This window comes from Rhinatrema bivittatum, chromosome 2, assembly GCF_901001135.1.
Source record: "Rhinatrema bivittatum chromosome 2, aRhiBiv1.1, whole genome shotgun sequence".
Lineage (NCBI taxonomy): Eukaryota > Metazoa > Chordata > Amphibia > Gymnophiona > Rhinatrematidae > Rhinatrema > Rhinatrema bivittatum.
This window is the reverse complement of record NC_042616.1, coordinates 800,676,365-800,820,543: the sequence shown is the minus strand read 5'-3', so window position 1 is coordinate 800,820,543 and position 144,179 is coordinate 800,676,365. Positions and strand designations below refer to the sequence as shown.

The 144,179-nt window shown below is 45.4% G+C and overlaps 1 long non-coding RNA gene across 1 annotated transcript; it reads left to right on the top strand.

Moving 5' to 3' along the window:
• The first annotated feature begins 29,150 nt into the window (after nt 1-29,150).
• LOC115086291 lies at nt 29,151-102,841 on the top strand. Its single transcript, XR_003855211.1, has 3 exons — nt 29,151-29,481; nt 100,356-100,513; nt 100,822-102,841. It is a non-coding gene; the product is annotated as an uncharacterized LOC115086291 (long non-coding RNA).
• Nucleotides 102,842-144,179: the final 41,338 nt, after the last annotated feature.

The following is a 144,179-nucleotide window of genomic DNA, read 5'->3' as shown; positions in this document are numbered from 1 at the left end:
ATCTGATATGAAACACTTGGTGATTTCTCATTTGTTGAAAAAATCCCTTGGAAAAAGACAGGTATGCGAGCTATACACTAGAGATATCAATTCACGGTTTTTGTATATGGCTGACAAGCACAAGATTTCTTTCTTGGACAGTTACTGTTTCATATACCGATTCAAGTTTTCAATTTTCCATTTTTTTGAGAGAAGTCAGATCGAAATATACTATTGCATTATACTGGTTGCCATCCACGAGGCACCTTCACCAGAATTTAAAATTTATGGACAGTTTTTAAGACTATGTAAACTATCCTTTTCAACCCATGAAACATTCAGCGTGCACAGGATATGGAACAGCATTTTTCTGAGCAAACCTATTCCCCATATACACACATAATACATGCATATAAAAGGGAAAGATGAGCTAATCAAGACCTGTGATTATCAACTTCAGTCATCCAAAAAGAGAAACGTATCCAAAAAGAGAAACGTACTGTATGTGGTTTACCATGTACACCGTTAACATGGAAGGTATAATGATATATCAAACAACAGTGGGGAAATTCCACATCTTTACCCCATTTTTCAATATTTAGCTATGTTTGCTTTGAAAGGAGCACGAAATGGTAAGGACTGTGTGGTTAAATTAGCTTTCTATTCTCAGGGAGCGCAGTATGAACAAAACAATTTCTGGACATTTTCTTTGTGGGTGATGCAACATTTAAGAACATAAGGACATGCCATACTGGGTCAGACCAAGGGTCCATCAAGCCCAGCATCCTGTTTCCAACAGTGGCCAATCTAGGCCATAAGAACCTGGCAAGTTCCCAAAAACTAAGTCTATTTCATGTTACCGTTGCTAGTAATAGCAGTGGCTATTTTCTAAGTCAACTTAATTAATAGCAGGTAATGGACTTCTCCTCCAAGAACTTATCCAATCCTTTTTTAAACACAGCTATAATAACTGCACTAACCACGTCCTCTGGCAACAAATTCCAGAGTTTAATTGTGCGTTGAGTGAAGAAGAACTTTCTCCGATTAGTTTTAAATGTGCCCCATGCTAACTTCATGGAGTGCCCCCTAGTCTTTCTATTATCCGAAAGACTAAATCAATGCCAAGAAGTGCAGAGTCATGCACCTGGGGTGCAGTAATCCAAAAAAGCAGTATGTAATGGAGGGGTGAAAGGCTAATGTGCAAAGACCAAGAGAGAAATCTTGGGGTAATAGTGTCTGGCAATTTGAAGGTGGTGAAGCAACGTGACAAGGCGATAGCTAAAGCCAGAAGGATGCTGGGCTACATAGATAGAGGAATAACCAGTAAGAAAAAGGAGGTGATAATCCCCTTGTACAGGGCCTTGGTGAGGCCTCACCTGGAGTACTGGGTTCAGTTCTATATCTCATATCTCAAAAAGGATAGAGACAGGATGGAGGCAGACCAGAGAAGGGCGACCAAATTGGTGTGGGGTCAGTATTGGAAAATGTATGAGGAGAGGCTGAAGGATCTAAATATTTATACCATGGAAGAGAGGAGGTGCAGGGGAGATAGGATACAGACCTCCAGATACCTAAAAGGTTTTAATGATGCACGAACTTCATACTTTTTCCGTTGAAAAGGAAACAGTATAACTAGGGGGTCACAAAATGAAACTTCTGGGGGGACAACTTAGAACCAACATCAGGAAATATTTCTTCTCAGATAGGATGGTGGAGGCCTGGAACGCCCTTCTGGAGGAGGTGGTGAAGACAAAAACAGTCAAAGAATTCAAAAGGGGCATGGGAGAAACACTGTGGATCCCTAAAGACTAGAGGATGGGGGCAACTTGCTGGTATGGTGGTTACTACCCTTAACCAATAAGCCTTGATGCTTTTGAAGCAACTGCAACATTGCTCTCCTCTTCAACGACAGGGGAAAAGGGGAACTGGATTTAGACAATAACCAACGAGGGCTCCGACTTTTACAGTCTGGGGAACAGTTAAGAATGGGGTAACCTGCACGGAGCGGCAGTTACTACCCTTAACAGAAGGCTTGGAGGTAACCTGCACGGAGCGGCAGTTACTACCCTTAACAGAAGGCTTGGGCGTAACCTGCACGGAGCAGCAGTTACTACCCTTAACAGAAGGCTTGGAGGTAATCTGCACGGAGCAGCAGTTACTACCCTTAATAGAAGGCAGGGGGTAACCTGCATGGAGCGGCAGTTACTACCCTTAACAGAAGGCATGGGGGTGACCTGCACGGAGCGGCAGTTACTACCCTTAACAGAAGGCTTGGGCGTAACCTGCACGGAGCAGCAGTTACTACCCTTAACAGAAGGCTTGGGCGTAACCTGCACGGAGCAGCAGTTACTACCCTTAATAGAAGGCATGGGGGTGACCTGTATGGAGCGGCAGTTACTACCCTTAACAGAAGGCAGGGATAAACCTGCACGGAGCAGCAGTTACTACCCTTAATAGAAGGCATGGGGGTGACCTGCATGGAGCGGCAGTTACTATCCTTAACAGAAGACTTGGGGGTAACCTGCATGGAGCGGCAGTTACTACCCTTAACAGAAGGCTTGGAGGTAACCTGCACGGAGCAGCAGTTACTACCCTTAACAGAAGGCTTGGAGGTAACCTGCACGGAGCGGCAGTTACTACCCTTAACAAAAGGCAGGGGGTAACCTGCACGGAGCGGCAGTTACTACCCTTAACAGAAGGCATGGGGGTGACCTGCACGGAGCAGCAGTTACTACCCTCAATGAAAGGCATGGGGGTAACCTGCACGGAGCGGCAGTTACTACCCTTAACAGAAGGCATGGGGGTGACCTGCACGGAGCAGCAGTCAATACCCTTAACAGAAGGCAGGGGGTAACCTGCAAGGAGCGGCAGTTACTACCCTTAACAGAAGGCTTGGAGGTAACCTGCACGGAGCGGCAGTTACTACCCTTAACAGAAGGCATGGGGGTAACCTGCATGGAGCGGCAGTTACTATCCTTAACAGAAGGCTTGGAGGTAACCTGCACGGAGCGGCAGTTACTACCCTTAACAGAAGGCAGGGGGTAACCTGCACGGAGCAGCAGTTACTACCCTTAACAGAAGGCATGGGGGTGACCTGCACGGAGCGGCAGTTACTACCCTTAACAGAAGGCAGGGGGTAACCTGCACGGAGCAGCAGTTACTACCCTTAACAGAAGGCATGGGGGTGACCTGCACGGAGCAGCAGTTACTACCCTTAACGGAAGGCATGGGGGTAACCTGCACGGAGCGGCAGTTACTACCCTTAACGGAAGGCATGGGTGTGACCTGCACGGAGCGGCAGTTAGTACCCTTAACAGAAGGCATGGGGGTAACCTGCACGGAGCGGCAGTTAGTACCCTTAACAGAAGGCATGGGGGTAACCTGCACGGAGCGGCAGTTAGTACCCTTAACAAAAGGCATGGGGGTAACCTGCACAGAGCGGCAGTTAGTACCCTTAACAGAAGGCATGGGGGTAACCTGCACGAAGCGGCAGTTACTACCCTTAACAGAAGGCATGGGGGTAACCTGCACGGAGCGGCAGTTACTACCCTTAACAGAAGGCTTGGAGGTAACCTGCACGGAGCGGCAGTTACTACCCTTAACAGAAGGCAGGGGGTAACCTGCACGGAGCGGCAGTTACTACCCTTAACAGAAGGCATGGGGGTGACCTGCACGGAGCGGCAGTTACTACCCTTAACAGAAGGCAAGGGGTAACCTGCACAGAGCAGCAGTTACTACCCTTAACAGAAGGCATGGGGGTGACCTGCACGGAGCAGCAGTTACTACCCTTAATGGAAGGCATGGGGGTAACCTGCACGGAGCGGCAGTTACTACCCTTAACGGAAGGCATGGGGGTGACCTGCACGGAGCGGCATTTAGTACCCTTAACAGAAGGCATGGGGGTAACCTGCACGGAGCGGCAGTTAGTACCCTTAACAGAAGGCATGGGGGTAACCTGCACGGAGCGGCAGTTAGTACCCTTAACAGAAGGCATGGGGGTGACCTGCACGGAGCAGCAGTTACTACCCTTAATGGAAGGCATGGGGGTAACCTGCACGGAGCGGCAGTTACTACCCTTAACGGAAGGCATGGGGGTGACCTGCACGGAGCGGCATTTAGTACCCTTAACAGAAGGCATGGGGGTAACCTGCACGGAGCGGCAGTTAGTACCCTTAACAGAAGGCATGGGGGTAACCTGCACGGAGCGGCAGTTACTACCCTTAACAGAAGGCATGGGGGTAACCTGCACGGAGCGGCAGTTAGTACCCTTAACAGAAGGCATGGGGGTAACCTGCACGGAGCGGCAGTTAGTACCCTTAACAGAAGGCATGGGGGTAACCTGCACGGAGTGGCAGTTAGTACCCTTAACAGAAGGCATGGGGGTAACCTGCATGGAGAGGCAGTTACTACCCTTAACAGAAGGCATGGGGGTAACCTGCATGGAGAGGCAGTTACTACCCTTAACAGAAGGCATGGGGGTAACCTGCATGGAGAGGCAGTTACTACCCTTAACAGAAGGCATGGGGGTAACCTGCATGGAGAGGCAGTTACTACCCTTAACAGAAGGCATGGGGGTAACCTGCATGGAGAGGCAGTTACTACCCTTAACAGAAGGCATGGGGGTAACCTGCATGGAGAGGCAGTTACTACCCTTAACAGAAGGCATGCCATTACTACCCATAACCAATGTGCCTTGATACTTTTACGCAACTGCAATATCGCTCTCTGTTTTGACGGTGGTGGGGGGAGGGGGCTAAGAAGAATTGGATTCAGATGACAACCAACACGGGCTCTGACATTTACACTCTGGGGTACTGATACGCAGACATAAGGAAAAAAAGCCAAGTCCATAAGCAAAACACATCAAGCAGCACTGTCTGAATTTTCAAGAAGGCTCCTCACCCAGTAAAAATATCGCTAGCAGTACATTTTTTATGGGTTATCATATGGGTTGGGGATAATTGCACGGAGTGGCAGTTGCTACCTTTAAGAGAAACATGGGGGGTTACCTGCTCAGTGCGGCAGATGCTGGGCAGACTGGATGGATCATCTGGTCCTTTTCTGCCGTCAATACCGTGTTACTATATACATGCAAGTAAAAACTGGGATCAGCAATAGTGACAGGAAATAAACAGTCCCAAATTAGATTAGATTTAGATTGTGTTGCTAATCCAGAACCTTTTCTCACTTTCTCAGAATACACTAATTCCCCGATAACGCTTAAATGTCCCACTTTGGAACAGGGAGTCTCACCTTTAACATGTCTCATGCGTTCTCAGCCTCCTTTCCACGCCTCTCTTCCTGCTGTACAAGTCATAAGTAGAAATATGGAGGGCTTGTGTTTTTACAACAGGTGAGTGAACAAAGGGAAGATTGCAAAAGCTGGCTTAATGCACAAGGATGTGGTTTGAAAGGCCTTGACAACCCCGAATTTCTGTTCACAGGTTCCACACGGGTATTTTTCCATCACGATTGTGTATGCAATCCAGCATCCAATATACCCCGTCTGCTTCTCCGGTGATAGTCCAAAGGTAGTTGAGGGCCTAACCTTGTGTGATTGGGCCTAGGAAAGTTAAGCCTGCATTGTATTTTGTGTTGGCTTGGCAGCGATTGGCAGCCTGGCTGTGTGTGCCCCCTCCCCTCCCCAGAGAAGACGCGCCACACTGCGCCAGACGTTGTTTCCTCCAGCATTTGGGAAATGGCAAGCGACACTTAAAAGGTGCCAGACGGGCCCGGTCCTGTCTCCCGCGGTGAGCTTCTCTTAAAGCCGTGAAACCTAGCACCGCACTGCCAACCCTGAGAAGGCCAAGGTCACGCGCTCCCTCTTATTACTTCTGCAAGTGGAGCAGAAATAGAGGCATGTGCTGAACGGGCTTGAAAATTAGGCTCAGCAGGAGCCTCTGGGAAGGAGCAAATCGTCTGCTCTAGCAACACAATTTCGATTAAGATGAACTTTGCATTTTTTTTCTGTCTCCGACACTGTGCTTTCTTCTTTTTGCTCTGTAAGACATATATAAATATATATATAATTTCTCTATCTCTATATCTTGTTTCATTTCTTCAGATTGCTCCGTCTTTATATTTCTCTGTCTCTCTCTCTCTTTCCATTTCTCTTATTTGGAGGGGTGGGGAAGGGGGCAATTTCCATGAGGCTGCATAGCTGCAAAGTCTGTGAGTGCTTCATACCCTGCAGGCCTTAGAATTCGTTTTCTACAAGGAAACTACCTGGGTAATTTCCCTTTGAAAACTGCCCACAAGAATTGTGATTATAACCTACCCACGGACCGTACGCCTGCAATCTGCGCAGTGCAAAAAAAATAATTCGGGCAAAACAGCGCCCGCAAGTTTAAAAGTCAGATCTTCCCGAGTCGTTCCCCAGCCCTGGAATGCCTCCTCTCGTTGCGGCTAAAAGTTTGCATGCTAGGAAAGCGCATGTCTACGTCTAACTGAGCAGAAGTCTGTTTCAGGCAAGTCAACATAGCAGGGTAAACGGCCTTGAAAGTTGCCCTATTAGGGGAGTGATTTTCAAAGCTAACCCCCGATGCTGCAAGGTCCGGGCGTAATTTTTTTTTGACCGCAGCCTTTGTATGGGTTTTCTAAAGCAAAGTAGGAACACACTTTTGCTTTGATAAATTCCCCAGGGGGAAAAAAAGTACCTGCAGAGACTTGCACCTGCTTTTTATGACCAAATCTTACTGAGCCCCACTCTGGGAACACCTCCACTACAATGGGGGTAAAAGTGCTGTTGCGTTAGTGGACCCTTGGACCGAGGCACGATTGGTGCAACCTGCAGGGAGGAGCAGGATGAAGACGAAGCAGAGTTTCAGCTGGAGCTTCGCCTGTACCAGCCCTCATTTCCCTCAGGTTGAGCCTTTGGGTGCCGGGGCTGGCAGATCTTAAGTAGGGGCCTCTGCTGATGGTGGAGGCGGTCATCCTAGGGTAGTTGGGTCGAAGCAGATGGTCAGATGAATCCAACATCTGAGCAATGGGCAGGGCAGGCAGCGTATCCGATGGTAGGCAGTAGTCAGTGGCAGACAGCAGTCAAGCATATCAGGTGTCAGGGAGTGGTCAGTGGCAGGCAGCAGTCAAGCGTATCCAGGATCAGGCTGAAGTCAAAACCGAGTATCCGTCTGAAAGGGAAGTGGGGACGGAGAAGCTCAAGGAGGACTGAAGACAAAACTCTGGAGCAACCCGCTCTACTCAAGAGTAGAGGAACTTGTTACTGAGGCGCTGAGGGAGTGTCAGCAAGGGCCTTTTATATGCCTAAGCAAGTGAGGTCATCAGCATATGCCTTGAGGCTTTTTCTGTCATGAGCCCTTTAAATAGGGCGACGTCGGGCATGCGTGCGCACCCTAGGATGATCGGGGCCAGCAGGAGTTGGCAGTGTCTCACCTCATTGGAGCTCGGTGGCCTGCTGTAATAGGCCAAGAGAGATTGCGCCGCATCTGGAGTCAGCAGGGAAGACCTGGCTCGGAGGGTGAGTGCGGCGGGTCGCAGGAGCAACCCGCAGACAAGTACGCGATCTATGTAATTTCAACCAAGTCTAAGGTGGGCAAATTTCCAGACAGCTGACAGGTAAAACTCTTTTCATACAGAAAAATCCCCTTGAACATTGCACTTTCGGAGAAACCTCTGCAGGTAACACAGTGTTTTACGTGCTGAAATGGCCTTTTTTTTTTTTACCAAACTGCCTGCTCACTACGTGGCTAAACTTACACACGTATGTCACGTTCCTGCTTAAGTATACCTGGACTGAGTGGAGGCATTTCTAGAAGTGGGGCTGGGGAGGAAGGGTACTTTTTTCCATTTTCAAAAGCATACCAGTAAAATTTTCCTTCAAATTGTAACCGCTATATATATTTTTTTCTGGATAGAGCCCCCTTCCTCTTTTTCCATTTCTATGGATGTTGAAAAGGAGCGGCATTAGCACCAGTTTGAAAGTCATGAGCAGTTGCGCCTATCACCCCTGACTACGGTTCATCCTCTCGTCTTTCGTAAGCATTCAGCATCAGTTGCAAAGAAGTGACACGAAAGCCAGAGATCAACCAGGGTCTATCGCACTGCACAGGAAGATCGGACAGGCCTTATAGACTTTATTTACTATCATATTTTGTTTCTAGTAATTCAATCACCGTTAAAAAAAACAAAACACTGTATTCATCAACCTCATGTTTACCTTGGGGTGGGCGGGGCACATGGGTTTGTGAAACCAATCAGTGCTGTGGCATTAAAAGCTCCACTAGGGAGGGAAAGATGAAGGGGACGGTGATAGTCCAATGGCATGGAAGTGAAGGGGACTTGGAGGAAGGAGAGGGAGAGGGAGAGGGGGAGGGGAGGCCTGCTCTCAGCAACTGGAAAGCAGACTTTGGGAATGGTGCTAAAAACACAAGGATAAGTACAGTGCTTTTCTTTTCCCTTTCCTCCGAACCCCATGGACATCATCTTCTTCTGCAAACTCCCCTCCTCTGTTGGTATTTAAATTCCCTTCTGTAGTCTTTAAGGGGGCCATTTGCAAACTCCACTTTGGGACAAGGTCCCGGGGTACTTTTTACCCATGGGCTTTCCACCAATTTTCAAAAAGAAAGCAAGTGCACTTTGAAACTTGCACTTGCTCCTTGTGCGGGAACTTTTTTTTTCCTAGAAAATAACAAGCGTAGAGTTGAAGATGCTCCCGACCTCAAAATGCTCCCAGGAATGCCTCCTCTGCATGCAACTAATGGTACACAAACTGTGGCACTCTGCACCTACTCTAAGCCATATTGAGGGCGGGCAATTTTTAGATGGCCAAATTATGCACATAAATCACAATTTACCCGCATAAATGACGCTGAACATTGTCCTCCCAAACCACAGAGCTAGCCCCCACCCTCCCGACCCCTTTTCCAAAATCTAGCCCCCATTGCAGGCATAAGGTGAGTGAATACGGCGTTACACGGGGTTGAATTATGAATGCTTTTGATGAGAGGTGGGTGAATGGACAGTAAGGAAGGAAGAGGCTCTTGACTAATGGAGCTACTGTTCACAAGTTTCAAGCTAAAGCTAATCTGTTCATTTTGTGTGTAATTTTAAAAGCCATTTTCTGTGAGTAAAACCGTGTGTCGCCAGGGGAAACTTCTTTCACTCTGAAAACGGGTGGTCCAACATGCGAGTAATTTTGTAAAGTCACACATGAACAGAGTTGGCAAATGTGCACATAAGTTATGCTTGGAAAATCATCCCACCAAATCTATCTGCACAAATTACATCTGTTAAAACGTCTACACACAGTACGCTTTTTCAGTGAAAATGTGCGCACGTCTATTATTTATTTATTTAAGACATTTGTATTCCGCTTATAGTGACTCTGTCATAAAAAGCGAATTCCAGATAAAACAAACAAAAACAACATCTAAACAAACAAAAATTAAAATATAAAACATACAAAATAAGAAATAAAACAAATCTTAATGTCCTCCAGGTACATAGGTCTTAAAAAGATTGAACAAAAGTTCAGGCGTTAACCCATGCAAAGACTTAAAAATGTTTACAACTTTAAATTTTATCCTTTGCTCCACCGGAAGTCGAAAAAGCAAAGAAGTAACATGCTCACAATAAGAGGCCTTCAAAATCAATCAGGCAGAAGAATTTTGAAGGAGCTGAAGAGCTCGTATCCTGGCCTTAGGAGCCACCCATATACACTGAATTCCCATAATCAACACTCGCCAATATGAACGCTTGTAAAATTGTTCGAAAATCACTTTCTTCTAAAAACGGTCTCAATTGGTCGCAGTTTAAAATAGCCCCTGATAAAACAGAGTGTAACTGAGCTATATAGCTCACAGAAGGATCCATAATAAATCCCAAATGCTGGGGCTTCTCCCTGAATTCAATATTTATTCCATTAATAGGAATAACAGAGAGATCCTGGGGCCATTTTAAAATCCAAAAATCTACGCGTTAGGTCCAAAACCCTTTCCAACGCCATCCCCAGGAATGCCCTCACTCAGTTCGGGTAAATTTATGCCTGAACATGAGACGTGCAGACGAGTCTGCCTGCACATCGGGTGGGCAAGGCCATTTCTAAACATAAAACACCCTTGGGAAATGTCCCTCGCTGTGCACATGTATATATTCTGTGCACATTTCATTCGTTATTTTATTTCTCACATCTGCTCTCTGTGTGTATTCCTCTCTCATTACAGTATTCTCTTCATTTGTTTTCCTTTTTGGTTGTCCATGTGATTATATATTCATGTTTCAAGTTTCTACATCACTTTGGGTGATTTTTATTGAAACCAAGAGCGGACGGTGGCTTGGGGAGCCTCATTTTTTCTAAAATTTCCGTGCTTCTGCTGTGTGAATTTTCAGGGGAAGATCCTTTGCATTTAGAGACCTTTTTATCTGATAAGAGCCCAGCTCGGATAACAGAGAACGAGGACCAGTAAGTTGATACTTCACTCCTCTCACCTTGATAATTTTTATAGGGTTTGTATGTATATACCTATAGATAGATACTATGGGTTAACATATATTATATTCTTTTTTCTCCCCCTGATTATGGGTTATAAATGCAGATACATGTTTATCATAGTAGAGTGAGATCTCATTTTGTTTATTGATGCATATTATTTCCTTTATCTTATAAATTTAAATGCAATTTCATTGGAAAATTTACTAAAGAGAAAATTATTAAAAAAAAAAACAAAAAACCGGGGAAGTGGTTTATAAGTTTAAATAAATGAAATGAAGTTTCTTCCTATATATGCGGTGCATTTTCTGCACGTATCTCCTCATCTCTTTCCATTGCTTCTTACAGGAAAGTGCACAGCACGTGTTTAGCCCTTCTCCACTTGTTTCGTATGACAGCTGTCTGCTTGTTCAAAATGCAACCGTATCCTTCCCCCTCCAGCCTCCTCTCCCGTTCCGAGTACACAATTCCAGCAGCCAAGGAAACTGGATTCTTTGTAGGTGGTGTGATGCTACTATTGGATCAGTAAAAGAATTGGAAAAAACATGTAGGGCATGAGCTTCTGAGACCATACAGCAATGTGGTCTCATAGAAACAGAAAAAAAATGACAGCACACAAGCTCTGCAAGGCCCATCTGGGTGTGCCCAATTTGATTCATCTTGCAATGTCGTAGACCTCAGCCCATCTTGGACTTTCCCTTCAGTCCTCTGCGACGGAGAAAGGCTCTCATTTGCCACATCATTTCTGATAACTGGTTCAAAAGGAAAGATATGACAACCCACAAAGACTAGGCTCTTCCCATTCACAGAATTCAATGACCTCCGCCCATGGAAAGCTGAATTCCCCGGAATAGGATAGAGAGCCCTCTTCTTCAATGACTCCTTCCTGCCACTCTCTGACCTCTTTTTCCCTGCCTGAACTCCTGCTGCACACGTCAGATGAGAAGCCTCAAACCTTTAAAATAGGTGAAAAGGTGTGAATGTTCACAAATAGCCTGCTAACGTACAGTAACATGGCTTGGAGCCTTGGCTAGGCGTTACTGCTCACAAGTTTCAAAGCTTGTGCTAATTCAACCAATTTTTCCTGAATTCTTTTCTATGACCTCTCTAAATCTCCTAGCATTCTCCTTTCCTCTCTCACTATTCTCCTTATAATGCTTTTTCATTTTTTCTTTCTGCTGTGTCATATCTCCTCTTTTCCACTTATCCCTATAACCTGTTTTCTCTTCGTAATTCACCTCTCCCACTCCATTTTCAATACATATCATTCCTAGAAGTTGAGAATGCAAAGATTCAAACAGAAATAAAAATAGCAAATGCAGTAAAATGGGGAGACGAGATCATTTTTTAGATTTGTAGTAATAGCATCGTGAGACTCAGAGATAAAAGAGAGAAATACATAATCTTTACACTGGCTGCCAGTGATACGGCGCGAGAAGTTCAAGATCATGCTTCTGGTTGACCACAGTACAATTCCAGCATGAATGAGTGCCTCGTTGAAGGTTTATACTCCACCTCAGCTTTTAACTTCTCAAAAAAGGAACAGGGGGCACTCCATGATGTTAGCAAGTAGCTCATTTAAAACAAATCAAAGAAAATTCTTTTTCACTCAGCGCATAGTTAAGCTCTGGAATTCATTGCCAGAGGATGTGGTTACAGCAGTCAGTGTAACTGGGTTTAAAAAAAGTTTGGATATATTCCTAGAAGTTAAATCCATAACTGCTTTGACGGTAATTGATAAGCAATAGTGGCTTGTGATCTATCTAACATTTGGGTACTTGGTAGGTACTTGTGACTTGGATTGGCCGCTGTTGGAAACAGGATGCTGGGCTTGATGGACCCTTGATCTGACCCAGAATGACATGTTCTTATGTTCTAAGAGAGAATTTGTTAGAAATTCCTTTGTGAGACAAGGGAACAAATCTTTGCAGTGGCTTGACCATATGCAATCTGAGGACTGCATCAAACTATTTAAGAAAAAGGTCAAATGTTTTATATTTAACCAGGCTGTGAGGAAGACTAAGCAAAATCTTGTGGGCTGGAGCAGGAACCATGCTGACTCTAGCCTTTTTCTTTTTTTTTTTTTTTAATTCTTTATTTATGCAGTTTTAATATGATTTACAGAATAAACCCAATTTTTCACAACTTTGGGAAAAAATTGAAAACAAAATACAAATAAAGAAATTAAATATTTTACGACACAGTTATCCTTTCATCATCTTCCCCCCGTTTATCATATTTAAACTATTTAAGCGGCAATGTATGAGATCCAAGATTTACAGGAACATTTACTTAAAAAAAAAAAAAAAAACATTTATAAACCAAAAATATTGGGAGGAATACTGCTTCTTTACTTTATGCACGAGACTAGGCTACATTCCCCACATTCTATAAATGATCGTAGATGGTCCAGTTCATAAAATATATAGCGATTATTATTCAAAGTTAACGCACACTTGCAAGGATACCTAACAGTTACTTTAGCACCTATCGCCCTTGCCTCCTGGCACATTTCCAGCATCTTTTTTCCCCGGATTTGCGTTGTTTTTGTAATGTCTGGGAAAATCCAAACCTTTTGCCCGTAGAATAGTTTCTCCCTATTTCGCAAAAATGATTTTAAAATCATATCTCTATCCATCAAAAAAAACAAAGGAAACAGAAACTGTTCCACACGACTCAACTTGCTCCTCCGCTGACGATTCGAGGAATGCTGTTAAATTACTGCCGGGGTTCAGTGGTAAATTCTCCAAATTAGGTTTTTTAATATAATAGATATTTGCCAATGTTGGAGTCAATTCAGGAGAAATTTGCAAGATTTCTGTCAAATATTTCTTAAATTGATCTCTCAGTGAAATTATTCTTACTTGTGGAAAGTTCAACTTTCTTTGCATATTTTCCAGATTTTCAAGTTTCCTGAAGTTCTCCAAATCTGATTTCACCAGTTTTAATTGTACTTCTTGTATCTCTTTAGTTTTAATTTCCAGTTCTTGGATTTTTACTTCATGCCTTGCTACCATAGGTTCAATTTTTTCAATACTTTCCTGATTCTTCATTAAGTTCTGAGTTAACACTGAGATCGCTTTCTCTAGCGTTACCAACGCACTCCAGACCGTTTCTAATGTTATTTCTGGTGGTTTAACCAATTTTAGAATGTGGCTTGTGCCTACCTTAGTTCCTCGACAAACCTCTGAAATTTTCTCAATTTCGTTGGTCGAGTGCCCAACCCCCGGATTGAAACCGGCAGCACCCTGCTCACTATTCGCCCGTCTCTCACTCCTGCTCAAGGAGCTCTGCTGTTCCTCCACAACTGCAGTGCTAGCCTCCATTACTCTCATGGCAAACTTTCCTCTCGCCGCCTCAGTGACCGCGCCCTTTTCCAACGGAAGCTGTAGGGCAGCCCAGCCCGGGTCCTGGATGTTGCCGCGGGTCGGGGGGAGAGGGCGTCTCAGGCGCTCCAGGGCTCAACGACGCTTGTATGTCCTGGGGTGATTCTGCGTGCTCCTCGCTCGGCACCCCTGCGGACCCTCCTGGAGTTGAAGCAGCAGTCGGAGCAAAGAAGCCCTCAATCGTCGGTTGGGAGGGCGTCATCACTACAGGCACCGAGGAGTCCTGGCGGATCCGACCCTTCCTCATAGTATGTGGCATGGATTTTCGAGGTAGGTATGATAACTTGAGGAGCCTCTCTGTTGCGACTTCTCCCTAAGCCACCATCTTGGATCTCCTCGTTACCCCAGCCTCTCTGTTGCAACCTCTCCCTAAGCCGCCATCTTGGATCTCCTCGTTACCCCGACTCTAGCCTTTTCCAATGCAATGTTCAACTTTTATTAACAAAATCAGCAAATAACGCTAGCAATAACTGCCTACCTTTGCAGTCTATTCGCAACACAACTTCTCTGAGAGGGTCAGGAGCTCCTACTCCTGGAGACTGGAGCCTCTTGATCCCAGCTGGGCTCTGCCTCTTAACCTGCCCAGCAGGGTCCCACCCACAGAGCTCTTTCCCTCTATGGGATTTAAGGTGGACCAGGCATCCAGCCTGGTCCCGCACAGGTTAAGGAGGGATAGTAAGGCCATTCTTTCACATTCCTTCCCCCTGAGCTTGGACCCATTGGTCCGAGCGTTTTCACTCCCCCTGGATACCATCCAGGGAAGTGTCCCAAATCCCCAGTCCCTTTCATCTGGCCTCCCACCAGCTAAACTTGGAGTCAGGTTCTAGGGTCAAGCTCACCCCCACAAATTAGGGTTACCCCAGATAGCACTATCACCACCACCCACTGCCCCCTTTGCCCAGTGTCCACTCATAGTCCTTTATCTGAGCCCATCTAGAGCTCTGAGTTCCAATTATCCTCAGGCAGGACTCTCGTGACTTCTGTTGGGTGCTGCTATTGTGGTTTCCCTTCCACCTGTCTCACAGTTTTCCTATGCAGACTCTGGGCCACCTCCTTCTGAAGAAGGTTTTTCTGCGTTTGTTTCTCCAGCAGTCCTTGCTTGGTCTGCACATTCTTTGACTCTGCCTCTTTCTTTCTTTCCTAGAGGCTCTTAGCTCCCAATTCTCTTTCCAAATCTGGAGCTCTTTTGCCAAATAATCTTGAAACTGGCTCTGAGCAGACACCTTACTCTCAAGACTAGCAGGCTTCTCATCCTGCTCTTGGCTAGCTCAGATGTCTGGCTTCTCTGAGAAACATTTCCCATTTCCACTTTCTTTATTGGCATCTCCGCTGCTTCAAGTTTCTCTTTGGGTGTCCAGATATCCAACTTCCCTTCAGAACTGGCTCCTGTAATAGGTCAAGGTTTACCAGCTTTCTTTCAGCTGCTTTCATCTGAGTTGTAAAACGGTCTATAACAGCTGTTTGTTCCTTGCGATTTACTGGCAATGCCTCCGGTTCCTTTACCTTAATTCCTGCCACCTGCAGTCTGCTCAAAACATCTTCCATTTCTATCAGGTGCTGTTCTTCTGCACTTTCTAGCTTGGACCCTAAAGCTCCCAAAGCTTTCTCTTTTCCTTTCATGGTGTCTAAATGTATACTCTCCAGAGCATCAATCTTTTTTGCATGCACAGATCTCTCGGCATCTTGGCTGATTTTAAACTGCCCATTACATTTTGCTGTTCTGACTTCCAAAGTCCTGTCAGCTCTGTATTCACCTTGCTGACACACTCAAGCTTGTTCTTCACAGATTCCTAGTCTCTAGACATCTTTTCCACCCTAATTTGTAGGGCATTAACTTCCTTTTGATGAGACTCTGTAGCGTTTTTGGTTTTTTTTTTAACTTTCTTGTCTTCTGATGATCTCAGTTTGAAGCTCCTGCCTCAGTGGAGCACTTTTTTCATGCACACTGCTAACTTCTTTTACCCGAAAAATAGACATGCCCCCCACCCATTAGTTTAGCAGACTCTAGTACTTCCCTCCCTCACAGGCAGGCCGATACAGTAAAATTCACGGGAGAGCAGGCGAGCGCCCACTTTCCTGTGCGCGCGATTCACTAGCGCGTCCCTAGCGCCTCTTTTTGGACAGGAGCGGCGGCTGTCAGCGGGTTTGACAGCCGACGCTCAATTTTGCCGGCGTCGGTTCTTGAGCCCGCTGACAGCCACGGGTTCGGAAAGCGGACGCCGGCAAAATTGAGCGTCCAGTTTTCAACCCGCGAGCCGCGGGCAGATTTAACATTTTTTAATTTTAATTTTTAATTATTTTTAACTTTCGGGACCTCCGACTTAATATCACCATGATATTGAGTCGGAGGGTGCACAGAAAAGCAGTTTTTACTGCTTTTCTGTGCACTTCCCCGGCGCCGACAGAAATTAACGCCTACCTTTGGGTAGGCGTTAATTTCTGAAAGTAAAATGTGCGGCTTGGCTGCACATTTTACTTACTGAATTGCGCGGGAATAACTAACAGGGCCATCAACATGCATTTGCATGTTGCGGGCGCTATTAGTTTCGGGGGGGGTTAGACGCGCGTTTTCGACGCACTATTACCCTTTACTGTATAAGGGGTAAAGCTAGCGTGTCGAAAACGCGCGTCCAAACGCGGGTTAACAGTGCGCTCCACCGGAGCGCACTGTACTGTATCGGCCTGAGGCTTAGGTATAACTCTAACTCCATGTCCTTGGCCTGGACAGCAGTCACCTTCTCTGCCAGGTGGTTCTGGGATGCAGCAATGACTCTCTCCAATGGCCCCTTCATCTGCACATATTCAAACCTCTTCTGCTGCTCCTGCTGCCTCAGTGTTTTTAGCACTTGCTCAAGCCCTGCCACTGTCATGTGCAGCTCTTCCTTAGCTTCTTTTTTTTTTCAGCGTCTGCCGCATGGCATCAAACTTTCCCCAGGGCACATGATCCATCTGTGCTGCTTTTTCTTCTTGCAATTGCTGCAGAGTATTGCTCAGTTCCTGCACCTGGTGCACGAGTTCCTGCTCCCGCACCCGCTCCCGAATGGACAACATTTCAGCCTGCAGTCTCTCATTCTCCTGTTGCTTCTCCTTCACTGCCTTCTGACTCACTCTGCAGCTCTTCTCCTGCTCCATTCGCTGCTGCCGTGGCTTGGAGATGCTGCTGTTGCAACTGGACGCTCGCTTGAGGTAGACGCACTCCTGGATGGTGTCCAGCTTCTGGTTCTGTGCCTTCATGGCTACATGGCGAGCTGCAATTTCCCCCTGATCACACTCGTGTCTGGCCTGTGCACCTGTTTCTGCAAAACCTGCAGAGCTGCCACTTCCCCCCCATGCTCTTGCCCACTCGTGTACTCTGTGCTGGTCTGGCACTGCAGGTCTGTAAGCTGCTGTGCAGGCATCGCATGTGCTTCAGTGAGCAGAGCACACTCCTGTTGGACTGCCTCTTCTCTGTCTCGGGCACTGTACTCACCAAGGGCTACCTCCAGTTCCTGTGCCTTGTTCTCACCAAGGGCTACCTCCAGGTCCCGTGCCTTGTTCTCACCAAGGGCGACCTCCAGTTCCCGTGCCTTGGCTTACTCCTGGCCATGGTTCCATAAGAGTTCCTCCAGCTGCCGCTGCAGCTGTATCATGTTACCTTTCACGGTAGCAGTTTCCCTTTCATGCAGCTCTGGTGGGATGTAGGTTGCCTGCAGAAGATCTATACTAAGTAAGAGCTACTAATTTTCCGGCTGGCTATTGTCCTGAATCCTGGTTGCATCTGCCAACTGTACATCCAGGCCAGCGACTGCGACCTCATATGCTTTCCTTAGCTCAGTGTGCTGCTGCCACAGTGGCACATGCTGAGTTTGCAGTGCAGCCACCAGCTCCTGCCTCAGCTGCTCGCTGGCAGCTTGGGCATCCTCCGCTTTAACCTGGGAGACTCTGACTCTCCCAGGTTAAAGCACCATTAAGCTTTAACCCGTACGCCCTATGGCATCACTTCATATTTATTTTCCTGCCTTATCTTCTTTCCAGCTTGTTGCAAGCTTCCAAGTTCTCTTCCCTGTTGATTGTAACTTTGACTCATTCCTACCTACTGTTTATCTTTCGTTTACTTGAATAGTTACCCCAGTTTTATTCTTGTTAATTGTAAACTGATCCGATATGGTTATTTACTATGAAGGTTGGTATATAAAACTGTTAAATAAATAAATAAATAAATAAATAAATAAATAAATAAATTATGCCAGAGAGCTCCTGGGAGGCCAGCATGGAGATCTGGTCCTTGAGCTCCACTTGGTCCTCTCTGGTCCTTGAGGAACAGGGTTCGCTCCTCCACCTTCAGGAGCTGGACTGAATGGCCTTCTGTTTCCTGCTCTAGCTGTACCCAGCTAACTTCCTGTTCAGCCATCTCTCTGTTGTCTCTGCTGGGTATCTAATTTCCCAGACATTCAAGGCTTCCTCATTGGCCCTCTTCCACCTGTGTCCACTTTACCTCTGAGTCCTGGTAGTGCTGAAGTACTTCCTGTATGAGTTGCCTCCTCTTCATGCTGCTCTGCTGGCTTCTCTTCCTTTTACCACCATTTTTAGGCTGTTGGCTAGCATCCTTACCAGTACAGGTTTCCAATTCTCTTACTTAACTGCTGGCCTTAGCAACTTGATCAGGTCCTGGCTGAGAGAGACCTGGAGTGGCCTGGATGTGCTGGTGCTTCTTCTTCAGATTCTGTTGCCCTTCTGTTGCACCAGAAAGCTTCCTCATGGCTTTTTCTAAATTCTCTGCACCTTTGTCATCTGCAGCACCTTTGCCTGGCCAGCCTGCAGCATCTCTCGCAGCCTCTCTGCCATGCGCCTCTCTGGTTCCTACACACTGCCTCCCCTAGGCCAATTGGTGCTGCATCTAGGAGGCCATTCTGTACTGCCCCTTTCTGAGTGGTCTCTGTTGCCTTCTTCAGGCCAGTCTATGAAGCTCCACCATGAGCTTTCTGGTATCTCAAACTCTGTCACTGCAACTTCCTTTACCTGGTTTTCAAGCTGTTCTTGCCACTCAAGGGTCTGTTTTGGCATCCACCCTTTTGCTTCTTTCAACTTTCTTTGGAGTTGAGTCCCTCTGAAGGGTCAAGTTGCAGTCAGGTGACTCAGTCAGCTGATGTGCAGCCTCTGCTTCCATCTTTATCTCTGCTAGACAGAGTCCAGTATGCTTCCCAGACCATCTGGATCCTCATGGCACTCTCTTGTTCCATTGCATGCTTTTCTGTGGGCTTTTGCCAGTCAGGATCTGCTGCCTTGCTGCTTCCACCTTCCTCCGAAGCAGTATCCCTTTGAAGGGTAGAGCAAATAACACTAGCAATATATTCATAACACAGTTTCTCAGAGAGGGTCAGGAGCTCCTACTCCTGGAGACGTGGAGCCTCTTGATCCCAGCTAGGCTCTGCCTCTTAACCTGGCCAGCAGGGTCCCGCCCACAGAGCTCTTTCCCTCTATGAGATTGTTGCGTCTGTCGGTTCCCGACACCCTCCTCCTGCTCTCCTTATCTCGTTGGCGCCTCCCTCTTCGCCCTCGGGAGGACTAGCTGCTGCGAACCGCCAAGGCTCCTGTGGACTTGAGGGCGCGCACGCGGTGCGGCACCAACGGAAATACCGGCGATGGCGCGAACTTCGGGGGCATTCCCCGAAGATGATGTCACCTGCAACTCAGATAAAAGGACTCGGCATTTGCTGACATGATGAGTTAGCAAAGATTTACCTATGGACGGTTTTGCGACCTAGTTACTCTGCTTCCGGACTTACTAGAGGTACCCGCTCCTCGGGGGCCTCGCTTTCTTTCTTCTTGATTTCAGATTGCCAGAACACTTGGAAGACTCCTCGTTACCTGGAAGCAATCGCGGACGTGAACACAGTGAGTTCTATTACATAGGAATCGGTACTCGCTCCACGAAGGCCCACATTCCTATTGCTCTGAAGACTCCCTTCCGTCCAAGACGTTATTGCAGGTACAGAGATCAAGAGTTACATTGGCAAGATTACAGATAGGAACCGGTACTCGCTCCACGAGGGCCCATGTTCCTAGAATCCTTTACAGACTACCCCAGAGACCAGCATTGAGTTACTGGCTCCCACTCCTATGCATGCAGGTTTAATGGAGTCCAAGTGTTCCAAGTCTCTGAGTATTCCAAGCCTCCTAGTGCTTCTGAACTTCTGTCCAGACCGTGCCTGGATAGGTTCACCTCTTGTGGCATGAACCTTGCAGCCTCACCCTGGGATTGTACCGTGGTCCAAGGGCTCACACTCCCCCGGCAATCAGGCCTCGTGCCCACGTTGAGGTCATGCAAAGGCCATGAACTTGGTGAACTTGTCCCTGTGACAGGGATCTTTTGCATCTTGTTCCAAGTCAAGAATTTTGTCCAAGCTGTTTGTTTCTGAATTTTTTTTTCTCTGCGACCCGCAGGAGGTGCCTGCACCTGTGCCTGGAATCTTTGCCTATGACCCACAGGAGGCACCTGCATTTAGATCTTGTTCTAGTTCTCCAGCTATGTTCCAGCTTCTGCTTTGCACCGCCTTTGTTTGGTTCTGTGTGCTCCAAGCCATCAGTCTTGTTCCAAGCCTTCAATTATGTCATCATGTATGTCATCAGCTTACTTCAACCTTTCAACTATGTTCCAGTCTTATGCCTCGTAATTTTCAAGCTATCAGTTTTGCCTCTGCCCAATTATCAACTAAGGAAATAAGGACCAATGCGGCTTCTGGACATAGCTAGCCTTTAAAATTCCTTCGGAAGCAATACCCGTACACAAAGGGCCTAGAACAGAGAAGTGGGATCAGTAGGTTGACAACCCATGTCCAAGATGCTGATGTGGGAGGAACTACCTCCAATTCTAAAAAGCATTGTCATAGCCATCTTGAAATTACTACTCTCTAATGCCATGTCTGTAGAACTCTCCTTGAGTTTGGTGACTAATATAACCTGGTTGTGTTGTACAAATCAGCATTTCAATTCCGCTATCTTGGCAGCCTTTCCTCCAAAAGATTTTCCTAGGTCTCAGCACCCTTACCAACAGGCTAATCAAAAAGGAATGTCGCTCCTACTTTCACGAGCCTCTCCATATAATTGTTCATTGTCACTACAGAAATTGCTTGCAGCATCTGTGTCATCTACTACTAACTATGAGACCATATCTTCTATTGCATGTTTGGAAATCCCATTTTTGCAAGGAAATAATTTGGAGCATTATTAAAGTTCATATTCCATATCCATTGGGAGTACCTTGTTCATGCAAGTATTATCTTCCCTACTGAGTTTTTCTAAGATCAGCTCAAGAGCTACCTGGTAACAAAGCAAGTACCCATACCCTTTCTGTGATTGGAGAGAAGGATGGGGTATGTCCAGACATCTCTATCTCAAAACTCAAAATTCTTCTTGTGGATAATGTATAAGATATTCCATCAAGGGAGGGAGAAGCAAGAATTGATAATGAGTTGTTTAAGCTAAGTTTGTTACTGGTTGTGGTGCTACCTTCCCCAGTCTGAAAATAACTAGCCCTGTTCCAGTCCATTTCTATGTACTGAAATAAAAAACTTTAAATGTCCCACCTCTGTTTCCCCTCCCCCATCCCACCCCCGGCTGATACCCTGCCACCCACCCACCCGTCACCTGCGAAAGTGGGGCCCCCTCCCCCTTCTTTTGTGTGCCGGGATCGCTGCTGTCAGCAGTGCTGGCTGCTTTCCGCGCTAGGTTAGTCTATTTCCCACGTAACGCTTCCGGCGGTATTACATAGGGGCCGGCGGCGATTATTTTATTTAAGTTTAACAGTTTCCGAGTGAGTTTTAAAGCATTTCACAGCACGCTGGGACAGCGGAGGGGGGGAGGAGTTAGATACATGTGGTCGTGGTGGTGGGAGGGGTGGGCATTGGGACGTTTATCGCGCTGAATATTCTGGACTGAACGGCCCCTACTGAATACTGGCCGCCTGGTGTTTGTACCTAAGATCCGCACGCTTCTCTGTGATTTGCTATCTTTCGTTTTTAACGAGACATGTGCTGGGGAAGGTGTGGGGAGGGGGGGAGAGAGAAAGGACTCTCGCGCTCTCCTTTGTGCACTGGAATGGAGGGACTCGAGTGACGTCCTCTTTGTGCCCTTATTAACAACCCCCTCTGCTGCCTTCCTCCTGGCCAGATCCGCTCCGGGTTATAATCTCCACCTCTCACTATGGCTGCCTGCTGCTGTGCCTCAAGCAGGAGGAGTGGGTGGGAGGTGCTGGGCTGGCTTGCTACTTTGCCCCCCTCCCCCCTTGAGCCACCGGACAGAAACTGAAGAAAGCAAACTTAACACAAAGGAGCGAGATTGCTGTCAGAACAATTTTCCCCTGGAAATCAAATTGGTCCTCAGGACTAGAAGAGTATTTCACGCTATTATTACTGCATTTCCTTCACCGCTGTTGCACGTTCCTGTGCATCCGAAGTCATGGCCCGTTCCCCCTTGAAGGGTGACCCAGGGAAAGTGCAGAGAGGCCCACCGAGAATGTGAGCGCTTTCTACATCTTAAATCGTGTTAAGCACAACAACAAAAAATCATCCCATTTCACACATACGAGTAGCAGCAAAAGTCACTGAAATGTCAGCCTCTTCTGAGATACCTAGTCTTCTCTCAAATATAGTTATTATCCTCCATGTGATTTCATCTGCAGTTATCTTCTGAATGTATGTCCTGGTGCTTCACTGAGGTCTTCCCTCCATTAGAAAAGCCATTACACATCTAAAGTCATGTTTTCTTCCTACAGGGTGCGTTTTATCCTCTCTGGCATGCTGCAAATAGAGGAGGCAAGGCACAGTTTCATTTTTTGTTTCATGACCCTGTTTAGGATTAGATGAAAATTGAATTTCTGTTGCACTAAAAATGCAAAAAAAAAAAAAAAATCCCGCCTCAACAATCTCAATGGACAGGATCGAGGCTGGCCCGATGGACTCATAGTAATCACCTACTGTCTAGCAGCACCGGTTCTTTTATGTCCTGTGCCATACAAGCTGCCGAGTCACTGTTTGTAACTTCCAGTCCTTATATGGGGCAATTTTCAAAATGTCCAACTAGATGCAAAATCCATCAGTACAGGACCTCAAAAGTGATTTTCAAAGGGGAAAGTACACGCAACCTTTCTCTTTGTAAATTGCCATGGGTGAAAATGTAACCTTCCAATGTATGTATGTTGTATATATTCCACTTTTATATAATACTATATCTGGGGCATTCCAAGGCTCAGAATTTGCAGTGGCACTTTCAGCTCAGTCATTAACCTAGCATCAATAATGAAACTGAGAAAATAAGCAAAACTTGGTTAACTTGCTGATAACACAACACATAAATGCTTCACAGATTTATGTAAAAGGGATTTTGCTCAAGTTTAGCAAAATAATGCTAGCATACATGGCTATCTGGCAAGTACCCAAACATTAAATAGATCCCATGCTACTAATGCCAGTAATAAGTAGTGGCTATTAGGGATGTGAATCGTGTCCTCGATCGTCTTAATGATCGATTTCGGCTGGGAGGGGGAGGGAATCGTATTGTTGCCGTTTGGGGGGGTAAAATATCGTGAAAAATCGTGAAAATCGTTAAAAAATCGAAAAATCGAAAAACCGGCACATTAAAACCCCCTAAAACCCACCCCCGACCCTTTAAATTAAATCCCCCACCCCCAAATAACTTAAATAACCTGCGGGTCCAGCGGCGGTCCGGAACGGCAGCGGTCCGGAACGGGCTCCTGCTCCTGCATCTTGTCGTCTTCGGCCGGCGCCATTTTCCAAAATGGCGCCGAAAAATGGCGGCGGCCATAGACGAAAAAGATTGGACGGCAGGAGGTCTTTCTGGACCCCCGCTGGACTTTTGGCAAGTCTCGTGGGGGTCAGGAGGCCCCCCACAAGCTGGCCAAAAGTTCCTGGAGGTCCAGCGGGGGTCAGGGAGCGATTTCCCGCCGCGAATCGTTTTCGTACGGAAAATGGCGCCGGCAGGAGATCGACTGCAGGAGGTCGTTCAGCGAGGGTTCCGGCGCCTCGCTGAACGACCTCCTGCAGTCGATCTCCTGCCGGCGCCATTTTCCGTACGAAAACGATTCGCGGCGGGAAATCGCTCCCTGACCCCCGCTGGACCTCCAGGAACTTTTGGCCAGCTTGTGGGGGGCCTCCTGACCCCCACGAGACTTGCCAAAAGTCCAGCGGGGGTCCGGAAAGACCTCCTGCCGTCCAATCTTTTTCGTCTATGGCCGCCGCCATTTTTCGGCGCCATTTTGGAAAATGGCGCCGGCCGAAGACGACAAGATGCAGGAGCAGGAGCCCGTTCCGGACCGCTGCCGTTCCGGACCGCCGCTGGACCCGCAGGTTATTTAAGTTATTTGGGGGGGGTTCGGGAGGGTGGGGGATTTAATTTAAAGGGTCGGGGGTGGGTTTTAGGGGGTTTTAGTGTGCCGGCTCACGATTCTAACGATTTATAACGATAAATCGTTAGAATCTGTATTGTATTGTGTTCCATAACGGTTTAAGACGATATTAAAATTATCGGACGATAATTTTAATCGTCCTAAAACGATTCACATCCCTAGTGGCTATTCCCTAAGACAACTTGATTAAAAGCAGTTTATGGACTATCAAACCTTTTTTAAACCCAGCTAAACTAACTTCTCTAACCACATCCTCTGGCAACAAATACCAGAACTTAACTGTGCACTGAGTGAAAAAGAATTTTCTCTGATTTGTTTTAAGTGTGCTATTTTCTATCTCATAGAATGCCCCATAAAGAGTAAATAATCAATTCACATTTACCCATTCTAATCCTTTCATGATTTTATAGACCTATCATTTCCCCCCTCAGCCATCTCTTCTCCAAGCTGAACAGTCCTAACCTCTTAAGCCTTCCTCATAGGGGAGCCATTCATCCCCTTTATTATTTGGTTGCTCTTCTCTGTACCTTCTTCAATGTAACTATATCTGGTGGCAACCAGAATTGCACACAGCACTGAAGTTGCAGTCTCTCCATGGAGCGTTATAGAGGCATTATGACATTCTCTGTTTTTTCACCATTCCCTTTCCTAATAATTACTAACCTTCTGTTTGATTTTTTGACCACTGCAGCACACTGAGCTATTTCAATGTATTATCCACTATGACACCTAGATCTTTTTCCAGTGTGCAGAATCCTAATATGGAACCTAACATAACTGCAGCATGAGTTATTTTTCCCTATATGCATCACCTTGCACTTATCCACATTAAATTTCATCTGCCATTTGGATGCCCAATTTTCCAGTCTCACAAGGTCTTCCTGCAATTTATCACAATCTGCTTGTGATTTAACTACGCTGAATAATTTTGTGTCATCTGCAAATCTGATCACCTCACTCTTCGTAGCCCTTTCCAGATCTTTGTAAATATACTGAAAAGCATCGGTCCGAGTACAGATTCCTGTTTACCTTTTTCCACTGGAAAACTGGCCATTTAATCCTACTTTCTGTTTCCTGTCTTCTAACCAGTTTGCAATCCACAAAAGAACCTTGCATCCTATCCCATGACTTTTTAGTTTTCTTAGAAGCCTCTCATGAGGGCCTTTGTCAAACGCCTTCTAAAAATCCAAATACACAACATCTACTGGCTCACCTTTATCCACATATTTATTAACCCCTTCAAAATAATTAAGATTTGTAAGGCAAGGCTTCCCTTAGGTAAATCCATGCTGGTTTTCTAGGTGTTCTGTGATTTTGTTCTTTAGAATAGTTTCCACTATTTTTCCTGGCACTGAAGTCAGGCTCACTGGTCTATAGTTTCCCAGATCACCCCTGGAGCCCTTTCTAAATATTGGGGTTACATTGACCACCCTTCAGTCTTAAGGTGCAATGGGTGATTTTAATGATAGGTTGCAATTTTTACTAATAGATCTGAAGAGGGGTTTATTTATTTCTATTTAAACATTTCTTACCCACATCCCTTGAAGAGTGAAGCAGGGTGCAAAATAACATTCATAAGAACAAATGTAATACTAACACGTGTTGCCCCACTTGGTTTGAAGGCCAAATTCAGTTCAGGGGCCGCCCAATCCCCAGGGCAAATCTCAATATCCCGGACATCTCACTTTTTTCTCCTGTCAAGCGCAGCTAAAGCCACTCGGGTGTCGGGTTCCACCTCTGGGGCCCTTAGTGCACTGGGGGAATTCAAAATACTGTCAGACATTCCTAGATACCTTTCAGTCATAAATCAGACGCTACTCACATAGGGAAATGGTTTCAATGGGTTGAATCACTTGGGAGAAACCCAGGCAGCAGTCCAACAAAAAAATAGGTTTATTTCAACTGAAAGAATGGGATCAACATGAAAAGTAAATGTTGCGCGCCTCGGCCGCGCTAGGGCTGCGACCGGCCCTGCTCACCTTCCAGACCCAGCCTCGACTGCTTCCCCGGTCTCTCCCGCGGTCGTAGCTAGCCGTCTGCACCCTCAGGCTCCTAGCTCCTTGGCCTCCTCAACTCCCTCCAGCTCTGGGGCTCCGCGGCCCTCGTGGCGTGGAGAGGCCTGCGCCACGCCTTCCTGGAGTCGGCCCCTAGACGCACGCGTGCGCACAGAGCCGACCTTTAAAGGCGCCGCGGCGGGAAACTGCTCCGTGGCGCCTAGCGATGATGTCACCTGAGCCCTGCTTAAAAGGCAGGGCTCAGCTCTCCATTCCTTGCCTTGGCAAATGGGTCTTCACATTGTGTGAGCTAGTTGCCGTCCTCGTTCCTGCGCTTGTTCCAGTGTTCCCGCGTCTGCTCCTGTGTTCCTGTTCTCGTTCCAGTGTTCCTGCGTTGTTCATATGTTCCTGTGGTCCTTTCTGTGTTCCAGCGCCTGTTCCTGTGTTCCTTCGTTCCTGAGTTTGTTCCACGTTCTGCAACCCAGCTTGTACCTTCTCGGACTGATACTAGGTACTGATCTCCACTTGCCTCTAACCACCTTGGACTGATACTGGTACTGACCTCCGCTTGCCTCTGATCACGCTTGGACCGATACCTGGAGCTGACCTCCGCTTGCCTCTGACCACGCTTGGACCGATACCTGGAACTGACCTCCGCTTGCCTCTGACCACGCTTGGACTGATACCTGGAACTGACCTCCGCTTGCCTCTGACCATGCTTGGACTGATACCTGGTACTGACCTCCACTTGTCTCTGACCACGCTTGGACTGATACCTGGAACTGACCCTTGCTTTGGCTGACCATCCTCGGACGGATACCCTGGCTTTGACCCATGCGCTCCATTCGGACACTCTCTTTGCTTCTCCTGAGACCACCAGGCCCACTTGCCTTGTCGCTGTCTGCGGCCTTCCTCAAGCTAGACCACTAGGCGCTGCCTACCCTGCCCGGAGGACCTTCAATTCCTGCCTTGTACCCGTGGTCTCCGGTACTCTCTGTTCCAGTCTAGCTCACCGTCAGCTGCGCACCTCTAATCCTTGTGGGCACACCTCTCCACCATCTCTCCGGGAGACCCCCAGAGGCCTACCTAAGCCCAGGCAGCCCGGGAATCCAAGGGCTCAACCCGCAGAGCCCCCGGACCGTTACTGGTGAAGCTCCAGCTTACCTCTGTCTCCTTGTGTGCTCCGCCTCAGAGGGCCGTACCAATCCTGCGCCAGGCCAAGGGTCCACCTCCAGTGCAACAGTAAAATAACAGTTCCAAGTGCTGCAATTTCTTTGTCCATAGAGCTCCTCCTCTTAACTGTTCTCTTCTGATCTAAATCAATGTTCAACATGCCCTCCCCTTGAAGGGTGGGAAAATTCTTCTCTCTCAAAATCATAAGCAAGGGGCAAAAAATTGGAAAAGCCCTCTTTGTTTCAAGCTGGATTTATTTATTTATGTAGACATTTTATATACCCTCGTTCCAAAAGAAGATCACAAGGGTTTACAAAAGTAAGATTCATACTATAGATCAACACAACAGAGATTAGTATAAATCTACTGCGATTTTCTGATACATATTAACTAAAGGTCTAGGACAGCAGGTTTGTGGTACAGAAGTTCTAGTTCAACAAAACTCTTCTCTGCCCCACTGTTAACTGGTCGCAGGATTGGGAAAGTCCAGCCCTTCTAGCAAGGGTGTCCTAGCCCAACTGTTAGGCATCGTGAAAACCTCCAAAAAAAACCCCCAATTTCACTTTCTCCACAAAACTCCTCGGCTTGGTGAGCTGGGAGCCAACCAGGAACGCTTCCCTCGGATCCAAAACTCCCAACTCCTCAGTCAAGATGGCCTCTCCTCGAGAGCTTGCGCCGAGCATGCTCACCCAGTACATAAAAGGGCCAACCAAGGGGGGAGGGTACCAACATTTAAAAAAATCCCAAAAGATGTCACCGGGGAAAATTTAGTGGGGACGCCAAGCCACCGTCACACATATAAAAAAAACCCCAACAAATCAAATAAGATCACTTAAAACACAATCAAAAGAGACACACAAACGCCACCTTCATCTCGGAACACTAGGCCCAGAAAACCGTGACACACGTTGCCCCTCTGAAAAAGGAAATTTCACGCTGATAATCCATAAGGGGACTCGTGGAACAAACACGTTTCTTAGCTCCTTTTCAAACTGTGCCAAAGCCGATACTAAATGAAGGTGCTCAGGGAGGGCGCGCTCCACAAGACTGGCACCCACCATTAAAAAAAAGGCTGGAGCGTGGGTTTCGGATAATGGAACATCCAATGAACCGGTACTGGCTGACCTGAGCGGGCGGGCTGGTTTATAAACACGCAGGCTGCGACCGATCCATGCGCCGGACGAGAAAGAGGCAAATGGCAGAACAGAGGCAGGGAGGAAGGAGTGAGTGGAAGGAACGCACCATAAGGCTGCAGGCCACCTTGCTCCCCCACTTCTCAGTGTCCAAAATACAGAGCGGCGCCCTTTGCTGACGAGGAAAGGCACAATACTGCCGGAGAGGGCCGTTCTGTACAGCAAGGCGCTCACAAGAAGGTTCAGTGCATGAAAGCTAAAGGTCTGGAGACCCCCCCATGGTTGCCGAGATCACCAGTCTGGGTGTCCTGCCACATTCGGCGGTGGACATAAAGTTCACTGCTTCAGGGATACCAAAGGCAAACTTTGTTTAAACTGTCGCGCATGAGGACAGAGAAAATCGATACAAACCCCCCCCCCCCCCCCCAAAATCTATCCACTGCCTTTAGTCAATTCATGATAATAATGAGGAATGTCATCTGAACACACCATAGGCGCAACGGTTCTTGATTCATCGCATAAAAAGCAGAACTAAATAAGAAGGGTGGGAGCACACGTGTGCAGTGTTGAGCGCGTTACTCATCAAACTGCTGCAAGGTTGCTCTCAGGACAAGATTTTGCTTTAGATGGAATACAGCATACAAAAATGTTAAATAAACAAAGAAAAATAAATGATAATCATGCACCATTGCATTCCTTCACAAACCTTTCTTTTACATTTTTTTTTTGTTTTAGATTCTTAAATTGCAGGTTGCTTAAATTAATCGTGGAACACAGAGCACTTCTCTGCTGCCTGCCGAGATGCAGGTGCACATTTTTCTTCAAATCTCCTGTGGTGCGGAACTGGGGCAGCTGGAATTGACATCACAGGGGGTGAAATGCCCCCCCCCGTAGCACCGTCGGGTAAACAGGCTGGAGGGGCTTTGCCGCCCCTCCTGCCTGTGACGATCTCACACCTTCCGGAAGGGTAAGTGCACCTTCTAGAGGGGGTACCAGGAGGGCATGGGGTGGGGGGGAGTGCCTGGGGTCTTGGGGAGGTGGGGTTCTTCTTTTGATGCAGGGGACGCCAGACTTGGGGGAAATCCCTTCTCTGCTATGGGAGGTAGAAAGAAGGATGCCCCAGACAGGGCTGAATTTTCACAAGGGAAAGAAGGCAGAAAATAAGGAATTCCCTCTCCCTCCCCACTAAGTGGCCACTTCACTTTAGGTCATTGAGAAGAGTTTCTGTGTGTACTAAATAGTGGGGGTTTTTTTTCGTTTGGGTTGTATTGCATATTGGCCTATTCACCATTTCTTTGGTCTTCTAGGGCTCACCTTCTTAGACTCAGAATCCCATTTTCACAACCTGCCTGAGCCTCCCAAATTGCTACCTACCATGGCAGCCTCTCTGGCCCCTAATCTGGGGAATCGAGGCCCTTTATAACTAGGACACACAGTGTAGGTTTACATGCTATTATCTTCCAGTGATGACTAAAAACAAAAGAGCTAATTGAAGTCTCCCTTCACCTCATACCTCACACACACACACACAAGCATGGGCATTTATAAAATCTGTTTTCTTGCAGGCTTAATCATAGTTTATTGCTTGCATATCCTACCCCTCAATACCAGCAGCTTCATGTAAAGAAATGGGAGATTCCTTTAGACTCCTGAAGATTGCTCACAAAAAAAAAAACTAGAAAGGTGTAGTACTTTGCAATTTAAGTGGCATGCGCTATGCTAAATACTTCACTCTTCTGTGGAAGAAATCATAGGTTTAAAAGTGATTAATCCTGTAGGCTGTAAATAAATGCATATGGCTTCTCATTATAAGAAACAAGCCTGGGTGAGCTTATTTCTTGCTTTTTCTTCCTCACAGTTTTTGCTGCACAAGTTAATAATGCAAATTATCCACAAGGACAGAATGACAAATCAGTAAAATGAAATTAGAAAGTAGTAGTATTTAGCAATATGGTTGGACACATGAGTGCAACGAAATGAATTAAAGTGGTCGTGAAATTGCTTTATAAACTTGAACTGTTGAGCAAGTGGCGGTGTTATCTCCCCATTGCGGAATAAAAAAAGTCACTTTTATGGCGTCTTAGTCAATGTTTAGAAAGGTCTATGAAAATACACACAAATAACTAAATCTATAGATAATAGCAGAAACATTTTTTTATTCCAAGCTGTCCCCAGAGGATAAGTAAGTGCTCTGCAAGCAGGTAGGTCGTATTATCACGATCTGCTGTCCAAGAGTCCTGTTTAACTTTCAAAAGGGCTTTGAGAACAATGCACATCTTTTCAATTAAGCATTTAAGATCCGGTAAAGCAGTAATTTCTACAGTTCGAAAACTTGGCTAGATGTTGACTAGGGTGGCAGGCCTGTATCCTTATTTGCAGAGAAGACGGAGCTTAGTTTGTCTCAAAAGTACTGTTTTATATATGTTTTATTTGTGAATGTTTCTGTTGTAAGCCACTTAGAATACTAGTCTGATGGGAATCTCAAACTGGGGCCACATCTTGGGAGAATGGACTAAAAGAGACTTTGGGTGGGGGAGGCCTTACGTTTGAGTTGTTAGGAAAATTGAAAGGATAAATTTTTATATGTGCAGTACTAGTTCATTGCCACCAGATGGCAGAAGAAATGGTAACTGGGTAGTTTGTATATGAGTCTGTGAGAATGTTCCGGATGAAGGTTTTAGTAGTTTAGGGTTTCTTTAAGAAGGTGGGAAGAGTACTCTCTGGGGAGTTGTTCACAAGAGAATATGTATTCTTGATCTTGAGAAGAGTCAGGGAGATCTAACAAGGACCCACCATGGGAGCAGAGGTAGGGAGGGGTTGCCAGCCGGGGCTGGTAGGCTCAGGGACCCCCTCCAGTGTGGAATGGGTCATGAAGGGGCTTTCCCTCCAAGAGAAGAAACCCGAGGCCGAGGAGTGATTCTTTTCACAAGGGATTACCCCAAGAACTATATTTGGCATGGTTTTGGGTGCCCTCTCTGACCAACTTCCAGCTCAGCTCCTCAGTATTCTCAAGCTATCGGGACCATTTTCTATCAGGGTATATCCTTACTTTAGTGATGTCACAGCTGAAAATAATCCCTGCCCTGCCCCAATTCCATGTATAACACCGATAAACCCACCTTTAACCCCCCCCCCCCTGTTATATGTATGCCTAATGTAAAGAGATTTTAAATAAGTTGGGAAATTTTCTCCAACAAATGTAATTAACTAAAAATGATTGTACTTTGACCTAATGCTGTATCAGTACTCTAGCCTCTTAACATGTTATTTCTTGTTAAACATTCTGTTGCTATGGTGTTTCTTCTATAGCAATGGCTTCAGGATGAGGATGGTTTTTTTTTTAAGCTGTGCTCGGCTGATGGACCTAATTTTACAAGGTCTAGCGGAGGAAAATCCAAAATGGATCCAAGAAATCCACCGGACCGGAGTAAAAAATTACCCAAAACTTAGTTTTTAAAATCCAAAACCATGCCAAATATACTCCACATCAATCTGAGACCATAAAAAAATGACCAACATTTCAAACACCCATAAATTACCCCAATAATATCAATACCAAAAACTTGAAATGTATCATATTTTTACCCAAAATAAACACTAAATGGGAGTTAGAAATCTTTTCTCTTGTGTTCCATACTTTATTTGATTTTTTCCTGAGGTATTTATATTTTTAAAACCCTAAAAATGCTCCATTGAAAAATGGGATAAATTTAGTCTTTAAAATTCACTTTTGAGCCAAGTTAAGGGCTTAATATACTACAAGTCCTTAACTCCACCACCTATGTTCCCTAAACTTGTTTTATTTACATTTTTGTGCTTTTGGATCCATTGGTGCCAGGATCACCATGGTGCTTCCCATGGGATAAAACTTCAGTGGAGGCCTCTCCTAGGACTCCCCACCTGAATTTAGGGGTTTGTTTAATTTTTATTTTGCTTATTTTGGTTTTTTTTTTATACTTTAAAATTTGCCTCGGGCCGGGACCACGAGTGCCCACTGAAGTCATTGATGACATCAGCAGGACCCGGCCTGCACAGTGAAATCATGTTAGGAGCTTTCCCAGGACCCCTCGACACCTTGGCGTGCTCCTTGTACCTTCCCCCATGCCGGCGCTTTAATTTAAATTTCACTTCCACGTGCGAGGCCTGCAGTGGCAGTGATCCGGACAATTCTGCTCTGCTTCAGCCCTGACCTCATGCATCAGAACCACCGGGAAGAGCTTTGACGCGGCTCCCGCAAACTGCTGTCAGCATTGCGGCTCACACAGCCACTGCGCGTTGCGGCTGATCCTCCACCTGGGCCTGCCTTCCTCATAGGGAACTCCTGCACACCTGCAGCTCACAGCAACATCTCCTCTAGCCCTCCTGCAGTCTAGACCTCTTCTCCAATCCATACTCTCCTCAGCTCCTACAGCCTCACCGTAGGCCTCATGGCCCTAGGTCCCCAGCCACCTTTACCACCCTGAGCAGATAATTAATTTATATTTTTTTATATTGTATTCACATTTACAAAGGGGCAAGGATGGGGAGAGGAAAGGGCCTGTGCCATGTGTATTAATTTTATTTTTTTCCTATTGGGGCTGCCTCTAGGGTTTGTGGTCTCACAAGACCCCGGGAGGAAGGGGGTTCCACTCATTGGGAGAAGGTTCGTTTGGGCCACTCTGGCCCTTTAACTTACAATCCCAGGAGCATTGGGACCCACGTTAGCATCCCAGTGCTCCTGGGGAAAGTTAGCTACAAATCCTGAGTTATAACTAACTTTCATTACAATAATGTTACTTGCGATTTTTCAGGAAAGCCGCGTTATTATTTTTACATGAAACTATGTAGTACTGAGCTGCTTTGCATGCATTTGTAAAGTATTTTCATGCAAAGCAGCTCATCACCATACCAGCAGTATCAGGAGTAAAACATGAGGTATTAAACAGACTGCATGTTATCGCTACCACAAGGCATTTACTGCAAAGCAAATGCTGTTTAATCATGCGGTAAACACCCTAACACAGCTTGGTAAATAGACCCTTAAGTTTGTACTGGAGGCAATGGAGAGTGAGGTGACTTGCCCAAGGTTACAAGGAGTGGGATTACATTACATCAGATTTCATATTTATATTCCACTCTTCTCAAGCAAGACGGTGTTTGAGAAGTGGAACTAGAATCCCATACATGCAATTTGGTAATACCAGGAATGCTTCATCCTGTCTCATACAGCATGGAGATTGCTGACAATCTCTCTTGGCATGGGAGGGTGACAGATTCCCCACAGCACAGCACATGCAACTGCTTCTGGAAGAATAGAGGCCGTAACTTTTTCTTCACATGACAGTTGGTGCACTCAACAAGCCATCCTATATGACCATCCTGTGGAGAAAACCAAGGCCGGTGGAAGCACTAGGTGGACTAGGCGGCCGCATAATGCACCAGAGCTTTGTGGGCAGCCACCTAGTGCTTCCACTGATCCTGCTTAGATGTGGTTTTCAGTGACTAGTAGAGCAAGACTCCTGTTGTGGAAGCGGTCCCTTCGACCAGGGAGAGGTTGGCGCTACCCACAGGAAGATGTCCTGTGGGTCCTCACCACTGGCAGGTGGAGCTGGCTGGAGCAGAGACCCAACAGGAACTTCACCACTACCAGCCTACATTCCCCTTAGGTTAAGCCCTCGAGTGCCAGGGCCTGGTGACTTAGGCATGTGTCTCTATGCAGATATAAATCCATGGGCAAAGAGATGGTTGGCCAGTGAGAAGAGAACCAGATTAGTCCAAGCAGAGGTCAGGTCCAGCAGCAGACAGCAAAATGAGAAGGAGGCCGAGGTTGGGGCAGGCAGAGTCCAGGAAAACGAGAAGCAAGCAGAGATCACAAGACAGGTAGAGGTCCACAATGGTCAAGAAAAGGTCCAAAGTCAAGCCAGAAATCCAATCTGAAGACGAAGCCAAAGGTACGAGCTGAGGTTAAGCCAAGGAATCAAGCCGAAGAAAGGAGGGCAGGATCAGAACAGCAGGAAGACAATGGAGATGGACGAAGGACCAAGAGACAAGAATGCAGGAACTCTGAAGACACAGGAACGCAAAGGCAAGGCACGGGAGCAGAAGCAGGATCAGGAACCAGGAATGTCGTGGCAAACAACTACTCCGAGGAGTCCAACCTATTGTCGAGGCCTTTAAGGCAGGCCTTAAATAGTGGAAGGCTTGTGATGTCATCTCAGGGTACCACGGAGGATTTCCCACTGTAGGCTCTTTAAATATGTTCAAGGCGCGCATCTGCGCACCACTCAGCTGAGCAGCATCCCTAGCGCAGTGCTTTGGGCCTGCACAGCGGCCGGCCACACCCCTGCCCAGGATCCAGCTGCAGTGTCGGTGGGCCTCCTGCGGTTCAAGGTAAGAAATAAGAGCGGCTGGTCGAGGGAGGGACCTGCGAGTGGCCAAACCCACACTGACTCTTCTTGGAGTTACTCTGCAACACGCAACAGGGGTGCCCTCCCAGGCAAGTGCTCTCACTCTCTGCCCCAGATATCTCCATCTCTGTGCACTGATTCCTGATACTCTGGGAGGGAGGGAGCTGACTCCAGAGGCCCAGCAGGAATGCAGAGGCTCTCAGCAATGGGCAGCAGAGATGAGCTGCTTTGTGTTTGCTTCATCTGCAGCGGCAACTCTCACTGCCCCGGCGGAGATAAAGATTGCAGCAGCACCTCTGAAATAGCTGCCAGGTGGGAGAGAACAGGCAAACAGCGAACTAGAATTCAAGCCAAATTAAACAAGTGAGAAGTGGGGACAGCAGCCATTTTCATGCTTACCAATGCTGTTTCTTTCTTCAGGCCCTGCGGGGCCAATGCTGATTCCTCCTTCCCACCTATGCAGGCTGGAAGAAAGAGGCCCAATCGCCACCATTAGGAGGAGCAGGAGGCATCGGCATTGGCCCCGCAAGTTTAGAAGAAAGAAGCAGGTATCGGCAGGCATCTGCAAACCAAAGGAAAAGGAGTAGGAGCTGTGTTGGCTGGGCCCCCACAGCTGAAGAGAGGATGAGAGATGTCTGTTCCACAAATGGGGACGAGAGGAAGCAGGCCTAAGGAAGAGGCTACTGCTGCTGCTGCCAAGAAAGAAAAAGAAAGCATGTGTATGTGTGTGAGAAAGCATGTAGGAGAGACAGAGAACGTGTGTGAACTTGTGTGAGAGTATATGTAAGCAAGAGCATGCATAAGAGAGAGAGAATGAAGGTGGGGGAAGAAAGAGAGAGCATGTATGGATGTTTATATATGAGAGAGAAACATCGTGTGTGTGTGTGTGTGTGTGTATGTTAAGGAGAAACAGAGACAGCGTATGTGTCGGCATTGTGTAAGAGCATGTGTGTGTGTGAGAAAGCATGTAGGAGAGACAGAGAACGTGTGTGAACTTGTGTGAGAGTATATGTAAGCAAGAGCATGCATAAGAGAGAGAGAATGAAGGTGGGGGAAGAAAGAGAGAGCATGTATGGATGTTTATATATGAGAGAGAAACATCGTGTGTGTGTGTGTGTGTATGTTAAGGAGAAACAGAGACAGCGTATGTGTCAGCATTGTGTAAGAGCATGTGTGTGTGTGAGAAAGCATGTAGGAGAGACAGAGAACGTGTGTGAACTTGTGTGAGAGTACATGTAAGCAAGAGCATGCATAAGAGAGAGAGAATGAAGGTGGGGGAAGAAAGAGAGAGCCTGTATGGATGTTTATATAAGAGAGAGAAACATCATGTGTGTGTGTGTGTATGTATGTTGAGGAGAAACAGAGAGAGCGTCTGTGTGACTATTTGTGTATAACTGGAAGAAAGATCAAGCAAGTGTATATGTGGAAGAAAAAAAAGAGAATGTGTGTGTGTATGTATGTGGGAGAGAGAGAGAGAGACAGAGCATGTGTGAGTTTGTATGTGTGTCGTAGAGTGTGTGTAGATGATAAAGTTTGTGCGCCCCTCCTCCACCCCACTAATCCATGATAATATCAGGGCGACTGGAAATAAAAAATTCCCAGATATGGAGAGCGGTGGATTTTATTTTATCCTTAGTTTTAAATACTGGATGTTTGAATTTGAATTTATTAAAATTTGTTGTTTGTACTCATTGCAATAAAGTTCGAAGCAAACTGCATACCAACATGCATAAAAAGTATATTGATTCAATATACACAGACTCTAAAAAAATAAACAAATAATTAACAGACTATCCATAACTTATTCCTCTACTTGCACAAAGAGCGTGGGCAAGTGAACTATAGCAAGCTATTTTTAAGGCCTTCTTAAAGGCTTTTTCACATTCAGTAGATTGATTGAAGGCAGCAAAGAGTTTCAAAAGCATGGGCCAGCAACCAAAAAAGCCCTGTTTCTTGTAATATCTAGACACGCAAGCATAATTGATGGAACCTCTAACCTTAGGGACTGAGGGAGTTTATAAATCCTCAGAAGTGTGTTTATCCAACAAGTCAAAGTTCCTATGTATAATTCGCTGGATAAGTGATCTACTTTGTACTGGGCTCTCAGTGCAATGGGAAACCAGTGCAAGGAAGCCAATATTGGAGTAATATGATCATGCATAGGAGTTCTAGTTAATATTCGTGCTGCAGCATTCTGCAACAGTTGTAGTGAACGTAAAGCATTACGAGGGAGACCTAAGTAATGTACATTGCAATAATCAAGTCTGCTCAAAATCAATGTTTATTTGATGTGTCCGTTTTGAAATATTTTATTGGTTTTTGGGAAATTTTTCATAATTTGTGAGTTTTTAATTATTGGAAGTTATTCTGTTTGTCAGCTGTTTTGAAATATTTATTCTTTTCATTCCTTTTATTCTTTTTATTTATTTATTTAAAAGTTTTTTATATACCGCACATATGCGGGCGGATTTTAAAAGCCCTGCTCGCGTAAATCCGCCCGGATTTACGTGAGCAGGGCCTTGCGCGCCGGCGCGCCTATTTTGCATAGGCTGCTGGCGCGCACAGAGCCCCGGGACACGCGTAGGTCCCGGAGTTTTCAGAAGGGAGCGTGCCAGGGGCGGGGCCAAATGACGCGGCGTTTTGGGGGCAGAACGCGGCGTTTCGGGGGCGGGCCCGGGGGTGTGGTTTCGGCCCGGGGTGTTCCGGGGGCGTGGCCGCGCCCTTCGGAACTGCCCCCGGGTCGGGTCTCGGCGCGCCAGCAGCCCGCTGGCGCACGTGGATTTACATCTCTCTCCGGGAGGCGTAAATCCATGGATAAAGGTAGGGGGGGGGGTTTAGATAGGGCCGGGGGGGTGGGTTAGATAGAGGAAGGGAGGGGAAGGTGAGGGGAGGGCGAAAGAGAGTTCCCTCCGAGGCCGCTCCGATTTTGGAGCGGCCTCGGAGGGAACTCGGAGGGAACAGAGGCCTCGGAGGGAACAGAGGCCTCGGAGGGAACAGCCTGCCTCGGAGGGAACAGAGGCAGGCTGCGCAGCTCGGCGCGCACCGGCTGCCCAAAATCGGCAGCCTTGCGCGCGCTGATCCAGGATTTTAGAGGATACGCGCGTATTTTATAAAATCCAGCGTACTTTTGTTTGCGCCTGCTGCACAAACAAAAGTACGCGATCGCGCTTTTAAAAATCTACTCGATGGGCACTTGCGTGTCCGTCTAGGCGGTTTACAAATTTACATACATAGTAATGATAAAAGGAAATTTACATATGTATTAAAACAAAATAAGGACTTAATAGATTTAACAGATATCAAAAAGATGTTGAATTAGATTCAGATATTGTATTTGTAGGCATCGTTAAATAAAAAGGTTTTGAGCATCTTTTTAAATTCGTTACGGTTGGATGTCATCCGGATAGAATCAGGTATGGAGTTCCACAGAATTGGACCAATAACTGAAAATGCTCTTTTCCTTGTTAATGCTAAACTGGTTGTCCTGATGGATGGAATTTCCAGTAGGCATTTGTCTGTTGATCGTAATTGTCTTGTAGGTTTGTATATATGTAACATAGAGCAGAGCCATACAGAATTGGGGTTGTAGAGCAAGTTATGGATAGTGGTCAAGATTTTATATTTTATGCGATGGATTATGGGGAGCCAGTGAAAGTGTTGTAATATGGGAGTGATGTGTTCTTTCTTTGGTAAGTTGAAAATTAGTCTGGCGATAGCATTTTGGATTAGTTGGAGAGGATGTAGTGAAGATAATGGTAGTCCAATGTATAGTGCATTGCAGTAATCTAGATTTGATAATATTAAGGCTTGTGTTACAGATCGAAAGTCAGATGATAGTAGCAGTGGTTTAAGTTTTTTAAGCATGTGTATTTTGAAAAATAATATACTAATATGATTGTTGTTTTATATTTCTTTATTTTATGTTTGATGAGGATGTTGCCTTCGTGGACCCTTGGGCTGAGGCAGGACTGGTGCAACTGGCAGGGAGGAGCCCTGCAGGTTTCTACCGTTGGCAGGCGGACCCAGACAGAACAGAAGCCCAACTGGAGCTTTGCCTATACCAGCCCTCATTCCCCTAGGGTTGAGCCTTTGGGTACTAGGGTCGGCAGGTCTTGGATGGGGGCCTCTGCTGATGGCAGAAGAGATCGTCGTAGGGCAGCTGGGTCAAGGCGGACAGAGGTCAGGCGTATCCGGTGGCAGGCAGGGGTCAGTCGTATCCAAGATCAGGCCGAGGTGAAGCCAGATATCTGTCCAAAGGGAACGGAGGGGCGGATAGGCAGGGTAGGAAGGCGAGGAGAAGCACAGGTAGGCAAGGAACACTGAAGACAAGGCTGGAGTGAAGTCAGACGTTGAACTGAAGACAAGGCTGGGCAGAAGACAAGATGCTGACCTGAAGACACTGAGGCAACACGCTCCACTGCATGTACTGGGACCTGTTGCTGAGGCATCGAGGCAGAGCCGGCAAGGGCCTTTTACAGGCTACAGTGTCTGACGTCATCCGAGGGTGCTGTGGGGCTTTTCCTGCCATGGGCCCTTTAAGTTCACGGGACTCCGAGGCGCACGCACCTAAGGAGCATCAGAAAATACAGGAGCGGCGGCAGCATCTGGCCGCACATCGGCAGCATCTCGCTGCGCCTACAGGAGGCCGAGAAAGACACTGGGGTGAGTGAACCGGTTCGTGGGACCGCCCGCGAGCAGGGAAATGTAACGGAGGAATGGTGATATTTCTGGTTTTCCATTGCTGCACTGCATGTTGAGTCTGGATTGCTATGGTTTCCAATTCGATTTTTGTTTGTACATTTCTATTCATACTTTATAGTCTGTTTATTCTTTATTTGGTGAGGGTCTGTCTGTGTTCTGCATGTGGAACCGGGGTGAGGATTTTACTACTTTCTCTGTAGGGATCTATAGAGGCTTGGCTTGTTCTATTTTTCTAATAGGAGGTGGTGTATTGATATTTTTTGGCCTGGTGTACTGTTTGCAGTGATGTCTTTTCACAGGTAAGATTGTTACTGTTCGAGTGCTGGCAGTTAGTGCTGTTTTGATATGGGAAGTTTACTATATTGTAATTGTAATTCGGTTTACTCACAGTTTACTGACGGCCATGCCCACACCCAACATGATTAGTTAGTGCTGTTTTGATATGGGAAGTTTACTATATTGTAATTGTAATTCGGTTTACTCACACTTTACTGACGGCCATGCCCACACCCAACATGATTAGTTAGTGCTGTTTTGATATGGGAAGTTTACTATATTGTAATTGTAATTCGGTTTACTCACAGTTTACTGACGGCCATGCCCACACCCAACATGATTACAATAGGCCTAATAACATATAGGTTCCAAGTGATTTTCTCTTGCAGGTTTTTCTGGTTGGCACCACAGTAGCGCATTTAAATATATAATTTGGATCCTGTTGCAAGTCCAATTTTTAACCTCATAATGTTCTTTCATGTAAAATGTGTTATTATACGTGCATAATTTTTAACTGTGTGAGAGGTTCCCGGGGTTGGGGGGAAGGGCTCACAAGAATATAAGGTTCACCTAGAGTGCTTAATACCCCTGCACTGGCCCTGGAGGAAGCTGAAGGAGTCAGCAGACAAACAGGATGTGACTGCTTCAAGGTGGAGTTCACATGTCAAACCAGTTCAGGCTGTAGGCACTGTCAAACAAAGGAATGCGCAAAACAGCTTAGCATTCTTTAAAGACACAGCCAATAATTTATTTTTTTTTAATCATTCAACATGGATAAGCTAAGCATTTCCTTTTCGCTTGCTGCTTTGAAGGTTTCACTTTAAAATGAGGCTATCTTTGTTCCTTTAAATGGCTTCCCTGTGATGTGTTATTTCAGAATGCTCTTTTGGAAGAGGCACTGACTGGGAATAATTCCAACAATTACCTTCTTATTTATGCGTACTGCAATCGCTTTTATTTCATTTTCAGACGTGTGACCGTTTATGCATGTGCCACAGGGAAAGGCTATTGACAGGTGTCAGACACATCAGCAGTATCGCTGAGTTGAAGGCCTTTTTGCTCTGCAGCATTGACAAGATCACTGGGAAAAAAAATTCAGACCAGAATACCTTGCTAAACATTTCCTACTGAGAAGAAAGAGGGAAAGTGTTATGCACGGGTTGTGATCTGAATTAATTTCTGGCATTTTCTCTGCCTACCCTGCTAGTGGAGGCATTAGTGCACTTTCTTGTACTCCACATGGGTGGAAAGGCGATTTAGAAATCAGTGCAGCCCCTGGGCAGGACTTGGCACCCAGGGGCCCAGAGAAGGAAAACGTAGAGACAGACCCTTTCTGCACAACTCCTCCCTTCCGGATACCTTTAATCTGAGGCCAAATGTTCCAGTGCGTGGGGATGAACGGCAGCTCTTATACCCTGCTTCTTTGCAACTTAGCCCTGTTTCCGCCCTTAGGGGTAGATTTTAAAACCTACGCGCAGGCGTGCACGCGCACATGGATGCCCGATTTTATAACATGCCCGCGCAGGTGCGCACATGTTATAAAATCGGGGGTCGGTGCGCGCAAGGGGGTGCACATTAGTGCAACTTGCGCACGCTGACGCCCGCGGCCTTCCCCTGTTCCCTCCCAGGCCACTCCAATTTAGGAACGGCACGGGAAGGAACTTCCCTACCCCCTAATCTAACCTTTCTACCCCTTCCCCTAACCTACCCACCCCCTAGCCCTATCCTAACCCCCCCAAAAAGTCATCTTACCATTTGCGCATGCCAGCAGCCTGCCAGCACGCGATCCCCTCTAGCTCCTCCCCTCCCCGCAGATTGTGATAAATTGCGAGACTGCAAAATTGGGCTTCCAAACGGCAGATGAAATTTAATGTTGACAAATGCAAGGTGATGCATATAGGGAAAAATAATCCATGCTGTAGTTACACAATGTTAGGCTCTATCTTAGGAGCTACCACCCAGGAAAGAGATCTAGGCGTCATAGTGGATAATACATTGAAATCATCGGTTCAGTGTGCTGTGGTGGTCAAAAAAGCAAACAGAATGTTACGGGAACTGGCCGCAGAGGCCCGCGCCCGGCTCCCTTCACTTACCAGCGCAAACCCCAGCTGACCGGACCCGGATGCCTTGCCGCTGCATACTCTCCTCTCCGGCTCTCCCACGCTGCCGCAGGGACCCGAGCAGGATGCTGCCGGGACGCTGCTCGCAGACCAGGCCGTGGCCAGGCCCCGCGCTGGCCTCCCAGCTAACCCTTGCTCTCCAAGGCACGCGGGCCACATGATCCCTTTTCAGCGTCTCCTGCAGGACAAGCCCGGACTCCTCCTCCTAGGCCTCAGGCTATTTAAGGCAAGGCCTGCTCCTCAGGCCTTGCCTTGGCTACTCCTGGTTCCTGTTTGTTCCTGGAAGCTTCGTCTCTTGTTCCTGAGTTCCTGTTCTGCCTGACGCTGCCTGCCAAGACCCTTGCCTGCCTGACTACGAGATTCGCCGCCTGCCCAGACCCTTGCCTGCCTGACTACGAGATTCGCCACCTGCCCAGACCCTTGCCTGCCTGACTACGAGATTCGCCGCCTGCCCAGAACCTAGCCTGCCAGACCATGAATTATGCTGCCTTTCTGGACTCTTGCCTGTTTTACTACGATTACGCTACTCGCCAAGACTCTTGCCTGGGGGTCACAGGCATCACTGGCCTCGCCTGCCTACGGTGGACACCCGTAGGGCTCCTCCCCACTGGTAGAACCATCTCCCCGGCGGTCCAAGGATCCACGTTGCTAACACAGAATGTTAGGAATTATTAGGAGGGGACAACAAATAAAAAGGTGGATGTCATAATGCCTCTGTATCGCTCCATTGTGAGACTGCACCTTGAATACTGAGTGCAATTCTGGTTGCCGCATCTCAAAAAAGATATAGTTGCGATGGAGAAGGTACAGAGAAGGGCAACCAAAACAATAAAGGGGATGAAACGGCTCTCCTATAAGTAAAGGCTAAAGAAGTTAGGGTTGTTTGGTTTGGAGAAGAGATGACTGAGGGGGGATATGACATGAAAGGACTTGAATAGGTAAATATAAATTGGTTATTTACTCTCTCACACAATAAAAGGATTAGGGGGCACTCTATGAAGTTAGCAAATAGCTAATTTAAACCAAATCAGAGAAAATTCATAAGCTCTACAATTCATTGCCAGAGGATGTGGTTACAGCAGTTAGTGTAACTGGGTTTAAAAAAGGTTTGGATAAGTACCTAGAGGAGAAGTACATAATCTGTTATTAATTAATAAGCAATAGTAGCTTGGGATCTATTTAATGTTTGGGGACTTGCCAATTTGTGACTTGGATTGGCCACTGTTGGAAACAGAATGCTGGGCTTGATGGACCCTTGATCTGACCCCGTATAGCATTTCTTATGTTTTATAGATGAAACACCCCCCCACACACACACACACACTCTACACACAAGAGTCTGAGGTGTGAGTGAGCTACAGGAGAGAAAAGAACAGAACAATACAACTATGTAACCGGAGCCGCAGGCTCAGGAGATTGAAAAAGTGAGGATACCTAATTGACCATAGAATGGATTAGCAGGATATTCAGGAAGGGGATTTGCATGTCACAGTCCCCTGGACCTCTGGGTAATTTTGTAGGTAATATCACTAACAAAAAATCCAGAAGATTTAAACTTCTAAATATTAGAACTATGACTGGGGAAGGGATTTGTGAGCGAAATGTGCTGGAAGACAGTACTGGGAGGCAGATGGATTTTTCACCCCGACTAGCAGGGGTATTCAGACACATTGGGTGTGGAGTCCCCAGGTGGGGTAATGAAATTGGGTTGTTTTTGTTTGATTTTTAGCTTTTTTTTTGGTTGGGAAGTGATTCATACAGGGTTAGATAAACCAGAATGTGGATTGGGAAATGGCACATGATTGTCTCTGAGGTAAAAAATATCACTGACTGCAAAACAGCCATGAGTGGAGTGGAGGGGAGCTGTAATCCCAAGCCAGGAAAAAACCTCCAAGAAGAGAATTGAAGGACAGCAGCAGACATCTTGCAGTCTTCTTCTGTAGCAGTCTGGGAGATGGAGTTGGGTCCCCCAGGAGGGCAAGGACCCCAATGTCAGACTGGGAGGTGGAGTCAGGTCCCCAAGAGGCCCACCAGCTCAGTTGCATGGGTTCACTTGGGAGAAACTGGGAAAAAGGGGGAGGATACTATCAATGCATGAGGTCCTCTCTATTTTATAGGGTGGTATACTGTGGGGACCAACAACCCGTAATTGCCAAATATTAAATGTTCTTGCTGCCTTATAGAAATCTATATATATATATATATATATATATATATATATATATATATATAGCTTTTCTATACCAGCATTCATGATACAATCATATCATGCCGGTTTAAAAAAAACAGGGGGTGCAATAACTTTGTTCTTTTAACAAGTGCAGAGGAAGCAAAAGTTGCAATATAACAGGGTTGTTGAAACTGGGGGAGGAATTAGGTAATATATACAAAGGATAGACAAGAATAATAGAATCTTTACAGAGGTAAATTATTTACATTGTGCAGTGATGTCTCTTTATGTATATTATTTACAAATTGCAATAAGGTCTCTCAATGGAGATTAGACTGGGGAATGGCTTGTTTGCAGTAGGGTCTCTCCATGGATATTAGATTCGGGGAAGGCTTGTTTAAATAGCCAAGTCTTAAGCCTTTTTCTGAATGTTAATAAGCAAGGTTCAAGTCTATATAGTTCAAGTCTATATAGATGTGTAGGCTGAGACCACTAACCACGAGTATATAAGTGTGCTGCTTGACATCCTATTAGCAATGTACAGTCATGTAGAAATGTATAGGCTTCTATAGTCTAATAAGCCTGTATATATTTGTACATACTGACAGTCTTGTTCACAGTCCCATTTGTTTTGCCTGGGGTGAAGGGAGGGCAATCCCACCCACTAAAACCTTCTTCCCCAGGTGGAGGCACCAGGCGCCAGGAACATGAGGACCGATGGAGTCTGCCCTAGGGGGGGCTCCCACCAGGTCGGTCCCGAGCCTAGGAATGCCCCACGAGGTAAGCAGTCAAGGGGGCGTTACATACATTTTTGGAGGTATCGCTGGGATTAATTTGAGTAATTTTGATTTTTCATACTGTGAACAGGACTGGCAGATTAGGGGAAAATGGATGCTAACGAACTTGATGAATGGTGTCCCCGAGAATATGGAGTCGGCTGCTATTGAGCATGCTCTAAATGAACTCCAGGTTTTGGGGCAAATAAACTACAGAGGATAAGAAACTGGTTACACTGCCACCCCAAGAGCCTAGAAGGACGGGTAGGACTGTGAAACCCACAATAAGGTTCACGTATGATAGTCCTGGAAACCCTGTGAATATCCCCCTGACAGCAGCACACAAACAGATGACTGCCTATTACCCAAAAGTAATGAAGGAATGCCTTGAGATGTTGGTCTAAAAGGGGAGGTACGTGCCAGAGAGTGGTGTCTTGTTCAGGGCAACCAGAAATTTAAGTGGTTGAGAGTGAAACCCCCTCCTCCCCCCCACACAGGAGACTGAGGTGTGAGTGAGCTACAGGAGAGAAAAGAACAGCACAATACAACTATGTAACCGGAGCCGCAAGCTCAGGAGATTGAAAAGGCTGCCAGAGGTCCAGCTGTGGGGATTCTTAACTGACCATTGAATGGATTAGCGGGACATTCAGGAAGGGGATTTGCATGTCACAGTCCCCTGGACCTCTGGGTAATTGTGTAGGCAATATCACTAACAAAAAAATCCAGAGGATTTAAACTTCTAAATAATAGAAGTATGACTGGGGAAGGGATTAGTAAGAGAAATGTGCTGGGAGACAGTACTGGGAGGCAGATGGATTTTCACTCCGACTAAAAGGGGTATTCAGACACATTGGGTATGAAGTTCCCAGCCAGTTGCTCTTTATAGTCCTACCTGCTTTGTAGCTTGTTGGTCTGATGTGACTCATATTGAGATAGATGGGGCATAAGAGCTGTAAAACCAACTGAAGGTTGATTAAAGATCAAGGTAGTCTGGAAGAAGAGAAAAAGAGAATGAATTCTAAAAGCAAAGAAACCTAAATAGTACTCTAGTAAGATAGAGCTGCCCCTTTTTGGGTGAGGACCAGAAGCCTAATCAAGATATTTTGGTTAAGATCAATTTCTATCAACTTTTTCAGTCACAGATTTATTGGAAGAGAGTTATGTACTGGATTGCATTAATCAAGGACTTGACGTTGTTATCTGCTTCCTTTTAACATCAGTCCATCGCATAGAAAATGTTCAGCACTTTGGAGAGTAATCTCCTCCTTCCCCTCTCAAACCCCTGGAAGAGCGGGGCTTATAGCAATATCCTTGGGCTCCTTATGGAGGATATCAGCCCAGGGCTTACTCTTGGTACAGTCCATCCTCTTACCCCCAACCTTCTCCTCATCCCTTCAAATTCACCCACCTGCTCCTCTGAACACAGAAATGTTTGAAGAAATTCATGCACATATGGAACATGAAAATGTGTACTTAAGTGCCAAACTCTCCCCATGAATGCCTCCTCTCAATCCGGGTACATTTATACAGGTACATAACAAACCCACGAAAATGTACCTGCATATCGGGCAGGCAATTTTATAACGGGCCATTTCCCCATGAAAATGACTTTGGAAATTACTCTCCCTTTGTGGAATAAACTGGCCACAGCTTTATTCAAAGCTTACATTATACAAACATAATACTTCTTTAATTTTCATCTTCACCAGTGAATAGGAGAGGGGGAGGTCACTAAAACTTATCCTATCCAATTTTAATTGCGAGCCCAGGATGGTAACTTTGAAACAGCTGCGTGGGCGCACAGGTACGCGAGTAGGCCGGCTCATGTCCAGCGACACGACTGTTTTATAACATTCACATGTGTATCCGTGCATGTTATAAAATAGGCTGAACGTGCGTATACGTGCGCACAATTTTAAATGGACAGACACGTGCGCGCAAATGCCACATCTACCGCGTAAGTCAGGGAAATCTTACAAGGGTCTCGCGCCGACGCCACAGGTGGTTTTCCCAGTTCAGGGATAGGACTTGCAAACTCCCCTAATTTTATATCCACCCTTGCCTCCCGTATTTTACTACTTACTCATCCCCTATAGCAGAAGTAAATTTACATGGCAGGGGCAGCTGGCGCACACCTATGCGCGTCAGTATTTAGGCACACGTTTTTGGGTCAGGCCCTGATACGCCCAGGCCCCGCCTGCACTCCGCACCTTTTTAGAAACGTTTTGACTTGGGCGAGCAGCAGGATATATGTGTGCCCTTGGGCGGCTTATAAAATCTGCTCGGCGCGCGCTGGCCCAATGTATGCGCTTATCTCCCGCTTTAGGTGCTATTAGAATCTACCTCTTCGTGTCTAAATAGTTGATGTGCTTATGACTCTGGGATTGTCACCTATCATCAAACTTCCTAGGAAGAACAAATGTCAGGGTATAGTAGTAAAAGCCAAACAACTCTGGATAGGCCAGCCCAGAGACATCGCTGGATATTTGCAGGGCCTGGGGGAAGAGGAGTCCCCCTCCAAAAATGTGAGAGTGGTGGTGGTGGGGAGGGCCGGGTGTTATTACCCTAAAGATGTGGCAGCAGGGGTGTGTCCTCCCTCCAAAGATGCAGATGGAAGGAGCTCTCCCTCCAAATATGCAGGCTCTTCCCCACTGGCCCTCCAGACAGATTTAGGATTTTGCCACCCCTAGGCACTGATGGTGCTATCGCACCCCCCTTTCTCCAGTAAGGGCAGACAACAGGGCGTAGGTCTAAGGCACAGCCCTAGAGTTTCCTGCTGCAGCTCAGGAGTAGATTCTGTGGCAAAAATGTGATAATTTTGAAGCACATTGCCAAACATTCCCATCTGTTATATTACATTATAAAGCTTGCTTTTATCTGTCTAATTTGTTTTCCTTTTATTGGGAGAGGAAAAAAGTTCTCAAGTATCAGTATAAGGAGGAGATCTCAGGGATGGGAGAAGGAGAGGGTGAGAGAAATTGGGGATGGGGAGAGGCAAGGAGGAGGACCATGAATGGGGAGGAGGAGGAGAGAGAACTGGAGATGGGAGAAGGGGGGGGGGGGGTGAGGAGCAAGATAAGGCATCTGCGATAAGGAAGAGAGGGAGAGAGCGGGAAGTTCTGGGATTGAGGAAGAGAGAGGAGGGGTGGGTGGGGCGGGATGTGACATTCCAGGATCTGGACAGAAGGAAGCAGTAGAAAAGATGGAAGGTTTCTGGATCTGGGAAATATAATCCAATATCAAAGGAGAGAGAGAGGATGTGAATTGTGCTGAGGGGAGGGGGAGGCAGGTGTCCTCCCCACGCTCTGGTTCTGCTTTGCCTTGCATCCCTTCTCTAATCTCTTCTACACACACCTGGCACCAATACCTTCTCTCTCACACACACAAAAACACTGCCTCCCTCCCCATTCCCCTCTCCCTCTGCCACAGAGACACCCAATGGACTCACCTAGCAATGTTCCAGATCCACTTTCTCAGAACCACTGGCCCAAGTGGCTTCATTTGGCATACAGGTTAATTTTTACTGGCATAAAGTGGCGTGTGGTCAGGGCCTTCAAGGGATTCAGTGAATTCCTGGCCCCCAGCCCTCAATCTCGAACTTTTTGGAGCCGTTTGTGGCTTGTCTATAGAAGGAGGAACATAGCATCGGCATCGGGCATCCTGTGCCTTACGTGCATAGGGGGAAGGGGAAAAGGGCCCGGGGACGCCGGGACACGTGCACTGGAGCAAGCCAGTAGTGCAGGAACTGGGAAGGGCTCCTCCTCGGAGCGACAGCCCAATCGGTGGTACAGCGGAGGCAGCAGCAGGCGCACGTTTGCGCAGTAAGATGCAGAGCAGCACGGCACGCGCGGGGCGGGCAGAAGCCGATTGGCTGAAGAAAAGTCCCGCCTTCTCCTCGCGCGAAAAACCGAGGGTGCACGTGCAGGACGGAGCGGGCGGGAGCCGCTGAAAGAAGCAGTCAGAGTTGGACGGAGGCGCGGTGAATGTGGGGTGGTTTGTGGAGGCCTGGACTGAGGACAGGACTGGGAGGTAGCGTGGCCTCTTTTGCGCATACAAAACCCTTCATAGGTGGTACAGACTTTCTTGTGGGAGGCCTCCCTCCCATACTCTCTAAGACTCTCACTGACCTTAACAGAGGGAAGCAAGACTGCTGGGGTGCGTGTGAGGAGGGAGAGGGGGCTGCTGTGGCTGTACTAAGGCGGGTGGGGGGGGAGGGTTGTAGTCTTCCCCGGGTGACAGCCAGCATGGGGAGCAAGGTCGTCGGCTGCGAGCAGAGTCTATCCCACTCCTGGCAGAAGAAGAGGAAGGTCGCCTGGCCGAGAGTGGTGGAATAGTGAAAACAGTGGCCAGATAGCCCGCAGGCAGCTGAAGAGGGAGAGGGTCAAAGTGACTGCACGTGCACCTATGTGATTGAGAGGGGAATGGATGTGTGAGTGTGTATGTATGGGAGTTAGAGACTGGGAGCCTGTGTGTGTGTGTGTGAGTAAGAGACTGGGAGCCTGTGTGTGTGTGAGTAAGAGACTGGGAGCGTGTGTTCATGTGTGAGAGGGAGCCTGTGTGAACGGGTGTGTATGTGTGAGAGTGAGAAAAATGGAGGGAACCTGTGTGCAGCTGTGTGTGAGAGAGAGAGAGGAACCCGAGATCACTGGTTTGGGGGGGGGGGGGCCACAGAGAAATGAAACTTGAGGAGGGGTGCCAAAGGAAGTATTCACCCCAGATGCCACATACTTTAGGCATGCCTTTGGGGAGCCGGGCAGCAAAGCTGCTAGGGACTGGGAGGGGCTGGGACGAATGGTTAAGCTTTAGCCTAATCACACCAGTAGGATGTATGCTAACCCTTATTTAATTTAGATTACATTTCTGAGTTTCTTTAATTTATATTCCGCCTTTTTGGCACTTCAAAGTGGATTACATTTAGGTACTAGTGTGGGAAGGAGAGAGCCACTGAGTGTGAGATTGCCTGTGTGTGTGTGTGTGTGTGTATAAGAAGGGCATAGAGAACCACAGAGTGTGAGAGAATGTCTCTGTATGTGTGTGGGACAAAGAGCCACTGTGTGTGTGTGTGTGTGTGTGTGAGAAGAAGAAAGAGCCACTGTGTGTGTGTGAGAAGAAGAAAGAGCCACTGTGCCTGTGTGTGAAGAAGAAAGAGCCACTGAGTATGTGTGTGTGAGTTAAGAGTGTGTGTGTAAGGAGGAACAAAAGAGGATAGGGTTTGTACACTCCCCCAACTAATCCAGGATAATCTCAAGGTGACTGGAAATCAAAAATTCCCTGGTGTGGAGAGGATTTTTTAAATTCCTATTAGTTGTAATTGTTGGATGTTGTTTGATATGTCTGCTGCTTTTAAATGTTTTAATGATGTAATATTTGCAGTGGTGTTCTTTCCTGGATAGGGTTGTTGTTGTTTGAGAACTGAGAGTTAGTGTTGTTTTGAAATGTCAGATTTGTATTCTTGGCAGGCTGTGATAGCTTTTATTAGAGCTATGTAAGTAATATCCAAAAATATTGTACAAGATCTATTGAGACAATATAGGACCTGTGAACATTTATGATCTGACATTAGAAGAAGGGGCCTATGTAGTTTCAAAAGCTCTTGTACAATATTTTTAGGTAAAGGTATTTGTTTTGCAGGTATTTTTAGGCAGTCTGGCTTGTTCTGTTTACCTATTAGGTGGTGTATTGGTGTTTTAGGGCCTGATGTAATATTTACATTGTGCCTTTTTATACGTAAGGTTTTTACTGTGAGTACTGGCAGTTAGTGCCTTTTCGGTATGGGAGGTTTACTATATTGTAACTGTTTATTCATGGCTTTCTGAGGGCCAAGCCCACACCCAATGCTTATTACAAAAAGCCTAATACCACATGGGTTCCAACTGTATTTTGTATGTTGGGGAAAGGGGACAGAGGGAGCGAGACTGTTGAAGGGTTGGGAAGGGGGGTGAGGGAGGGTAGATGGAACAGAGGAAGCAAGATTACTGGTGACTCAGGAGTTGGGGGGGGGGGAGGGGAGGGGGAGGTTGGAAGTTGAAAGGGGGCTGAGGGAGTGAGATTGAATCCCCAACTATAAATGTCACCACATGCCGCTGCTGGCCTACTAATCACTCAACTGTTAAGTTCCATTGGCACTTAAGCAAATTTTTCAGTGTGAACCAAAAACCAACCCAAGCGCCCCCCCCTATCTATATCTAATGGCACCTGATCAATAAGTATTACTGCTGTACTTGATTACTGCTGGTGAGGTAACTGTTACAGTTGGTCCAAGCTCCACCCTCTGCTATTCTGTACAGCCACCATTAATTCAATGGCCTCCTGGATTGTCAAGTTAAATATATCAAGACCTGTGTCTGAGAAGTGGACTCTATCCACTTTAAATAGGCCCCTAACATCCCTCCCAAGATCCGTATGCCTGGTAATACAATCCCCCAGTGCCTTCACAAAATTACGAGCCATTTTGTTTAGATGGCCACTCTCCATATTATTCTTGGGAGCAGATTTACACTGTTTCATAGCATATGGATGCCTTTGGGTGGGTTTTATTTTTTTGTTGTGTGTTTATTTTGTTTATGGTCTTCTTTCATGACTACCCAGGTTTTATTCTCTGTTTTATATCCCACTCCCAATTCAGTTAGTCTTGTCACTTCAGTAACAGTTTTTGGCGGGGGAGGGGGGGGGTTTCACATATTAAGGCTCCCTCTGAAACCTGTAACAAAGTGTGGGGAATCTGAGGTATTAATGTGGGGAAGGAAAGGAAAAGATCTCAGGGGTGGAGAGAGTCTGCCCAACCCATCTCAGCCTTTGGTCTTTGAGGACCACCAATTCTGCAGGCATGGTCAAATTTTACCATGGAATCATGGGAGAGCTAGGACCCTGCCTATATATAAAATGAGAAACGAGGGTTAGTCCTAAGCTGGTAGTCTGGGTTAGGAAGTGGTTGAATGATAGGCAACAGAAGGTAGTGGTAAACAAAGTTTGCCCCAAAGCTAGGGGGTTATCAGTGGAGTGACTCGGGGATTAGGTCTGGCTTCAGTTATGTTTATTATAGGAAAGGAGTGTCTCTTTTCAGACAAAACTAAAATTTGCAATTAGGTGGGCAATCCAAACGAAGCAGAAAAAATGAGGCATGATCTGAAAATTTGAAGAGTGGTCAAGAGTGCAGCAATAAATGACTAAATGTGCTGGCTCATGTATTTGGGGTTAACTAATCCAAAGAAACAGTACATGATGAGGTACTGATCTGACCCAACAGGAAAGAGATTTCATTTTGATCATATAGAATGATCTCAAGGTTGCAAAACAGTGTGACACGGCATTGGCCAGAGCCAGAGGAATGCTAGTTTGAAAAAGGATGTCACAATGGTTCTGAACAAATCATTGGCGAGACCACATGTGTATATCGTGGCCAATTCTGGAGGCTTCATCTCCGAAAGGATATAGATGGAGAAGAGCTAGTCCAGAGAAGGGCAAACAACATGGTTCCGAGTCTGCATGCTAAGCCCTATGAAGTAAGACTCTGGGATCTAAATATGTAATGCGTTAGTGAAGAGAAGATCGAGGTGGAATATAACAGAAACAAGTGACTCTCACATGGAAAGACAGTATATAAAACAACACTCATATAAATAAATAAATGCCTTAAAGGTAAAATGATACAAAAGTGGATAGAAAGAGCTCAAAGCAATAGATTTGGGTGTTAAGTAAAGTGATGTGGATGGTGGATGTATGGAAAATCCTCCCAGTGGAGGTCAAAATAGTAACACAATTTAAGAAAGCATCAGATAAACCCACAGGATCCAAAGCTGAGAGGGAATGAAGGTCAAATAAAGAGATCAAGTAGGCTGTACAACAGCGATTCCCAAACTTGTTCTTGAGGATCCCCAGCCAGTCTGGTTTGCAGGAGATCCTCAATGAGTGTGCGTGAGACAGATGTGCTCTCATGGTGTGAGCCCCTAGGCTGTGACTTGATACAGCCCGGAGGGTGAATCCAGCCGGGCCCACGCCGACAGCAGGCACACACTCTCAAGCTTGGACTGAGAGTAGGCTTCACCTTTACCAGCCTCTTCCCCCACAGTTGAGCCCTTGGGTTCTGAGGCCAGTAGGACTTATAGGCAAGGGTCCAGCAAAAGAGTGGCCAGGCAGAGTAAGAACACAGCAGAGGTTGGGGCAAGTGACAAACATGCAGAGTCAGAATCCAGGCAGAGGTCGAGGCAGGCGGCAGTCAAACAGAGTCAGTCATAGAAACATAGAAACATAGAAATGACGGCAGAAGAAGACCAAACGGCCCATCCAGTCTGCCCAGCAAGCTTCACACATTTTTTCTCATACTTATCTGTTTCTCTTAGCTCTTTGGTTCTATTTCCCTTCCACCCCCACCATTAATGTAGAGAGCAGTGATGGAGCTGCATCCAAGTGAAATATCTAGCTTGATTAGTTAGGGGTAGTAGGGGTAGTAACCGCCGCAATAAGCAAGCTACACCCATGCTTATTTGTTTTACCCAGAATATGTTATTCAGCCCTTATTGGTTGTTTTTCTTCTCCCCTGCAGTTGAAGCAGGGAGCTATGCTGGAAATGTATTGAAAGTGAAGTATCAGGCTTATTTGGTTTGGGGTAGTAACCGCCGTAACAAGCCAGCTACTCCCCGCTTTGTGAGTGCGAATCCTTTTTTCTTCTCCCCTGCCGTTGAAGCAGAGAGCTATGCTGGATATGCGTGAAGTATCAGTTTTTCTTCTCCCCTGCCGTTGAAGCAGAGAGCTATGCTGGATATGCGTGAAGTATCAGTTTTTCTTCTCCCCTGCCGTTGAAGCAGGGAGCTATGCTGGATATGCGTGTAGTATCAGTTTTTCTTCTCCCCTGCCGTTAAAGCAGAGAGCTATGCTGGAAATGTATTGAAAGTGAAGTATCAGGCTTATTTGGTTTGGGGTAGTAACCGCCGTAACAAGCCAGCTACTCCCCGCTTTGTGAGTGCGAATCCTTTTTTCTTCTCCCCTGCCGTTGAAGCAGAGAGCTATGCTGGATATGCGTGAAGTATCAGTTTTTCTTCTCCCCTGCCGTTGAAGCAGAGAGCTATGCTGGATATGCGTGAAGTATCAGTTTTTCTTCTCCCCTGCCGTTGAAGCAGAGAGCTATGCTGGATATGCGTGAAGTATCAGTTTTTCTTCTCCCCTGCCGTTGAAGCAGGGAGCTATGCTGGATATGCGTGAAGTATCAGTTTTTCTTCTCCCCTGCCGTTGAAGCAGAGAGCTATGCTGGATATGCATTGAAAGTGAAGTATCAGGCTTATTTGGTTTGGGGGTAGTAACCGCCGTAACAAGCCAGCTACTCCCCGCTTTGTGAGTGTGAATCCTTTTTTCCACATTTCCTCTTGCTGTTGTAGCTTAGAGCGATGTTGGAGTCACAGTAACCATGTGTATGTTTATTGAATAAGGGTATTATCTCCAGGCAGTAGCCGTCATTCTGGCGAGCCACCCACTCTTTATTGATGGCCTCTTGATTTTATGGATCCACAGTGTTTATCCCACGCCCCTTTGAAGTCCTTCACAGTTCTGGTCTTCACCACTTCCTCCGGAAGGGCATTCCAGGCATCCACCACCCTCTCCGTGAAGAAATACTTCCTGACATTGGTTCTGAATCTTCCTCCCTGGAGCTTCAAATCGTGACCCCTGGTTCTGCTGATTTTTTTCCTACGGAAAAGGTTTGTCGTTGTCTTTGGATCATTAACACCTTTCAAGTATCTGAAAGTCTGTATCATATCACCTCTGCTCCTCCTTTCCTCCAGGGTGTACATATTTAGATTCTTCAATCTCTCCTCATAAGTCATTTGATGAAGACCTTCCACCTTTTTGGTCGCCCTTCTCTGGACCGCCCCCATCTTGTCTCTGTCTCTTCGGAGATACGGTCTCCAGAACTGAACACAATACTCCAGGTGAGGTCTCACCAAGGACCTGTACAAGGGGATAATCACTTCCCTTTTCTTACTCCTTTTTCTTAGTCTCCAGGGAAAGGTCAAGCACAGGAGATCAGTCAAGTGGGAGAGCAGGACGAGGGTTGGGACAAGGCAAAAGCAGGATGAGGATCTGGGACAGGACAAGGCAGGGCGATGAGTGAAATAGGGCAAGACAGGAGCAGGACAGGAATGAGAAAAAAGGCAGGAGCAGGATGCTAGCAACTCACACTGCAGGCTGGATGAACAGCAGGAGACCTGTTGCTGAGGCACTGGTAAGCAGGTCATCTGGGGTTTAAATACCCAGCTGGCAGTGATGTCAACTTCAGATACCACGGCTGAGTTCCTACTGCAGAGCCCTCAAAGTTGGTGAAAGCGCATGAGCGCATATGGGACCCTTGGGATGTCCTGCTGCAGGAAAGTTGGTGGCGTCAGGGTGAGTGAGGCCAGCCACGGGATGGCTCTGCGGTCAGTCAGATGTTACATTTGCATGCAAATTTATTTCATGCATATTCATTACAGGTATTCTGAAAACGCCACTGGCTGGGGTTTCCTGAAGATAGGTTTGGAAACAACTGTTCTATAGTATTTCAACAGGAAATGTATTTTATGTTTTACCTTAATCTGCTTTGAGGAGAAATTGCTAAAGCAGAAAATCAAATCTAAATAAATAAAAAACAATGGGTAGGCTTGATGGGCCTGGTAGTTTTTATCTACCATAGTATTAAATGATTTTATTATAGTTTCCTTTTAAAAAGCTGGGCTATAGGAACCTACAAATGGTAGGTCAAAACCAAGACTAACTCTACTTGTCGCTTATGACCTGGAGTCACCTGGTAGGCCTAGGTGTTACCCAGCTATCTCCAACGTAGTAAGATAGGAAATGATGGCGGATAAAGACCAATTGGTCTATCCAGTCTGCCCAGGCTAGATTTCTTTTCCATGTTTCTCCAGCGCTTGAGGTAGATGAGCATAGAAATTCCCATTCTTAAACTAGCACCAACCACCCTCTCCTTTCCAATATTCCCATGGTTTTAATAATCAAGCTGTCAGCTTTGTTTCTATCGCTGCCCTCCCTATTTGTCCCAAGCATGTCCAAATTCTACTACAGCGCTAGCCTCCATCACCTCTGCTGGTAGGCTACTTCAGGACTTCCTTTCTGATTCTTACAAGTCCAGTAGTTAATCCAATACCCAGGGCCTCTTCCATATCTTACCACTAAGTTCTGCAGCAATCCACACAGCCACCAAAACTTGGGAGGCTGTTGTCCAAAAGCATGCTGACATTTGGTTTTAAACATGGCCGCTCCATGCAAGATACCCCAGCTTTCTCCAGAGAATGCTATAACCTCTGTATACTGTAACCAGAATTCTTCAGGCCATTCGTGAGCTGATAGTACACAGGCAAGGTGTTCCCTTCACGCTCGGTCAGCTCTTGCCACCAGGCATTTTATTTTCAGGCCACAGCGTATAAAGCACGAATTGCCGTTCATCGAAGAGCTCGGGAGAGATCTACTTTCATCAGTCCGAGAAGTACTTTACTGGCAACAGAACGTCTGTTTCTAGATAAACATAAATTATATTTATAAATCTGACACTGGAAAAATAAACAACTGTGAAATAGCAGATGGTGACTAAACGTCACATGATGCAGGCCTAATTAGGAACTGAAGCAGGACAGCAGCTTGCGTTCCCTCTCCTGTATAAGACATGGTTTTCATTGACGCAACGAGTGCGAGCATGGACTTAATGATACCATTCTGTTATGCTGATTAATGTGAATTCTGCTTACAATTTGTGAGAGGAAAGATGTTTGTCATCCAAATATATTTTCTTACAGGTTGTTGTTTTTTTCAAGCTTCCTTTGAAACCGATACCATATGGCTGATGGTATAGATATGAAGAAGGGGAGGCGGGCCTGCTATTCTTGGTACTCTAGATGGTAATCTAGGAATCAACAAAATCATTGTTTACTGATGTTTGCAAAAACAAAAGCGAAACCCCTCTCACTGTTCTTCTTTAATTCCATTTTTAGTAAATGGTTTTTTTTTTCTCCCCCAAATAATTTGTTTATTTACGAAAAGCAAAAGAAAACAGCTTGCAGATGGATCTGGAGACTGAACAATAACATGCCGAGCGCTGTCAGAGGATGGGTAGGCAGCAAGGAAGGAAGGACCTGCCACAGTGATGGAATAAAGGGCAAAATAATTGTTTAATCGAATTAAAACATCATAATTCTTCCTTAATCTTAATGGTCTCATGTGACCAATTCCATGGCAATATTTACGGTAGTTTGAATGATTTTGTTTCACTGATCATATGATACCGCTAACATATCTGTTCCTATATCCTACTTTCAGAGCTGTTAAATGAGCCCGTTTCTGGAGGCAAACTGCATTTAGACCACTTTTGGCTTCTGACCCTCCTCCGCTCGCCCCCCTCCTTACACACAGATGCATTGGGCCCTGCAGTGTAGATTTCCTATTGAAAAAGGGCTACAGTTATCACAGTGCTTTTCGGATGTACTCTCAAAACCAATGAAGGTCTTAACGTCTCCCATCAAAAACAAATGTCCTTGGGTAACTGTATCTGTACTGTTTTAGCTGATTAAAGAGTAAGACGCATGCAACAAATCACTTCGCGCAATTTTTTAGTCAGTGAAGCAATTTATACATTTTATTAAATAAACAAGCAAATCTGTGGAAGACTGCTTTTCCTAATGGTTGAAAGTGAAGGGCTGTTCAGCTTGGAGAAGAGACGGCTGAGGGGGGATATGATAGAGGTCTTTAAGATCATGAGAAGTCTTGAACGAGTAGATGTGACTCGGTTATTTTCACTTTTGGATAATAGGAGGACTAGGGGCATTCCATTAAGTTAGCAAGTAGCACATTCAAGACTAATCGGAGAAAGTTCTTTTTCACTCAACGCACAATAACGCTCTGGAATTTGTTGCCAGAGGATGTGGTTAGTGCAGTTAGTGTAGCTGGGTTCAAAAAAGGTTTGGATAAGTTCTTGGAGGAGAAGTCCATTAACGGCTATTAATCAAGTTTACTTAGGGAATAGCCACTGCTATTAATTGCATCAGTAGCATGGGATCTTCTTAGTGTTTGGGTAATTGCCAGGTTCTTGTGGCCTGGATTGGCCACTGTTGGAAACAGGATGCTGGGCTTGATGGACTCTTGGTCTGACCCAGCATGGCAATTTCTTATGTTCTTATGTTCTAACTTCAGCACTCAGACTTTGCTGGACACCTTAAAAAGACTTAACCAGTACCCAAATAGACCTCAGGGCTTGATGCTAGGACCAGTTCCTTTCAATATCTTTATTAGCGACATTGCAGAAGAACTTGAGGGGAAAATATGCTTGTTTACAGATGGTGTAAAAATCTGTAATAGAACAGACATGCCAGAAGGGGTGAAAAAAAAGGAAAAGGGACTAGCAAAAAAACTTGCAAACTGGTCAGTAGTTTGGAAAATTTGCATTGATGCTAAATGTAATCTCCCCGGGCCAGGTTATCCCTGAGAGGGGCCCAGGGTACTCATCTCAGCTCAGATATTTAGTGCTCAGCTCTCAAAAATTTGTCAATTCACTCTTGAGTGTTCAGAATTGCCTGTGGTATGGGGGGGGGGGGGATTAACTTTTAGGTCCTAATACAATGTTGAACACCGAGTGTCCCTTAAAGTCCCCTCGTAAACAGCACCAATGATCAATTAAAGTAGACAGGAGCAGTAATCACACGGGAAGTGGGTCTGGCTTCCAGCTTCATTTTACTGATAATGTGTAGAACTGAATGAAAAGTTCTTTACAGCTCTTGATATTACTGTCCAGTTGCTTTACAATCGGAATTATAAATGAATAAAGCCAGTCCCTTCAATAGCTGAGTAAAAAATTAATTTCTTCTCCCACACAAATAAGAAAAAGTCCCATCTTCTTCCCATTGTGAAATGGGTAGATATATAGTCCATTCAGTCAAAGAAATATCAAATCCCCACCTCTCATATCTCTCTTTACTTCCCCACTGTGCTGGCCTGTCTCATCTACCAAGCTTCAGATCTTCACCTCCAAAGAGGCCGCGCCTGACTCCAGCCAGCCCTGGCACCTGAGGGCTCAACCTAAGGGGAATGAGGGCTGGTATTGGTGAAGCTCCAGTTGCGTCTCAGCTCCGCCTGCCAACAGTGAGGACCTACAGGTCTCCCTGCAGGTTGCGCCAGCTCTGCCTCGGCTTACGGGTCCACTTCCATAACAATAACCCAAAGAGTTAGAGTACTCAGCAGATTTAATGCCAGATAAAACAAAAGCAGTGAAAGGGAATCTCCTTGAAATAGTCCTCACTGGATCTTAATATTAGGAATGACAAATTGATCGTCTTCTTAATTCAGATGGAGTGTAGTCTGCCACATTTTCATAGTGAACTTGATGTACTCAATCAATGCAAGATTTACTTTGTGCATTTCAAGGCAATTTATTATCCAAGAGTGTGGGATGCTATCAAAGGCTTTCTTAAAGTCAATTCATATTAAAGTGAGGTTTTGACTATTTATGCAGCTGGTCATAATTTATAAAACACCTCCTGCATTGATTTCTGGCCCTTGTGAGAACTTTGGTATAGTGTCTGGCCTCAAGCCCCTTGTCTGATTCCAGCTTTGCTTTAGCTTCTCTTCACTTCCTAAACCTCCTGTGGCTCGCCCTGATGATGTCATTGTTCTTCCTGCATATAAGCTTGCTCATTCTTTTGGGTGATGCCTGCGCAACTGGCTCTATTTCCACATGTCTTGAGTCGTTGAGCTTTGGAGCCTTGCTTTGCCTACCACCTGTCTTGACCTTTGCCTGTTCACCGGACCTTGCCTTGCTTGCTGCCTGTCTTTACTTTTGCCTGTTCACTGGATCTCACCTTGTCTGCTACCTGCCTCAACCTCAGCCTGTTACCAGAACCCTTCTTGTCTGCCTTGACCTTGCCAGGTCTTTGGGCTTTGCCCCCTCTGGCCTGGTTGTGGCCCATCACCTGTCAGCTGACTGACGCCGGTCTGTTTGCAGACTGGACCTTCTCTTCCCAAAACTGGTCTCAAGGGTTCACATGTCTATCTCCAACCAGTCCAAAAGAGTTCATGGAGCAGCTGGAGAGTTGCCTTCTATTACATCATTAGTCTTTAGTTCCTTATGCTCCTCTTTTGTTATCCTTCTGTTCTGTTGCCATGATGTTATTAGAGTCTGTGTGATCAGTGAACAGCTTATAGATTGTAGGCAAGCAAGTTATTGGTCGATAATTTTGGGGGACATCATTTGGCTCTGTCTTTGGAAGGAGGAGTGGTCTTCCTATTAGCCATTGTGGAGCTAATTCTGGCTGTCTAATCGATTGGTTTTTGCAGTTAGCAAGATCTGTGTGGAGAGTGGTTAAATATTTGAGCCATAAGTTGGGCACTCCATCAGGTCCAGGACACTTCCAATTTGGGGATTTGTTAACCTGGCTTTTAGCACAATTGTAACTTTAGACCATTTTATAGTTTTGATGTTTGCCTTTGTTATACTCCCCTATATACTGGGCAACCGTTCTGCTTCTGTGTTATGCTCTTCACTGCTGCTCCTTGTGATCTTGGGCAAGTCACTTTACTCTCTGTTGCCTCAGGTACAAACTTAATGGGAGATGTATCAAGCTGTGGTAGTACTGTAACGCACGTTAAGTAGCATATATGCATGATATACACCATCGTGGATATTGTGGGATATCGCACAATATACACAGTATTTTGCATGTCCTTGCCCTTCTACCCTCCCCATTACAATGACCTTCTTTCCAAAGATGGATTTCAAGGGTGACGATTCGGATGAACTGAACCAAATCACTGTGTACCTGGAAGATGTAGTAGGCCAGATTGACAAGTTAATGAGTAGCAAATCACCTGGACCAGATGGTATGCACCCTAGGGTTCTGAAGGAACTCAAAAATTAAATTTCAGATCTATTAAAATTTGTAACCTATCATTAAAATCATCCATTGTACCTGAAGACTGGAGGGTGGCCAACATAACTCCAATATTTAAATAGGGCTCCAGGGGTGATCTGGGAAACTACAGACCAGTGAGCCTGTCTTCAGTGCTGGGAAAAATAGTGGAAACTATTCTAAAGATCAAAATCACAGAGCATATAGAAAGACATGGTTTAATGGAACACAGTTGACATGGATTTATCCAAGAGAATTCTTGCCTCACAAATCTGCTTCATTTTTTTGAAGGGATTAATAAACGTGGATAAAGATGAGCCGGTAGATGTAGTGTATTTGGATTTTCAGAAGGCGTTTGACAAAGTGCCTCATGAGAGGCTTCTAAGAACTAAAAAGTCATGGGATAGGAGGCGATGTTTTTTCGTAGATTACAAACTGATTAAAAGACAGGAAACAGAGAGTAAAATTGAATAGTCAATTTTCTCAATGGAAAAGGGAAAACAGTGGAGTGCCTCATGGATCTGTACTTGGACCGGTGCTTTTCAATATATTTATAAATGATCTGGAAAGGAATACAAGTGGGGTTATCAAATTTGTAGATGATACACAATTATTCAGAGAAGTTAAATCACAAGCGGATTGTGATAAACTGCAGGAGGACCTTGCGATGCTGGAATATTGGGCATCCAAATGGCAGATGAACTTTAATGAGGTAAAATGCAAGGTGTTGCAGTACTTACATGATATTAGGCTCCATATTAGGAGCTACCACCAAGGAAAAAGATTTAAGCTTCATAGTAGATAATACATTGAAATCAGCTCAGTGTACTTCAGCAGTCAAAAAAGCAAACAGAATGTTAGGAATTATTAGCAAGGGAACGTTGAATAAAACGGAAAATGTTATAATGCCTCTGTATCGCTCCATGGTGAGAACACACCTTGAGTACTGTGTACAATTCTGGTCACTGCATCTCAAAAAAGATATAGTTGCACTGGAGAAGGTACAGCGAAGGGTGACCAAAATGATAAAAGGGATGGAAAAGCTCCCCTATGAGGAAAGGCTAAAGATGTTAGGGCTGTCAACTTGGAGAAGAGACGGCTGAGGGGGGATATGAAAGAGGTCTTCCAAATCATCAGAGGTCTAGAATGGGTAAACTGTGTGAATTGGTTATTTACACTTTTGGGTAATAGAAGGACTAGGGGACACTCCATGAAGTTAGCAAGTAGCACATTTAAAACTAATCAGAGAAAATTCTTTTTCACTCAGTGCACAATTAAGCTCTGGAATTTGTTGCCAGAGGTTGTGGTTAGTGCAGTTAGTGTAGCTGGGTTTAAAAAAGGTTTGGATAAGTTCTTGGAGGAGAAGTCCATTAACAGCTATTAATCAATTTTACTTAGGGAATAGCCACTGCTATTAATTGCATCAGTAGCATGGGATCTACTTAGTGTTTGGGTACTTGACAGGTCTTTGTGGCCTGGTTTGACCTCTGTTGGAAACAGGATGCTGGGCTTGATGGACCCTTGGTCTGACCCAGCATGGCAATTTCTTATGTTCTTATGCAATTTGCATTCATAATGCAAATGCATGCAATGAAGCTCATGAATAGGAAATTCGATGCAAATATTTTATTGTGGCTGATTGAGAAATGGTCAGCCGAGATAATATAACATCTATTTGAAATGCGGTAAATGTGAAGTGGGAGCCCCAGAATCATAATGTGGGTCCCGGGGCTGATGCCTCACATTTAAAGTGCTGGCCAACAAAAAAGAAAAATTGCCATAGCTCAATAAAAGATTGAACGAGGGTCAGGGCTGACTCCCAGCTCAATCTGTGGCCTCCACTCAAGATGACCCCCAACTCCCCCAAAGTAAAAGATTAGACCATTGTTGCTGCGTGGCGATGTCTCTGGCCCCCATCTCCTCAAAGGTCACAATTCCAATAGTGAGGTTCTGGCCCTCCTGCCCCCTCCACTTCTCCCCCAAATGGTAAGGTCAATTTGAAACCCCCCCAGCCCCCCTTCACCCCAAAATGGTAAGGTAAATCAGACACACACCCCCCCCCCCCCCCCCCGGCCCCAAACCTCTCCCTTCCACCCCAAATGGAAATCAAATATCAGGTGGCTCTGCCACTCACCCCCCCCAAAGGTTCAAAATGTAAAAGAGGGGATTTGGCCCCTCAACTCTTCCCACTGAAGGTGGTTAGAATGTAGTCCCAATAATTTATCAGAACTTAGTCCCAGAATATTCCTCTTCCTAAATTCTCTTTAATCCTTTGACATCTTGGGCAGTTCCTGGTGGGCACCTTACTCTCCCCTTAGTTAATACTTCACACAGCAGCAACAAAGTTCTTGGTACCTTTACTTTGTATCCTTCAGTTTCTTTCCTTTAGTGTCCTTTGATAGGATCCCCTTTTCCAGCTGAATTCTTCCACCCCTCTGTCTCTTTCAGAATGAAAGACTCCACTCTCTCAATGGCTTGGTTACTGAGTCCCGAGGACCAAGGACCATCAGCTCCCAGTGGAACAAAAATAGTCTTTGAACCCAAAAAGGGGAAAAATCAATCAAGAAGCAGGAAGGGTGGAATACAACTTCCTTGCCTCAAACAGAGGAGATGGCGTAAACAGACAGTGGGCCTCGCAGGATCTCCGAGAGATAAAGTTCAGGGGTGTGCCCACCACGAACAAGGGTGCGCGGTCGATGTTCAGATCAGGGTGCTCAGGAGCCAGAGAAGGCCGGAACAGAGTCTCTGAATGGAGAGCAAGGATCAAGGCCAGAATCAAGGATAGCGTAGTCAGCCAAAGCAGGGGTCAAGACCAGTGGTCAGTCCGTGGATAGTCAGGCGGGCAAAGGTCAGGTTCCAGGCGGCGGTCAGACGTGGTCAGTGTTCAGGCAGAGGTCAGTTCCAGGCAGCGTGCAGATGTGGTCAGTGGACAGGCAGAGGTCAGTTCCAGGCAGCATTCAGACGTGGTCGAGAAACAGGCAAAGGTCAAATCCAGGCGGTGGTCAAACGTAGTCAAAGAAACAGACAGAGGTCAGTACCGAGAAGAGATTCTGAATGGTACTATCTGGGGAGACGAAGGAACAGGAGGACGCTGGAACATGACACTGGAACAGGAAGGCAAACTTGCTATCACAACGTGATCGACCCGATTGCCAAGGCAGGGATCTCGGGTCTGAGCCCGGCCTTATATACTGAGGGAAGGATACGTCATCGGGAAGCATCAGGTCCTGGTTTCCCGCGCTTGGCCCTTTAAATGCTGTGACGCTGGCCGCGCGGGCGCGCCTAGGGGCATGGCCGAGGAGACGCTGGACGCGGAGCCCCGGCGGGAGCTCCTCTGAGAGGCCTGTAACTCTGCCAGAGCCGTCGCGGGCAGAGGGGAGCGACGAGGACAGCCGGGACCGGCAGCGGAAGGGAGGCCTGCGCTTGTGGATGGTCGAGAGAGGTGAGCAGGCCCGGCTGCGGAGCGTACGCCGCCGGGAAGCGCAACATCCCCAATCCACTGGTACACTCCTTTTATTTGGAGAAACCAAAGGTTTCCTACACTATCATACTTCACTAGTAATAGTCACCGGGCTGAGATTTAGTCTGTCATCAACTATGCAAAAAATCACTTGGAGTGTGACCATTTTTTCTTTAAAATTATTTTTTTTAAGAAGCAGGGGGTTATACTCATACAGGACTACCACATACATGTGTCATGTGGTGGGACTACTTCATCATCATGCTCATTCTACCAACCTAACCCATCAACAACTTATTTCTCTTATTGTTTTTTATATGCAATGATAAACTTTTCTTAATAAACAACTTATCTTGAAAAACAGTGTGAATCCAGGCTTACTATCAACTGGCACCCGACACAGGTCGCATTTCTTGTTATGTCTTCATCAGGGGTGCAAAGTTCTTACGAAATGCTGCTTTTTTGGAATGCAGACTCTACTGATACTTATAGGATGATATGACCTAAAGGAAACTGTTAACAAACTGACTGCTGAACCAATAAAAATCAATCTTCTTTAAAAGAAAAAAGGTAAAAAGAAGAAAAGAAATTGTCCAGGCATGCGAACAAACCAATAGACTCGTTATGAACTTCTAATGTGACGTGTTCCATTCCAAAACCCCCCAGTAACTCAATCTGTAACTTAAAAATCCAGTAGTGCTTCTTTATAACCCCCTTCCAGACAGCGGGAAGAACTCATTCTAAGGAAGTACGTAGTGATTCTGAAAATGATTGATGGCAATCTGTTAAATGTTGTACAATCAGTGCTCCGATCTTACCCGCTCTTAAACAGCTATGAATGAGCCTGATTCAAATGGCCCGTTTTATGCAGTCAATATATATTGTCAGACACGGGCATATGATAGCCTATACCACCGAATCCGAAGTACAGTTAGTGGATGGCCTTCTAACAATCCTAAGATTGGTAAGGGGATGAACCCAATCTGATCCTGAAAATGCTGCTATTACAGAAAGCACATCTGTGACAAAGTTGATGGGATGGTGGTATTTTGTTCTGTTGGTGTTTTCTTTCTCATCACAGCTGCATGTACTATCCTATCCCTTCTTTTAGAGCCACGGGAGCGGGCAACCACAGGAATCTTGTTAAATACTTCTTGTAAGGCTAACATATGCCAGCGTCCCCTAAAGGAAGCAGCAATGTCTGCTGCTTTGTCTGTATACTTCAAAACACATATAATGTTCTGAAGTGCTGGTCTAGAGTTATACTGCAATAATGTCTGTCTGAAAAAAAAAGGGCTCTTTTTAAGCCTTTCCGAGAACAGACAAAAGGTAGCGATATTCCAGGAATCTGGACATCAAAATCCATGCCGGTCATTTAAAGTCCTCATTATGTGAGCAAATTCTATGGATTCCCACTGAAAGACTGGATTTAACTGGATAAGGGTGATAACTATTGAATTGCAATAAATTTCTAAGATCCTTTGGTTTTCTGAGAACAGTGGTATGAAACTTCCCTTCATGAAATTGCACAAAAAACATGCAAAAAGAAATTAATGTATGATGCCATGTGATTGTTAAACTGTTAATTTGAATCCTTTTTATTCATCCATGAATTAAATTGTGTTAGTTCTTCAATGAATCCCATCCCAATTGTTAATATTACTACTGTTAACATAAGGCTTGGGGGTAACCTGCATGGACATAAGAACATAAGAACATGCCATACTGGGTCAGACCAAGGGTCCATCAAGCCCAGCATCCTGTTTCCAACAGTGGCCAATCCAGGCCATAAGAACCTGGCAAGTACCCAAAAACTAAGTCTATTCCATGTAACCATTGCTAATGGCAGTGGCTATTCTCTAAGTGAACTTAATAGCAGGTAATGGACTTCTCCTCCAAGAACTTATCCAATCCTTTTTTAAACACAGCTATACTAACTGCACGAACCACATCCTCTGGCAACAAATTAGGGAGGAGAAATAGCCTAGTGGTTAGAGCAGTGGACTGTAGACCAGCATTCAAGTCCTGCTGTCAATCATTCCTTGTGACCTTGGGCAAGTCGCTTTACCCTCCATTGCCTCAGGAACAAAAACTTGATTGTAAGCCCTCTGGGGATAGAGAAATACCTACAGTGCCTGAATGTAAACCGGTGTGATATCTCAATTGAGATCAAATGTCGGTATATAAAAAAATAATAAATAAATAAATTCCAGAGTTTAATTGTGCGTTGAGTAAAAAAGAACTTTCTCCGATTAGTTTTAAATGTGCCCCATGCTAACTTCAAGGAGTGTCCCCTAGTCTTTCTATTATCCGAAAGAGTAAATAACCGATTCACATTTACCCGTTCTAGACCTCTCATGATTTTAAACATCTCTATCATATCCCCCCTCAGTCGTCTCTTCTCCAAGCTGAAAAGTCCTAACCTCTTTAGTCTTTCCTCATAGGGGAGCTGTTCCATTCCCCTTATCATTTTGGTCGCCCTTCTCTGTACCTTCTCCATCGCAATTATATCTTTTTTGAGATGCGGCGACCAGAATTGTACACAGTATTCATGGTGTGGTCTCACCATGGAGTGATACAGAGGCATTATGACATTTTCCGTTTTATTCATCATTCCCTTTCTAATAATTCCCAACATTCTGTTTGCTTTTTTGACTGCCGCAGCACACTGAACCGACGATTTCAATGTGTTATCCACTATGACACCTAGATCTCTTTCTTGGGTTGTAGCACCTAATATGGAACCCAACATTGTGTAATTATAGCATGGGTTATTTTTCCCTATATGCATCACCTTGCACTTATCCACATTAAATTTCATCTGCCATTTGGATGCCCAATTTTCCAATCTCACAAGGTCTTCCTGCAATTTATCACAATCTGCTTGTGATTTAACTACTCTGAACAATTTTGTGTCATCTGCAAATTTGATTATCTCACTCGTCGTATTTCTTCCAGATCATTTATAAATATATTGAAAAGTAAGGGTCCCAATACAGATCCCTGAGGCACTCCACTGTCCACTCCCTTCCACTGAGAAAATTGCCCATTTAATCCTACTCTCTGTTTCCTGTCTTTTAGCCAGTTTGCAATCCACGAAAGGACATCGCCACCTATCCCATGACTTTTTACTTTTCCTAGAAGCCTCTCATGAGGAACTTTGTCAAACGCCTTCTGAAAATCCAAGTATACTATATCTACCGGTTCACCTTTATCCACATGTTTATTAACTCCTTCAAAAAAGTGAAGCAGATTTGTGAGGCAAGACTTGCCCTGGGTAAAGCCATGCTGACTTTGTTCCATTAAACCATGTCTTTCTATATGTTCTGTGATTTTGATGTTTAGAACACTTTCCACTATTTTTCCTGGCACTGAAGTCAGGCTAACCGGTCTGTAGTTTCCCGGATCGCCCCTGGAGCCCTTCTTAAAAATTGGGGTTACATTTGCTATCCTCCAGTCTTCTGGTACAATGGATGATTTTAATGCTAAGTTACAAATTTTTACTAATAGGTCTGAAATTTCATTTTTTAGTTCCTTCAGAACTCTGGGGTGTATACCATCCGGTCCAGGTGATTTACTACTCTTCAGTTTGTCAATCAGGCCTACCACATCTTCTAGGTTCACCGTGATTTGATTCAGTCCATCTGAATCATTACCCATGAAAACCTTCTCCATTACGGGTACCTCCCCAACATCCTCTTCAGTAAACACCGAAGCAAAGAAATCATTTAATCTTTCCGCGATGGCCTTATCTTCTCTAAGTGCCCCTTTAACCCCTCGATCATCTAACGATACAACTGACTCCCTCACAGGCTTTCTGCTTCGGATATATTTTAAAAAGTTTTTACTGTGAGTTTTTGCCTCTACAGCCAACTTCTTTTCAAATTCTCTCTTAGCCTGTCTTATCAATGTCTTACATTTAACTTGCCAATGTTTATGCTTTATCCTATTTTCTTCTGTTGGGTCTTTCTTCCAATTTTTGAATGAAGATCTTTTGGCTAAAATAGCTTCTTTCACCTCCCCTTTTAACCATGCCAGTAATCGTTTTGCCTTCTTTCCACCTTTCTTAATGTGTGGAATACATCTGGACTGTGCTTCTAGAATGGTATTTTTTTAACAATGACCACGCCTCTTGGACATTTTTTACTTTTGTAGTTGCTCCTTTCAGTTTTTTTCTAACAATTTTTCTCATTTTATCAAAGTTTCCCTTTTGAAAGTTTAGCACGAGAGCCTTGGATTTGCACACTGTTCCTTTTCCAGTCATTAAATCAAATTTGATCATATTATGATCACTATTGCCAAGCGGCCCCACCACCGTTACCTCTCTCACCAAGTCCTGTGCTCCACTGAGAATTAGATCTAAAATTGCTCCCTCTCTCGTCGGTTCCTGAACCAATTGCTCCATAAAGCTATCATTTATTCCATCCAGGAACGTTATCTCTCTAGCGTGACCCGATGATACATTTACCCAGTCTATATTGGGGTAATTGAAGTCTCCCATTATTACTGCACTACCAATTTGGTTAGCTTCCCTAATTTCTCTTAGCATTTCACTGTCCGTCTCACCATCTTGACCAGGTGGACGGTAGTATACCCCTATCACTATAGTCTTCCCCGACACACAAGGGATTTCTACCCATAAAGATTTAATTGTGCATTTAGTCTCATGCAGGATGTTTATCCTGTTGGATTCTATGCCATCCCGGACATAAAGTGCCACACCTCCTCTGTCATTGCGATATAATTTGTACCCCGTTATAGCACTGTCCCATTGGTTATCCTCTTTCCACCATGTCTCTGAGATGCCAATTAAGTCTATGTCATCATTTACTGCTATACATATCCATAAGAAACTTGTTGGGCAGACTGGATGGACCTTTGGGTCTTTTTCTGCTGTCAATACTTCCCATGAAACTTGCAGGCAGGCATCAGCAGCAGAGTGAGGAGCATTGAGCATTCTGAGACACCAAGAACAGCACAAAGCAGCACCAACAGTGGCATGAACACCCTAAGGCACTATGAGAGAAGCAAAGCAGCATGAACAGTGGCCAAGCACCCAAATGTTCCAAAAAAGAGGCACTAAAGCACTAACAAAAGGGGCATTAAGATTTCAAGGCACCAATTAACCCTGTAGCTGTTAAATGTTCTGCTGTTTAACCTGTTATATGTAAAGCCTGTTGCTAAGTTATTGTTTCACTGTAAACCGAGGTGATGTATATCTATATGTACCGCGGTATATAAGAATCTACAAATAAATAAATAAATAAATAAAAGAAATTAAACAGCCCATAGGGCAGAAGATGCATAAAGCATTGGATCAGTACAGCAAGACCAATAGTCAGTATGTACCATAAGGGAATTTGAAGAGAACTTTGAACACAGCAGGAACAGAACTAAAAACATCCAAAGTACCAAGAAAGCTGCAGAGAACAAGGAGCATTGGCATTAAAATTCTAAACTTAGGAGACCCCAAAATTGTGTTACTTTTCAGTTCTAGCTGCACAAGAACATAAGAAATTGCAAGCAAGCCCGGCATCCTGTTTCCAGCAGTAACTGGCAAATACCCAAACATTAAATAGATCTCATGCTACTGATGCTAGTAATAGCAGTGGCTATACCCTAAGTCAACTTGATTAATACCAGTTAATGGACTTCTCCTCCAAGAACTTATCCAAACCTTTTTTAAACCCAGCTACACTAACTGCCTTAACCACATCCTCTGGCAACAAATTCTAAAGCTTAATTGTGCGTTGAGTGAAAAAGAATTTTCTCCTATTTGTTTTAAATGTGCTAACTTCAAGCCCCCTAGTCCTTCTATTATCCGAAAGAGTAAATTACCAATTCACATTTACCTGTTCTAGACCTCTCATGATTTTATAGATCTCTATCATGTCCCCCCTCAGTCATTTCTTCTCCAAGCTGAATAGTCCTAACCTCTTAAGCCTTCCTCATAGAGGAGCTGTTCATCCCCTTTATCATTTTGGTTGCCCTTCTCTGTACCTTCTCCATCGCAACTATATCCTTTTTGAGATGTGGCGACCAGAATTGTACACAGTATTCATGGTGCAGTCTCACCATGGAGCGATACAGAGGCATTATGAGATTTTCTGTTTTATTCATCATTCCCTTCCTAATAATTCCTAACTTTCTGTTGCTTTTTTGATTGCCACAGCACACTGAGCCGACAATTTCAATGTATTATCCACTATGATGCTTAGATCTTTTTCCCGGGTAGTAGCTCCTAATATGGAACCTAACATTTTGTAACTATAGCATGGGTTATTTTTCCCTATATGCATCACCTTGCACTTGTCCATATTAAATTTCATCTGCCATTTGGATGCCCAATCTTCCTATCTTGCAGGATCCTCCTGTAATTTATCACAATCCACATGTGATTTAACTATTTTGAATAATTTTGTGTCATCTGCACATTTGATCACCTCACTCATCGTACCCCTTTCCAGATGATTTATAAATATATTAAAAAACACCAGTCCAATACAGATCCCCGAGACACTCCACTGTTTACCTGTTTTCACTGTGAAAACAGACCATTTAATCCTACTCTCTGTTTCCTGTCTTTTAACCAGTTTGTAATCCATGAAAGGACATCACCCTCTATCCCATGACATTTTAGTTTCCTTAAAAGCCTCTCATACGGGGTTTTGTCGAACGCCTTCTGAAAATCCAAATACACCACATCTACCGGTTCACCTTTGTCCACATGTTTATTCACCTCTTCAAAAAATTGAAGCAGATTTGTGAGGCAAGACTTCCCTTGGGTAAATCCATGGTGGCTGTGTCCCATCAAACCATGTCTTTCTAAATGTTTTATGATTTTATTCTTTATAACTGTTTCCACAATTTTTCCCAGCACTGAAGTCAGGCTCACTGGTCTTTTTAAATATTGGTGTTACATTGGCCATCTTCCAATCTTCAGATACCTTGGATGATTTTTTTTTTTTTTTTAATTTATATTTTTTAGGTAACAATCACAAACAGAAAACTTATCATCTGTATGTTATATCTTTGATACTTTGATTACATAAAGCATGAAATACAGGAAGAGTAGTAAATTTCATCCAAGATCAATATCAGCTAGGTATGTTTCTTCATCAGATCCACTTATACATACAGTAATCAAAATAGACATTAAAACTTTCTTGCATCATTATTTCCCCCTCCCTCTAATCCCACTACCCTCCCCCTGCTTCAAATAACTCTTAAGGCGACATCGGATGATTTTAATTAAGCCTGTTTATGACCAAGGCTTTCCTGCTGCTGTAGCTTTGAATGGAAGAAGGGATCTCCAAACTAGTACTGGTGGCCTCCCCTGAAACCATTGCTAACGGATGATCTTTTTCCAAATGATACTACATACCACTGCTTGTAAGATGGCCTAATATCTTTCTTCTACTGATGGCTTTATGTATTCTGCAAAAAGTGCCTCCACATCTATCATGACTTGCAGGTTTTCCTTTCCCTCTCTGTATCCTTGGGTGCTGCTACTGGGGCTAGGATTGAAAGTGGACAGCAAGGGAAAAAGCCAGGGACATATAACATGTTCTCCGCTACCTGTTTTGTTGGTAGGGGTGCTCTTTGTCCTGACAGTATCACTTGTTGCCTCCTGTGGCTGCTTGCTGAATTGCACTCTAGTAACTAGATTCCCCAAATCCTCTTCAGCTGCTAGTGTGGACCCTTAGACTAAGGAGGAGTTGGCACAACCTGCAGGGAGGAGCCCTGCTGGTCCCCACCATCGCAGGCGGAGCTGGCAATAGCAGAGGCCCAATTGGAGCTTCGCCAATACCAGCCTATGTTCCCCTTAGGTTGAGCCCTCGGGTGCCGGGTCTGGCTGGACTTAGATGTGGACCTCTGTGGAGTTGAAGTTCCGTTGCGATGAAGTCATTGCAGGCCAGCACAGAGCAGGAAGTGGAGTCAGAGTAAGCAGCGATCAGGACAGGCAGCAGTCAACATGATCAGGTTCAGGCTGTGGTCAGAGGCAGGCTGCGTACATGCAGTGTCGTGGATCAGGCAGAGGTCTGGGCAGGTGGAGTTCAGTCAGGAGCGGGGGCAGGCAGAGGTCAAGCATCATCGAGGTCCAATCCAAGTTGATGCCAGAAGTCTGGTTCAAAGTCAAAGCCAGAAGTCCAATCTGAAGAGCTGAAGAAACAAAAGGAGGATGAGGGACCACAGGAGCAAGATGAGACACTGAAGACAAACAAAGGGAAAACTGACCATGAAGACAGGAACTCAGGAGACAACCAGACTGCCAAGGAACTAGGAACAGGATAGAGGAGCACAGGAACAACACACAACAGGAACCAGGAACATGGAGGCAAAGTACTACTACAGGAGGAGTCGACCTATTGCCGAGGCACTGAGGAGGCGTCCAAAGCAGGTTTAAATAATGCAGGAATCCTGACGTTATCGGCAGGTACCTCTCTGGGTTTCCCGCCACTGGCCCTTTAAGTTTAGCGCAGGCATTGCGCGCACATGCTAGGGGAATCGGGGCCAGGGTTGGAGGTATCATGCCATGGTGTGTCCTGCTTCAACAAATAAACCTTTTGCTCCCACTAAGCAAATCCATGTTAGAAGGCATTACAATAAATAAATACAAGAACTAAAAATGAACTCTATAAAAAAAAAAACATGTAGATCCAATTCATTATTAAGGAAAGACAGTGTTTAATGTAAAAATCTATCACTGTTCTTGCTGAAGAAGGAATTGATCAGTCATCACCCCATGTGCGCTCTGGTATCTTATCAATAACTGTAAAAATAAGATCAATAAATACATGCCCAGTCAAAAGACAGTACATGCTAGAGGGGCTACTGTACACTGTCTGTGAAGACAACTCCACTGTTCCATAATCAGCATACAGAGAGGTCGTATAGTCTTGCCTATACAGAGCAAATGACAAGGAATTTTATTGCTTATATGACCCCCAGTAGAAGCACAAGTACTAGACATTTTCAATTGTAAAGTACAGTTCTCTGTAATGGAAAATTCTATGCTTGGAAATGACTGGGTGCAAACTGTACACCGCCCACAAGGAAAATGTCCAGTCGTATTAAGCGATTTTTGTACATTAGACCAGAACCCGGACTGCATTAAATAATTCCGTAAAGTGCATCATGCCATTGCCAACGGCTGTGGCATCGAAGGGCAGTTGTGGCAAGAATGGGAGAGGAAGGGAGGGTCTATGGAGAAAGCCTGTCTCAGTATAAGGAACTAGTGCCAGCACAAGCAGCTCAAATGCTAGTAAATGTTCATAATAGAAGTCCCCTAACCAAGATAAAGAGAGGTTACAGAGGGAAAGCATTTACATAGGCAGGGTCAGGTGCAACAGGATCTGGGGCAAAAAGGTGCCTGCTCCCATCGCCTCCTCCACAGTGGTGCAGCAGTTACACAACCGCCAGTTTCCTGCTGAGGACTGTCTTGATAAGAGAGGTGAGGTTTAGTTTAGTTTATTGACTTATATAGCTTTTCAAAATAAAAAAAACCAAAAACAAGCAATACTAGAGGGTGGTCTATCCAAAAGGCAAGCACTGCCAGTCATGCCTCCTATCCAAGGAGTGAGGTTGGAGCCCAAGATTGGGGTATAGAGGAATTTCCACTTGTAATTATTCATTTATTCTGCTTATACTATACCAGCTGTTTCTATTTAGGCTTATATACTGCATAAAAAAATTACATCAAAATTGCCTAATAAAACAGATACCAAAAAAGCCTTGAGTTGACTGGTAGCACATAGGCAACATATAAATAAAGTAACCTAAACCTATACCTATCTGAACTCAAGAAAGCATGGGATAAATACAGGGGATCTCTAAGGAAGTGATGGGAATTATAATGCTGTATTGATTGGACGGATGGCAGACTGCATGGGCCAGTTGGTCTTTTTCTGCCATCAAGTTTTATTTTCTAAGGGGATGGAGCGATTCCCCTATGAGGAAAGGCTAAAGAGGTTAGGACTTTTCAGCTTGGGTAAGAGACGGCTGAAAGGAGATATGACAGAGGTCTATAAAATAATGAGTGCAGTGGAATGGGTAAAACACAAATTGGTTGTTTACTCTTTCAAAAAGTGCAAAGACTAGGGGACACACAATGAAGTTACTACGAGATACATATAAGACAAATAAGAGAACAATTTTTTTTTTACTCAATGCATAATTAAACTCTGGAATTTGTTGCCTGAGGATGTGGTAAAAACTTTTAGTGTAGCTAGGTTTAAAAAACGTTTGGACAAGTTCTTGGAAGAAATGTCCATAAATCATTATTAAGGTGGGTAAATTCATTGCTTATTCCTAGGATCCTGCCAGGTACAGGTGACTTGGCTTGGCCACTGTTGGAAACAGGATACTGGGCTTGATGGACCTTTGATCTGACCCAGTATGGCAAGCCTTATATTTTTATACGCATTTTGCATATATGTGTAACCCCTCCACAGTATGTGTAACCACAGTATGTGTGACCCCACCATGGTATGTGTATCCTTCATGGGTGGGGCCATAAAAGTATTGCAAGTTATTCTGACTAGCTCTCTTCTCTGCCCCTTTCCTCAGAGTGTGGATCCTTTGGCTTAGGGGGAAAGGGTTCCTTTCAGGTCCCAGTGCCAAGGTGGGTAAGTCCTCTTGGTTATGCTGGGGAGGGGGGGGAGGAGTCATCTCCTCTGTGAGTGCTGTGTGCCCAAATGAAGACACTGGATTAGTGTCCAAACTTTAATTTGCTGAATGAAATAGTTGCCCATGGCACAATAAATATGTTTCCAGTGCAACAGTCTCTTTTCTCTTAATTACAGAGGTTTTTTTTCTCTATCTGTGCAGGAATCTTTAAGTCAGCAAGGGATCCTGACACCCTCCTGGGTTAGGTGAGTGGAGGTCCCGAAGGGCCAGGCAACCTTTAAACTGGGCAAAAAAAACCCCTTCCACCGAAAGCCAAAACCCCTGACTTTGCACAGAGAGTAATTTCTCTTCTCTCCCCAGGGGCTGAAGACTCAGGATTGGTGTCTTCCAGGATCTTTACAGTTCTTGCACTCACGGTTAGCAGTTCTTCCACTAGTTTTTCTCAGTCTTTGACTCTCGGCTGAATTCCTTATGGGAGGGGATCCCTGGATGCAGGTTTTTTTTCTTACCCTGCTCTACACAAGATAGGAAGGGGCAGCCAGAAATCTTCCTCCTGGATGTCTAACATATCCAGCTAAGATAGCTGCCATGCCACTGAATATCCTATTTAATTTAGCCGGATAGGTGTATCCAACTAACTTAACTAGCCGCTCTGCGACTGAATAGCCGCCCTTTTAAATTTAGATATTTATTTTCCAGCTAATTAGGGATTCTTTGTGAGTACTAAAAATCGGTGTTTTTCGGTGTTTTTGAGGCGCAGATACTATTGTTGGGTACCTTTTCCGGTTGAATCAAATCCATACATTTCTTCAGCTGAGACATCATTAGCATGGAAAAGGACAAAAACAAAGCACAGGATCCAGGGTAGACAAAGGACAGGTGAGAGTACTAGGGGGTGTTTCTCCAGTGTTTATCTAATAAACACCAATTTTATTTTTTTCGCATTGGGGGTGTTTTATGGGGCTTTATGGGTTAAGTTAGCATGTGGCACATTTAAAACTAATCGGAGACAGTTCTTTTTCACTCAACGCACAATTAAACTCTGGAATTTGTTGCCAGAGGATGTGGTTAGTGCAGTTAGTGTAGCTGGGTTTAAAAAAGGATTGGATAAGTTCTTGGAAGAGAAGTCCATTACCTGCTATTAATTAAGTTGACTTAGAAAATAGCCCCTGTATTACTAGCAACGGTAACATGGAATAGACTTAGCGGTAGATTTTATAAATTTAAGCGCGCGCGTACTTTTGTTCGTGCACCAGGCGCGAACAAAAGTACGCTGGATTTTATAAGATACACGCGTAGCCGCATGTATCTTATAAAATCCAGGGTCGGCACGCGCAAGGGGGTGCACATTTGTGCAACCTGCGCGCGCTGAGCCCGGCGCATGCTGCCTGTTCCCTTCAAGGCCGCTCCGAAATCGGAGCGGCCTCGGAGGGAACATTCCTTCCGCCTCCCCTCACCTTCCCCTCCCTTCCCCTACCTAACCCACCCCCCCCAGCCCTACCTAAACCCCCCCTACCTTTGTTGGCAGATTTACGCCTGCCGGAAGCAGGTGTAAATATGCGTGCGCCAGCAGCCTGCTGGCGCGCCATCACCCGACCCGGGGTCTGGTCCGGAGGCCTCGACCATGCCCCTGACACGCCTCCCGTCCCGCCCCGAAATTTGCGCCACCCACCTGACACGCCCCCGACACGCCCCCTTTGCAAAGCCCCAGGACTTACGTGCGTCCCGGGGCTTGCGCGCACCGCCGAACCTATGCAAAATAGGCTCGGTGCGCACAGGGGCCTTTTAAGAGGGTTACGCGCATAACTTATGCGCGTAACCCTCTTAAAATCCGGCCCTTAGTTTTTTGGGTACTTGCCAGGTTCTTACGGCCTGGATTGGCCACTGTTGGAAACAGGATGCTGGGCTTGATGGACCCTTGGTCTGACCCAGTATGGCATGTTCTTATGTTCTTAAGACCTAAAATCAGAAGCCTTAATTACGACTTAAAACAAAAGGCTTCACCTTCCACAAGGATTCCTCTCCCAGTATTGTAAATTGCATCAGACTGTTACTACTTTGAGCAATTTGCTTAATCAAACTGATTTTTTTTTTTTTTTGCTGAAACACCAAATCACCGCACGATAGAGATTATTCAATTCACAAGTCTAAATGTCTTGGAGAGAGTTCTCCCCTTTCATTTGGAACAAACCTGGAGCTGCGCTGGGGTGCATCAGACCCCCCCCCCCCCTAATCGGTGCAGAGAGATGGGAGGGGACGACAAGCTCTCTTTTAAATTTCAAAAGATTGATTTAGTTGGTGTTTGCCTCTTAAAAGGCAGCTGACTCTTTTTGTATGGCCTAGAAAGCATATTTCTCCCTTGGTGCAGCAGTGAATAGATCTCATTAACTATGTAGGGAAGCACGGGACTCAGTGGCTCCACTAGACACTAGAGAGAGAGAGAGAGAGAGAGAGAAATGGTTTATATCACAATTAAGACAGCAGAAAAGAGCAGTTCGTCGATTAGAAAGGCATAGCCAGGAAACGAGAAGGGTTGAGGACAGATGTGAGAGGTTTGCCCTTTTTAGAAAGTTTAAAGCACATATAATTTCTGCAGAAAAAGTTTTATTATACTGACACAATTATAAAGGCTAGGGACCCTTTCAAGGAACTTTTTATGGTAGTAAAGGAAATCTTGCAGTAAAACATTTGATACTGTTTTTGCAGCTAACCACTGCAGAGGACTTTGCCACCTTTTTGTAATAGAAAAGTTGTAGATAAGAACATAAGAACATGTCATACTGGGTCAGACCAAGGGTCCATCAAGCCCAGCAACCTGTTTCCAACAGTGGCCAGTCCAGGCCATAAGAACCTGGCAAGTACCCAAAAACTAAGTCTATTCCATGTAACCATTGCTAATGGCAGTGGCTATTCTCTAAGTGAACTTAATAGCAGGTAATGGACTTCTCCTCCAAGAACTTATCCAATCCTTTTTTAAACACAGCTATACTAACTGCACTAACCACATCCTCTGGCAACAAATTCCAGAGTTTAATTGTGCGTTGAGTGAAAAAGAACTTTCTCCGATTAGTTTTAAATGTGCCACATGCTAACTTCATGGAGTGCCCCCTAGTCTTTCTATTATCCGAAAGAGTAAATAACCGATTCACATCTACCCGTTCTAGACCTCTCATGATTTTAAACACCTCTATCATATCCCCCCTCAGCCGTCTCTTCTCCAAGCTGAAAAGTCCTAACCTCTTTAGTCTTTCCTCAAAGGGAAGCTGTTCCATTCTCCTTATCATTTTGGTTGCCCTTCTTTGTACCTTCTCCATCGCAACTATATCTTTTTTGAGATGCAGCGACCAGAATTGTACACAGTATTCAAGGTTCGGTCTCACCATGGAGCGATACAGAGGCATTATGACATTTTCCGTTTTATTCACCCTTCCCTTTCTAATAATTCCCAACATTCTGTTTGCTTTTTTGACTGCCACAGCACACTGAACCGACGATTTCAATGTGTTATCCACTATGACGCCTAGATCTCTTTCTTGGGTTGTAGCACCTAATATGGAACCTAACATTGTGTAACTATAGCATGGGTTATTTTTCCCTATATGCATCACCTTGCACTTATCCACATTAAATTTCATCTGCCATTTGGATGCCCAATTTTCCAGTCTCACAAGGTCTTCCTGCAATTTATCACAATCTGCTTGTGATTTAACTACTCTGAACAATTTTGTGTCATCTGCAAATTTGATTACCTCACTTGTCATATTTCTTTCCAGATCATTTATAAATATATTGAAAAGTAAGGGTCCCAAAACAGATCCCTGAGGCACTCCACTGCCCACTCTCTTCCACTGAGAAAATTGTCCATTTAATCCTACTCTCTGTTTCATATCTTTTAGCCAGTTTGTAATCTACGAAAGGACATTGCCACCTATCCCATTACTTTTTACTTTTCCTAGAAGCCTCTCATGAAGAACTTTGTCAAATGCCTTCTGAAAATCCAAGTACACTACATCTACCGGTTCACCTTTATCCACATGTTTATTAACTCCTTCAAAAAAGTGAAGCAGATTTCACTTGGAATTGTTGGTAGTTGAGAGAGAGTCTTTTGGGAAAAAAGAGGTAAAGAAAGATGAGATGATTAGATAGGGCAGATCGTTTACCCCACCTGGATACCATGCAGGTTAGTAGATAGCTGAATGGCTTAGCTAAAGAGGAACTTTCCTTAGATCCCTGTCCTGGCTAGCCGTTAAAAGATTTGCCAGATCAAATTGTTGATCATTTAGAATTTCTAGGTATTAATTCCTTTGACCAGGGTTATTATCCAGATGTGCTAAAAATAGCAGTCATTAAACCTCTGTTGAAGAAACCTGTCTTGCACCTGGTAGAGTGTTCCAAAAATTTTATGGTTTCTAATTTGGCCATAGTGGCCAAATTATCAGAGTCACTTGTGGCAAGGCACGGTATGGAGTCAGTGTTGGTCTCATTCATAGAAGACATGCAGCTGCTGATAGATGTTAGGAACCGTGGGTTAGTGGACCCTTGGCCCGAGGTGAGAGTTGGTACCGCCCGCAGGGAGGAGCCCCACAGGTCCTCACCATCAGGAGGCGAGGTCAGTTTGCAGCAGGAGATACAGTTCTTAAGGCAGGGCTAGAGATGCAAGTGCCAGAGCGGAAGCCTCCGACAGAGAAGTGCTGGGCAGGCCCCGAGGAATGGGGAACGCGAGACAGAGAGTTCTGCAGGAGTGCAATAGGAATGGCCCTGAGGGGCGGAGCAGCGTGACAAGAGAGCCTCCAGTGTGATGATGTAGGCTGGCCCGAGGAACGGGGAAGCCCAAGTTGAGTCTTTGAGGAAGTGACATAGGCTGCCCCAAGGAGCGGGGTTGTGCACAATGGAATCTCGAACATAGGCACTGCCTCAAGGAGCGGGAAAGCGCGAGCACTGTCTCTGATGTAGAACAAAGGCACTGCCTTGAGGAGTGGGGGAGTGCAAGTACAGTTGCTGAAGTAAAACAAAGGCACTTCCCCGAGGAGCGGGGTGTGCAGGGCTGAGTCTCCCAAGTAGCAAAGCAGTTCAAGGGACAACCCCGAGGAGCGGGGAAGCTGGCAGGTAGGGCTTCTGGAAGGCGCAGGGGCTACCCCGAGGAGCGGGGAGGCGCGAACTGTGCAAACAGGCCCCCGAGGAGCGGGTACCCGAGACAGAGTCCAGAGCCGAAGGCAGACCTGCACTCAGGAACCACGGGTCCGGGGAGAACAGAACAAGCACCAGTAGCGAAGGAACTCGTTGCCAAGTCGATTAGTGCAGGGCCAGGGCGGGTGCTTATGAATCCAGGGTTGGTGATGTCATCAACAGGAGACGCCCCTGACGTTCCCGCCATAGCATCCTTAAAGGTAGACTCAGTGGCGTGTGTGCATGCCTAGGAAGGCCCGGAGGTCAGTGGCATCCCGGCCGCCATGCGAAGTCCCAGGAAGTAGATGGTATGCGTCGGGAGCGGCTAGCCACAGCCGCAAGTTCGCCCAGAGAGGTGAGCAGGACAGCACATGACATGAGTTGGGTCAGTCGCAGCCATCTGCAACCGACGGTCATAACAGTACCCCCTCTCTTAAGGCCCCCACCCCAGGGGTTTGGGTTTTTGAGGATGTGTGGCATGGAATTGCCTGATTAGGTCTTTATCAAGCATATTGGCGGTGGGCTCCCAACTGTTCTCTTCAGGCCCAAAGCCCTCCCAAGAAATGAGATATTCCCACTTCTTTCCACGTTTCCGAATGTCCAGGACATCCTGGACGGTAGGTGAACGTCCTCTTCATATGACAGTAGTTGAGACTCTGGTAGTTTTTTGGAGAAGCCAGACAGTTCTAAGGTTTTTAGTAAAGATATGTGGAAAGTGTTATGGATTTTGAGAGAGGAAGGCTGACTGGGCCCAGATAGCGGAGTACTGGAAAAGGACCAATGTACCAGGGTGTTAAGCGAGCCGAAGGCAGCTTAATTCGGATAAACCAGGTGCTAAGCCATACCTTGTCGCCTAGTTAAAACTGTGGAGCTTCCCAATTATGTGCATCAAAGAACCTCTTCGATTTTTGGGCTGCTTGCTGAAGGAGCTGCTTTGTGCTGTTCCAAAGTTGATGCAACTCCTGGGCGGTTGACTGTGCCACTGGTGAGAGCATGGACAGAGGAAGCGGGAGAGGTGGCAGAGGCTGACATCCATAAACCACCTGGAAGGGTGATGAAATAGTGGATTCAGACTGATGGGAATTCAGAACAAACTTCGCCCAAGGGAGGAGGTCGGCCCAATCATTCTGCCGTAAATTCACATAGGCCCAGAGAAACTGTTTCAAGGTCCTGTTCGTTCTTTCTGTTTGTCCATTGGCTTGGGAATGGTAAGCCGAGGTGAAGTCTAACAAAATGTTGAATTTTTTGCAGAGAGATCTCCAAAAGCGGGCAGTGAATTGGACTCCATAGTCAGAGAGGATATGTGCTGGAAGGCCATGGAGCCAGAACACGTGATGGATAAACAAGTTAGCAAGTTGCGGTGCCGAAGGAAGACTAGGCAGAGCCACGAAGTGGGCCAATTTTGAAAATCGGTTGACAGTGACCCAATTGGTGGTGTTGCCGCTGGAGGAAGGAAGATCCATGATGAAATCTGTGGCGATATGGGCCCATGGCTCACTCAGAACAGGGAGTGGTTGTAAGAATCACCACAGACATCCCACAGGAGGTTTAGGGCGGGTGCAAGCGGGGCAGGATTCAACATAGGCCTATGTGTCCTTCATTGTAGGCCACCAGTAAAACCGCTGAAGTATGGAGAGAGTTCTAGCCTGTCCCGGGTGACCTGCAGTCAAGGAGTCGTGAGCCCACGAAAGGACCTTCCGTCATAATTGACGGGGAACCACCATCTTCTCAGGTGACACTGGAAACGTGGCGGATAGAATGACCTTAGCAGGGTCAACTATATGCCATTGACTGCGGAGACATCCTCTGTGACGAAGGATCTGGAGAGAGCATCGGTATGGCAATTTTTGTTGGCAGGTCAGTATCGCAGCAGGAAATTAAATCGGGTAAAAAAAGGGCCCAACGGGCCTGACGATGGTTCAGACGCTGAGCTCAGTGTAAATACTCGAGGTTTTTGTGGTCGGTACACACCGTGATCTGGTGTTGGGCTCCCTCGAGCCAAGGGTGCCATTCTTTGAAAGCCAGCTTAATGGCCAGTAACTCATCCCTAATCACGTAATTATGTTCCGCTGGAGAGAAGCGTTTGGAGAAGAAGGCGCATGGGTGTAAGGTGTGGGTGGTTGACTACTGGCTTGGCACCACCCCTACTCCTATGTCGGAGGTTTCGACCTCGACTACGAAGGGACGTCTGGGGTCCAGGTGGTGGAGACATGGCTCCTTGAGAAAGGTGGTCTTGAGATCCTGGAAGGCGGTAATGGCTTCGGGCGACCACTGAGAAGGATTGGCCATGAGTGGTGTGGTCAGAGTGGAATAATGGTGATTAAAAGACTGGTAGTATTTGGCAAAGCCAAGGAATCTCTGTAGAGACGTGAGGCCTGTGGGTTGAGGCCAACCGAAAATACTCTTCAATTTCTGGGAATCCATTCTAAACCCTTGGCTGGAAACCACGTAGCCAAGGAAGGGAACGGTCTCCTGCTCGAATGAACACTTTTCGAGTTTGGCATAAGGTTGATTGTCCCGTAGACGCTGGAGAACCCGGGAGACATCCTGGTGGTAGCTTTGTAGGTCTTGTGAGAAAACTAAGATGTCGTCAAGGTACACCACAACACACTGGTAAAGCATATATCTGAAGATCTCGTTCATCAGATTCTGAAAAACCGCAGGAATGTTGCAAAGGCCAAACGGCATCACAAGGTATTCAAAGTGGCCTTCACGCGTGTTAAATGCGGTCTTCCATTCGTCGCCCTGGCGGATCCAAACCAAATTATAAGCTCCCCTGAGGTCCAATTTGGAGAAGATTTTTGCTCCCTAAAGCCTATCAAAAAGCTCAGAAATCAAGGGCAATGGATAGCGGTCTTTTAGGGTGATTTTGTTTAGGCCACGGTAATCAAATCAGGGGCGGAGTGAACCGTCCTTTCCCCACAACGAAAAAGCCCGCTCCAGTGGGAGACTTGGAGGGCCAGATGAAGCCTTTAGCCAGGTTCTCACGGATGTACTCTGACATGGCCTGCGTCTCTGTCAGGGACAACGGGTAGATCCTACTCCGAGGAGGCTCCATGTTGGGTAACAAGTTGATTGTGCAATCGTAAGAATGATGCAGGGATAAGGTGTCATGGCCTTCTTGGAGAACACATCCGACATGAGGAGTACTGTGGAGGAAGGCTGGGAAGAGAGATTTAAGCACTCAGGCAAGGCAGGGGTGAGATGGACTCCAGGCAGCTGTCGTGGCAGGAGGAACCCCAGCGAGAGAGTTGTAAGGTGGCTCAATCAAACTGCGGCGTGTGTTGCTGTAGCCACGGAAGTCCCAGGACCATGGGATGTATGGCTTTGTCCAAGATGTAGAAAGAAATGGTCTCAACATGCAGGGACCCGGTGCAGAGCTGCATAGGAGCCGTGGTGTGAGTGACCTCAGCAGGTAATGGTTCTCCGTGGATGGACGAGACGTAAGGGCACTGGGGAGCAGATGGTGGGGATTCGGAGGTGTTCAGTCAATTGTTTTAAAATAAAATTCCCATCAGCTCCAGAGTCCACCAAAGCCAGGGTGTGGAACTCCTGATTGTCCAGCTTAATGGAGATGGGTACCGTTAACAGAGGAGAGGGCGAAGTCAGGCCTAGGAGCAGTCCTCTGGCTAAACCTAGGCCTGGGAGTTTCTCGGACAGACTGGACAAGAAGCTATGGCATGTCCAGATTTGCCGCAGTACAGGCAGAGGCCTGATTGCTGGAGATGGTGTCATTCTTTGGGAGAGAGTCTGCTTCGACCCATTTGCGTAGGCTCATCCTCATCTTTGCTCTGGGCCAAGGTTGGTCTGGGTGAAGATGAACGCCGAATTCGGGATGAACTAGGTGTAGGCTTCCTGGGCGCTCTAGCTTCCCGTAAGCGCTCTTGCAGGTGGCGGTCAATGCGACCAGCAAGGTCTATCAATGAATCCAGAGATTCAGGCATTTCACGAGCTGCCAACTCATCTTTGATCCGGGGACTCAAGCCTTCAAGGAAGATGGATCGTAAGCAGTCTGAGTCCCAGTGAAGTTCTGATGAAAGGGTCCTGAATTCAAAGACATAGTCGGTTAATGGCCGAGAACCTTGTTGGAGATGAAGGGAAGACCTGGAAATGGCTCTTCTGCCAGGGTCATCGAAGACGGAGTGAAACAAGGCAAGGAAGCCAGACAGGTCTCGAAGAAACAGGTCAGCACTCTCCCAGAGTGGTGATGCCTAGGCCAAGAGCTTACCATCCAGAAGGGAAAGGATGTAGGTCGTCTTGGTGATCACATCTGGGAAGTAAGCCGGTTGCAGGCAGAAGTGCATATTACACTGATTCAGGAACCCCTGCACATAAGAGGGTTCCCTGAAAGTGTGGAGGTGCCGGCAAGGGCACGGTAGGCCGTGGGACCGGCATAGAGGTGGAAGCATTGAGTTTGGTAGATGTCGTGGTGGCTGTCGCAGTGGCATCTAAACGAGTACTTAGGTTATCTATGGCTGCTGCCAGTGTTTCCAAGAACTTTTGTTGTTCACTGATTCTTTGTTCCAGGCCAGGGATGGCCTGGATAGCTGAGACCTCTGCCGGGTCCATGGACTTGGCAATCTGTTAGGATCCGTGAGTTAGTGGACCCTTGGCCCAAGGTGAGAGTTGGTACTGCCCGTGGGGAGGGGTCCCACAGGTCCTCACCATCGGGGAGGTGAGGTCAGTTGCAGCAGGAGATGGAGTACTTCAGGCAGGGTTGGAGATGCAAGTGCCAGAGTGGAAGCCTCCGAAAGAGAAACTCTGGGCAGGCCCCGAAGAGCAAGGAGCACGAGATAGAGAGTTCTGCAGGAGTGCAATAGGAATGGCCTCAAGGGGCGGAGCAGCATGACGAGAGAGACTCTGTGTGATGACGTAGGCTGGCCCGAGGAGCGGGGAAGCTCAAGTTGAGTCTTTGAGGTAGTGACATAGGCTGCCCGAGGAGCGGGGTTGTGCACAATGGAATCTCTGGAGTGGAACGTAGGCACTGCCACGAGGAGAGGGGAAGAGTGAGCACCGTCTCTGATGTAGAGCAAAAGGCACTGTCCAGAGGAGCAAGGCAGCGCGAGTACACAAGGCACTGCCTCGAGGAGCAGGGTGCGCAGGGCTGAGTCTCCCAAGTAGCAAGGCAGTTCAAGGGACAACCCCGAGGAGTGAGGAAGCCGGCAGGTAGGGCTTCTAGAAGGCACAGGGGCTACCCCGAGACAGAATCCAGAACCGAAAGCAGACCAGCATTCAGGAACCACGGGTCCGGGGAGAACAGAGCAAGCACCAGTAGCGAAGGAACTCGTTGCCAAGTCAATTAGTGCAGGGCCATGGCAGTGCTTATGAAACTAGGGTTGATGATATCATCAACAGGAGACGCTCCTGAGGTTCCCGCCATAGCGTCCTTAAAGGTAGTCAGTGGCGCATTTGCGCGCGCGCTTCTAAGAAGGCCCAAAAGGAGGCCTAGAAGTCGGTGGCCTCCCAGCCACCATGAGAAGTCCCAGGAGGTAGATGATATGTGTTGGGAGCGGCTAGCCATAGCTACGAGTTCGCCCAGAGAGGTGAGCAGGACAGCACATGACGTGAGTTGGGTCATTCTCGAAGCCGTCTGCAACCGACGGTTATAATAGATTGGGAGAGGATTGGGTTTCCTTGTCCTCCTCACTCTTTCCGAAGCGTTCGATATGAATGGACCATCAGCATCTCTCTCATTGCCTTTTAAAATGTGGACTTAAAAGGAAGGCTTAAAATGGCTGAATTCTTTCCTTCCAAGAGGGTGGAATTTGAATTCTAAGGTGCAGAACTTTGGTCTTTGTCACTGGGAGTGCCATAGGGCTTCCTGTTGCCTATTTTATTTAACGTTTATCTTCATCCCATGGGAACATTATTATAGCCCTGGGGTAAAAAAGGTACAGTTACTAGCAAAACCCCTAGGCCCATACCAACAGCTGGCGCATGTGCCCTGGGACTGGACTGAGCAGTAGCTTCACTTTTACCAATTCCTTTCTCTGCAGGTTGAGCCTTTGGGTTCCAGGGGCCGACAGGAGAGGTGATGATCTCATAGGGCAAGGAATAGGAGAGAGTCCAGGGCCAAGCTGAGATCTGGGCAGGCAACAATCAGGAAAACACTAGGGACAGGCCAAGAGTTGGGGCAGGCAATGAGCAAACATAGTCCAGGTCCAGGTAGTGGTCAGTGCAAGCCAGCAGATAGAAGGGTAATTCTGGGTCCAGGTAGAGGTCAATTCTGAAAAATCAGTCCAAGGCAAGGGCAGAAATAAGGCAGAAAGGACTGGATGAGGCAGGGAGATAGGAAGAGGGAGATGGCAAGGACGAGGCAGGCTGGTCGAGGCAAAACAGGAGACACGAAGACACCAGCAAAACACACTACGAACAAGGCAGGAACCAGTTGCCAAAGCAATGCAGGGCAGCATGGTTGGGGCTCATAGACCCAGCCAAGCGACGTCATTCAGGAGCGCTGACAGTTTTGGCTCCTGCCGCTGGGTCTTTAAGGGGTGCCATGCCACATGTGCGCAGCTAAGGAGGCCCCATGGGATGATGACATAGTGTTGTTGTTGTGCAGCATTCCTGCCGCTGAAGAGAGAGTTGGCTTCCAGGCTGTGCTGAAGGCTAGAGGCATTTGGGGGTGAGTGCGGCCGGTTGTGGGCCGACCCACAACCGGCAACGTTAAAATTGGAAATACCTTCAACTAGGCATATAGCAAGAATGAGGTCTAGGTCACATTATTTTTTTCAGTGATGGCTCCTATGTTATGGAATACACTGCCTGTATTTCCTAAACTGATTCAAATTTGGCATTTTGATGTCTTTTAAAAGCTTGACTTTGGTTTAGTAAAAGAATATAGTTGAGTGGTTAATTTTAGAATTTTTCAATTTTGTCTGCTGGCGGAGGAGCATAGATTTATAATTAGTGGGAACTTTCTATAGTGAGCGGTGTTTAGTTGTTTGAGGCCCATATTCAGTCACTGGCCAGATTGCAAAGTAAGCTGGATAAAGGAATCCAACTACCTTAGAGGGATATTAAGTGGTGCAGCCACACAATTGAAATTATAAATGGCTATCTTAAACATAGCCGAATAAATTTATCCGGCTAACTTTAGGACAACTCGACAATACGATGAGTTAGCCTGATATATATATCCAGCTAATCTAATTCCTCCCAGAAATGACCCCAGAAGGCCCCTATGTTATCTGGCTACATTTTAGCTGATAATGAAATTTCTAGCTAAAGTTAGGATGGATAAGTTGTCAAAATATTCAAAAGTTGGCATGTAGCTGATAACTTGTGGGTAATCTGGCTAAATGCCTCTGAATGTGGACTTCTATATTTTTGGAGGGGCTTTAGGACTCAGGGTTTGGGGCAATGGTTTTATATTGCATGCTTGATGTATTTTATCATTGTGATCAGATTTCAGAAAGCTGAAGATAAGTATGTACATTAGATTAAATGTGAGTTACAAGCCGGATCCTTAATGTAACCCGCAGTCAGAGAGCTGGACTGCAAACAAACTCACAGCTGTTCTGTTGCGACTTGGTAAGGAAGGAAGGTCTATAAATTATGTGAAATTAAATTCAATAAATAAATTCAGCTCCATGACTGTGAATCACGAAACTGAATTAACCCCATCTCTAATTCATACCGGGAGTCCTGCAACCTCCTGTAAAGAAAACAAAATCTATTTTTTTCCCCTTTTTGGTTGTTTTCTGGTATGAAGGGGCAAGGGTTTAGGGATTTTGAAGTGGTCCGTTACAACAGTTCGATTCCTAAAACAACATCGTGTTTTGATTTTTCCCAAAGAATGAAGGGGGGGGGGGGGGCACAATGCCATCTCCGTTCCACCCGTGGGTGGGCCTTCTCTCATGTTCCTGAGATGCTCTTTTGACATGAAGCTTGTCCACATGGTCAGTTTGCTGTACAAAGAGTTCCTGAGCTCTAAGGAGCCAAGCAGGATCTTACTCAATCTTGCTGAGCTGGGTCAAATGTGGTACAGATCTGCAATGTGTAGAATAATCCACTGAGATGCCCCGAGGTACATAATCAGGCATAAAAAAGCAGAAACATTATCAAAAAAGTAATTCTTCAGTCGCCACATAAAACTGTTAACACTACGCCCTGCAGAGCTATTTAATCTCTGCGGGGCCCCCACTATGATTATTTCAGCTTTGTGAGTTTGCACAAGTCAGAGGATGCCTGCGTGATTCGTGCCTTCTCCCCTCACTGACTGCCTCTGCTCTTTGGTCAAACATGATCCTATGTAGGCAACACCACAATCAAACCATTTCCGATATGCCATAATGCATCAAGCCTCCATCTCCCTACCATCTGTGTTTATCCATACATTCATAATGACATTGAATTATATTGTTAAATTACCAGTGAATTTTTTTTTCTAGTTTTCATGAAAGGGATAAGACATGTATGGTAGCAACAGTTCCCACCGGGGATACTGCAGGCAGGTATGCTTAGGGCATAGCTGTCAGCACGCGCCATTCCTGACCTACAACACTCCTACTGTATGTTGGGGAGGGGGGGGTGCAACCTCGTTGGTGTCTGATTAATACATTAAGCAATCCTACATTGCAAGTCGTAATAAGAGAATTCTAGAGCCGTGTTCATCTCCAGCAAATAGTCCCCAAATTGTTAATGCTCACCTTCTACTTACAATCCTTGCAATTCATTAAACATTTAATGAACCTATTTGAGTACCTCAGTTTCTGAAAATACGTGGATAAAGTAGCATGGTTGCTGTGTTAGTCCACTTGGATGGGCAGAAATAAAAGAATTCGGTATAGGGGGAAACCATTTTATTGAACTAGCAACACATTTTTTGATTAGCTGTTACGAATTGGAGAGTGGACCCCTGTTCAGAGGTAGAGTCAGCACTGCCGAGAAGGAAGTTAACCCTTGTTGGTCTCTACCGTCGGATGGCAAGGCCTGTTGGAGAGGTAGAACTGAAGACTTCATCCTGGAAGCTCATGAACCCCCCAGGAGAAGCCCGTAGGGACATGGCCGCTGGGACTTAGGAGACTCCCTGAAGAATGAAGATGGTCTGGATGCAGGCGCCTCCTGCAGGTCGTGGTTTCCAGACTGCTGGCGCCTCCAGCAGGTTGTGAGAAGTCCGGGAGTATACTTGAAGAATAGTCCCAGTCCAGTCCAAGGGTCGAAGTCCAGAGAGAGGTCGAGAGCCTCTCCAGTCCAGTCCAAGTCAAAGCCAGAAAATCACCACCTCCAGTCCAAGGGTCAGGAGCCACAGAATCAGTCCAATGAGGAGAAGAGCAGAAGTGGGGCAAGAAGCGGATCTGGAACACCAAACAGGAAGGGAGGAGTCTTCAGTAGGGAGTCACGACATTTCCTGTCGTGGCCCCTTTAAATCTATTCTTCAGCCACGCGCGTGGCCCTATGCAGCCAGGAAGAGGGAGGAGTCATCTCAGCCCCGCTGGGCTCCACGGCCGGCCCGGGCAGCGGCCAAGGCCGCGAGAAGAACACCGGAGGAGGCTCCCTGCGCCTGCAGGAGCCTCCGGGCCCACCCGGCGTCGCAGGTGAGTACTTGGTCCCGGCCGCGGACCGATGCGGCCGGTGGCCATGACGGTCAGCCCTGGTCGCAGTTTGCCGCGGCCGGCGCCCATAACAGTACCCCCTCCTTTAGGCCTCCCTCTAGAAGACTTGGGCTTATCGGGGTGTTCGGTATGAAAGTTCTGGAGAAGTGTTTTATCCAGGATGTTCTTTGCAGGTTCCCAGGAATTCTCTTCTGGTCCGAAGCCCTCCCAAGACAGCAAGTACTCCCATGTGCGACCTCATTTGCGGACATCAAGTACTTCATTCACCTGGTAAATTGTTTCTTCTTCTGCCCTAGGTGCTAAGGCTTCGGGAATCTTTCGAGTAGGCCAAGTGAGGACCAACGGTTTCAGAAGGGACACATGGAATGAGTTATGAATTCTCAAGGTGGTCGGTAAACAGAGTTGGTAAGTTACAGGGCCCAGCTGATGTAGTACAGGAAAAGGTCCAATATAACGGGCCAACCGCATGGAAGGAACTCGCAACCGGATATGGCGTGTGCTGAGCCATACTCTCTCTCCTGGATGGAACCGTGGAGCTGCTCGTCGATGCTTGTCAGCGAATGTCTTGGCGGAATGAGCAGCTTTCCGGAGCATGCGCTGAGTGTGAATCCAGAGCCGACGAAACTGTACTGCGGTAAGCTGAGCTGCTGGTGATGGTACCGGTAAAGGCAACGGTAGAGGCGGCCTAGGGTGTCGTCCAAATATAATCTGCAACAGAAACGTCCCAGTTGCGGAGCAAACATGCAAGTTATGAGAAAACTCAGCCCATGATAGGAGTGTTGCCCAATCATCCTTGTGGGAGTTGACATACATCCGAAGAAATTGCTTCAACGCACGATTAGTGCGTTCCGCCTGTCCATTAGCCTGCGGATGAAACGCCGTGGTGTAATCCAGGGAAATGTTACATTTTTTGCAAAGATTGAGCCAGTAACGAGCCATGAACTGAGGGCCACGATCAGATACGATGTGCTGTGGAAGGCCATGGAGACGAAAAATATGAAGCATAAACAGTTGGGCCAGGCGAGGAGCTGATGGGAGGGAGGGAAGTGGGATAAAGTGTGCCATTTTAGAAAATCGATCCACAACCACCCAAATTACTGTATTGCCCTCAGAAGGTGGAAGGTCCACAATAAAATCCGTGGAAATATGTGTCCAGGGTTTCTGGGGAATAGGTAGTGGTTGTAAAAGTCCCCAAGTCTTCCCAGTAGGACTCTTGTGTTGTGCACAAGTTGGGCAAGAACACATATGCACGAATATCCTTGTGCATGTCGGGCCACCAGTAATATTGTTGTAGAAGCGATTGAATCCGAGTTCTGCCCGGATGTCCAGAAAGTTGAGAATCGTGTCCCCATTGTAAGACTTTAGTACGAAGTCTCTTAGGTACCACAGTCTTGCCCGGTGGGACTGTGAACGTTGCGGAGAGGATAATGCGAGCAGGATCAATAATATTTTGAATTGGCTCCTCAATGTCCACATCGGAGAAAGATTGAGACAGTGCATCAGCCTTGTGTTTTTTGTAGCAGGTCGATATCGAAGCTCAAAATCGAAATGAGAAGAAACACCCAGCGAGCTTGACGAGGGTTCAGACGTTGAGCTTGTTGAAGATACACCAAGTTTTTGTGGTCGTGAAGATAGTGATATGGTGCTGTGCCCCTCCAACCACTGTCGCCATTCTTCGAACGCAAGCTTGATAGCAAGAAGTTCATTGTCGCCAATAGCATAATTGCGTTCTGCTGGAGAAAATTTTTAGAGAAATATGAGCACGGATGAGATTTTCCCGATGCACTGCTTTGACTCAGTACAGCTCCCACTCCTTCAGCGGAGGCATCGACCTCCACTGTAAACAGACGTCTGGGATCCGGGTGTCGCAGACAAGGTTGTTGAAGGAAGGATTCTTTGAGAGCCTGAAGGCTTCTACAGCCTCAATGGGCCAGGCCTTGATGTTTGCCCCCTTATGAGTGAGTGCCGTAAGAGGCGCAGCCAGCTTAGAAAAGTTCTGTATAAAACTACGTAGTAGTTTGCAAATCCGAGGAATCGTTGGAGGGCCCGTAGACCACTAGGTTGAGGCCATTCTTGGATGCATTTTAGTTTAGCGGGGTCCATTTGAAATCCTTGCTTAGAAATGATACCCCAAAAAAGGTAAAGCTTCTCTTTCAAAGATGCATTTTTCCAATTTAGCAGAGTCGATTTTCTCTCAGACGTTTAACACTTGCACAACATGTTGACATGCTCTATAAATCACAGGAAAAAATCAAAATATCATCTAAGTAGACTACCACGCAGATATAGAGCAAGTCTCTAAATATTTCGTTAACAAAATGCTGGAAGACGGCAGGAGCATTGGTCAATCCAAAAGGCATAACAAGATATTCATAATGTCCTCTCTGGTGTTAAAAGCTGTCTTCCATTCATCTCCCTCACGAATCCTAACTAGATTATATGCTCCTCCAAGGTCCAATTGAAAACACCTTGGCCCCCTGTAGACGGTCGAATAGTTCAGCTATAAGCGGCAATGGGTACCGGTCCTTGATGGTAATGGCATTGAGCCCACAATAGTCTATACATGGACGCAAAGTCCCATCCTTTTTTCCCAACAAAGAAAAACCCGGCCCTGGCTGGAGATTTAGAGTGCCTGATGAATCCTTTCTGCAGGTTGTCTCGAATATATTCAGACATAGCTTGGGTCTCCAAGGCAGACAATGGGTAGCCCTACCCCGAGGCGGGGTGGTGCCAGGAATCAAATTGATACCACAATCGAATTCTCGATGTGGAGGTAAAATGTCCGCAGTTTTTTTGGAAAAAACGTCCGAAAACTGCTTGTACTGTGATGGCAGACCTTCCAGCTGAGAAGCACAGATGAAGCTGCTGGAGGAACTTGATCCGTGAATGCAGGTCTCCAGGCATTTTGATCCCCAATGGATTAGTTTTAAAGAAGTCCAGTCGAACTGGGGATTGTGTAGCTGTAACCATGGAATGCCAAGAACTATAGGATGGATTGCTCTTTGGATGATATAAAAAAATACTTTGGTGTGGTTCGGTGAAATGTGACATTCCATCGGAACTGTATGATGAGTTATCCTCCCGGCAGGGGATCTCCATGGATGGAGGATATAATTAACGGCTTTGGACACAAGCAAGTAGGGATATGTAGTTGCTCTTCCACATCTTGTAGAATAAAATTTCCACCAGCTCCAGAATCCTAAAGCCAAGTGGAGAACCGGTGATCTTCGAAATCCAGGGTGACCTGCAGGGTCAGTGGGGGAGCCAGAGAGGTGATGCCTAGGGTTACTTCCCCAATAGAGCCTAGGCATTGGAGTTTCCCGGACGTGTAGGACAACGGGCAATGAGATGACCCGCTCCTTCGCAATATAGACAGAGGCCTGCCTTGCGGCGTCTTTGCCGTTCTTCTGGAGAAAGGGGGCCTCGTCCCAATTGCATAGGTTCCTCTGTTTCCTTCGGATTTAGGTGCCGTTTGGGAGGCGGGAACCGAACGGGAAGAAGTGGCTCCTGCTACGTGCCTTCTAGTACTTGATCCCTCCCGCGCTCTTTCCTGTAGTCGTCATCAATTCGGGTGACCAAGCCCACGATGGAATCCAAGGATTGTGGTAACTCTCGGGCCGCCATTTCATCTTTTATTCTGGGTGACAGGCCCTCTAGGAATATAAACCGAAGACAGTTCTCCTCCCAGTGGAGTTCGGATGCCAAAGTTCTGAATTCAATAGTATAGTCGGCCAGTGGTCGTCCACATTGCCGGAGTTGTAAAATCTTGGAACCCGCGAACATTTGTTTCCCGGGGTCGTCAAACACCGCTTGAAATAATTCCAAGAATTTAGGCAGATTTTGTAGGATTGGATCTGACTGTCGCCAGAAAGGGGAAGCCCAGGCTAGGGCCTTACCCTCCAACAACGATAGGATATATGTTGTTTTGGTGAGATCATCTGGAAAGATGGAGGCTTGAAGATGAAAGTGCATACTGTACTGGTCGAGAAATCCTTGACACAGGCGAGGGTCTCCGGCGTAACGTGGAGGAGTCGGTAGTGGAATCGCGGCCCGGGGATTGCTCTGCACCACCGAGGGTAGTGGGGGCGGAATGACTTGAGTTGCGGCTATAGAATCCAGCCGGGCATGAAGTCATTCCAAGGAAGCCACCATGGATTCCAGTATTCATTGCTGCTCCATGACCTTCTGGGCTAATCCAGGAATGGCCTGGCGAGCTGAGACCTCTGCCGAGTCCATGGCCTTGGTATTCTGTTACGAATTGGAGAGTGGACCCCCTGTTCCGAGGTAGAGTCAGCACTGCCGAGAAGGAAGTTAACCCTTGTCGGTCTCTACCGTCGGATGGCAAGGCCTGTTGGAGAGGTAGAACCGAAGACTTCACCCTGGAAGCTCATGAACCCCCCAGGAGAAGCCCGTAGGGACACGGCCGCTGGGACTTAGGAGACTCCCTGAAGAATGAAGATGGTCTGGATGCAGGCGCCTCCTGCAAGTCGTGGTTTCCAGACAGCTGGCACCTCCAGCAGGTCGTGAGAAGTCCGGGAGTATACTTGAAGAATAGTCCCAGTCCAGTCCAAGGGTCGAAGTCCCGAGAGAGGTCGAGAGCCGGTCCAGGAGCAGACGGGAGAATGGTCCGAAGCCGATCCAGGAACAAGAAGGAGAAGGGTCCAGAGCCAGTCCAAGTCAAAGCCAGAAAATCACTACCTCTAGTCCAAGGGTCAGGAGCCACAGAATCAGTCCAACGAGGAGAAGAGCAGAAGTGGGGCAAGAAGCGGATCCAGAACACCAAACAAGAAACCAAGTACTGAGCCTCAATACCAAGGCAAGGTCTGAGAGCAGACCTTGCCTTAAATACCTGGAGGAAGGGAGGAGTCTTCAGGAGGAAGCCACGACATTTCCTGTCGTAGCCCCTTTAATCTATTCTTCAGCCGCGCATGCGCCCTATGCAGCCAGGAAGAGGGAGGAGTCATCTCAGCCCCGCAGGGCTCCGTGGCTGGCCTGGGCAGCGGCCAAGGCCGCGAGAAGAACGCCGGAGGATGCTCCCTGCGCCTGAAGGAGCCTCTAGGCCCACCCGGTGTTGTGGGTGAGTACTTGGTCCCGGCCGTGGACCGCTGCGGCCGGTGGCCATGACGGTCGGCCCCGGTCGCGGTTTGCCACGGCCGGCTGCCATAACACTAGCTTTCAGGAGCTGCACTCCCTTCTTTCTGCCTTTTGATGGAGCAACATTATAAAAAGATATTTCAGCACATGAGCTTTGGAAATGCCAGAAGTCATCAGAAGAAGAAGGACTTGTGTGCATATTGGGTAAGCGGTTTTGTAAAGGACATTTCTGTGAGTAAAACACTGTTTTACCTGTGGAAATGCCTTTGAACATTACTCTGGGACATTATTCTTATTTATTATTTATTTATTTATTTGGAGTTTCTTATATACCGATAGCCGTTTGCACATCGTATCGGTTTACATACAACTAAAAACTTGTGGGCAAAGCCCCTTACAACGAACAGTAGAAAAATGTGGAAAACAAATATACAGTAGATATAAGTGTAATAAATAGATCTATGAAATAAAATACAAGAGATATAAATGTATAGGAGAACAGGGAGTATAAAAGGGTTACTTAGATAACTATATTCATATAGTTTGATATATTGGAGATAAGTGTGCTTTTTAATACTGAAATTGAGATTTTCAAGAAATTAATAAAAGTTTTCTAGATGAAGGAAGGAAGTAAAACCAGCAGGAAAGCGGAAGTGGTGATGCCCGTGATGCCCTTGTCCAGGACCTTGGTGAGGCCTCATCTGGAGTACTAGGCTCAGTTCTAGAGACCGTATCTCAAAAAAGATAGAGACAGGATGGAGGCGGATGGTGAGGGGTCTCTATCTGAAGACGTATGAGGAGAGGCTGAAGGATCTGAATATGTACACCCTGAAGAGAGGCGGTGCAAAGGAGCTATGATACAGACCTTCAGATACCGGAATAGTTTTAATGACGCACAGACTTCAAACCTTTTCCTTCAGAAAGAAATAGTAGAACTAGGGGTCATGAAAAAAACTCCAGGGAGGGCGACTCAGAAACAACATTGGGAAATATTTCTTCATGGAGACAGTGGTAGATGCTTGGAATGGCCCTTCCAGAGGAGGTGGTGAAGAAGAAAACAGTCAGTGAATTCAAAGGGGAATGGGATAAACACTATAGATCCCTAAAGGTTAGAGAATGGGAATGAAGAAGAAGGCGCAATGGTGGTAATCTGCACAGTTCAGCAGTTACTACACTTAACGGAAGGCAATGGGATTACTACCCTCAACCAATAGTCTTGATGCTTTTGACCAAAACTGAAACATTATTCCCACTTTGGTGGGGAAGGGAATAAAAAGGAGAATTGGTTATAGATGGCAACGAACATGGGCCCTGACTTTTACGGCCTGAGGTACTGACGTGTCCAGACATAAGGGAAACACCGCAGGAAGGTTTCTACAGCCATGTCTCAAAGCAAAATAACTCAACGGCATTGTCTGAATTATCAAGAAGGCTGTAAAACTGTTGCTAGCAGTAATTTATTACAGGATTGAAAGTTGCTTGGTTTTCATTGTAAATATAAATACCCTTATCATAAGGCTTGGGTAACTGCACGGAGCAGCAGTTACTACCCTTAAAAGAAACATGGGAGTATCCTGCATGGAGTGGCAGATATAGTTTCATAAGAAGCTTACTGGGAAGACTGGATGGACCATCTGACCCTTTTCAGACACCATTACCGTGTTACTGTGTTAGATTTATTCCTGCTTTTTGTGCAGATGGCTTTGCCTGCACAAATTTAGCTAGAAAGCATTTACTATGGCATTATCCAGCTAAATTTGTCAGCCTGCCCTCACTATGCCTCTAACCCCACCCCCTTTTTGTCCGAGTAATTTTCTCCACACAGCAATTACCCAAACAAAGGAGAAAAAAAAATCATGTTCCATCCACATGGAGGGCGGTGATTGTGAGGTGATATTATTAGATACATGTGAACAATATTGGATCTTTAATCTTCAATCTGTACAACCATAGAGTACAGATGTTGATAAACAGACATGCTTTTCTGGCTTGAAAATAAAACAAGTCTTTTTCACTGTGGAGCTGAAGCGGCCATATTATGTAAGCCATGACCTATGAGGAGATTCATCCAAGCTTTAAAATGATTGGCTGTTTAAAATGCTAGCAATAACTATAAATATTACCACTTTACTTGCAGGAGAATTCTTGGAGGCAGACTGGGAAAGATGACGATACATATATTTATGTAGAGAAACCAAGAAAGTCGTCAACACAGTGTCTTCCTCTGGTGCAGAGTAGCCTCGAAACATGGACCCATATTGGGTCATATGTTGGATAAATAATGTCTAAATTCAATAGATGAATTTTTAAATGCAAGTAGAAGAACATTTAAAAATATTTTATAAGATTGACAGGCCTATGATTATATTCAGGAACCTAGAAGAAGCAATTATCAAGATGTGCCGAGTATGAAGGTGCTTGAAATATAATAGTTTATATATGGTGGGTCTTTAATTAAACTTTAAGGAATTTTTTGGTAAAGTTACTGCAAGGGGTTTTGAATGTGTGTGATTACAGTTTCTTATCTGAAGCTGGGTTTTGTGGATGGAGATGAATCGTCAAGCCATCCCTCACTCTAACACCCAGCACACCACTGCTTAAATTAATGAGATAGCTCAGTATTGTAAGAGCAGCTCTCATTATGGGAGAGAATTGCTGTACTTGGTTTTGATCGTGGTAAGAGAGAGCACTGACAAGATTTCATCTGCAACCGGCAAATGTTGTACAATTATTATAACGTATATCTATTCTAGGAATTTAGAAAAGCAATTTCATGATTTGTTGGTCATGCTGTGTAACACAGGGGCTATGTGCTCTGCATTTCTTTCATCCTGTTTCAACATTTTATCCTATAAGGATGAATTCAGTTTTCATAATGCACTCCTGCAGGCTGAGGGGCAAGGGATAATGAAAGGACGATCTGGGGGAGGTTTGGCCTCCCACAGGAAGAGGTGTAAGATTGATGTGGTGTTGCACTGGCATTCTTATTAAATCTTTATTGTTCCACCATAGAATCAATTGTGCTCAGGCCCCAGCGACTCCCCCCCTGCTCATTGTTCCTATATATTTAAGCCAGGTACTGCAGGAGTAGCCCATGGCTGAAAGAGTGAAATGCAGCCCCCATCAGAGATCATTCCAATGGCGATTCTATAATCTGAAACTTGATTTTGCTATAAAAGCCACACATGACTCAAATTCTCTTGCAGGTTTGTAGCCAGACTTGCTACACCTGACTCTTCTGGGAGTGAAACGTCTTCATCTGGTGAATAATTTCCCGTGTTTCTGCCAATTGTATGAGTTTGGTTATGAAGAAACGGGGATGGGGAGCTTTGGGCTGGGGGTTCTTTCGTCTTAATTCATAGACATTGTTGATTGTGTTCTGTATTGCATAAAACGAATAAAGATATTTACAAAAAATAAATAAATATATATATATATATATATATTTTTTTTTTTTTTTCTTTTTTAATATATATACATTTCCCTGCCTTGTTCCTTCACAAAGGTCCCCTACTCCAGTGCATTAATGGGGCAATTTTCTAACTATGAATTTTAAGACAAAGTCCGCAGATGCTTTTTTACCTCTGGATTTTCAAATGTCAAAGCAAACTGCATGCCTAGCGTTGCTTTGAAACTTGCTGCAAGTACAAAGTACCAGAGAACATTTTGAGCCTGATTTTTTGGTAGATTCTTATTTCATGGAAAATAATGCTTGAAGAGTTGACAATGAGATCTACTTGAATTATGTTTCTCCCCCTACAAAAAAAAAAACCATGCTCCTGGAATGCCTCCTCTTAATGCGGCGAAATGTACCTACTTTGTGTAGCAATGTGTGTAATATCAGCCATGCCGAGGAAGGGCAGTTTTCGGAGGGTCAGTTATTGCATGTAAATCGTAAGTGGCTTTGAAGTCTGTCCTCCTCCATGGAAGATTAGGACACCTCGCAACTCATGCTTCTTTTTCCCCTTCTCCTTTCGCTCCTCACACGGCATGATAGAAAGCCTCCTGCGTCTCTGCAGCAAGTGGGATCTCCATTCCAAATGTTCGGAGGAAACCCATGTGACATCAAGTAACTGTGTGGCCTTTCATAGGCTGGCATGTGGAAGTTGTGGTGGTATCATACTAGTAACGTACCCACATAAATGCAAAAACGTAACGCCAAAAGTAAACCACGCTTTAGGGTTAAGATTTTCTTGTTAATGAAGCTGTGTTGAACCTCCCAGGATTTGATAGCATATAGCTAGATTTATCAAAATGCAATAATTTTTGCATGAATAACACTTGTGCTAAGGAAAAGGGGCGTGGCTATAATTTTAGAGTTACTGCATGATGTGCAGGTTCTTTATTGCAATGTGTGTTAAAGTTGTTGCACCCTTGCACCCTGCAAGGGGGGAGGGGAGAGAGAGAGAGAAGGAGAGAGACTTTCATAGTAGTGAACTTTTTATACCACTGTAGGAGGGCCAGCTCATAACTCCAGGTGAATTTTTGGTGGTTCTCTCATACAGCTCACTGTGCATGAAAAAATGGCCCCAAAATCAACTGGCCCTCCTATAGTGGTATAAAGAGTTCACTACTATGTGTGCCAACCCAGAGGTTTTCTCTCTCTCTCTATCTCAAGGAATCTGCAATAATACCACAAATTCCGTTATGAGTTATCATAGTCCAAACAGCTTATTTTTTCTCCATCTTGAATAATCAAATATTATATGATACACCATATTTCAAATAATCTCTCTTCAACAGGTAACTTCTGAATTTCTAGGAACCCTTGAGAGGATGAACTTTTCTTATCCTTTGTGAATGCTAGTTGACATTTATTGGAATATGCATTTTCAGTATGGATGCGATTGTTAGACTTAAGTACATCAGATGTGATGGTTTGTCATTATTTGGCTTGATGAAAAGCAAAGAGAAGCTTGAAATTATCATTAAAAGTGTGTTCATGCCAGGCTGGATCTTGCCTTGCTCCGTGGACTGCTAATTAAAGGGCATAGGCAAACAGGTTCATTCGAGTGGGTGCTTGACACGTAAGCATTTAACAGTCTGAAAACTGATTTCTCGTTTAAGCATTTCAACTATTGTCCTTCTAAATGGGGCCAATTTTCAGCACCCAGACTGGTCCTCTGGTGAGCTTTGAGAATTCACTCCACTTTTCATGTGTCTATCATTAGGCACCATAACTTCAGGCAGAAGAAGCTCCAGCTTTGAATGGGATTTTCTACAAATCAGTATCTTTTTGCCTGTGTTTATTTCTTTTACTTAAAACGTTGGGGCTGATAGATGGATCTAGCTGTGCATTTGTATGGCTAAGATCAGTCAGGGTGTAAGTTTCATCCCAAGTGAGTCTCTGTAGCTGCTCAAAATCTGGGCTGTTCCGGGAGCACAGTAGCCAAGTTAGACCCCCTATGCAACAATTTCCAACCCTGAGTTCCCCAACTCCAGCTAAATTGTGTCCAGCAGCCATTTGAAAATGCGTCACAATATGACCGACATGTATAATTTCCCATGTGTATTTTCTCCTGTTTAGCTTTTTATTTGGTATGGGCTGGATGCCTATTTGTCAAACAGGACTAAACTGAAACACTAAAACATACAGTTCATGGGTTATGTGACTTTGTCGTTGCTTCGCAGTTACTTACTGACCTCAGCCTGAGCTCTTTCTTCACTCTGCGGCGGGGAATGCAGCCCAAACGATTGTGAACACCAGCAAAGGAGCTTCCTGTGTTCCTGCCTCTGCTTTCATATAGAAATGGTTTGCCTGTGTGCAATCTAGCAGAACCATAGCAATGGTAAGTGGCGACAGTAGCAGTGGACATGACACACTGCCCTTCAACTGCACATTAAACTTTTTATCTTTCCTCTAACTCTAATCCCAGTTAGAATGACCCCCGTTTTATTGTAACTTTTTCTTCCATGCACTTGTTTTACTTTTAATGTATACTCTTATGTTATTAGTTATTTACGTTATAATGTATTTCCTCACCCCTTGTTTTATGTAAACCGACATGATACGAACTCCGTGAATGCCGGTATAGAAAAATACAAATAAATAAACATTCACTCACACTCTTTCTATGTTTTGGGAAAACAAATACAGGTCAGAAGTGAAATTTCGATTCTGTCTGTGTTCATCTGGAAAAATGGGAGCCCCTACGAAAGAACACCTGCTGGTTTGCAGTAACTCGTAGCTCTGGCCCTTCTTTTTTATTTATTTATTTTTTAAATTAAATTTTGAATAAAAATTCCAAGACAATCTTGAAAAAGAGACTTGAAAGATTCATGAGCTAGAGGCTGCAACGTTAGTGAAAGAAAAGGAAAAACATATAAACTATAGCTCTGGCCGTTCTACTATCCGGGAAGTCGACCATGAAAAAATCTTGAGTGGGGACCCAACTCTCAGAAAAAAAACCAACCCCAAAATGTGAAAGCCTCTGATTATTTTCAAGTATTAAACTAGAAATACATAAGTAGTGGGCAAAGACAACAGAGAATACCTCCTGTGCCTCGAACATTTTCTTACCTAGTTTACAACTTTGAGGCTCATATTTAGTTGGTTTTTTTTATTTATATTTTACCAGCTATTTCTGGACAACTTTGTCCAGTTAGCTTTATCAAGATAACCCGAATTCGGCCAGGTCTGTAATTTAGCCAACCAGAATTATCTGGTTAACTCTGTCCGTCCAGCGTTGGATATCACTGCTGCCCAGCCAAAGTAAAACTACACCCAGGCAATGTCCCCAGCACCGTTTTTTTTTTCCCTCTGGATAAATTTGTCCCTGCAGTGATTTGCCCAGGCGAAATTTAACCGGTGAGTGGGGAAGAAATTTAAAAGGTCAAGGTTTGCCCAGCTAAGTCCTTGATTGTGCATCTCTTTTCATCATCCAGCTGGGACCACATGATTAGGTCGGAACTTATGGAACAGATACGACCAGCCTGCATCTCTAAGGCGGGCAAAATGGTGAGGCTTAGTACTTTCTAAACTGGACAGAGCAATTAATGCCTGCCGTCTCTCACCTGGATGAGGCTGCTGGGTGCATCCCAGACAGGGGCGGCCCGAGGCAGTCTGCAGCTTGAGGCGAGGGTGCCACAGGTCAAATCGCTGAGGAGGCCAAGGTGGAAGGTTCCCACTTAAGAGTCTGGCCCTTTTTTTTTTTGGTAATTTTAAATGCTGGAAGGGGGAATGCAGAAGTCAGTATTTCCCAGAGGAGAGGCACCAGTGATAATATTCCTAGGAAGCTGATAAACCCCGTTTTTTTTTTTCTGACAAGCAAGAGAGGTGCAGAGTTGGTGATAATGACAGATTTGGTGGTCTCGAGGCACTGAAACGAGCCAGCGAAGAAATTAGTTCGTGCAGGCGCTGTATGCAAGACGGTGAAGAGCTAACGTGCAGCTGCAGCGTTCTTTTTGAATCTTTGGATACTTACAGAGACAGTGACACAAGAGGCAGATATCTGTTCACTTATCTGTGGTTTCATTGTATGCTGCTGAAAAATAGTATTAAGGGAACTGTAGCACCTTTCGTATGTACCCGGAACCAGCAAGTGATTCACATATCCCCCTGAGAAGCCTAAACTAGGCCGAGACAGAGAGGATCCTACTTCGTTGGGATGCGTTTTAGTTCAAAGGCCGAGATAGATTTCTCTGCTGATGCAGAACACATTGTATCATTGTCTGGGGGAAGTGATACATTGTAATTTGAGACAGCTTTTTAAATTGGGTACATTGCAATTGCGGTTTGTATTGGCTGGTTGCAGTTAATGTGTGCATTTAGGAATAGGGAAATATAGGGGCAGGGTTGAGTAGAATGAGTGGATATTTGGCATATGTGTGACATATGAAATGAGAGCAACCAAACATTAAAGAAAAAACATATATATATTATGCCTATGTAAGTATTTTTGATTAAAACATTGATGTATGTTATGCTATAGATTATGGAGTTTGTAGTAATTTTTTATGTTTAGAGAACTTTTTTGAATTCTTTGGTGTTTGATGTAATATGTTTAGTGATTGTAAAAAATATTACAGCGCTTTGTACCACATTGTATTTCTGATACAATGTTCAGGAATTTTTAAAATTTGGTGTTAATGAATTAAAGATATATATATAAAAACAATTTATGAAATATATTTGATTCCTTCATGTATTCTATGTTTGAATATTTGAATCTTCTTTTCTACCTTTATGTGGTTATGCACCTTAATTATTTCATGACTGCCTAGGTCCCTGGTCAGTTCCTGATACTATGGTGAATTAGTGCACTTTTATAAAAAGTTACCTTATCACTCCCTAAATCAAGAAGGAGTGAAACTAATAGGAGTGAAACTAATAGGACATACCAAACACTACACGTTCTTATTCTTGTTAAATTTCTATCGTCTTATTCTTCTTCTTTTCCCAGTTAGAACCATCCTTGTTTTATTGTAACTGATTTTTTCTGCGCACTGTTATAACTTGTTATAATTTGTAAATATATAAAATGTATACTCATGTTATATTTATACACGTTTATAATGTATTGATCACCCCTGTTTTATGTAAACCGACATGATACGAATCTCCGTGAATGCCGGTATAGAAAACTCAAATAAATAAAATAAATAATAAATAAAATAGCTGCTGTTAAATAATATTTTAGGGAAGACAGCAAATGATTCTTGAGTTTCTCCAGCCTTGGTAGAAGTCTTAAGCTAGCGGCTTCTCCGGAAAGAAAGCAGTGATTGATAGAAAAACGAGATGGATGTCCATGAAGTCATCCTCCACTTTTCAGAGATCCTTGGCCATTGCAGATTGAGGAAAGGCACCCTCTACGGAGTTCACCGCAACTTTGCAACTCATCAAACTAGATTCCATCATTGCAAGTCCTCACCTCCTGCATCTGGGCACTGAAGTCAAGTGAGCTGGCTAAATTTGGGAAAGATTTATTGATGTCTCAGCTTTGAATTTTCCTACATCTCGCTTGCAGTGCCTAAACTAAAGAACATGAATCACAATTTTTTTTTTTTTCAATTTAAGCAGTACATGAACTTTATTGAAAATCCTTAACGCCATTAAACCTGAATCCATATTCTCAGATGTATGTATTGAACTGGAATTACGTGTAATTAATAATTTGTTTTGCAGGTATGCTAAGGTCAATGAGGTGAACCTGTACAATGGATATGATCTGCATTTCCTTGTTGAACAAACTGTTATTACTTGATATTTTAATACAATATTGGAATCAATTTCATTTTTTTTTTTTTAATTTTCATCATTTCAGTGTACGTGGCGGCCCTCTGTGACAGAGCGGAGATTGCCACCACTGCACTAAGGTTGCTTTAATAATGTGTTCCTGTTAATATTTGGAGGCCCCATTTGCAATCCTCTCTTCCTTTTCTCCTCTCCTCCTCCTCCCCCCTTGTCTGTATCCCTCCCTTTCATCTTTCTCGCTCTCACTCTTGCTCCTTTGCCCCTCTTTCCTCTCGACCCCCTTCTCCTTTTGCTGTCTCTTCGTTTTCCATTCCTTTGATCTTCCTCTCCCGTCTGCAGCAATGACGGTGAAAATACTTAGGGTGCCATGTTATTCTGAACAGCTGCAAAAACAAGGCAGGAAGTGCCGGTCTCTGCTGCTCCCGCCTCCTTTCACAGCACTGTGCATTCCCTGCTGGGAATCGATAGGGCCCGTGGGAGGAGGCGGGTCCAGCAGTGCAGGGGAACCAAAGCACTTCCTGCCAACCAGTCGGCTGTTTGATCTCTTACGGGCCGATACAGAAATCTTTGCGGGAGAGCCGGCGAGCGCCCGCTCTCCCAACGTGCACCCAGGCCACACTCCAGTCCGTAGCACCTCCTTTTTGACAAGCGGCGGCTGTCAGCGGGATTGACAGCCGATGCTTAATTTTACCGGCGTCGGTTGTCGAACCCGCTGACAGCCATGGGTTCGGAAAACGGACGCTGGCAAAATTGAGTGTCCGTCTTCCGACCCGCGGGCAGAACTTTTTTTTTTTTTTTTTTTTTTAAATCTTTGGGGCCTCCGACTTAATATCGCTATGATATTAAGTCGGAGGGTGTACAGAAAAGCAGTTTTTTCTGTACACTTTCCCTGTGTTGGCCGAAATTAACGCCTGCCTTTGGCACATTTTACTTTCTGTATCGCACGGGACTAACTAATTTGCATATTGCGGGCGCTATTAGTTTCGGGGGGGGGGGGGGGGTGTTGGACAGGTGTTTTCCACACGCTATTACCCCTTACTGTATAAGGGGTAAAAATAGCGCCTCGAAAATGCGCATCTAAATGGGGGCTAACGGCACTCGGCCTGAGCGCACTTTACTGATTCGGACCGTTTGTGAGTGATGTTGTGGAGAGATTAGAAAGCAAGGTTTGCCTTTTTGATCACAGCAATAATGAAAGGAATTTCCGCAGGTAAAACAGGTAGTGCTGTACTTGGTTAACAAGGCGCATAATAAAATAGTAATGGCGGCAGAGAAGGGCCAAATGGTCCATTCGGTCTGCCCAGCAAGCTTCTTATGGTAGTATCTGCCGTATCGTGCAGGTTACCCCCCATGTTTCTCTTAAGGGTAGCAAATGCCGCTCTGTGCAGTTATCCCCAAGCCTTATGATAACCCATAACAAATTTACAGCTAGCAACATTTATACTGGGTGAGGAGCCTTCTTGAAAATTCACACAGTGCTGACGTGTTTTGCTTATGGGCTTGGCCTTAGAAGCAGTCCTGTGCTTTTCCCCTTATGTCTGCGTATCAGTTCCCCAGACCATAGATGTCAGAGTTCGTGTTGGATGTCGTCTGAATCCAATTCCTCTTTCAATGGCCCCCCTTCCCCATCATATGTGATGATTCCTGCATATACGGTGGATAATAATGAAACTCATTGCCCCACTCCTGGCGCTTCCAGCGCCGCTCTGACAGCGAGATTGCTGGAAGCGTATACAACGTAAGCTTAAGCTTGCAACACTAGAAGCTCCAGGAGCAAGTCAGCGGGTCCCTCGTTCCCAGCACAGATAAAATAGGTATTGGCCGGGATGGGGAGGGGGTGGGGGGGGGCAGGTGCTATGATTCTTAGTTATGTGTGTGGGTGGGGAGGTAGCCAAACCGCGCATTTAACGATCGGGACTGGAGCCCGGCGTGGAATGCTGGGCCCTAACTTGGGTTTTAAAAAGGTTTTTTTTTTTGGAGAGGATGGTGGGGATAAGAGATGGCAAGGCTTAAGTATCACTCTTTTGGAGGAGAGGGATTTGCGCTGCCCTCTAGTCTGTACCTTTCATTTGTAAGGCAATGACAGAGCTACTTGGCTGGATATCTTCTAACGCTATCCGGTTAAGTAGTGTGTTATCCGGCCACAGAAGGCCAGCTAGTTTTTAAAGCTGCCTCAGTAGCAGGTCTGAAATGATCCGGCTAACCGAGCTGGAAACGCCCCAAAATTCGGCTAGGTTAGCCGGAAAACTCAACCCTTCCCTGGAACACCCCTGAAATGTCCCTTTTTTTTATCCAGCCAAATTCTAGTCAGGTAACCATACCTGAGAACTTTTGATGCCCTTTCACCCTGAGATTGTCACAGGTGGGAGGGGCTGTAGCAGCATGTGCGCAAACTTTCTCTCACAGTAGCACACTCACATGTTCACTCACACACCTACATGCTCATTCTCACACACCTCTCTCTTGTCCACACACACATATATGCACTTTCTCTCACACTTCTCTCCTATCATGCACGCAACATGTACTCTATCACAGTGGTTCTCAACCTTTTTTCGGCCGGGACACACCTGACAGATGGTTCTCAAGTGTGTGACACACTGAACATGTGACCTTCACAGTGCAAAATGTAAATATACATTCTGCATCCTCAGGAACCCCCTCGACCCCCAAAAATGGGTGCAGAGCAGAACTAGCATTACCTGTACAGCTCACCATACAAAAAAAAAGATATTCTGGTTCTGATGACATCTCAGTAAAAGCAAAGCAAACTCTCTTTACTGGTAAGCACAATACCCCTCCTTATGAAAACACAGTAATTTACCACTACAAATATTTAACCAGGCTCTAAACACTAATACACCTCCTATTGGGAAAACAGAGCAAGCCAAGCTGCTATACATACCCACTTAGAAATAATTGTAAAACTATACTAATAAATGTTACAAAATAGCTGCTGAACAGAATAACATCCAACAATTAAAAACTCATAAAAATTATTAAAAATTGTCCAAATATCAATAAAATATTTCAAAACAGCAGACACATCACATAATACCCAATAATTAAAATGGCAGTCAATCAAGAAAAATAAATTTAAAAAGCTGCCTTTACTTACCCTCTCCAGCAACTCTCCTACTCCTTTCCCTTGCAGGCCAATAGCACACACCAGAAGCAGAAGTGGCTGCTGAAGCTATGTCCTCACAGTCCTCTTCCTTAGGGCCCATAATCAGTCACAACCAGTCTCTGTCTCACACAGACCAGTAACTTCCCTAACTAGTATCTCTTCCTCACACACACACCAGTCACCTCCATGACCAGTCTGTCTCTCTCACACACACCAGTCACCTCCCTGACCAGTCTCTGTCTCTGACACACACACACCAGTCACCTCCCTGACCAGTCTCTCTCAATCACACACATGCTGTCACTTACATACAATCTCACACTTAATCTGTCACTTACAACCACACACACTGCCACTCATACACCCATTGTACCACACACACACAAGCTCTCACTCATGCACCAGGCACATTCTAACACAACACCACACACACACACTGCCACTCATGCACCCATTGTACCACACACACAAGCTCTCACTCAGGCACCCATTCTACCACACACACACAAAGCTGCCACTCATGCACCCAGGCATGCATTCCAACACACAACAGACACACAAAGCTGCCACTTCACCACCCAGGCACCCAAGCTCTCACTCATGCAACCAGGCATGTATTCTAACACGCACACAAAGCTGCCACTCATTGCACCCAGGCACCCATTCTAACACACACACACACACACAAGCTGCCACTCATGCACACAGGCACCCATTCTAACACACACACAAAGCTGCCACTCACACACGCAGGCACCATTCTACCACAACACACACAAAGCTCCCACTCATGCACCATTCTACCCCCCACACACACAAAGCTCTCACACACCCAGGCACCCATTCTACCACAGGCACACAAGCTCGCACCCAGGCACCCATTCTACCACTCACACACACACACAAGCTCTCACACACCCAAGCACCCATTCTACCACAGGCACACAAGCTCGCACCCAGGCACCCATTCTACCACTCACACAAGCTCTCGCTCACACACCCAGGCACCCATTCTACCACAGGCACACAAGCTCTCACTCATGCACCCAGGCACCCATTCTACCACACACACACAAAGCTCCCACTCATGCACCCATTCTACCCCCCACACACACAAGCTCTCACACACCCAGGCACCCATTCTACCACAGGCACACAAGCTCGCACCCAGGCACCCATTCTACCACTCACACAAGCTCTCGCTCACACACCCAGGCACCCATTCTACCACAGGCACACAAGCTCTCACTCATGCACCCAGGCACCCATTCTATCACACACACACACACAAGCTCTCACTCATGCACCCAGGCACCCATTCTACCACACACACAAGCTCTCACTCATGCACCCATTCTACCACACACACACACACATACACAAGCTCTCACTCATGCACCCAGGCATTCATTCTACCACACACACACAAGCTCTCACTCATGCACCCAGGCACCCATTCTACCACACACACACAAGCTCTCACTCATGCACCCAGGCACCCATTCTACCACAAGCTCACATGGAGCCTCTTCTCATTGTTTGGCCCAATAAGCCTGGCCTCCACTCTCAGCCGCCTCTGGCCTGACCTCCCATTGGTGCGCAACATCTCTCCAGCCACCTACTGTGGTGTGCAGGTTCTCTCCGCTCTTCAGCCACCGGCAGCGGCACACAGCGTCTCTTCATTCTTCGGCCCCACCGGTGGTGGCGCTCAGGTCTCTCCACTCTTCAGCCGCCACTGGTGGCACGCAGGGTCTTCCTTCTTTGGCCCCGCCGGTGTAGGCACGCAGGTCTCTCCGCTCTTCAGCCGCCGACAGCAGAGCGAGCATCTCTTCATTCTTCGGCCCCGCCCCTAGGGAGAAGGGAAGCACAAGCGGGGCAGTGGAACACCGGGAGCCACGACACACCTGCCGGTGCTTGGCGACACACTGGTTGAGAACCACTGCTCTAACACACACATGCACACTCCTCTCCCTTTTCCCACATACGCATACACACTCACTTCTCTCCTTCTACACACATACATGCACTCACACACACATACCCTCACTTCCTTTTTCACACACATTTCTCTGTCTCTTCCACATACATACATGCACTCTCACACTCCTACACTCACTTCCCTCCTTCCACACACATACATGCATTCACTCCTCTCCCTTTTCCACACATGCATGCACACTCATTCACTTCTCGCCCTCTTCCACACATATGCCCTCCCAATCTCTCGTCTCACCTCAATACTCATTTCACCAGGCCCGTGGGACAAGCACTCCACTTCCTCCTCCTCCCTCTACAGCTTTGGGCCTGCCTTGCCCTTGTTTCATTTTTTGACCAATGCTGTTGTTCCTCTTGCATCTGCAGTTTCTTGTTTCGCAAGGGGGAACGACAACACTCCTGCTCATCTCACTCTTGCTGCGCAGCCCCGTGCTTCACGTCATCTTCTGGGAGAACAGGTGCTGAGGCTTCTTCTTTCAGCCCGCACTGCTCCAGGCCCTTTTTCTTCCAGCCTTCTGCTGCAGGCACTCGGGGGTTTTTCGGGTATTGGCCTGGAGACCCAGCAATTTGTTCAGAATTACGGAATCTCTGGACCGAATCCGGACAGTTCCCAGGTATGTGGGTAACTAGTTACCCGGCTAAAATGTAGCTGAGTAAGGACTGAATATAGCCAGGTAAGCCATTTAGGCAGATAACTATTACATTATCCATCTAAAGGGCTTTTGAATATGAACCTCAATATCTCTCTGTGTGGAAAAGGAGAGTCTGGAAAATATAGCCCGATACGAAAATACTCTGCTTTGCTAATTTTCTTACATTAAAGACACCCCTCAACCCGATAAGATGTTGAGGAAGTATTTGCCAGATAAACTTTCCCTAGAGCCATTGCTTCCTGTTTCAAAAGTGTATTATTTTTCTGTGTCAAAAATATCAACTTAATCAGGAGCTTGTGTGTGTAGAGATGTTGGCTTCCTCGAGGGACTTGGATGCCACACTCTGTTGGAAACATCTCAGCAGGAGATGATAGAGACAGCAACACTGCTAGCAAATTTTACCTTGGACCTGGTTCTACACTCTTTTTTTTTTTTCTTTCAAATATAGGAATTTTTCCTTTTTTGACGTCAATTGATGACCAAAGGATTTTTTTGTTGGTTTTTTCGGGTTTTTTCTCAAAGCACTCAGAAAACCAGGAAAATGATTTTTAGATCAGGACAACAAGTTCTAAATGTTGGAGCAACATATTTTTGGAAACTGATTTAACTGGTAAATAATATCCTAAAAGACAAACCGAGTGCTGTCAGCAATTTCTGACAGTGAAGCAACTCTGGTGTTGAGTAAGCAAAGAGACCTCATTGGGAATGCTGAGTACAATTCTGGAGACTGCACCTTCAAAAGGATATAAACAGGATGAGTGGCTACTAAAATGGTGAGTGGTCTTCAGCCTGCATGTGGGGGACAGACAAAAATGTAAACATGCATACCCTCGAGCCTCCTAAAAGATACCAAAAATATAGCAAGCCTATAAGCCCAAGAAGCCTCCCCACTGCCACCCTGACTTTGCAAAAGAAATTTTGACTCCCCCCCCCCCCCCCAAGCTCAACCCTAGCCCTCCCGCCCCAACCAGCACCCCCAAACCTCTTACCGCTGCCGGGAGCTAAGTACAAACATCCAGCTCCCAGTAAGTCCAGTGGTGCCTTGACAGCAACACTGGTAATGGAAGCTGCCAGTGATCCTGTTAAGAGTATTATTCTGAGGCACATCCAGACTCTTACTTGGCTAACTCTGAATATTGGAGTCTGCTGGATAAGTTGTTTGGCTGAGTAAGCTCTGCCCTGGAACGCCCCCTGAATGCCTCCAAGTTATCCAGGCTAAATTTTATTGGAAACTGACTTGTTTGGATAAAACTTTTACCCAGATAAGACAGAGATATTCAGGGCCTCACTGTAGGCTCCCTAGGCCAGTGGCTCATCATACATAAATACCACTATTGTGCAGCACTACACGCATGTGGTAATGCTATAAAAAATTAAGTATTATCGTTACATTATAAGGGTTAGATTCTTTGGAAGATCTGGGTGCCAGGATTTGAAGGGGGCATGTCGCAGGGTCGAGGGTAGCTCCCCCCACCGCCGGGGAGGAGAGTGGAGGGAAATCACTAGGTCTGGAGATGCAGTTTCATTTGATCTCTGGCGTGCCAGAAGTTAAAGGGAGGAATCGCTGGATCCAAGGGGGATTCATTGGATGCCCGGGGTTTTGAAGAGTCTTTTTTGGTTTTTCATGATTTACCTGCGTTACCAGATCCTCTCCCAGCCATTTCTGGTTTACTACCAGCTGGGTGCATTATAGGCAGCTAAGTGAAGACAAGTTTGTCAGTCTCCATTACATTGGACTGAAAATGCTCCTACATTTAACCAGCCGGGCAGCTTACCTCCAAATGTCTCCTAAGAACTCTTCCTAAAGGGTTACTTCCTAAGCCCTGAAGCCTAATCTAATTTGCCAAGAGCCCCAGCCTCTGCCTCCGTGAGGGGGGTTTGAGTGAGACATGGGCCTGGAAAACGTCACTGTGCAGCTCGAGAACGTTCCCACGTAATCTGTTGCGTGCGTATGTTATGCACGCATCATTGGTTTTCTAGCTTGTAGGGAAATGCATGTTTTGGAGATCAAATTATTCATGAAGGAAATTATACCCCGATCCCTCTCTCAACAGTCTGCTCAATTGCTATTACTACTCACAAGCAAATGACTCAGCTTTGTCTAAAAATGATGATAACCTTAACACCCACCCATTCTAAGTGCTATAAAATAGTTTTAAAATTACCAGCAGTACTATAATAGCAATTAGGCATTTTGGAGTGTTTGTTTTAATGAGTCTTTATCACATACTTAGGTAGAAGCAGGAAAGTTCTGCATATGACAAAGCTAGACGTGGGGTTAACACACAGTGACACATGTCTTTGTGTCTCACTGCTCACATTTTTATAGCACACAGCAGCACAAGTAGCATAGACCATCCTGGGATTCAGAGTGCAATAATGAGCTTTTTTTGTAACAAAGGGAAGAAGTGCAGTCTACTGGTACTGGTTATGACAGTGAGCTACTGGACAGGAGAGGTCCTGGAAAAACCTGAATTTAAATGTTGCTGTTTTACTGACTTTCTTTGATTCTGGGCAAATCATTCTGGGAAGTTGAACGGCAATTCTGAGACTGCTGCAGTTATTGCTACCACAAAGGCAGGTTTAAGGGGATCATTTAAGATGTGGTAAATGCATTAAAAATATTGCCTCCCCCCCAAAAAAAAACCCAAAACCAAAACCTGGCATAAGCGGATATTTAATTGAGCTGATTTACATTCAAATGCATGCAAATCGGCTCCTAAATATGGTGATCAAATAATGTGATTTGTGGTAAACGCTGCAAGCCGCATTATTTGATGAAAAGTTGCCTATACCTCAAGAGGTGTAGCCAGCTATCCCCTGGGAGCCTTGGGATGCTAATCCATATCCCAGTGCTGCTGTCCTTTAAGAGCCTGATATTCCCCCCTGTAGTGATAAAACCTAGTGAGACACCCCCCCCCCCCCCACCCTGTCTCACCATCTGCTGAACCCCGAAGCAGGAGAATAGTAAACAATAAATCTGTAAAGGTGCTAGTCCTGGTCCTGCCTCCCAGGGTCAAACCCCACCCCAGCATGGTTAAAAGGAGAGGCGAGAAAGGCTATAATATCTAAAAGAACATCTTTCAAGAAATGGAAAAGGGATCCAAATGAAGATAACAGGAAAGAGCATAAGCACTGGCAAGTCAGATGCAAAGCATTGATAAGGAAGGCAAAGAGAGAATTTGTAAAGAAACAAAAACTCAATAAAACCTTTTTCAGGTACATTAGAGGTAAAAAGCCTACAAGAGAATCAGTTGGACCTTAGATGATCAAGGGGTAAAAGGAGTACTTAGGGACGACAAATCCATAGCAGAAAGACTAAATTAATTCTTTTGCTTCGGTATTCACTGAGGAAGTTGTAAGAGATATACCCATGTCAGAAATGATATTCAAAGGTGATGATTCAGAAGAACTGAAACAAATCTCTGTGAGCCTGGAAGATGTACTAGGGAAAATTGACAAACTAAAGAGTAACAAATCACCTTGACCAGATGGTATACATCCCATGGTATATGTTCCTCCCTAAGATAAGTAACAATTCTTCAGCTATCTCTTACTGCTTAATGTTTACCCTGCTCCTATCAAATGTTCAGTCACTGTCAAAAATATCCCTCTGATTAATGATCTGCTAGAGGATTTAAATCCCACTATCTTTTGTATCTCTGAAACCTGGCTAAATGACAAAGATAATGTAGTCCTCAACCAAATTTCCAATCCTTACTAAGATATATTTCATTTTCTGAGACATAATTAGTAAAAAGAGCTTAAGCTAGTAACTCACAAAGTAGAGATTAACCCTCCCTGTGAGGTGGCAATTCTAAAAAACTCCACAGCTAAACTTAGGACTGGTCTATTGTCTGCCAGATATACTACAAAAAGATTGCTCACCACTGATTGTATTATTTGCTAAGGTGTTTCTATATCCAGATTCTACCTTAATTGTAGGAGACTTTAACCTCCGTGTAGATAAAACACCGAGAACAGTAGCCTGTGAAATGCTCATAGAGACAATGGAAGCCTTGAGATGGTCCCAATTTGTCTCATAAAGTGGGACATATTCTAGACCTAATATTTGAAAATACCAGCAACTGTCTAATCAATACTTCTCACACTATATTACCCTGGTCTGATCACCAATTAATATAGGCGGAAATAACCTTCCTCAACCCAACTCATAAAAGTATAGATGATAGTCAGACTTTTACTTTCAATAAAAATATAGAAAAGGAATTACTTGCAGAATCAATAGAAAATAAGCTCCTTGAACTAAATAATTACAATCCCTCCGCGGCATTTGATTCCTGGGATCAGATTGTCAATTAAATAGCTGAAACCTCACTCCTGTCCAGACAAAAACTATTAACAAAGAAAGGAATGCCTCTAAACTTAAGAAACCCTGGTACAATGATGAATTAAGACGCACTAAACAGAACCTTATAAAATTAGAGCGAAAATAGCGGAAATGCCCATCTTCTGAATCCTTAGGAAAATACAAATCCCTCCTAACAAAATACCATGCTCTAATCCAGTGGTTCTCAACAAGTGTGTCGGGACACACTAGTGTGTCGTGAGGTCCCAGGAGGTGTGTCATAGACCCAGCAGAGACTGCTCTTTCTTCATCAGTTTGGGCAGGAGTTGGCTGACTTCTTTATGGGATATGACAGAAAGTTGCTCTTGCATCCTTCTCCTCTTTCTGGCCCAGTAGAAGGTTGTTCCCTCCTCCTTCACCCAGACCAGAGCGAGATATCCTGTTCATATGGGCCTGGCAGGACACCAGCTTTATCTTCCCCTGCCTAGCCTGGCAGTGAGGCTGCTGATGCTCTCTTCACCCTATGAGAATTGGATGTGAAAGTAGGAGCGTGAGTAAGAGAGGTGCCTGCTCTGTAGATCCACTGCTGCTGCCTTCTCATCTTCTTCCTCTCTTGAATGCTTCTTGCCTTCATCTGCTGCTGATAAAGAGGGAGGGAGACTCTGGATTGGACAGAAGGCTTTTCTGCTGGCTGGGATCCAGGAGGAGGGGGAAATGTGCTGGGTAGGCAGGTGTGGGAAGATAAAGGGTCAGGAGTCTCTTCTAGGTAGGAAAGGGTGGGGGAAAGGAGGTTGGCATTGTTGGGTAGGGAGAGGTGGAGGAGAGAGGGAATGGGGGTTGCTGGACAGGAAGGAGATGGAAGTGGAGAGAGATGGAGGTGTGGGGGCTGCTGAGCAGGAAGAGATGGGAAAGAGGTGGTCAGGTATGCTGGGTGGGAAAGAAGAGAGGGAGAGTTTAGCAGTGGGAAGAGGATGCAGGGGTGGTGGGGGAAGGGAATGTTGGACTGGGATATGAGCATGTGAAGGGATGATTGAGTAGATGGGAGAAGTGAGGGGTGATGGGGGCATGGAGGAACTGACGGGGTACAAGAGCCATAATATGTCAGCTTTGAGAATATGCATTTTTTCTATCTTTGAACTTATTATAGGAGTTTCTAGTTCTCCAGTTTTGCACTGTATGCAGAATGGTTTTCTAGGGTTTCCATTTCAATTTTTGTTTCCCCATTGTTGTGGGTTTTTTTACATTTATATTTGGTGAAGGTAGGTCTGTATGTTGTATGTGTGTGTGACTGAGATGAGTTTCTTTACTAGCATGTAAGGATTTGTATCAGCCTTATTTGTTGTATTTTCTCAATATGATATTGCACTGCTGCCTTTTCATGGGTAGGGCTATTGCTGTTTCATTTCTTGGAGTTGGTGCTGCTGCAGTATGGCAGGTTTGATAAATATAAAAATAAATATTCTGCTGTAAAAAAAAGGCTCTTGTCATATCATTTAATAAAGATTTAAAGTGACCATCATATAGTGTCTCTGGTGCTACTAGACTTATTTGATAAAGCCTTTAGAGCCCGAAAGCCTGGTATCTCTGGGTGCTGATGGCTTATTAGTCAAGCCTTAAAGCACTACGGCCAGTTTAATCATCGGTCACTGTTTCATTGTCATGGCTGTGGCTGTCTTAGCTGTGATTATCAATTAGCTGTGTTTATCAATGTTTCACAATTGTGCACATTTGAAGAATATATAATGTGCACTTATCTTTTTAATCAATTTGGTCCTGAAGTTCAGGTTTGAAAAATATGCAGAATGGGATTGTTTGGGGTTTTTTGTATTATATACAGGGAAATGTCTTAGTTCTGCTCTGCATCCTTTGTTAGAAAGCGGAGAATCCCTGTGGATGCAGAGTATATGTTTATATTTAGTCCCAAGATGGTCATTGTTCAGTGTGTCACACATGTGAGCGTCATCTCTCTGGTGTGTCCTGAAAGAAAAAAGGTTGAGAACCACTGTTCTACCAATAAAGCAAAAAAAGATTACTATGAAAAACAGATTCATGGGGTAATATTCAATTCTAAAATGTTCTTTCTTGTTGTTAAACATTTAATTAAGGACCCATCATCCTCCATTACAAGAAACTATAAATTCTCAAAAGCCGCTTGCAATGAATATGCCGCCTCATTCTTAGACAAAATCAATAGATTGAAAACTCAGATCCCTATCTGTTCTCTCACAAAATCAACTGAACATACACATGGCCTGGTTAAGTGGTCCACGTTCAACATTTCAGTTGATGAATACTACCTCCATAACCCGTCCTTATTGGTTGGTTTACTTTTGTAAACCGCTGTGATCTTTACATGGAGTGACGGTATATAAAATGTCCAAATAAGTAAATAAAAAACACAGAGCATAGGGGCAAATAGTAAATTTTCCCAATGGAAAAAGATGAATAGTGGAGTGCCCCAGGGATCTGTTCTGGGACCACTGCTTTTTAATATATTTAGGAACAACCTGGAAGTGGGAACAACAAGTGAGATGATCAAATTTGCTAAGACACAACATTTATTCAAAGTTGTTAAATTGCAAGAGGATTGTGAGAAACTACAAGAGGACATTGCAAAACTGGGAGATGGGCATGCAAATAGCAAATGAAATTTAATGTGGACAAGTGCAAAGTGATGCACTTAGGGAAGAGCCACCCAAATTTTAGCTACAAATTGCAAGGTTCCACATTAGGAGTCACTACTCAGGAAAAGGATCTAGGTGTTACAGTTGAAAATACATTGAAATCTTCTGCTCAGTGTGCAGCAGCAGCAGCCGCCAAGAAAGCAAATAGAATGCTAAGGATTATTAGGAAAGGAATGGAGAATAAAACAGAATATTATAATGCTTCTGAATCATCCCGTAGGGCGACTTCAACTTGAGAATTGTGTACAATTCTGGTCACCACATCTCAAAAAAGATTTAGCAGAATTAGAAAAGGTACAGAGAAGGTAAAGGGGATGGAATGATTCCCCTATGAGGAAAGGCTAAAGAGGTTAGAACTCTTCCGCTTGGAGAAGAGACAGCTGAGGGGAGATACGATAGAGCAGGGGTCGGGAACCAATGGCTCGCAAGCCAGATGTGGCTCTTTTGATGGCTGCATCTGGCTCGCAGACAAATCTTTAATAAAAAAGTAAAAATCTAACAAAACCCCCCAACCTCCTGACGCCCCCCAAGACCTCCAAAATTAATTTACTACAACCCCCCACCCCCCAAGACCTGCCAAAAGTCCCTGGTGGTCCAGCGGGGGTCCAGGAGCGATCTCCTGGACTTGGGCTGTCGGCTGCCAGTAGTCAAAATGGCGCCGACGGCCCTTTGCCCTCACTATGTCACTGGGGTCGACCAATGGCGGCGGTAGCCCCTGTGACATAGTAAGGGCAAAGGGCCGTCGGCTGCCAGTAATCAAAATGGCGTCGACGGCCCTTTGCCCTTACATATGTCACAGGGGCTACTGCTGCCATTGGTCGACCCCAGTGACATAGTGAGGGCAAAGAGCCGTCAGCGCCATTTTGACTATTGGCAGCCGACAGCCCAAGTCCAGGAGATCGCTCCCGGACTGCTCCTGGACCCCCGCTGGACCACCAGGGACTTTTGGCAGGTCTTGGGGGGGTCAGGAGGGTGGGGGGTTGTAGTAAATTAATTTTGGAGGTCTTGGGGGGGCGTCAGGAGGGTGGAGGTTTTTGTTAGATTTTTACTTTTTTATTAAAGATTTGTCTGAGCCCTGGACCCCCGCTGGACCACCAGGGACTTTTGGCAGGTCTTGGGGGGGGGTTGTAGTAAATTAATTTGGCAGGCCTTGGGGGGCATCAGGAGAGTAGGGGGTTGTAGTAAATTAATTTGGTAGGTCTTGTATGGCTCTCACAGAATTACATTTTAAAATATGTGGCATTCATGGCTCTCTCAGCCAAAAAGGTTCCCGACCCCTGCGATAGAGGTTCATAAAATAGTGAGTGGAACGAGTAAACAATCAGTTGTTTACTCTTTCAAAGAGTACAAAGACCAGGGGACACACAATGAAGTTACTACGTGGTACATTTAACATTAATAAGAGAAATTATTCTTTTACTTTGTTAAGCTCTGGAATTCGCTTCCAGAGGATGTGCTGAAAGATATTAATGTAGCTTTATTTAAAGAAGATTTGGACAATTTCCTGGAGGAAATGTCTATTAACCATTATTAAGGAGTTGCAGAAATCCACTGCTTATTCTTGGGATAAGCGGCTTGGAATTTATCTATCCTTCGGGATCCTGCCAGGTACTTGTGACCTGGCTTGGCCACTGTTGGAAACAGGATACTGGGCTTGATGGACCTTTGGTCTGACTCAGTATGGCAAATCTTATGTTTTTAAGGTGCCATTCTGGAGAATGAGAGCCTCTGCAGATGACTCTGAGCCAGTCTCCCAAGCAGCACAGCATATGGTTGCTTATCTCCATCTACAGAGGGATCTGGTCCACCCTTTCCAGTAAGAGAAGTCTTTCTCTCTCTCTCTCTCACACACACACAAACACCCCACTTTTGGCTCCACTACGCCATCTGCTTGATCAAGACCATGGTAATTGGGTCATACCCCATCTTGGGTTTACACTACTGTTTTCTTCACTCTGCAGATATGGTAGGCTTTCCATGGTAGTCCTCCATCTGTTGCGCCCATCAGTTGCAGACAGCTGCGACCTCTCATGCTCACCTCTTTTCTTGCTACTTCGTCAATTCTCGGAAGAGTCGCGGTTCAGCCAGTGAACACCGACCTCCCTGGTGTCCCTGAGATGGCGTGGGCGATGCCGACCGCCATCTTGTTCCTGGAGTCACCTAGCACACGCGCACGGGCCATTTTTAATACATGTCATGGAGGGAACCTTGGGGGTGTCCCCTCCGCATGACATCGCCCCCTCACTGTATTTAAGCTGACTGGCCCTACACTCAGACGAGTTAGCAAAGAGTTCTCCTCGTTGCTGATTCCACTTCTCCTTGAGTTTCCTGTTCCTGTCTCGGTGGGGAACGCTCTGAGTACCCGCTCCTCAGGGGCTCTTCTGCATTCCTAGGCTATCCGCTCCTCGGAGGGCCTTCCTGCCTTGTCCATCTGGAACCAAGCCTTGTGAATTCATCTCGCTTCATCTCTGCCAAGCCTTGCTGGGATTCTCTCTGCAGTGTACTCTGAGCCTCGGGCCACTACCGCATTCTCACCAGCAGGATTCGCTACATCTACCCTGCGCTGCAGGAGGATTGCTATTTCCTCTTCAAAAGCACTTCTGGGCTCCAGGACCTCAGACCTCCTCTACACCATCTGCCTCGTACAGTCATCCTCGGCGTACCCCACGCTGCGACCCACTACCGGATCTGCACTCAAGAGGTATTTACCACTCTATTGGGAAGACTGTGTGGCATATCCCACACTGCAGATCACTACTGGATTGTCTCATTTGAGCTACCTTCCTGGGTTTACCCCTCAGCTAAGAACTGTACTTTGATTGCAGTACCCGCTCCACGGGTTCTGTTCAAGAACTGCACCTTTACCACATTCCCCGCTCCACGGGTTACGCCCTCTCTTTCTCCCATAATAAAGTCTATACTACAGCTGTGTCCCAGCTACTGAGTCCACGCCTACCGGCGGTGAGGCCCACGGGGCTCCTCCCTGTGGGCGGTGACACCTCTCACTCTGGCCCAGGGTTCACATCCACACCAAAACATAACACCATCACAGTCATCTTGCAGTGACAGAAGTGTTGAAAATCATTTTCTTTTGTGTTCCACACCTTCTAAAAATGGTTTCAAGGTCTATTTAGCAATTATACATCCCACAGTGTCACATATGCATGCCACAATGTGCAGGTGCAAACTATTAAAAAAAAAAAAAAAGACTGCTTTCATGAATTGATTTTCTTTGAAAGCTTTGTGGCTTTCGGCTGATTCCTTTCCTAGACTCACATGGTTCTCACATGTGTGACACACTGAGCATATGATTGTCACGGGTCTAAATGTACTTTGCATACACAGGAAGCCCACACTCCAAAACCAACAATGGGTGCAGAGCAGAACTAGGGCATTACCCGTACAACTCACCATACAAAAAAGATATTCTGGTTCTGGTTTCATCTCAGTAACAGCAAAACAAACTTCCTCTACTATCAGGCGCAATAGCCCTCCTTATGAAAAGACAGTAATTTACCACCAATGCATGTCCTATTGAGAAAACACAACAAATAAGATTGATTCAAAAACCTACATGCTAGTAAAATACCTCACCTTGGTCACACACCCAGAACTGACCTTCAGCAAGTACAGAAAAACCACAAATTATAAATATGGAGACAGAAACTGGAATGGAAAACCAAAAAAGCCACTCTGCATGCAGTGCAAACCTGGAGAAATGGTAAGAGAGATATAGCAACATAGTCCCAGGATCTACAATAATGCACACAAACCAACCTGCACTCAGTTACACTTGTATTATAGAACTCACTCAAACAGTAACAACCCTATCTATGAAAAGGCAACACTACAAATATTAAACCAGGACCCAAACACCAATACACTTCCTATTAGGGAAAAAGAGCAAGCCAAGCTGCTATAGAATCCACTATACTAATTTTGCCGACATTTCAATTAGCCACTATTCCTTACCATCAGGATTAGTAACACAGTGGGATTTTCCATTCTCTTTCAGTCTCTCTACTGAGCTGACTGTGATTAGCTATTCCAAGGGAATAATGAGGAGCTAAAAGTAGAGAGAGTGTGGGCATTTTGAGTTAGGTATTTTTCTTGCATTTAGAGGGGATTCTTCATCAGCATATTCCTTGTCTGAGAAGGTCTGCAGAGCATTTGGTACAGTTTGGTCAGATTTTTTATTAGCTTTTCTTGTTCTGGGAAACACCTACTCTTTGGAGAGGCGCAACCCCCAATCCTGAGAGCAGGGTCTGGAGACCTATGAGCAAGCCCTCTACTCACTAGAAGATGCAAGACCAGTGACAGCACTACCCAGCATGAGATATTTTGGATAGTGATGTGGATTTTTCCCATTTTAGTTAGTGTGGAGGTTTTTTCCCATCCCTCTTCACAAAGTTGGAAAAAGGAGATAGAGAGCTTTTGTCAAGACTGGAACATCAGGCTTCTCTCCCAGAGAAGTCACACTGAGAGGAAGGAGAAATCGGGATTGTAACATCAAGATCTGATGACTCCCAACTGGATCTCCACCCCCAAAGAGATCAGAACACAAGCTGTGCGTTGCACTTACCACCCGGGCCGGTCCCTCGAGCCGCGCCATCCCCCGAGGCCGTAGGGCCTCCGTCCCTGCCGACATCAGCACAGGGCCTCCAGCCTGTAAGACGCTGCCGGCACTGCCCCCAGCTATTTCCTCTCCCAGGCGCGCATGCGTGCCTCAGTGGGAGATTTAAAGGGCTCACAGCAGGAAGTTGCCGCCAACCCTCCCCTGGGACATCAAGGGCTCTGGCCTATATAAGGCCGCTGCAGATATTCCCTGACAACTTGGCAACAAGTCTGCTGCATTCCGGACCTCCTGGTTCTTGCATGCCTGGCTTCCTGCTTCGTTCTCCTGGTTCCTGTGCTCCTGACCTCCTGGTCCTCTGGTTCCTGCCTTCCGTCCTTTGGGTTCCTGCTTTTCTGGCTCCCTGTTCCTGCTCCTTCTCCTTCAGATGGACCCCCCTGGCATCGACTTCAGATCGGACTTCTCGCCTCTTGATCGCCGCCTGCCCTGGACATCAGATCGGACTTCTCGCCTCTGGCTTGCCGCCTGCCCTGGACATCAGATTGGGCTTCTCGCTTCTTGCTCAAGGTATCGGACTGTCCCTCGTCGAAGCCTCATCACAGGGGCCCACCTAAGTCCAGCCGGCCCCCGGAACCTGTGGGGAACGGGGTTGGTATTGGTGAAGCCTCTGCTACTCGGCCCCTGAAACCCAACAGCCTCGCCTCCTGACGTTGGGAACCTGTGGTTGGTCTTCCATCCAGGTGGTGTCAATCCCAACTCAGGCCAAGGGTCCACTACCCACATCAAGGTGCTAACACTGTGGGCATCAGACTGAACTTTGGACTCAAGTAGGATCTTTTCATGGCATGGGGCTTCCCCCTCTAGGATTCCCCAAATTACTGGGCTGTTTGCACAGATGAGGAGACAGTGGCAAGCTCTCTCCCGGGCGCTAGAGATATGGACACAAGCAAGGAGACTAAGTATAGTTTAATTTGTGGAACATTTGTAGGACAGAGATTGACAATTTGGAAATAATTAGTAAACTTTATTTGAGCACCCAGTCTGAGTCCAGCCTGTTTGTCCTTAGCAGAACACTGCAGCAATGATACACACACACACACACACACACACACACACATCAGGAAAAACACTCAATCACCTGGGCCACAAAGGATTTCCCTTCCACCCATAGAAAAAGCTCACACACACACACACACACATATATATATATACACTCTGACAAAGGGTTACCTTAATGTTTCAAAACAACTGATGCACAGAACAACATCCGACAATTAAAAACTTATAAAAATTATTAAAAAGTCTCCAAATACCAATAAAATATTTCAAAACAGCAATAATTAAAATGGCAATCAATCAAGAAAAATAAACTTAAAAAGCCACCTTTATTTACCATCTCCAGTAACTCTCCTACTCTTTTCTCTTGCAGGCCAATAGCACACACCAGAAGCAGCAGTGGTTGCTGAAGCTCTGTCCTCACAGTCCTTGTCCTTAGGGACCATAACTAGTCTCTCACACATACACATCAATTAGATCCCACAATCAGTCTCTTTCTCTCACACACTGGTCACTTCCCTGACTAGTCTCTTTCTCTCTCACATACACACTAGTCACCTCTTTGACGAGTCTCACTCTCCCTCATACACACCAGTCACCTCCCTGACCAGTCTCTGTGTCTCTCTCTCTCTCTCACACACACACACCAGTCACCTCCCTGATCAGTGTCTGTCTCCTTCATGCACATACCAGTCACCGTCTCCCTCACATACACCAGTCACATCCCTGACCAGTCTATATCTCTCTCTCACACACACAAACACATCACCTCCCTGACCAGTCTCTCTTTCAATCACACACATGGTCTCTCACTTAGACACATACCGTCAATCACACTTACACAAACACGCACTCTCTTACTTACAGATGCTCTCTCTCACTCTGGCTCACTCTCACTCACATTCCCCCACTCCTCCCCAGCACAAATGGCAGCTGCAGCAGCCTCCTCCTCCAGCCCCCATGGCCCAAGAATGAAGAGTCCCATCGGCTGCGGGGGCTAAGGCTGCTCTGTCTCCCGTCGCTGATCGCCGGTTGTGCTTCATTTTGGTCCAGGCCCGCGCTGCTGCTGCTGCTACTTAATGTAGCATTAAGTAGCAGCAGCGCACCCCACTGTACGTCATTTCCTGTTCCAGGCCGTGGGGGCGGGAAGAAGAAAGGGCCGTGCTGCTGATGTCGCCAGCTCCCACTAACACTGCTGCCGTTCCTGCCTGGGAGGAACGGCAGCAGTTTTAGTGGAAGAATATGTGTGTCTCGCCGCGATGGAGGAGAGGGAGGGAAGAGTAACCAGGGCAGCGGGTCACTGGGAAGCCATGACCCACCTGCCGATGCTTGGCGACACACCAGTTGAGAATCGCTGTCCTAGAGCATGCACTGCAATAGAAGCATGAGGACGAAGTCAAAGTGTGTCATAACACACACTAGGCCTGATCCAGTCAGTATCAATTCACTAATCTTTTCTAACATTAAAAAAAAAAACAACCACTAGCATGAAATTGATTGTATAATACAAATCCCACCATCACAGGGACAATGCTAATTAAAAAGAGGAGTACTACTTGCAGAAGCTGACCTAGTGTGTTTTTTTTTTCATCTGGAGCAGAATTTTTATAACAAAGCAGCCCAAGAATCCAGCAATGTGCTTTTATTCTGAAAGGGAAACAGAAAACTCTTTTAAAGCAAAACCTTGCATCAGTTTTCCTCAACACAAAAGAAAAATACATTTCAGAGCAAATAAATACATCTAATCTTATTCTAGTGTAATGGCAGCTTGGGCTCATTACCGGTAGTGCCCTGGTAATGAGTTTAACTCATTTAACTTAGGACAGTATAAAATGGAGCGGTAAGGGGAGATGCTATTCTCCCTTTGAGGGGCGGGGAATGGCCGACCCATTCTGTGGGTTTTATATGCAGCTCTGTCCTGGGAGCTCTGGGAACATTGTTGATTTCAGAAGTTATAGGAGGTGTTTTGGAGCCTTTCCTGACTTGGATTTTTCGGGCCTTCTCTTAGGACTTGGGCAAAACCTGCCTGGAGTCTGTGAGTCAGGTCAGATATCTGCTCTGTCCATCCACTCCCTGGTGGGTGGGGACGGTATCCCGGGTTGTTTATGGGCTTTTATCAGAGACTTTTAATTTGTAAGAAGCCTGACGCGACCCCTGGGCACTGCCCGAGGGGAGGGCACAGGAAACCCTCTCTTTGGGAGACCCTGGCTAGGGAAGATCTGCCCCTCTGCCACCTCAGTCAGGTCAGAGGACAGGGGTTGACCCGAAGTCAGGACCTTCCGGTGTTTTGCCTCAGTTTTTGGCAAGCAGAGTTTGGTCCAAGATCTGGGAGGAAGATTTTTTTTTTTGCTGTCCCTCTTCCTGCCTGTCCAAGGGACACAGAGAGCTGTCTCTTCCAGTGAGGATCCCTCTCCAACCTCGATTCGTTGAAGGGAATAAAGAAAGATCAAGAGTCATTGAAAAAAAACCGGGAGTAAAAACCAAAGTGAATCTTTTGAAGACCTCCACTTGGAGTCTTCACCCCTGGGGAGGGAGGACCTTATTTATTTATTTATTTAGTGTTTTTCTATACCGGCATTCGCAATGGGAATCGCATCATGTCGGTTTACAATTAACAAAGGGGTGAGAAGGAAGAAACAATAAGAACATTAACAGGTGCTGAACGAAAGGTTGCAGTTACAATAAAACAGGGAATTACATAACTTGGAGCGGTGAAGAGGCTATAGGAATTTAACAAAGAGAACAAAATTACCAATTAATGATATTTACTAAGTTATGGAATTTTGCAAAGTTATTATTTACCAGGTTAAAGGTAAAGTCTGAGCGTCGGTTAATGGTGCATTAAGTTTTCGTTGGGGTCTGGAAAGGCTTTAACTTCCTGTGCAGAGTCTGTGGGTTTTTTAAATCCTTTTATCAGTGTTGGAGGGGTTTTTTTTTCCTGCCCAAACAAGGATACCCTGAGCACCTGGGAGCCTCACCAAATCCAAGCCCTGGAAGGTGATCGTCTCCCCAGTCCTGGTAGAGACACTCACGCACAGATTGAGGAAAACAGATGTAACTTGAGATTTGCTGTGGTGCTGAGGACTGATTTTGTTGTGCCGTTCTCACACATCAGTAAAGACTTTATTTTGGATACTCAGATCGAGTTCCCCATTGTGTTTTTGGCACTGTCAGCACACACACACAGTGAAGGGAGGAAAGCATATCTCCCCAGGGAAAGAGAGTAACAAGTCAACCCTAGCGCTCTGGGCCTTGTAAAGGACGAATCCTCCCCTCCCCCCCGCAAACAAAGGACTCAGGCCCTGAGGACCGTGCAAAAGTTAGTCGGAGTGACCCAGCCCCATAAGAGGCATAAATTATTTTATGGCCCCATCTGAGCGTAGCCAGCACCTGGGGATGGGGGTGACCATTAGTCTTCTGTTCGACGTTCAGTTCAGCACTCATATCGTTAGTGGTATGTACTTTCCTGGTCTTTGGGCAGAAATACTTCATCTCAGCTTTATTCAGGGTTACCCCCAGGGAAAAAGCGCCGTCTTCCCGTGACCTTCTTGTATGGGGTTTGAGACGGGTTACGAACCAGTTTTCCAGTGAAATCCATCGTGCTTAAAGACAGCTCCTATTGCGGTTTAAAACGGTTTTTTTTTTATCCCCCATGTTCAAGTTAGAGCTTCCCATTCCTTGGGGGCAGGCAGAGCTTCCGCACATTTACAGACGCGACAGCTCGGGTTCCAAAAGAGGGGGAAGGAGGAAGGCTGGCATTCTGGGAGCAACCCCTTGCTGGTACAAAAGTGGCACTCAAATATTTGATCTTAAAAGGGAATTTCGTTGGTAGCTCAAGGTAAATGACCTCCAGGTACAACAGGTATTTCCCCAGAAGGCTTACAAGCTTATAAGCTTAGGGGTAGGTTTACTATGCTGCGGCATTTTTCCTGGAGGCAAAAATACCACAGGATTCACTATAGTGCGCTACTTCATACTATAGCTTAGTAAATTCCATGGGATTTTTCCCAATGGTAAAATACCACCAGGAAAATTCCCACAGTAAAGTGACCCCCACATCCCAGGGCCACCATCTTTTCAAGGGCTCATGTGACCTGCACACTCCCCCTCCCACCTCAACAGTGGCGAAATCGGTGGGGTCTAGTGAGACACACACACACACCCCTCCACCCCTGAGCTGGCCAGAGTTGTTAAAAATATAAAAAGAAAGTTAAATGCTCCAGCCCCAGTGCCACCACCACCACCAGCCCCATCTCAAAACAAACCCTTGGAGTTTTAAAAGTTTCCCCCACCTCTGCCCCTTACCATAATTTCCCTGGTGGTTAGTGGGTGATGGATCCACCCACTGGGCTCCAAGCTCAGCAATATCATCTTCAAAATGGCAGTTTGCCCCATCAGTGTTTACCAGGGCTTAGTAAATCTACCTTTATGTTTGTATCTGAGGTAATGGAGGGTGGCAGTGACTTGCCCAAGGTCACAAGGATGTCAGCAAGATCTGAATCTCGAATTCCCTGGCGCTCAGCCTGCTGCTTTAACCACTAGACCAGTGGTTCTCATTCCAATCCTCAATCCCATCTATTCTGGCCAGTTTGGATTTTAGGATGCCCACAATAAATATGCAGCGCATAGATTTACGTACAAGGGAGGCAATGCATGCAAATCTATCTCATGTATATCCATGGTGGATATCCTAAAAAACAGACTGACTGGGTGAGTCCCGAGGACTGAGTTGAGAACCATTGTTCTAGACTACTCTTCCACTCCATGATGGAATAGGTGTATTAGTTTACCAGACACTTTCCACTGGGAAGTGTCTAAGATAATCTACTTCCTAACCCTTGGCATTTGAAGATCTGCAGGGCTCTGTATTGTCATCATTATTTTTCAATCTGTGTATGACTCTGATTATAGAGATAATTCATAGTAAAGGGATAGACTCATATTTTTGTGAATGATATCCAGCTAGTAGCCGCTGTGGGGGGAAATCAAGAAGAGTGTGTAAAGAACGTATCAAATTGTTTGGATGTGATCATGGTTGCAGCTGTTCACATTAAAGTTAAATCTTGCGAATTCTGAATTGCTGTGGGTTAGCAAATCCAGATGGAGTTGATTAACTATCCCTCAATTCAAGGTCATCAGCTAATATGGAGGTTCTTCATAGTTTGAGCGTGCTTTTAGAGTCATAATTGTGCATGGATGTCCAGATCTGTTCGGTGATGAAAGTGCATTTTTGTGTGTCTTTGTTACATTTTTTGATTGAGGTCACTGCTGTATAAGAAAGATTTAATACCGGTAAAGCATTCACTGATGTTGGATAAAGTTGATTATTTCAGCATCCTATATCAAGAACTTCTGCAGATTAATCTGAAGCGGTTGCAATTATTAGTAAACATGGCAGCACATTTAGTTATAGGTAAACAGAGTGTAGATTATGTGACCCCCTATTCTTCGATCACTACATTGGCTCCCAGTAGGACAGAGAATGCAATTTAAGTTTCTGGCATCAATGTTTAAATCACAAAGACAGAATAACCTCAAACTTAGTGATCTACTATAACACCAAACATAAAGAGCCACTAACCATACACAGGTGATAATAGAGACTTTCATATATTTACAGCATTATGGAGGAGCATTGCACCAGACTGGTTTATGATACTGCCTCCTTTATCATGCTCACATTATTTGTAACGATTGGTCTCAACATCTCAAATATTTTTCAAAATCATGCATTTAAGAGTTCACTTATCTTCAAAATGTTTCATGAAAAACTGAATTTAGAAATACACTTATCATCAAACTGTTTCATGAACAATTGCATCCAACATTCCACTTCAAAACCAGAGTAGAGCATTAAATGCAGCAGAGTTCAGCGTGCCTGCCAGACATCGGCCATGTTTCTCAGTTTTCCTCAGGGGCTTAGCTAACACTGTAGTCTTCATGATAATGTTAGAGTTCCTGGTTTTTGCATATCCTCTTGTCTGGACTGCAGCTCTACTAATGTTTAAATGCCTACACCAGGGTTAAACCTTTGCACTTAGCACAATTGTTATATTTCTGTGAGCCTCAGTGAGTTCTGCATTCTTCACAACAGGTCTTCCTGAGGGAACCAGCCTTTCCTGAGGTCTAGCTCGTCTGCAAACAATCAACAACAGCATTTTGCTTCTACAGCCTTATGCTGTGAAATGTAATCCCTTTAGAGACCCATTTGAAAATGGATTATGTGAAGTTTCATAAAAAAAAAAAAAAATTAAAGCATGGTTGTTACAGCAACTGTTTACCTAAGCATAGAATGAGCCCTTAAAGGAAGTGGGAGGGGGAGTAGTAGGAGTGGGTATAATTAAATGGGGTTGGGAGGATGGAGGAGGAGGGAAGGGGTAAGTTTGATGGGATGAGGTTGGGGGAGTATTTGTTTAAATGTTGTTGATTAAATTGTATTCATTGTGATTCCATTTGATTTGTAACCCACTCAATGACCCGTTGGACAAATAGCAGGAAATCAAGTTGATCACTAGGCTCTAAACTCTTTAAAAATGGTGCCAGCCGGCTCTGAGACAGATGCCAATGTGGCGTCATCCAGTGGGCCATCGGTGACATTTTTAAAGAGCTTAGAGCCAGGGCAGGAGCAAGTGGGCATTGTTTCTGCTCTTTCCTAGATGCTGGACCCCCACAGAAGGGGCTAAGGAGGGCCAGAGGGGTCCCTGCCCTGGAAAGGTTTAACTGGGAGTAGGAGATTGAAAAGGGGCCGGAGAGGCCCAGCCAGGTAGACCTGGGCCCCGGTCTGGATTCTTATTGGCAGAGGTGAGGGTCAGCGGGGTCCAGGGAGGCCCCAGCAGGGCCTGAGCCTCAGGCTTCTGCTTCCCACGTGGAATGGGGTTGGAGAAACTCGAGGAGGCGCACTTTTTTGTTCTTGGTTTTTTTTTTTATCAAAAATGAAAACACCAGAAACTTTTCACACTGCACACTGCATACTGCTCCCAGCATCCCCCGGGAGAGGTGTCCAGAGGTCACCTCAAGCGATCCAGGGATTGACGTCCACAGCCCCAGCTTCCAGAGGCCCCACACCCTTTGCAGTAGAGGAGGACCGGAAGCGCGTGCCTAATGGTGAGTGGATCTCAAACCCTTCCATTAATTGAGTGAAGATTAATTTATAAGTGGTTAAAGAGGATTGGTAAGTATAGTTTTCAGAAATTTTGAGGCTTATAAAAGTTTGGTGAAAGGTGAAATTAAGGGATATATTCTTTAGAGTTTGTGTGTGTCTGAGGTAATAAGCAAGCCAGAGATAGTTAATTCTAGTGTCTGTCTTTCCCACCCACTCAACCCTTGATTTTTAGGCACGAGACACTTTCTGATTAAAAATCAATCAGGGTCTTATCTAAATCATACTCTTGTACCAGCTCTTATTGAAAGTTTAATCATCCCCTTGTAGGACACTAGCTGATTAATTATTAAATTCACCTGTAAATTTAAAGTATTCTTAATCCAACTCCCTTAGTATCCTAAACTTAACTAGAAACTCAATAAAACTAAGAAGAAGGCAGCAGTCCAGCAGCAAGAGGGGGCTTTCCAGTCTTTTGCATTGAGTGTCACATGTATGATTTTTTTACCCACTGGTGAGAGACTGTATGTGTGCACGGTGCAAAGAGCTCCTGGCTCTCAGGGAACGAGTCCGATCTCTGGAGGCTAGAGTAGCAGACTTGGAGGAGCTGAGGCAGACAGAGAGGTATATTGATGAGACCTTCAGGGACATAGTAACCAAGTCCCAAATCTAATCTGGCAGCCCCAGTGCTGCCTTGGATCAGAAAGGTCTTCCAGTAGGAGAACATCATCCTGGTGTAGCAGGAAGTGATCCTGTAGCAAGGACCTGCTCTCCAGGTGATGTATTGTCCTCTCGCACTGAAGACAAGTCTCCCAGGGTTACTGCCCAGGAGGGAAGGGTTAGGCCGGCCATCATAGTTGGTGATTCGATTATTAGAAATGTAGATAGCAGGGTGGCTGGTGGATGTGAGGACCGCCTGGTAACTTGCCTTTCTGGTGCGAAAGTGGCAGACCTCACACCTCACCTAGATAGGATTACAGACAGTTCTGGGGAGAAGCCGGCTGGGCACCAACGACATAGGAAAATGTGGGAGAGAGGTTCTGGAAGCTAAATTTAGGATTTTAGGTAGGAAGCTGAAATCCAGAACCTCCAGGGTGGCATTCTCTGAAATGCTTCCTGTTCCACGTGCAGGTCCCCAGAGGCAGGCAGAGCTCCAGAGTTTCAATGTGTGGATGAGACGATGGTGCAGGGAAGAGGGATACAGCTTTATAAGAAACTGGGGAAACTTTTTGGGAAAGGGGAGACTTTTCTGAAAGGATGGGCTCCACCTTAACAAGAGTGGAACTAAGCTGCTGGCACTAACTTTCAAAAAGGAGATAGAGCAGCTTTTAAACTAGAACAAGGGGGAAAGTTGACAGTCACTCAGCAGTGCATGGTTCGGAGAAATGTATCCTTGAAGGATACTAATGAAACAGGAGAGTTAGGACATCCCAACAGAGAGGTTCCATTAAAAGCAAACATAATCCATGTGCCTATATGTAAAAAATCACTGAAGCTAATGATTTCCAAATTATCCCTAACAACTGAAAAGCAGGTTCTTAATACAAACAAAAAACACACTTTGAAATGTCTGTATGCCAATGCCAGAAGTCTAAGAAGTAAGATGTGAGAGTTAGAGTGTATAGCAGCAAATGATGAGATTGACATAATTGGCATCACAGAGACTTGGTGGAAGGAGGATAACCAATGGGACAGTTCTATATCAGGGTACAAATTATATCGCAATGATAGGGAGGATCAACTTGGTGGGGGTGTGGCACTTTATGTCCGGGTGAATTTAGAGTCCAACAGGATAAAGATCATACAAGAGACTAAATGCTCAGTAGAATCTATATGGGTAGAAATCCCATGGGTGTTGGGTAAGAGTATAATGATAGGAGTATACTACCGTCCACCTGGACAAAATGGTCAGACAGATTATGCATCCTAGGGTTCTGAAGGAACTCAAAAATGAAATTTCAGATCTATTAGTTAAAATTTGTAACCTATCATTAAAATCATCCATTGTACCTGAAGACTGGAGGGTGGCCAATGTAACCCCAATATTTAAAAAAGGCTCCAGGGGTGATCCGGGTAACTATAGACCAGTGAGCCTGACTTCAGTGCCAAGAAAAATAGTGGAAACTATTCTCAAGATCAAAATCGTAGAGCATATAGAAAGACATGATTTAATGGGACACAGACAACATGGATTTACCCAAGGGAAGTCTTGCCTAACAAATCTGCTTCATTAATTTGAAGGTGTTAATAAACATGTGGATAAAGGTGAACCAGTATATGTAATGTATTTGGATTTTCAGAAGGCGTTTGACAAAGTCCCTCATGAGAGGCTTCTAAGAAAACTAAAATGTCACGGGATAGGAGGCGATGTCCTTTCGTGGATTACAAACTGGTTAAAAGACAGGAAACAGAGAGTAGGATTAAATGGTCAATTTTCTCAGTGGAAAAGGGTAAACAGTGGAGTGCCTCAGGGATCTGTACTTGGACCGGTGCTTTTCAATAATATATATATAAATGATCTGGAAAGGAATACGATGAGTGAGGTTATCAAATTTGCGGATGATACAAAATTATTCAGAGTACTTAAATCACAAGTGGATTGGGATACATTACAGGAGGACCTTGCAAGATTGGAAGATTGGGCATCCAAATGGCAGATGAAATTTAATGTGGACAAGTGCAAGGTGTTGCATATAGGGAAAAATAACCCTTGCTAACCCTAGTTACATGATGTTAGGTTTCATATTAAGAGCTACCACCCAGGAAAAAGGTCTAGGCATCATAGTGGATAATACTTTAAAATCGTCAGTTCAATCTGCTGCAGCAGTCAAAAAAGCAAACAGAATGTTAGGAATTATTAGGAAGGGAATGGTTAATAAAACGGAAAATGTCATAATGCCTCTATATCGCTCCATAGTGAGACCGCACCTGGAATACTGTGTACAATTCTGGTCGCCGTATCTCAAAAAAGATATAGTTGCGATGGAGAAGGTACAGAGAAAGGCAACCAAAATGATAAAGGGGATAGAACAGCTCCCCTATGAGGAAAGGCTGAAGAGGTTAGGGCTGTTCAGCTTGGAGAAGAGACGGCTGAGGGGGAATATGATAGAGGTCTTTAAGATCATGAGAGATCTTGAATGAGTAGATGTGAATCTGTTATTTACACTTTCGAATAATAGAAGGACTAGGGGGCATTCCTTGAAGTTAGCAAGTAGCACATTTAAGACTAATTGGAGAAAATGTTTTTTCACTCAACGCACAATAAAGCTCTGGAATTTGTTGCCAGAGGATGTGGTTAGTGCAGTTAGTGTAGCTGGGTTAAAAAAAGATTTGGATAAGTTATTGGAGGAAAAGTCCATTAACGGCTATTAATCAAGTTTACTTAGGGAATAGCCACTGCTATTAATTCCCTCAGTGGCATGGGATCTTCTTAGTATTTGGGTAATTGCCAAGTTCTTATGGCCTGGATTGGCCTCTGTTGGAAACAGGATGCTGGGCTTGATGGACCCTTGGTCTGACCCAGCATGGCAATTTCTTATGTTCTTAAAATGGCTTCGTTTATCCTATTTAACCTATTCGGGTAAAATAATGCCCATCCCTAATGAGCAACATCTTCAAATTAATTTATCTCCCTAAATATGCACTCATATGTTCCCATTGTTGTTGCAGTATGCTGAGGACACCTGAAGGACTGTTCTCACATACCCCAGAAAATACTAGTTTTCAGCATGACAAACAGAATAACCAACAGTCAATAAAATAAATAATTACTATAACGTAGCAGCTACAACTGCTCATCTCTGGTTTCCAGCTCAGATACCATTCCACTTATCAGGGGCTCAGTTGCCATGAGTTTTCAATCACAGAACTTCTAAGTTTTCCCAGTTTTCCCCCCTCCCCTGTCTTATAAAGTGCAGTGAAGATCCTTGATCAAGGCACAAACTGCGGCTCCTTCTGGAGCCTGGTACGAGTTATATATTCTGTGGCTAATGTGAAATGGCTGGGACTCTGCCTCCCAGAGGGTTTGCACGATAATCTTTGCTCAATGCCAAAATGTTCTTTTACAAAAAAAAAATTATGGGAATTGGGTATGTAACTGTGATTAAATCCATTCTTTTTGGGTTGGTTGTTTGTTTTTTTTTTACTGAATTGTGGTATGCATAGGCTCTGTTTATTTAATATTTTATGGGGTTTAGGACAGATTAAAAGTGTCCAGCAAAAAATGATATACATCACGGACCTCTCCAGAGAGACAGACCCGTTGGATCATAATATTAAAAGTGATGCTTTTGGGCATGAATGAAAAGGTTATGTGCCCTTTGTGTGAGTGAATTATGCAATGAGATGCTGTGCTGCATTACAGCATTCTCTGCCTGACCCGAGATTTTCAGTTTTATCCGGTATGGACTGGACAGGATGGCTACAATAGAAAATGGTTGCTTGAGGGAGAAAACGTAACTGATAGGCGTTATGGGCTCATGCTAAATGTTAATGGCATTACTGTTCCGCAGAGGTCCTGTTTTTATGCTAATAATTTTTTCTGCAACCTGTCAAAATGAAGCTTCTGTTTCATTTAAACCAGCCAAAAAAAACGGTATACATATTTGTATCCTTTTTAAAGTAAAAGAAAATAGGGAAAGCATGCAGAGACATTATTTTGGGAATGCTTTCCAACTTAGATTTTTTAAAAGGCATGCGTATGTTGCTGGGGGGGAGAGTGTGATGGGGAGTATGTTTGATGGGATTGGGGGTATGTGAAGGTGTGGGGGGGATCTTTATGTGTGGGGATTATTAGAAAGGGAATGGTGAATAAAACGGAAAATGTCATAATGCCTCTGCATCGCTCCATGGTGAGACCGCACCTTGAATACTGTGTACAATTCTGGTCGCCGCATCTCAAAAAAGATATAATTGCGATGGAGAAGGTACAGAGAAGGGCAACCAAAATGATAAGGGGAATGGAACAGCTCCCCTATGAGGAAAGACTAAAGAGGTTAGGACTTTTCAGCTTGGAGAAGAGACGACTGAGGGGGGATATGATAGAGGTGTTTAAAATCATGAGAGGTCTAGAACGGGTAGATGTGAATCTGTTATTTACTCTTTCGGATAGTAGAAAGACTAGGGGGCACTCCATGAAGTTAGCATGGGGCACATTTAAAACTAATCGGAGAAAGTTCTTTTTTACTCAACGCACAATTAAACTCTGGAATTTGTTGCCAGAGGATGTGGTTAGTGCAGTTAGTATAGCTGTGTTTAAAAAAGGATTGGATAAGTTCTTGGAAGAGAAGTCCATTACCTGCTATTAAGTTCACTTAGAGAATAGCCACTGCCATTAGCAATGGTAAAATGGAATAGACTTAGTTTTGGGGTATTTGCCAGGTTCTTATGGCCTGGATTGGCCACTGTTGGAAACAGGATGCTGGGCTTGATGGACCCTTGGTCTGACCCAGTATGGCATTTTCTTATGTTCTTATGTTCTTGTGTGTATGTGTGGGTGTGTGTGGTAAGAATGGGGGTATGTAGGGGGTATAGGTATGTGCAAAGGTATGAATGTGTGTAGGGGGATGTATGTGGTGAAATGGTATGTGGGTGGGGGAGACTGTGATGGGGAGTATGTTTGATGGGATTGGGGGTATGTGAAGGTGTATAGGTGAGGGTGTGTGTGTGGGATCTCTATGTGTGTGTGGGGGGTATGTGGTAAGAATGGGGGTATAGATATGTGCAAAGTTATGAATGTGTGTAGGGGGGGATGTATGTGGTGAAATGGTATGTGGGTGGGGGAGAGAGTGTGGTGTGGAGTATGTTTGATGGGGATGGGGGTATGGGTGTATGTGAAGGATCTCTATGTGTGTGTGTTGTCAGGGGATTGTGGGGGTGGTGAGAATGGGGGTGTGTAGGGCGTATAGGTATAAGCATAGGTATGCATGTGTGTAGGGGGGTGTATGTGGGGAAATGGTATGTGTGTGTGAGTGGAGTGGATAGGGGGGTTGTATGAGTTGAGGGGGCTGTTTGTGGAGGGGTTGTGAAGAATATTTTGGGTAGCTATGGCTGTATGTAGATAAGGGGTTTGTGTGGGGAGGTGTCTTTTATTTATTTATTTAGATTTAGCCCATTTGTTTTCATTGGTGAGCTACATTCAGGTATAGCAGGAATATCCCTACTCCCAGAGGGCTTCCAGTCTAATGGGGTCTGTTTACTAAGGGTTAGCGTTTTTCCTGGAGGGGAAAATACCACAGGATGCCCAAATCTGTAGTATCAAGTATTGCAGCTTAGTGAATACCACAGTATTTTTCTTGGTGGTAAAACACTACAGGAAAACTGTTGCAGCTTAGATAGTTCACCCCCTGCACACACAGTGGGCTGTACAAATTAGTAGATGTCTTCAGAGACCCCTTGTCGTCCCCCCCTCCCCCCGCACCCCCCCAGTTGGCAGCTGAGGCTTTCAAAAGTTTTAAATTGTCAAGACGGTCTTAATGTAGGCCCTACCCCCTTTCACAATCCCTCCCCTTTAAATAAAAAAAAAGCCTCAGCCTTTCCTGCACCCCCCGTACCCTGGGCCCCTTTGGGCCTCCCAGTCCTCCACAGACCACCGGTGGACTTGCTGTTATCCCTCATGATCTCGTAGAAAGACAGAGTGTGCCCCCCTATGCTCCGTGCCTACCCCCATTTCCAACATGGCAGCAGCTGAGCTTGGGTGCCTCTTTTCCCCGTCACAGGATTTCTAATACTGCACGTTATCTCTGCATTACCCCATTTATTATGCGGTAAAGCCCCTAAGTTTGTACCTGAGGTAGTGTAGGGTGACGTGACTTGCCCCATGGTAAGAAGGAGCGTCAGTGGATGTGTGAGTGTGGGGATGTGTGTTGGGGGTGTGTGACTGCATGTGAATATGGAGAGCATAGGTGTGGGTTTGTGGGCAGTAGGAGCGTGTTTGAGTGGATAGGTGTTTTATAGGGGGGGAATTCTTTGAGGGAATTGGCCGTGTAAGGAGGTGTCAGGTTTTGTTTTTTGGAGTACGGTTGTTTGTGTGTGTGTGAGTGTGTGTGTGTGTAACATGATTGTTGGAGTGTGGGGATGTGGTTGAGGCACTTAGGCGTGCAAGTCTGGGGGGGGGGGAGGTTGAATTGAGAAGTACGGCGGGAGGTGGCTCGAAGACCATTCTTCACCAGCTGTGTCAGTCATTTTCCCTAATAACCTCTGTGAGGGCTGTGTAGGTGTGGATATGCTGGGGGCAGCTATGTGTGTGATGTGAGTGGGTGAATAGGTGGGTTTGGGGGTCTGCTGCTTTGTATGGAGGTGGATTTGAAAGGATCATTTGGTGCCATCTTTCACTGGCTTCTTCAGCTATTTTTCCCTGTTTCTGTATGCTTGTGTCACTCTGGTTCAAAGTGCTGGAAGGGTAAGAAGTGTGTGTGGGGGGGGTGTTTAATAGGGGGAGTTTAAAGTGGGGTAGCGATTAATATTCTGCAGCCTCTGTTTCTTATAGAAAATAATGGGGATTTTTTTTGGGAGTCTCGGTTTTCCATAAAAACAGACCCGATGTTTCCAGTTTTCAAACTCATCTGCAATATTCACATTTCTTATGTTGGAAAGCATAAAAAAGAAGAAGGAATCCACAAAAATGCATATGAAATATATAGCTATAGTGGTTATGTAACTAAAGGAAAAGAAACAGGTTGTGTATTACATTCCATTCATATATTGGTCCAATTAGCACACCACATAACCTGCGTTTGTTTCCTAAAATAAAAATATGTGTTCTGAAGCATTTTCTTACTATGCTGCTTGAGCCTTTTTGATTGTGCAATACATTTCTCTGGTAATTGTACTCTTAAGAGTAGATAAAAATATTCTGGAAGCACAATGTCTTAGAGCAGGAACTAATTCCATAGGAAGTACCATGTTGGGTCTTTATAAGGATAGTACTAAGAGCAGAATGTTGTCATAAACTGAAGCCTGGGTAAGTGGATCCACTCTACTCTGGTACCACTAACAGCAGACAAGAATATGTTGGCGCAATTTAAAAATAGACTGGTGTTTAGACTACAGTAAAATGCATGTGATATTCTAACCCTTAGAAATCAATAGTACCTGGCAGAAAAAGCAAAATGAGTTACATGTTATATATATCAATTATTTACATTCCCCAGGATATGGTGTGACAAAATGGTAAGTTGTGTACTGTATGATCTGGGAGGCTCTGTAATCAGTATGTCTGGGTTTGGAAATAGTAGAGCAGCTCCAACTCCAGTCTGGCACCCCCTGTGGCTGACTTGATGGAGGAAGATCACCTGGAAAGAGACCATCACCTTGGTGGGTCTGGAAGTGACCTTGTAACTAGGATCTGCCATCCAGGTGATGCCTTATCTTCTCGTACCAAGGATGTATCTACAGTACTACCTTTGTAGCTGACAGTTTGATCACTAGGAATGCAGATAGCTGGGTGGCTGACGAGTGTGAGGATTGCTTGGTAACTTGCCTGGCTGGTGTGAAGACAGCGGACCTCACACATCACCTAGATGGAATTTTAGAGAGTGTTGGGGAGGAACCGGAGCCTTCAGAGTCGCATTCTCGGAAGTGCACCCTGTTCCACACGCAGAACCCCAGAGGCAGGCAGAGCTCCAGAGTCCCAATGAGTGGATGAGATGATGGTGCAGAGAAGAGGGCTTTAGATTTGTTAGGAACTGGGGAAGAGTGAGCCTATTCTCATGGGATGGGCTCCTCCTTAACTAGGGTTGAATTTGGCTGTTCGTGCTAACATTTTAAAAGGAGACAGAGCTGCTCTTAAATTAGATCATGGGGGAATCCTGATCGTCACTCAAATGCATGCTCCAGAGGAAGATACCTTCAAAAGATACAGGCAAAACAGGAAAGCTAGAATATCCCAATACACAGCTGAAGTAGTCCAGAGGGATTTAAATATAGAGCACACAGATATAAGTGACTCCAAACTGCTTGTATCATCCGATAATAAGCAGGCTGTAAATACAAACATAAATACAAATAAAAAACATACTTTAAAATGTCTGTATGTGAATGCCAGACATCTTAAAAATAAGATTGGTGAGTTAGATTTGATGAAGATATAGACATAATAAGCATCCCAGAGACCTGTTGGAAAGTAGATAACCAATGTGACATTGTGATACCAGCGTACAAATTATATCTACATGACAGGACAGATCAAATTAGTGAAGAGATGGCACTATATGTTAAGGATGGCATAGATTCAAGATGGATAAAAGTTCTGCAAGAAGCAAATAGTACTCGAATTTTTATGGATATAGATTCCAAGTGTGATGAGGAAGAGTATAGTAGTGAGGATTGTCACAGGGTGGCAGCGAGTGGTGGGGTTATGAGTGAGAAGGATGGGAGGACCGTACGGAGAAGAGCTATGAGTTCCAACCCCACCTCTCTTTATGTATCTGCCTACTATTTACATGCAACGCTCCTGTTTGTTTCTTAGAAAAATTACCCACACTATCTGAAGAAAAATTGTATTTATTTCTAAGTTACACAGGGCTAAGCTTAACACTTCATTAGGAAACACGCAGGGGCCAATGCAATAATCTTCACGGAAAGCGAGCGCTGACATACACACATATGTGGGCATTTTTGCTCGAGCAACGCTTTTAAAATCGACCTGTTAAGGTTGTTAATAAACATGTGGATAAAGGTGAACCAGTAGATGTAGTGTACTTGGATTTTCAGAAGGCATTTGACAAAAGTTCCTCATGAAAGGCTTCTAGGAAAAATAAAAAGTCATGGGATAGGAGGCGATGTCCTTTCGTGGATTACAAACTGATTAAAAGACAGGAAACAGAGAGTAGGATTAAATGGTCAATTTTCTCAGTGGAAGGGAGTGGACAGTGGAGTGCCTCAGGGATCTGTATTGGGACCCTTACTTTTCAATCTAACTAGATAAACGACGCTTGACCGACGTGCCGCAAATGCGCAGTAGAGAGCAGTTCTACTGCGCATGTGCGGGCGAGCATGTCGATCTTAGGCAGCGTCAGGAAAAAAAACATGGCGGCGGGCGGCGGCGGCGGCAGCGGGCGGCGGCGGGCGGCAGCGGCCAGTAGCGAGGGAGGGAGGAGAGAGAGAGAGGGAGGGACGGACTGAGTGGGAGGGAGGGAGTGGGAAGGACGGAGAGAGAGAGTGGGAGGGAGTGACTGAGTGAGAGGGAGGGACTGAGTGGGAGGGAGGGAGGGACTGAGTGAGGGGGAGGGACTGGGAGGGAGGGACTGAGTGAGAGGGAGGGAGGGAGGAGTGGGTGAGTGTGTGGGAGGGAGGTAGGGGGTGGGGAAGAGTGAGGGGAGAGGGAGAATGAGGGAGAGGTGAGAGTCAGGGATGTAAGTGGAAGGGAGAGAGGGAGAATGAGGGAGAGGTGAGAGACAGGGATGTGAGTAAGTGGAAGGGTAAGAAGTTGTGGAGCAGAGAAAAAGGGAGTGGAGGAGGGCTGAGGGGGAGGGGATGGGATTGAGAGAGGGTGGGGAGTGACTGAGGGAAGGGGAGAGAGGTGGGAGTGACTGAGGGAAGGGGAGGGAGGTGAGAGTGAGGGGAAGAAGGCAGTGGGAGACAGAGGATGAGTAAGACTGAGTGGAGGAAAGGGGAGGAGTGAACGAGGGGAAGGGGGAGAGAGGGAGAAAAAGTGTAGAAGGGTGCTGTGTTAGAAAATGGACTGAAAACAAAATGTAATGTAGCCCGTTTTAACGGGCTTAACAGCTTGTATATTTATAAATGATCTGGAAAGAAATACGACAAGTGAGGTAATCAAATTTGCAGATGATACAAAATTGTTCAGAGTAGTTAAATCACAAGCAGATTGTGATAAATTGCAGGAACTCCTTGTGAGACTGGAAAATTGGGCATCAAAATGGCAGATGAAATTTAATGTGGATAAGTGCAAGGTGATACATATAGGGAAAAATAATCCATGCTATAGTTACACAATGTTAGGATCCATATTAGGTGCTAATACCCAAGAAAGAGATCTAGGCGTCATAGTGTTGTTGGGAATTATTAGAAAGGGAATGGTGAATAAAATGAAAAATGTCATAATGCCTCTGTATCGCTCCATGGTGAGACCGCACCTTGAATACTGTATACAATTCTGGTCGCCGCATCTCAAAAAAGATATAATTGCGATGGAGAAGGTACAGAGAAGGGCGACCAAAATGATAAAGGGGATGGAACAGCTCCCCTATGAGGAAAGGCTGAAGAGGTTAGGACTTTTCAACTTGGAGAAGAGACGGCTGAGGTGGGGATATGATAGAGGTGTTTAAAATCATGACAGGTCTAGAACGGGTAGATGTGAATCGGTTATTTACTCTTTCGGATAATAGAAAGACTGGGGGGCACTCCATGAAGTTAGCATGGGGCACATTTAAAACTAATCAGAGAAAGTTCTTTTTTACTCAACGCACAATTAAACTCTGGAATTTGTTGCCAGAGGATGTGGTTAGTGCAGTTAGTGTAGCTGTGTTTAAACAAGGATTGGATAAGTTCTTGGAGGAGAAGTCCATTACCTGCTATTAATTAAGTTGACTTAGAAATTCGCCACTGCTATTACTAGCAACGGTAACATGGAATAGACTTAGTTTTTGGGTACTTGCCAGGTTCTTATGGCCTGGATTGGCCACTGTTGGAAACAGGATGCTGGGCTTGATGGACCCTTGGTCTGACCCAGTATGGCATGTTCTTATGTTCTTATAAATTGATGCACATGGAGAAAAATAATCTCAACTACAGGTACACAATGCTGATTTCCTTATTAGGGCTCACCACCCAGGAATAGGACCTCTGAAACCCTCAGCTCAGTGTGCAGCAGTGGACAAAAAAAAAAAAGCAAATCTAATGTTAGGAATTAATTTGGAAAGGAATAGAGAATAAAATGGAGAATATCATAATGCCTCTGTATCAATCCTTGATGCAGTTCTGGTTGCCCCCCCATCTCAAAAAAGACATAACAGAAATAGAAAAGGTACAGAGAATGGCAACAAAAATGATGAAGGGAATGGAACAGCTCCATTATGAAGAAATGCTAAGCAGGTTAGAGTTCTTCAGTTTGTAAACTAGATAACTGAGGGGGGATATGATAGAAGTTTATAAAACCATGAATGGAGAAGAACAAGTAAACATGGGATGGCTATCTTTTTTTATCTACCCTTTCAAATAATACATTATTTTTATTATACCGAGTTTCATGATAAGAATCACATCAACCCGGTTTACAATTAACATGTGTGTGGAGGCAGGGAGTAACATAGTGATAAACATTTCCCAATTCAACATTAAATATAGTGTGAAACTTAAAAAATATTAAAACAATAATTAGGACGTGAGAAAGTTACAAAAAACAGGGAATAATAACTAGGACCAGAAAGGGGGAGGGAATTAAAAAAGAGAATACATTGAAAGTATGTTTTCATTCAGCACACAATCAGGCTGTGGAATCTGTTGTCAGAGGAGGTGGTCAAGGCAAACAGCTGTCGGGCTGAAGACCCCTGCAACACGTTCACACAGGAGTTGTGTTGCAGTAGTGGTTTTATTGGAAATGCAGACAACAGAACGGTTCCTGCACTGCAGATAAATTTAAAGAGATAATTCTCAATCAAGGTTAAATCACAAGTGGGATAAGTTTTACTTCCATTCCAGATAACCAGTCCATGTCTTTGCATGGTAGATTCTTTCCAGTAACTGCGAACAGCATAAATGAAGCCTCGACTTCTGGTTACAGGCAAGGTACAGATTTCCAGTCACAGTAGCACATATTAAGCAAGAACTCATGGGTCTCCTCCGGGATCCCACACCTTTCATTGGCCTCCCCGCCACCTAAATTCTGTGAACGCCCTGCAGGTGTTCCAGCATTGCTTTTGAAACTCCTACAGACCAATCAGGATCCTCGGGGGTGGGGTAATATGGCAGGCTATCTTGAGTCTGGACTTGGCTTTCTTCGAGCCGTTCTGTGGTGCGGCACATAAAGCACCAGCCCCAACCTGGGCAAACCCCAGTTCAAAGCCAGGAAATACATGGTTTCCCCTAACAATGGCATAGCAGGATTTTGGACAACTTCCTGAAACATACATCCATAACAAATTATCAGCTAGTTAAACCTTGGTGTAACCAGACAGAAATAAAAAAGAGAACATTAAATTAAAAGTTATTTGGCTGGAACTGTAAAAGCTATGGTGCAGAAAGCAGCAACAGGCAGATGCTATGTGTTCTCGGTGTTCCCCACAGCAGTTAGAGAGCCAGAAATCAACTGTAGGAGGCAGAAGGATTGGCAGGTCTGAGGAGGAGCTGTAGCATTTTGCTTTCCTTTTAGCAGTAGCAGCCCTGTGAACTGGAGCTGCATGCAGGAGGCTAGATCCATCACCTGGTTCAGGAAAATCCCCTGATGCAGAGAGGAAGTGCAGGCCTCATCCTGCAAGGGGAGGAAGAGGGCTGATGATGATGTCATATCCTTTTCTGGGAGGACAGCTTTCCCTTGATTAAAAATAAGTTTAAAAAGCAGATGAAAAACACAAAAAAAAGTAAAATAAACCCCTGAATTTAGGTGGGGAGAACCTTAGGAGACCACCACATTATTTTTAAAGCCATGAATTCAAGAGGGCAGCTGCAATATTAAAAGTGTGCAAAACATTAAAAATAGCCCAAATTCAGAAAAATGAGTGTTGTGTTCATGTGTGGGAATGTTGTTTACCTTTATACCACCTTTGGATGGAAGTTCTGAGTGGTTTTAAGGAGCTAAAAACACTCCTGTCCCCAAGCTCATTTAAAGTGCATTAAAAGAGATTAAAAACAGGAAAACTACTTAAAGGAGGCACAGGGACCTTTAAAATAAAATGTTGGATGTGATTTGGGTTGAAACAAGTGTTAAAGTTTATTGAAAATTGTGACTCCAATCCACTGGACAGCAAGAATCCAGTTCAGGATTTCACTGTGACTTCCCTGCTGAGATTCATGCTTGGCAGCTTGACAAGAATTTAGAAATTCTACGAGGCATTCTCCACGTGAGAAAATTTAATAAAGCGGTCAGTGGAAGAATACACTAGTTCCTGCAGTGCTTTTATGTAATTGTAAATATTATTATCCCTGAAGATCCCTGGGCACTATTTTCTGTGACATCACCAGCAAATCGGTACCCCAGGTCAGAAAAAAAGGGTGTGGCTACACGTGGTTTGTGCAGAAGCACAGCAGCAGCTGAAGAAAGCAGGTCGAAGCAGGGCAGCAGCTGAGAAAGAAAAAAGCAAAGTATAGAAAAGAGAGAAAGCAAGCAAAGAAGGAAAAGTAGCTTGCACAGGGCAGAAGTATCAGCCTAGCTCCTGCCATTCCACAGGACCTGCTTCAGTGCCTATAAAAGAAGATACTACAAAACAAGAAGTATACTTGATTTATTGCATATGTTGAATAAAGAAGAGAAAAGTCAAGAGTTAGTTCTTGGTAATTCCCCAGCTGGAGATGCGTGTTTATTCAAATTCAGCTTATTAAGGCAAGGACTGTATAATCTGTATTGTGAAGGAATTTGAAATAGAACATTTATTTGATGCCACCTGTTCTGTTGAATGGTCCAAAGTTTATCTGTGGGAGTCCCTTACAGAAAGAGCTCACTATCGTTACTCAAGAATAATTCAAGAGTTTTTCTCTGAGGCTGATTGAGATTGAGCTTTACCACACCAAAGTTGGTGGTAAAGGCTGCAGCAGCCCTGCCTCATCGGAGACTGTTAAACTTTACACAGGAGGACAACAGCTGAACTCGAGGAC